Genomic DNA, 144,179 nt, shown 5'->3' with positions numbered 1-144,179 from the left:
GCAGAATTTTGAGGTCCTAGCTCATGTCCAAGGCACCAAAGAATGGTAAAAAGTCAATAATCGATACCTAAGACTTGAATTGTACTACATCTTACTGGATATTACTTCAACTTAGAAACTTCATCTGTGTTCTACTACGGTCATTTTAGTGTCTCCGCATACCGCAGCACGCGACATAGCTTTGCAGACAATAAGTACAACCGTTTCAGAGAGAAGAGCGGCCAATGTGACGATCTGGCTTTCAGTCGATTCGATAACAAATGACGATAACGGACGGATTTCTCAGGTTTTTACCACATATGAACACTATTCACATTCTCCCGTGCAACTCGGCTGCTTGTCCTACTTTCATGCAGAATGTTAAGGCACCAAAACTAGCTAAGAAGTCAATAATCGATACTTATAACATGAATTGTACTACTTCTTACTGGCTATTACATCAGCTTAGAAGCTTCATCTGTGTTCTACTATGGTGCTTTTAGTGTCTCCGCATACCGCAGCACGCGACATAGCTTTGCAGACGATAAGTACAACCGTTTCAGAGAGAAGAGCGGCCAATGTGACGATCTGGCTTTAAGTCGATTCGATAACAAATGGCGGAAACGGACGGATTTCTCAGGTTTTTACTACATATGAACACTTATCACATTCTCACGTGCAACGCGGCTGCTAGACCTCCTATCATGCAAAATCTTAAGTTCCTAGCTCATGCCCAAGGCACCAAAGAAGGGTAAAAAGTCAATAATCGATACCGAAAACTTGAATTGTACTACTTCTTACTGTCTATTACATCATCTTAGAAGCTTCATCTGTGTTCTACTATGGTGCTTTTAGTGTCTCCGCATACCGCAGCACGCGACATAGCTTTGCAGAAGATAAGTACAAATGTTTCAGAGAGAAGAACGGCCAATGTGACGATCTGGCTTTTAGTCGATTCGATAACAAATGACGAAAACGGACGGATTTCTCAGGTTTTTACTACATATGAACACTTTTCATATTCTCCCGTGCAACTCGGCTGCTAGTCCTCCTTTCATGCAGAATCTTAAGGTCCTAGCTCATGTCCAAGGCACCAAAGCCAGCTAAAAAGTTAATAATCGATACCTAAAACTTGAATGGTACTACTTCTTACTGGCAATTACATCAACTTAGAAGCTTCATCTGTGTTCTACTATGGTGCTTTTAGTGTCTCCGCATACCGCAGCACTCGACATAGCTTTGCAGACGATAAGTACAACCGTTTCAGAGAGAAGGGCGGCCAATGTTACGATCTGGCTTTAAGTCGATTCGATAACAAATGTCGAACACGGACGGATTTCTCTGGTTTTTACTACATATGAACACTTTTCATATTCTCCCGTGCAACTCGGCTGCTAGTCCTCCTTTCATGCAGAATCTTAAGGTCCTAGCTCATGTCCAAGGCACCAAAGCCAGCTAAAAAGTTAATAATCGATACCTAAAACTTGAATGGTACTACTTCTTACTGGCAATTACATCAACTTAGAAGCTTCATCTGTGTTCTACTATGGTGCTTTTAGTGTCTCCGCATGCCGCAGCACTCGACATAGCTTTGCAGACGATAAGTACAACCGTTTCAGAGAGAAGAGCGGCCAATGTGACGATCTGGCTTTAAGTCGATTCGATAACAAATGTTGAAGATGGACGGATTTCTCTGGTTTTTACTACATATGAACACTTTTCACATTCTCCCATGCAACTCGGCTGCTAGTCCTCCTTTCATGCAGAATCTTAAGGTCGTAGCTCATGTCCAAGGCACCAAAGCCAGCTAAAAAGTCAACAATCGATACCTAAAACTTGAATGGTACTACTTCTTACTGGCTATTACATCAACTTAGAAGCTTCATCTGTGTTCTACTATGGTGCTTTTAGTGTCTCCGCATACCGCAGCACGCGACATAGCTTTGCAGTCGATAAGTACAACCGTTTCAGAGAGAATTGCGGCTAATGTGACGATCTGGCTTTAAGTCGATTCGATAACAAATGACGAAAACGGACGGATTTCTCTGGTTTTTACTACATATGAACACTTTTCACATTCTCCCGTACAACTCGGCTGCTAGACCACCGTTCATGCAGAATCTTAAGGTCCTAGCTCATGTCCAAGGCACCAAAGCCAGCTAAAAAGTCAATAGTCGATACCTAAAACAGGAATTGTACTACTTCTTACTGGCTATTACATCAACTTAGAAGTTTCATCTGTGTTCTACTATGGTGCTTTTAGTGTCTCCACATACCGCAGCACGCGACATAGCTTAGCAGACGATAAGTACAACCGTTTCAGAGAGAAGGGTGGCCAATGTCACGATCTGGCTTTAAGTCGATTCGATAACAAATGACGATAACGAACGGATTTCTCAGGTTTTTACCACATATGAAAACTTTTCACATTCTCCCGTGCAACTCGGCTGCTAATCCTCCTTTCATGCAGAATGTTAAGGCACCAAAGCTAGCTAAGAAGTCAATAATCGATACTTATAACATGAATTGTACTACTTCTTACTGGCTATTACATCAGCTTAGAAACTTCATCTGTGTTCTACTATGGTGCTTTTAGTGTCTCCGCATGCCGCAGCACTCGACATAGCTTTGCAGACGATAAGTACAACCGTTTCAGAGAGAAGAGCGGCCAATGTGACGATCTGGCTTTAAGTCGATTCGATAACAAATGTTGAAGATGGACGGATTTCTCTGGTTTTTACTACATATGAACACTTTTCACATTCTCCCATGCAACTCGGCTGCTAGTCCTCCTTTAATGCAGAATCTTAAGGTCGTAGCTCATGTCCAAGGCACCAAAGCCAGCTAAAAAGTCAACAATCGATACCTAAAACTTGAATGGTACTACTTCTTACTGGCTATTACATCAACTTAGAAGCTTCATCTGTGTTCTACTATGGTGCTTTTAGTGTCTCCGCATACCGCAGCACGCGACATAGCTTTGCAGTCGATAAGTACAACCGTTTCAGAGAGAATTGCGGCTAATGTGACGATCTGGCTTTAAGTCGATTCGATAACAAATGACGAAAACGGACGGATTTCTCTGGTTTTTACTACATATGAACACTTTTCACATTCTCCCGTACAACTCGGCTGCTAGACCACCGTTCATGCAGAATCTTAAGGTCCTAGCTCATGTCCAAGGCACCGAAGCCAGCTAAAAAGTCAATAGTCGATACCTAAAACAGGAATTGTACTACTTCTTACTGGCTATTACATCAACTTAGAAGTTTCATCTGTGTTCTACTATGGTGCTTTTAGTGTCTCCACATACCGCAGCACGCGACATAGCTTAGCAGACGATAAGTACAACCGTTTCAGAGAGAAGGGTGGCCAATGTCACGATCTGGCTTTAAGTCGATTCGATAACAAATGACCAAAACGAACGGATTTCTCAGGTTTTTACTACATATGAACACACTTCACATTCTCCCGTGCAACTCGGCTGTTAATCCACCTTTCATGCAGAATCTTAAGGTCCTAGCTCATGTCCAAGGCACCAAAGCCAGCTAAAATGTCAATAATCGATACCTAAAACTTGAATTGTACTACTTCTTACTGGCTATTACATCAACTTAGAAGCTTCATCTGTGTTCTACTATGGCGCTTTTAGTGTCTCCGCATACCGCAGCACGCGACATAGCTTTGCAGACAATAAGTACAACCGTTTCAGAGAGAAGAGCGGCCAATGTGACGATCTGGCTTTCAGTCGATTCGATAGCAAATGAACAAAACGAACGGATTTCTCAGGTTTTTACTACATATGAACACACTTCACATTCTCCCGTGCAACTCGGCTGTTAATCCACCGTTCTTGCAGAATCTTAAGGTCCTAGCTCATGTCCAAGGCACCAAAGCCAGCTAAAATGTCAATAATCGATACCTAAAACTTGAATTGCACTACTTCTTACTGGCTATTACATCAACTTTGAAGATTCATCTGTGTTCTACTATGGCGCTTTTAGTGTCTCCACATACCGCAGCACGTGGCATAGCTTCGCAGACGATAAGTACAACCGTTTCAGAGAGAAGAGCGGCCAATGTGACGATCTGGCTTTACGTCGATTCGATAACGAATGACGAAAACGGACGGATTTCTCAGGTTTTTACTACATATGAACACTTTTCACATTCTCCCGTGCAACTCGGCTGCTAGTCCTCCGTTCATGCAGAATTTTGAGGTCCTAGCTCATGTCCAAGGCACCAAAGAATGGTAAAAAGTCAATAATCGATACCTAAGACTTGAATTGTACTACATCTTACTGGATATTACTTCAACTTAGAAGCTTCATCTGTGTTCTACTATGGCGCTTTTAGTGTCTCCACATACCGCAGAACGTGGCGTAGCTTCGCAGACGATAAGTACAACCGTTTCAGAGAGAAGAGCGGCCAATGTGACGATCTGGCTTTAAGTCGATTCGATAACAAATGACCAAAACGAACGGATTTCTCAGGGTTTTACTACATATGAACACACTTCACATTCTCCCGTGCAACTCGGCTGTTAATCCATCGTTCATGCAGAATCTTAAGGTCCTAGCTCATGTCCAAGGCACCAAAGCCAGCTAAAATGTCAATAATCGATACCTAAAACTTGAATTGCACTACTTCTTACTGGCTATTACATCAACTTAGAAGCTTCATCTGTGTTCTGCTATGGCGCTTTTAGTGTCTCCACATACCGCAGCACGTGGCATAGCTTCGCAGACGATAAGTACAACCGTTTCAGAGAGAAGAGCGGCCAATGTGACGATCTGGCTTTACGTCGATTCGATAACAAATGACGAAAACGGACGGATTTCTCAGGTTTTTACTACATATGAACACTTTTTACATTCTCCCGTGCAACTCGGCTGCTAGTCCTCCGTTCATGCAGAATTTTGAGGTCCTAGCTCATGTCCAAGGCACCAAAGAATGGTAAAAAGTCAATAATCGATACCTAAGACTTGAATTGTACTACATCTTACTGGATATTACTTCAACTTAGAAACTTCATCTGTGTTCTACTACGGTCATTTTAGTGTCTCCGCATACCGCAGCACGCGACATAGCTTTGCAGACAATAAGTACAACCGTTTCAGAGAGAAGAGCGGCCAATGTGACGATCTGGCTTTCAGTCGATTCGATAACAAATGACGATAACGGACGGATTTCTCAGGTTTTTACCACATATGAACACTATTCACATTCTCCCGTGCAACTCGGCTGCTTGTCCTACTTTCATGCAGAATGTTAAGGCACCAAAACTAGCTAAGAAGTCAATAATCGATACTTATAACATGAATTGTACTACTTCTTACTGGCTATTACATCAGCTTAGAAGCTTCATCTGTGTTCTACTATGGTGCTTTTAGTGTCTCCGCATACCGCAGCACGCGACATAGCTTTGCAGACGATAAGTACAACCGTTTCAGAGAGAAGAGCGGCCAATGTGACGATCTGGCTTTAAGTCGATTCGATAACAAATGGCGGAAACGGACGGATTTCTCAGGTTTTTACTACATATGAACACTTATCACATTCTCACGTGCAACGCGGCTGCTAGACCTCCTATCATGCAAAATCTTAAGTTCCTAGCTCATGCCCAAGGCACCAAAGAAGGGTAAAAAGTCAATAATCGATACCGAAAACTTGAATTGTACTACTTCTTACTGTCTATTACATCATCTTAGAAGCTTCATCTGTGTTCTACTATGGTGCTTTTAGTGTCTCCGCATACCGCAGCACGCGACATAGCTTTGCAGAAGATAAGTACAAATGTTTCAGAGAGAAGAACGGCCAATGTGACGATCTGGCTTTTAGTCGATTCGATAACAAATGACGAAAACGGACGGATTTCTCAGGTTTTTACTACATATGAACACTTTTCATATTCTCCCGTGCAACTCGGCTGCTAGTCCTCCTTTCATGCAGAATCTTAAGGTCCTAGCTCATGTCCAAGGCACCAAAGCCAGCTAAAAAGTTAATAATCGATACCTAAAACTTGAATGGTACTACTTCTTACTGGCAATTACATCAACTTAGAAGCTTCATCTGTGTTCTACTATGGTGCTTTTAGTGTCTCCGCATACCGCAGCACTCGACATAGCTTTGCAGACGATAAGTACAACCGTTTCAGAGAGAAGGGCGGCCAATGTTACGATCTGGCTTTAAGTCGATTCGATAACAAATGTCGAACACGGACGGATTTCTCTGGTTTTTACTACATATGAACACTTTTCATATTCTCCCGTGCAACTCGGCTGCTAGTCCTCCTTTCATGCAGAATCTTAAGGTCCTAGCTCATGTCCAAGGCACCAAAGCCAGCTAAAAAGTTAATAATCGATACCTAAAACTTGAATGGTACTACTTCTTACTGGCAATTACATCAACTTAGAAGCTTCATCTGTGTTCTACTATGGTGCTTTTAGTGTCTCCGCATGCCGCAGCACTCGACATAGCTTTGCAGACGATAAGTACAACCGTTTCAGAGAGAAGAGCGGCCAATGTGACGATCTGGCTTTAAGTCGATTCGATAACAAATGTTGAAGATGGACGGATTTCTCTGGTTTTTACTACATATGAACACTTTTCACATTCTCCCATGCAACTCGGCTGCTAGTCCTCCTTTCATGCAGAATCTTAAGGTCGTAGCTCATGTCCAAGGCACCAAAGCCAGCTAAAAAGTCAACAATCGATACCTAAAACTTGAATGGTACTACTTCTTACTGGCTATTACATCAACTTAGAAGCTTCATCTGTGTTCTACTATGGTGCTTTTAGTGTCTCCGCATACCGCAGCACGCGACATAGCTTTGCAGTCGATAAGTACAACCGTTTCAGAGAGAATTGCGGCTAATGTGACGATCTGGCTTTAAGTCGATTCGATAACAAATGACGAAAACGGACGGATTTCTCTGGTTTTTACTACATATGAACACTTTTCACATTCTCCCGTACAACTCGGCTGCTAGACCACCGTTCATGCAGAATCTTAAGGTCCTAGCTCATGTCCAAGGCACCAAAGCCAGCTAAAAAGTCAATAGTCGATACCTAAAACAGGAATTGTACTACTTCTTACTGGCTATTACATCAACTTAGAAGTTTCATCTGTGTTCTACTATGGTGCTTTTAGTGTCTCCACATACCGCAGCACGCGACATAGCTTAGCAGACGATAAGTACAACCGTTTCAGAGAGAAGGGTGGCCAATGTCACGATCTGGCTTTAAGTCGATTCGATAACAAATGACGATAACGAACGGATTTCTCAGGTTTTTACCACATATGAAAACTTTTCACATTCTCCCGTGCAACTCGGCTGCTAATCCTCCTTTCATGCAGAATGTTAAGGCACCAAAGCTAGCTAAGAAGTCAATAATCGATACTTATAACATGAATTGTACTACTTCTTACTGGCTATTACATCAGCTTAGAAACTTCATCTGTGTTCTACTATGGTGCTTTTAGTGTCTCCGCATACCGCAGCACGCGACATAGCTTTGCAGACGATAAGTACAACCGTTTCAGAGAGAAGAGCGGCCAATGTGACGATCTGGCTTTAAGTCGATTCGATAACAAATGACCAAAACGAACGGATTTCTCAGGTTTTTACTACATATGAACACACTTCACATTCTCCCGTGCAACTCGGCTGTTAATCCACCTTTCATGCAGAATCTTAAGGTCCTAGCTCATGTCCAAGGCACCAAAGCCAGCTAAAATGTCAATAATCGATACCTAAAACTTGAATTGTACTACTTCTTACTGGCTATTACATCAACTTAGAAGCTTCATCTGTGTTCTACTATGGCGCTTTTAGTGTCTCCGCATACCGCAGCACGCGACATAGCTTTGCAGACAATAAGTACAACCGTTTCAGAGAGAAGAGCGGCCAATGTGACGATCTGGCTTTCAGTCGATTCGATAACAAATGATCAAAACGAACGGATTTCTCAGGTTTTTACTACATATGAACACACTTCACATTCTCCCGTGCAACTCGGCTGTTAATCCACCGTTCTTGCAGAATCTTAAGGTCCTAGCTCATGTCCAAGGCACCAAAGCCAGCTAAAATGTCAATAATCGATACCTAAAACTTGAATTGCACTACTTCTTACTGGCTATTACTTCAACTTTGAAGATTCATCTGTGTTCTACTATGGCGCTTTTAGTGTCTCCACATACCGCAGCAGGTGGCATAGCTTCGCAGACGATAAGTACAACCGTTTCAGAGAGAAGAGCGGCCAATGTGACGATCTGGCTTTACGTCGATTCGATAACGAATGACGAAAACGGACGGATTTCTCAGGTTTTTACTACATATGAACACCTTTCACATTCTCCCGTGCAACTCGGCTGCTAGTCCTCCGTTCATGCAGAATTTTGAGGTCCTAGCTCATGTCCAAGGCACCAAAGAATGGTAAAAAGTCAATAATCGATACCTAAGACTTGAATTGTACTACATCTTACTGGATATTACTTCAACTTAGAAGCTCCATCTGTGTTCTACTATGGCGCTTTTAGTGTCTCCACATACCGCAGAACGTGGCGTAGCTTCGCAGACGATAAGTACAACCGTTTCAGAGAGAAGAGCGGCCAATGTGACGATCTGGCTTTAAGTCGATTCGATAACAAATGACCAAAACGAACGGATTTCTCAGGTTTTTACTACATATGAACACACTTCACATTCTCCCGTGCAGCTCGGCTGTTAATCCACCTTTCATGCAGAATCTTAAGGTCCTAGCTCATGTCCAAGGCACCAAAGCCAGCTAAAATGTCAATAATCGATACCTAAAACTTGAATTGCACTACTTCTTACTGGCTATTACATCAACTTAGAAGCTTCATCTGTGTTCTACTATGGCGCTTTTAGTGTCTCCGCATACCGCAGCACGCGACATAGCTTTGCAGACAATAAGTACAACCGTTTCAGAGAGAAGAGCGGCCAATGTGACGATCTGGCTTTCAGTCGATTCGATAACAAATGACCAAAACGAACGGATTTCTCAGGGTTTTACTACATATGAACACACTTCACATTCTCCCGTGCAAGTCGGCTGTAAATCCATCGTTCATGCAGAATCTTAAGGTCCTAGCTCATGTCCAAGGCACCAAAGCCAGCTAAAATGTCAATAATCGATACCTAAAACTTGAATTGCACTACTTCTTACTGGCTATTACATCAACTTAGAAGCTTCATCTGTGTTCTGCTATGGCGCTTTTAGTGTCTCCACATACCGCAGCACGTGGCATAGCTTCGCAGACGATAAGTACAACCGTTTCAGAGAGAAGAGCGGCCAATGTGACGATCTGGCTTTACGTCGATTCGATAACAAATGACGAAAACGGACGGATTTCTCAGGTTTTTACTACATATGAACACTTTTTACATTCTCCCGTGCTACTCGGCTGCTAGTCCTCCGTTCATGCAGAATTTTGAGGTCCTAGCTCATGTCCAAGGCACCAAAGAATGGTAAAAAGTCAATAATCGATACCTAAGACTTGAATTGTACTACATCTTACTGGATATTACTTCAACTTAGAAACTTCATCTGTGTTCTACTACGGTCATTTTAGTGTCTCCGCATACCGCAGCACGCGACATAGCTTTGCAGACAATAAGTACAACCGTTTCAGAGAGAAGAGCGGCCAATGTGACGATCTGGCTTTCAGTCGATTCGATAACAAATGACGATAACGGACGGATTTCTCAGGTTTTTACCACATATGAACACTATTCACATTCTCCCGTGCAACTCGGCTGCTTGTCCTACTTTCATGCAGAATGTTAAGGCACCAAAACTAGCTAAGAAGTCAATAATCGATACTTATAACATGAATTGTACTACTTCTTACTGGCTATTACATCAGCTTAGAAGCTTCATCTGTGTTCTACTATGGTGCTTTTAGTGTCTCCGCATACCGCAGCACGCGACATAGCTTTGCAGACGATAAGTACAACCGTTTCAGAGAGAAGAGCGGCCAATGTGACGATCTGGCTTTAAGTCGATTCGATAACAAATGGCGGAAACGGACGGATTTCTCAGGTTTTTACTACATATGAACACTTATCACATTCTCACGTGCAACGCGGCTGCTAGACCTCCTATCATGCAAAATCTTAAGTTCCTAGCTCATGCCCAAGGCACCAAAGAAGGGTAAAAAGTCAATAATCGATACCTAAAACTTGAATTGTACTACTTCTTACTGTCTATTACATCATCTTAGAAGCTTCATCTGTGTTCTACTATGGTGCTTTTAGTGTCTCCGCATACCGCAGCACGCGACATAGCTTTGCAGTCGATAAGTACAACCGTTTCAGAGAGAAGAGCGGCTAATGTGACGAGCTGGCTTTAAGTCGATTCGATAACAATGACGATAACGAACGGATTTCTAAGGTTTTTACTACATATGAACACTTTTCACACTCTCCCGTGCAACTCGGCTGCTAGTCCTCCTTTCATGCAGAATCTTAAGGTCCTAGCTCATGTTCAAGGCACCAAAGCCAGCTAAAAAGTCAATAATCGATACCTAAAACTTGAATTGTACAACTTCTTACTGGCTATTACATCAAATTAGAGGCTTCATCTATGTTCTACTATGGTGCTTTTAGTGTCTCCGCATTCCGCAGCAAGCGACATAGCTTTGCAGACGATAAGTAGAACCGTTTCAGAGAGAAGAGCGGCCAATGTGACGATTTGGCTTTAAGTCGATTCGATAACAAATGACGAAAACGGACGGATTTCTCAGGTTTTTCTACATATGAACACTTTTCACATTCTCACGTGCAACGCGGCTGCTAGACCTCCTATCATGCAAAATCTTAAGTTCCTAGCTCATGCCCAAGGCACCAAAGAAGGGTAAAAAGTCAACAATCGATACTTAAAACTTGAATTGTACTACTTCTTACTGGCTATTACATCAACTTAGAAGCTTCATCTGTGTTCTACTATGGTGCTTTTAGTGTCTCCACATACCGCAGCACGCGACATAGCTTTGCAGACGATAAGTACAACCGCTTTAGAGATTAGAGCGCCCAATGTGACGATCTGGCTTTAAGTCGATTCGATAACAAATGTTGAACACGGACGGATTTCTCTGGTTTTTACTACATATGAACACTTTTCACATTCTAACGTGCAACTCGGCTGCTAGTCCTCCTTTAATGCAGAATCTTAAGGTCCTACCTCATGTCCAAGGCACCAAAGCCAGCTAAAAAGTTAATAATCGATACCTAAAACTTGAATTGTACTACTTCTTACAGGATATTACATCAAATTAGAGCCTTCATCTGTGTTCTACTATGGTGCTTTCAGTGTCTCCGCATACCGCAGCACGCGACATAGCTTTGCAGACGATAAGTAGAAACGTTTCAGAGAGAACAGCGGCCAATGTGACGATCTGGCTTTAAGTCGATTCGATAACAAATGACGAAAACGGAAGGATTTCTCAGGTTTTTACTACATATGAACATTTTCCTCATTCTCCCTTGCAACTCGCCTGCTAGTAATCCTTTCATGCAGTATCTTAAGGTCCTATCTCATGTCCAAGACACCAAAGCCAGCTAAAAAGTCAATAATCAGTACTTAAAACTTGAATTGTACTACTTCTTACTGACTATTACATCAACTTAGAAGCTTCATCTGTGTTCTACTATGGTGCATTTAGTGTCTCTGCATACCGCAGCGCGCGACATAGCTTTGCACAAGATAAGTACAACCGTTTCAGAACGAAGAGCGGCCAATGTGACGATCTGGATTAAAGTCGATTCGATAACAAATGACGAAAACGGACGGATTTCTCAGGTTTTTGCTACATATGAACACTTTTCACGTTCTCCCTTGCAACGCGGCTGCTAGTCCTCCTTTCATGCAGAATCTTATGGTCCTAGCTCATGTCCAAGGCACCAAAGCCAGCTGAAAAGTCAATAATCGATACCAAAAACTTGAATTGTACTACTTCTTACTGGCTATTACATCATCTTAGAAGCTTCATCTGTGTTCTACTATGGTGCTTTTAGTGTCTCCGCATCTCGGAGCACGCGACATACCTTTGAAGTCGATAAGTACAACCGTTTCAGAGTGAAGAGCGGCTAATGTGACGATCTGGCTTTAAGTCGATTCGATAACAATGACGATAACGAACGGATTTCTAAGGTTTTTACTACATATGAACACTTTTCACATTCTCCCGTGCAACTCGGCAGCTAGTCCTCCTTTCATGCAGAATCTTAAGGTCCTAGCTCATGTCCAAGTTACCAAAGCCAGCTAAAAAGTCAATAATCGATACCTATAACTTGAATTGTACTACTTCTTACTGGCTATTACATCAACTTAGAAGCTTCATCTGTATTCTACTATGGTGCTTTTAGTGTCTCCGCATACCGCAGCACGCGACATAGCTTTGCAGTCGATAAGTACAACCGTTTCAGAGAGAAGAGCGGCTAATGTGACGATCTGGCTTTAAGTCGATTCGATAACAAATGACGATAACGAACGGATTTCTCAGGTTTTTACTACATATGAACACTTTTCACATTCTCACGTGCAACGCGGCTGCTAGACTTCCTATCATGCAAAATCTTAAGTTCCTAGCTCATGCCCAAGGCACCAAAGAAGGGTAAGTAGTCAACAATCGATACTTAAAACTTGAATTGTACTACTTCTTACTGGCTATTACATCAACTTAGAAGCTTCATCTGTGTTCTACTATGGCGCTTTTAGTTTCTCCACATGCCGCAGCACTCGACATAGCTTTGCAGACGATAAGTACAACCGTTTCAGAGAGAAGAGCGGCCAATGTGACGATCTGGCTTTAAGTCGATTCGATAACAAATGTTGAAGACGGACGGATTTCTCTGGTTTTTACTACATATGAACACTTTTCACATTCTCCCGTGCAACTCGGCTGCTAGTCCTCCTTTCATGCAGAATCTTAAGGTCCTAACTCATGTCCAAGGCACCAAAGCCAGCTAAAAAGTCAACAATCGATACCTAAAACTTGAATGGTACTACTTCTTACTGGCTATTACATCAACTTAGAAGCTTCATCTGTGTTCTACTATGGTGCTTTTAGTGTCTCCGCATACCGCAGCACGCGACATAGCTTTGCAGTCGATAAGTACAACCGTTTCAGAGAGAATTGCGGCTAATGTGACGATCTGGCTTTAAGTCGATTCGATAACAAATGACGAAAACGGACGGATTACTCAGGTTTTTACTACATATGAACACTTTTCACATTCTCCCGTACAACTCGGCTGCTAGACCTCCGTTCATGCAGAATCTTAAGGTCCTAACTCATGTCCAAGGCACCAAAGTCAGCTAAAAAGTCAATAATCGATACTTAAAACTTGAATTGTACTACTTCTTACTGGCTATTACATCAACTTAGAAGCTTCATCTGTGTTCTACTATGGTGCTTTTGTGTCTCCGCATACCGCAGCACGCGACATAGCTTTGCAGACGATAAGTACAACCGTTTCAGAGAGAAGAGCGGCCAATGTGACGATCTGGCTTTAAGTCGATTCGATAACAAATGACGAAAACGGCCGGATATCTCAGGTTTTTACTACATATGAACACTTTTCACATTCTCCCATGCAACTCGGCTGCTAGTCCTCCTTTCATGCAGAATCTTAAGGTCCTAGCTCATGTCCAAGGCACCAAAGCCAGCTAAAAAGTGAATAATCGATACCTAAAACTTGAATGGTACTACTTCTTACTGGCTCTTACATCAACTTAGAAGCTTCATCTGTGTTCTACTATGGTGCTTTCAGTGTCTCCACATACCGCAGCACGCGACATAGCTTTGCAGAAGATAAGTACAAATGTTTCAGAGAGAAGAACGGCCAATGTGACGATCTGGCTTTTAGTCGATTCGATAACAAATGACGAAAACGGACGGATTTCTCAGGTTTTTACTACATATGAACTCTTTTCACATTCTCCCGTACAACTCGGCTTCTAGACCTCCTTTCATGCAGAATCTTAAGGTCCTAACTCATGTCCAAGGCACCAAAGCCAGCTAGAAAGTCAATAATCGATACCTACAACTTGAATTTTACTACTTCTTACTGGCTATTACTTCATCTTAGAAGCTTCATCTGTGTTCTACTATGGTGCTTTTAGTGTCTCCGCATACCGCAGCACTCGACATAGCTTTGCAGACGATAAGTACAACCGTTTCAGAGAGAAGAGCGGCCAATGTTACGATCTGGCTTTAAGTCGATTCGATAACAAATGTCGAACACGGACGGATTTCTCTGGTTTTTACTACATATGAACACTTTTCATATTCTCCCGTGCAACTCGGCTGCTAGTCCTCCTTTCATGCAGAATCTTAAGGTCCTAGCTCATGTCCAAGGCACCAAAGCCAGCTAAAAAGTTAATAATCGATACCTAAAACTTGAATGGTACTACTTCTTACTGGCTATTACATCAACTTAGAAGCTTCATCTGTGTTCTACTATGGTGCTTTTAGTGTCTCCGCATGCCGCAGCACTCGACATAGCTTTGCAGACGATAAGTACAACCGTTTCAGAGAGAAGAGCGGCCAATGTAACGATCTGGCTTTAAGTCGATTCGATAACAAATGACGAAAACGGACGTATTTCTCAGGGTTTTACTACATATGAACTCTTTTCACATTCTCCCGTGCAACTAGGCTGCTACTCCTCCTTACATGCAGAATCTTAAGGTCCTAGCTCATGACCAAGGCACCAAAGCCAGCTAAAAAGTCAATAATCGATATCTAAAATTCCAATTGTATTACTTCATACTAGCTATTACAGCAACTTAGAAGCTTCATCTGTGTTCTACTATGGTGCTTTTAGTGTCTCCGCATACCGCAGCACGCGACATAGCTTTGCAGACGATAAGTACAACCGTTTCAGAGAGAAGAGCGGCCAATGTCACGATCCGGTTTTAAGTCGATTCGATAACAAATGACGAAAATGGACGGATTTCTCAGGTTTTTACTACATATGAAAACTTTTCACATCCTCCCGTGCAACTTGGCTGCTAGTCCTCCTTTCATGCAGAATCTTAAGGTCCTAGCTCATGTCCAAGGCACCAAAGCCAGCTAAAAAGTCAATAATCGATACCTAAAACTTGAATTGTACTACATCTTACTGGCTATTACATCAACTTAGAAGCTTCATCTGTGTTCTACTATGGTGCTTTTAGTGTCTCCGCATACCGCAGCACTCGACATAGCTTTGCAGTCGATAAGTACAACCGTTTCAGAGAGAATTGCGGCTAATGTGACGATCTGGCTTTAAGTCGATTCGATAACAAATGACGAAAACGGACGGATTTCTCTGGTTTTTACTACATATGAACACTTTTCACATTCTCCCGTACAACTCGGCTGCTAGACCTCCGTTCATGCAGAATCTTAAGGTCCTAGCTCATGTCCAAGGCACCAAAGCCAGCTAAAATGTCAATAGTCGATACCTAAAACTGGAATTGTACTACTTCTTACTGGCTATTACATCAACTTAGAAGTTTCATCTGTGTTCTACTATGGTGCTTTTAGTGTCTCCACATACCGCAGCACGCGACATAGCTTAGCAGACGATAAGTACAACCGTTTCAGAGAGAAGGGTGGCCAATGTCACGATCTGGCTTTAAGTCGATTCGATAACAAATGACGGTAACGAACGGATTTCTCAGGTTTTTACTACATATGAACACTTTTCACATTCTCCCGTGCAACTCGGCTGCTAGTCCTCTTTTCATGCAGAATCTTAAGGTCCTAGCTCATGTGCAAGGCACCAAAGCCAGCTAAAAAGTCAATAATCGATACCTAAAACTTGAATTTTACTACTTCTTACTGGCTATTACATCAACTTAGAAGCTTCATCTGTGTCCTACTGTGGTGCTTTTAGTGTCTCCGCATACCGCAACACGCGACATAGCTTTGCAGACTATAAGTACAACCGTTCCAGAGAGAAGAGCGGCCAATGTAACGATCTGGCTTTAAGTCGATTCGATAACAAATGACGAAAACGGACGTATTTCTCAGGGTTTTACTACATATGAACTCTTTTCACATTCTCCCGTGCAACTAGGCTGCTACTCCTCCTTACATGCAGAATCTTAAGGTCCTAGCTCATGACCAAGGCACCAAAGCCAGCTAAAAAGTCAATAATCGATATCTAAAATTCCAATTGTACTACTTCATACTAGCTATTACAGCAACTTAGAAGCTTCATCTGTGTTCTACTATGGTGCTTTTAGTGTCTCCGCATACCGCAGCACGCGACATAGCTTTGCAGACGATAAGTACAACCGTTTCAGAGAGAAGAGCGGCCAATGTCACGATCCGGTTTTAAGTCGATTCGATAACAAATGACGAAAATGGACGGATTTCTCAGGTTTTTACTACATATGAAAACTTTTCACATCCTCCCGTGCAACTTGGCTGCTAGTCCTCCTTTCATGCAGAATCTTAAGGTCCTAGCTCATGTCCAAGGCACCAAAGCCAGCTAAAAAGTCAATAATCGATACCTAAAACTTGAATTGTACTACATCTTACTGGCTATTACATCAACTTAGAAGCTTCATCTGTGTTCTACTATGGTGCTTTTAGTGTCTCCGCATACCGCAGCACGCGACATAGCTTTGCAGTCGATAAGTACAACCGTTTCAGAGAGAATTGCGGCTAATGTGACGATCTGGCTTTAAGTCGATTCGATAACAAATGACGAAAACGGACGGATTTCTCTGGTTTTTACTACATATGAACACTTTTCACATTCTCCCGTACAACTCGGCTGCTAGACCTCCGTTCATGCAGAATCTTAAGGTCCTAGCTCATGTCCAAGGCACCAAAGCCAGCTAAAAAGTCAATAGTCGATACCTAAAACTGGAATTGTACTACTTCTTACTGGCTATTACATCAACTTAGAAGTTTCATCTGTGTTCTACTATGGTGCTTTTAGTGTCTCCACATACCGCAGCACGCGACATAGCTTAGCAGACGATAAGTACAACCGTTTCAGAGAGAAGGGTGGCCAATGTCACGATCTGGCTTTAAGTCGATTCGATAACAAATGACGATAACGAACGGATTTCTCAGGTTTTTACTACATATGAACACTTTTCACATTCTCCCGTGCAACTCGGCTGCTAGTCCTCTTTTCATGCAGAATCTTAAGGTCCTAGCTCGTGTGCAAGTCACCAAAGCCAGCTAAAAAGTCAATAATCGATACCTAAAACTTGAATTTTACTACTTCTTACTGGCTATTACATCAACTTAGAAGCTTCATCTGTGTCCTACTGTGGTGCTTTTAGTGTCTCCGCATACCGCAACACGCGACATAGCTTTGCAGAATATAAGTACAACCGTTTCAGAGAGAAGAGCGGCCAATGTGACGATCTGGCTTTAAGTCGATTCGATAACAAATGACGAAAACGGACGGATTTCTCAGGTTTTTACTACATATGAACACTTTTCACATTCTCCCGTGCAACTCGGCTGCTAGTCCTCCTTCATGCAAAATCTTAAGTTCCTAGCTCGGGTCCAAGGCACCAAAGAAGTGTAAAAAGTCAATAACCGATACCTAAAACTTGAATTTTACTTCTTCTTACTGGCTATTACATCAACTTAGAAGCTTCATCTGTGTTCTACTATGAGGCTTTTAGTGTCTCCACATACCGCAGCACGTGACATGGCTTTGCAGACGATAAGTACAACCGTTTCAGAGAGAAGAGCGGCCAATGAGACGATCTGGCTTTAAGTCGATTCCTTAACAAATGACGAAAACGGACGGATTTCTAAAGTTTTTACTACATATCAACACTTTTCACATTCTCCCGTGCAACTCGGCTGCTAGTCCTCCTTTCATGCAGAATGTTATGGTCCTAGCTCATGTCCAAGGCACCAAAGCCAGCTAAAAAGTCAATAATCGATACCTAAAACTTGAATTGTACTACTTCTTACTGGCTATTACATCAATGTAGAAGCTTCATCTGTGTTCTACTATGGTGCTTTTAGTGCCTCCGCATACCGCAGCACGCGACATAGCATTGCAGAGGATAAGTACAAGCGTTTCAGAGAGAAGAGCGGCCAATGTGACGATCTGGCTTTAAGTCGATTCGATAACAAATGTTGAAGACGGACGGATTTCTCTGGTTTTTACTACATATGAACACTTTTCACATTCTCCCGTGCAACTCGGCTGCTAGTCCTCCTTTCATGCAGAATCTTAAGGTCCTAACTCATGTCCAAGGCACCAAAGCCAGCTAAAAAGTCAACAATCGATACCTAAAACTTGAATGGTACTACTTCTTACTGGCTATTACATCAACTTAGAAGCTTCATCTGTGTTCTACTATGGTGCTTTTAGTGTCTCCGCATACCGCAGCACGCGACATAGCTTTGCAGTCGATAAGTACAACCGTTTCAGAGAGAATTGCGGCTAATGTGACGATCTGGCTTTAAGTCGATTCGATAACAAATGACGAAAACGGACGGATTACTCAGGTTTTTACTACATATGAACACTTTTCACATTCTCCCGTACAACTCGGCTGCTAGACCTCCGTTCATGCAGAATCTTAAGGTCCTAACTCATGTCCAAGGCACCAAAGTCAGCTAAAAAGTCAATAATCGATACTTAAAACTTGAATTGTACTACTTCTTACTGGCTATTACATCAACTTAGAAGCTTCATCTGTGTTCTACTATGGTGCTTTTGTGTCTCCGCATACCGCAGCACGCGACATAGCTTTGCAGACGATAAGTACAACCGTTTCAGAGAGAAGAGCGGCCAATGTGACGATCTGGCTTTAAGTCGATTCGATAACAAATGACGAAAACGGCCGGATATCTCAGGTTTTTACTACATATGAACACTTTTCACATTCTCCCATGCAACTCGGCTGCTAGTCCTCCTTTCATGCAGAATCTTAAGGTCCTAGCTCATGTCCAAGGCACCAAAGCCAGCTAAAAAGTGAATAATCGATACCTAAAACTTGAATGGTACTACTTCTTACTGGCTCTTACATCAACTTAGAAGCTTCATCTGTGTTCTACTATGGTGCTTTCAGTGTCTCCACATACCGCAGCACGCGACATAGCTTTGCAGAAGATAAGTACAAATGTTTCAGAGAGAAGAACGGCCAATGTGACGATCTGGCTTTTAGTCGATTCGATAACAAATGACGAAAACGGACGGATTTCTCAGGTTTTTACTACATATGAACTCTTTTCACATTCTCCCGTACAACTCGGCTTCTAGACCTCCTTTCATGCAGAATCTTAAGGTCCTAACTCATGTCCAAGGCACCAAAGCCAGCTAGAAAGTCAATAATCGATACCTACAACTTGAATTTTACTACTTCTTACTGGCTATTACTTCATCTTAGAAGCTTCATCTGTGTTCTACTATGGTGCTTTTAGTGTCTCCGCATACCGCAGCACTCGACATAGCTTTGCAGACGATAAGTACAACCGTTTCAGAGAGAAGAGCGGCCAATGTTACGATCTGGCTTTAAGTCGATTCGATAACAAATGTCGAACACGGACGGATTTCTCTGGTTTTTACTACATATGAACACTTTTCATATTCTCCCGTGCAACTCGGCTGCTAGTCCTCCTTTCATGCAGAATCTTAAGGTCCTAGCTCATGTCCAAGGCACCAAAGCCAGCTAAAAAGTTAATAATCGATACCTAAAACTTGAATGGTACTACTTCTTACTGGCTATTACATCAACTTAGAAGCTTCATCTGTGTTCTACTATGGTGCTTTTAGTGTCTCCGCATGCCGCAGCACTCGACATAGCTTTGCAGACGGTAAGTACAACCGTTTCAGAGAGAAGAGCGGCCAATGTAACGATCTGGCTTTAAGTCGATTCGATAACAAATGACGAAAACGGACGTATTTCTCAGGGTTTTACTACATATGAACTCTTTTCACATTCTCCCGTGCAACTAGGCTGCTACTCCTCCTTACATGCAGAATCTTAAGGTCCTAGCTCATGACCAAGGCACCAAAGCCAGCTAAAAAGTCAATAATCGATATCTAAAATTCCAATTGTATTACTTCATACTAGCTATTACAGCAACTTAGAAGCTTCATCTGTGTTCTACTATGGTGCTTTTAGTGTCTCCGCATACCGCAGCACGCGACATAGCTTTGCAGACGATAAGTACAACCGTTTCAGAGAGAAGAGCGGCCAATGTCACGATCCGGTTTTAAGTCGATTCGATAACAAATGACGAAAATGGACGGATTTCTCAGGTTTTTACTACATATGAAAACTTTTCACATCCTCCCGTGCAACTTGGCTGCTAGTCCTCCTTTCATGCAGAATCTTAAGGTCCTAGCTCATGTCCAAGGCACCAAAGCCAGCTAAAAAGTCAATAATCGATACCTAAAACTTGAATTGTACTACATCTTACTGGCTATTACATCAACTTAGAAGCTTCATCTGTGTTCTACTATGGTGCTTTTAGTGTCTCCGCATACCGCAGCACTCGACATAGCTTTGCAGTCGATAAGTACAACCGTTTCAGAGAGAATTGCGGCTAATGTGACGATCTGGCTTTAAGTCGATTCGATAACAAATGACGAAAACGGACGGATTTCTCTGGTTTTTACTACATATGAACACTTTTCACATTCTCCCGTACAACTCGGCTGCTAGACCTCCGTTCATGCAGAATCTTAAGGTCCTAGCTCATGTCCAAGGCACCAAAGCCAGCTAAAATGTCAATAGTCGATACCTAAAACTGGAATTGTACTACTTCTTACTGGCTATTACATCAACTTAGAAGTTTCATCTGTGTTCTACTATGGTGCTTTTAGTGTCTCCACATACCGCAGCACGCGACATAGCTTAGCAGACGATAAGTACAACCGTTTCAGAGAGAAGGGTGGCCAATGTCACGATCTGGCTTTAAGTCGATTCGATAACAAATGACGGTAACGAACGGATTTCTCAGGTTTTTACTACATATGAACACTTTTCACATTCTCCCGTGCAACTCGGCTGCTAGTCCTCTTTTCATGCAGAATCTTAAGGTCCTAGCTCATGTGCAAGGCACCAAAGCCAGCTAAAAAGTCAATAATCGATACCTAAAACTTGAATTTTACTACTTCTTACTGGCTATTACATCAACTTAGAAGCTTCATCTGTGTCCTACTGTGGTGCTTTTAGTGTCTCCGCATACCGCAACACGCGACGTAGCTTTGCAGACTATAAGTACAACCGTTCCAGAGAGAAGAGCGGCCAATGTAACGATCTGGCTTTAAGTCGATTCGATAACAAATGACGAAAACGGACGTATTTCTCAGGGTTTTACTACATATGAACTCTTTTCACATTCTCCCGTGCAACTAGGCTGCTACTCCTCCTTACATGCAGAATCTTAAGGTCCTAGCTCATGACCAAGGCACCAAAGCCAGCTAAAAAGTCAATAATCGATATCTAAAATTCCAATTGTACTACTTCATACTAGCTATTACAGCAACTTAGAAGCTTCATCTGTGTTCTACTATGGTGCTTTTAGTGTCTCCGCATACCGCAGCACGCGACATAGCTTTGCAGACGATAAGTACAACCGTTTCAGAGAGAAGAGCGGCCAATGTCACGATCCGGTTTTAAGTCGATTCGATAACAAATGACGAAAATGGACGGATTTCTCAGGTTTTTACTACATATGAAAACTTTTCACATCCTCCCGTGCAACTTGGCTGCTAGTCCTCCTTTCATGCAGAATCTTAAGGTCCTAGCTCATGTCCAAGGCACCAAAGCCAGCTAAAAAGTCAATAATCGATACCTAAAACTTGAATTGTACTACATCTTACTGGCTATTACATCAACTTAGAAGCTTCATCTGTGTTCTACTATGGTGCTTTTAGTGTCTCCGCATACCGCAGCACGCGACATAGCTTTGCAGTCGATAAGTACAACCGTTTCAGAGAGAATTGCGGCTAATGTGACGATCTGGCTTTAAGTCGATTCGATAACAAATGACGAAAACGGACGGATTTCTCTGGTTTTTACTACATATGAACACTTTTCACATTCTCCCGTACAACTCGGCTGCTAGACCTCCGTTCATGCAGAATCTTAAGGTCCTAGCTCATGTCCAAGGCACCAAAGCCAGCTAAAAAGTCAATAGTCGATACCTAAAACTGGAATTGTACTACTTCTTACTGGCTATTACATCAACTTAGAAGTTTCATCTGTGTTCTACTATGGTGCTTTTAGTGTCTCCACATACCGCAGCACGCGACATAGCTTAGCAGACGATAAGTACAACCGTTTCAGAGAGAAGGGTGGCCAATGTCACGATCTGGCTTTAAGTCGATTCGATAACAAATGACGATAACGAACGGATTTCTCAGGTTTTTACTACATATGAACACTTTTCACATTCTCCCGTGCAACTCGGCTGCTAGTCCTCTTTTCATGCAGAATCTTAAGGTCCTAGCTCGTGTGCAAGTCACCAAAGCCAGCTAAAAAGTCAATAATCGATACCTAAAACTTGAATTTTACTACTTCTTACTGGCTATTACATCAACTTAGAAGCTTCATCTGTGTCCTACTGTGGTGCTTTTAGTGTCTCCGCATACCGCAACACGCGACATAGCTTTGCAGAATATAAGTACAACCGTTTCAGAGAGAAGAGCGGCCAATGTGACGATCTGGCTTTAAGTCGATTCGATAACAAATGACGAAAACGGACGGATTTCTCAGGTTTTTACTACATATGAACACTTTTCACATTCTCCCGTGCAACTCGGCTGCTAGTCCTCCTTCATGCAAAATCTTAAGTTCCTAGCTCGGGTCCAAGGCACCAAAGAAGTGTAAAAAGTCAATAACCGATACCTAAAACTTGAATTTTACTTCTTCTTACTGGCTATTACATCAACTTAGAAGCTTCATCTGTGTTCTACTATGAGGCTTTTAGTGTCTCCACATACCGCAGCACGTGACATGGCTTTGCAGACGATAAGTACAACCGTTTCAGAGAGAAGAGCGGCCAATGAGACGATCTGGCTTTAAGTCGATTCCTTAACAAATGACGAAAACGGACGGATTTCTAAAGTTTTTACTACATATCAACACTTTTCACATTCTCCCGTGCAACTCGGCTGCTAGTCCTCCTTTCATGCAGAATGTTATGGTCCTAGCTCATGTCCAAGGCACCAAAGCCAGCTAAAAAGTCAATAATCGATACCTAAAACTTGAATTGTACTACTTCTTACTGGCTATTACATCAATGTAGAAGCTTCATCTGTGTTCTACTATGGTGCTTTTAGTGCCTCCGCATACCGCAGCACGCGACATAGCATTGCAGAGGATAAGTACAAGCGTTTCAGAGAGAAGAGCGGCCAATGTGACGATCTGGCTTTAAGTCGATTCGATAACAAATGACGAAAACGGACGAATTTCTCAGGTTTTTACTATATATGAACACTTTTCACATTCTCCCGTGCAACTCGGCTGCTAGTCCTCCTTCATGCAAAATCTTAAGTTCCTAGTTCGTGTCCAAGGCACCAAAGCTAGCTAAAAAGTCAATAATCGATACCTAAAACTTGAATTGTACTACTTCTTACTGGCTATTACATCAACTTAGAAGCTTCATCTGTGTTCTACTATGGTGCTTTTAGTGTCTCCGCATACCGCAGCACGCGACATAGCTTTGCAATCGATAAGTACAACCGTTTCAGAGAGAAGAGCGGCTAATTTGACGATCTGGCTTTAAGTCGATTCGATAACAAATGACGAAAACGGACGGATTTCTCGGGTTTTTACTACATATTAACACTTTTCACATTCTCCCATGCAAATCGGCTGCTAGTATTCCTTTCATACAGAATGTTAAGGTCCTAGCTTTTGTCCAAGGCACCAAAGCCAGCTAAAAAGTCAATAATCGATACCCCAAACTTGAATTGTACTACTTCTTCCTTACTATTACGTCAACTTAGAAGCTTCATCTGTGTTCTACTATGGTGCTTTTAGTGTCTCCGCATACCGCAGCACGCGACATGGCTTTGCAGACAATTAGTACAACCGTTTCAGAGAGAAGAGCGGCCAATGTGACGATCTGGCTTTAAGTCGATTCGATAACAAATGACGAAAACGGACGGATTTATCGGGTTTTTACTACATATAAACACTTTTCACATTCTCCCATGCAAATCGGCTGCTACTCCTCCTTTCATGCAGAATGTTAAGGTCCTAGCTCATGTCCAAGGCACCAAAGCCAGCTAAAAAGTCAATAAACGATATCTAAAACTTGAATTGTACTACTTCTTCCTGGCTATTACATCAACTTAGAAGCTTCATCTGTGTTCTACTTTGGTGCTTTTAGTGTCTCCGCATACCGCAGCACGCGACATAGCTTTGCAGACGATAAGTACAAGTGTTTAAGAGAGAAGAGCGGCCAATGTGACGATCTGGCTTTAAGTCGATTCGATAACAAATGACGAAAACGGACGGATTTCTCAGGTTTTTACTACATAAGAACACTTTTCACATTCTCCCGTGCAACTCGGCTGCCAGTCCTCCTTTCATGCAGAATCTTAAGGTCCTAGCTCATGTCCAAGGCACCAAAGCCAGCTAAAAAGTCAATAATCGATACCTAAAACTTGAATTTTACTACTTCTTACTGGCTATTACATCAACTTAGAAGCTTCATCTGTGTTCTACTATGGTGCTTTTAGTGTCTCCGCATACCGCAGCACGCAACATAGCTTTGCAGACGATAAGAACTACCGTTTCAGAGAGAAGAGCGGCCAATGTGACGATGTGGCTTTACGTCGATTCGATAACAAATGACGAAAACGGAAGGATTTCTCAGGTTTTTACTACATATGAAGACTTTTCACATTCTCCCGTGCAAATCGGCTGCTAGTCCTCCTTTCATGCAGAATCATAAGGTCCTAGCTCATGTCCAAGGCACCAAAGCGAGCTAAAAAGTCAATAATCGATACCTAAAACTTGAATTGTACTACTTCTTACTGGCTATTACATCAACTTAGAAGCTTTATCTATGTTCTACTATGGTGCTCTTAGTGTCTCAGAATACCGCAGCACGCGACATAGCTTTGCAGACGATAAGTACAACCGTTTCAGAGAGAAGAGCGGCCAATGTGACGATCTAGCTTGAGGAAGATTCGATAACAAATGACGAAAACGGACGGATTTCTAGGTTTTTACTACATATGAACACTTTTCATATTCTCCCGTGCAACTCCGCTGCTAATCCTCCTTTCATGCAGAAGCTTAAGGTCCTAGCTCATGTCCAAGGCACCAAAGCCAGATAAAAAGTCAATAATCGATACCTAAAACTTGAATTCTACTACTTCTTACTGGCTATTACATCAACTTAGAAGCTTCATCTGTGTTCTACTATGGTGCTTTTACTGTCTCCGCATACCGCAATACGCGACATAGGTTTGCACACGATAAGTACAACCGTTTCAGAGAAGAAGAGCGGCCAATGTGCCGATCTGGCTTTAAGTAGATTCGATAACAAATGACGTAAACGGACGGATGTCTCAGGTTTTTACTACATATGAACATTTTTCACATTCTCCCGTGCAACGCGGCTGCTAGTCCTCCTTTCAACCAGAATCTTAAGGTCCTAGCTCATGTCCAAGGTACCAAAGCCAGCTAAAAAGTCAATAATCGATACCTAAAACTTGAATTTTACTACTTCTTACTGGCTATTACATCAACTTAGAAGCTTCATCTGTGTTCTACTATGGTGCTTTTAGTGTCTCCGCATACCGCAGCACGCAACATAGCTTTGCAGACGATAAGAACTACCGTTTCAGAGAGAAGAGCGGCCAATGTGACGATGTGGCTTTACGTCGATTCGATAACAAATGACGAAAACGGAAGGATTTCTCAGGTTTTTACTACATATGAAGACTTTTCACATTCTCCCGTGCAAATCGGCTGCTAGTCCTCCTGTCATGCAGAATCATAAGGTCCTAGCCCATGTCCAAGGCACCAAAGCGAGCTAAAAAGTCAATAATCGATACCTAAAACTTGAATTGTACTACTTCTTACTGGCTATTACATCAACTTAGAAGCTTTATCTATGTTCTACTATGGTGCTCTTAGTGTCTCAGAATACCGCAGCACGCGACATAGCTTTGCAGACGATAAGTACAACCGTTTCAGAGAGAAGAGCGGCCAATGTGACGATCTGGCTTTATGTAGATTCGATAAAAAATGACGAAAACGGACGGATTTCTAGGTTTTTACTACATATGAACACTTTTCATATTCTCCCGTGCAACTCCGCTGCTAATCCTCCTTTCATGCAGAAGCTTAAGGTCCTAGCTCATGTCCAAGGCACCAAAGCCAGCTAAAAAGTCAATAATCGATACCTAAAACTTGAATTGTACTACTTCTTACTGGCTATTACATCAACTTAGAAGCTTCATCTGTGTTCTACTATGGTGCTTTTACTGTCTCCGCATACCCAATACGCGACATAGGTTTGCACACGATAAGTACAACCGTTTCAGAGAAGAAGAGCGGCCAATGTGCCGATCTGGCTTTAAGTAGATTCGATAACAAATGACGAAAACGGACGTATTTCTCAGGGTTTTACTACATATGAACTCTTTTCACATTCTCCCGTGCAACTAGGCTGCTACTCCTCCTTACATGCAGAATCTTAAGGTCCTAGCTCATGACCAAGGCACCAAAGCCAGCTAAAAAGTCAATAATCGATATCTAAAATTCTAATTGTACTACTTCATACTAGCTATTACAGCAACTTAGAAGCTTCATCTGTGTTCTACTATGGTGCTTTTAGTGTCTCCGCATACCGCAGCACGCGACATAGCTTTGCAGACGATAAGTACAACCGTTTCAGAGAGAAGAGCGGCCAATGTCACGATCCGGTTTTAAGTCGATTCGATAACAAATGACGAAAATGGACGGATTTCTCAGGTTTTTACTACATATGAAAACTTTTCACATCCTCCCGTGCAACTTGGCTGCTAGTCCTCCTTTCATGCAGAATCTTAAGGTCCTAGCTCATGTCCAAGGCACCAAAGCCAGCTAAAAAGTCAATAATCGATACCTAAAACTTGAATTGTACTACATCTTACTGGCTATTACATCAACTTAGAAGCTTCATCTGTGTTCTACTATGGTGCTTTTAGTGTCTCTGCATACCGCAGCACGCGACATAGCTTTGCAGACTATAAGTACAACCGTTTCAGAGAGAAGAGCGGCAAATGTGACGATCTGGCTTTAAATCGATTCGATAACAACTGACGAAAACAGACGTATTTCTCAGGTTTTTACTACATATGAACACTTTTCACATTCTCCCGTGCAACTCGGCTGCTAGTCCTCCTTTCATGCCGAATCTTAAGGTCCTAGCTCATGTCCAAGGCACCAAAGCCAGCTAAAAAGTCAATAATCGATATAATATTTAAATTGTACTACTTCTTACTGGCTATTACATCAACTTAGAAGCTTCATCTGTGTTCTACTATGGTGCTTTTAGTGTCTCCACATACCGCAGCACGCGACATAGCTTTGCAGACGATAAGTACAACCGTTTCAGAGAGAAGAGCGGCCAATGTGACGATCTGGCTTTAAGTCGATTCGATAACAAATGACGAAAACGGACGGATTTCTCAGGTTTTTACTACATATGAACACTTTTCACATTCTCCCGTGCAACTCGGCTGCTAGTCCTCCTTTCATAACGAATCTTAAGGTCCTAGCTCATGTCCAAGGCACCAAAGCCAGCTAAAAAGTCAATAATCGATGCCCAAATCTTGAATTGTACTACTTCTTACTGGCCATTACATCAACTTAGAAGCTTCATCTGTGTTCTACTATGGTTATTTTAGTGTCTCCGCATACAGCAGCACGCGACATAGCTTTGCAGACGATAAGTACAACCGTTTCAGAGAGAAGAGCGGCCAAAGTGACGATCCGGCTTTAAGTCGAATCGATAACAAATGACGAAAACGGACGGATTTCTCAGGTTTTTACTACATATGAAAACTTTTCACATCCTCCCGTGCAGCTCGGCTGCTAGTCCTCCTTTCATGCAGAATCTTAAGGTCCTAGCTCATGTCCAAGGCACCAGTGCAAGCTAAAAAGTCAATAATCGATACCTAAAACTTGAGTTGTACTACTTCTTACTGGCTATTACATCAACTTAGAAGCTTCATCTGTGTTCTACTATGAGGCTTTTAGTGTCTCCACATACCGCAGCACGTGACATGGCTTTGCAGACGATAAGTACAACCGTTTCAGAGAGAAGAGCGGCCAATGAGACGATCTGGCTTTAAGTCGATTCCTTAACAAATGACGAAAACGGACGGATTTCTAAAGTTTTTACTACATATCAACACTTTTCACATTCTCCCGTGCAACTCGGCTGCTAGTCCTCCTTTCATGCAGAATGTTATGGTCCTAGCTCATGTCCAAGGCACCAAAGCCAGCTAAAAAGTCAATAATCGATACCTAAAACTTGAATTGTACTACTTCTTACTGGCTATTACATCAATGTAGAAGCTTCATCTGTGTTCTACTATGGTGCTTTTAGTGCCTCCGCATACCGCAGCACGCGACATAGCATTGCAGAGGATAAGTACAAGCGTTTCAGAGAGAAGAGCGGCCAATGTGACGATCTGGCTTTAAGTCGATTCGATAACAAATGACGAAAACGGACGAATTTCTCAGGTTTTTACTATATATGAACACTTTTCACATTCTCCCGTGCAACTCGGCTGCTAGTCCTCCTTCATGCAAAATCTTAAGTTCCTAGTTCGTGTCCAAGGCACCAAAGCTAGCTAAAAAGTCAATAATCGATACCTAAAACTTGAATTGTACTACTTCTTACTGGCTATTACATCAACTTAGAAGCTTCATCTGTGTTCTACTATGGTGCTTTTAGTGTCTCCGCATACCGCAGCACGCGACATAGCTTTGCAATCGATAAGTACAACCGTTTCAGAGAGAAGAGCGGCTAATTTGACGATCTGGCTTTAAGTCGATTCGATAACAAATGACGAAAACGGACGGATTTCTCGGGTTTTTACTACATATTAACACTTTTCACATTCTCCCATGCAAATCGGCTGCTAGTATTCCTTTCATACAGAATGTTAAGGTCCTAGCTTTTGTCCAAGGCACCAAAGCCAGCTAAAAAGTCAATAATCGATACCCCAAACTTGAATTGTACTACTTCTTCCTTACTATTACGTCAACTTAGAAGCTTCATCTGTGTTCTACTATGGTGCTTTTAGTGTCTCCGCATACCGCAGCACGCGACATGGCTTTGCAGACAATTAGTACAACCGTTTCAGAGAGAAGAGCGGCCAATGTGACGATCTGGCTTTAAGTCGATTCGATAACAAATGACGAAAACGGACGGATTTATCGGGTTTTTACTACATATAAACACTTTTCACATTCTCCCATGCAAATCGGCTGCTACTCCTCCTTTCATGCAGAATGTTAAGGTCCTAGCTCATGTCCAAGGCACCAAAGCCAGCTAAAAAGTCAATAAACGATATCTAAAACTTGAATTGTACTACTTCTTCCTGGCTATTACATCAACTTAGAAGCTTCATCTGTGTTCTACTTTGGTGCTTTTAGTGTCTCCGCATACCGCAGCACGCGACATAGCTTTGCAGACGATAAGTACAAGTGTTTAAGAGAGAAGAGCGGCCAATGTGACGATCTGGCTTTAAGTCGATTCGATAACAAATGACGAAAACGGACGGATTTCTCAGGTTTTTACTACATAAGAACACTTTTCACATTCTCCCGTGCAACTCGGCTGCCAGTCCTCCTTTCATGCAGAATCTTAAGGTCCTAGCTCATGTCCAAGGCACCAAAGCCAGCTAAAAAGTCAATAATCGATACCTAAAACTTGAATTTTACTACTTCTTACTGGCTATTACATCAACTTAGAAGCTTCATCTGTGTTCTACTATGGTGCTTTTAGTGTCTCCGCATACCGCAGCACGCAACATAGCTTTGCAGACGATAAGAACTACCGTTTCAGAGAGAAGAGCGGCCAATGTGACGATGTGGCTTTACGTCGATTCGATAACAAATGACGAAAACGGAAGGATTTCTCAGGTTTTTACTACATATGAAGACTTTTCACATTCTCCCGTGCAAATCGGCTGCTAGTCCTCCTTTCATGCAGAATCATAAGGTCCTAGCTCATGTCCAAGGCACCAAAGCGAGCTAAAAAGTCAATAATCGATACCTAAAACTTGAATTGTACTACTTCTTACTGGCTATTACATCAACTTAGAAGCTTTATCTATGTTCTACTATGGTGCTCTTAGTGTCTCAGAATACCGCAGCACGCGACATAGCTTTGCAGACGATAAGTACAACCGTTTCAGAGAGAAGAGCGGCCAATGTGACGATCTAGCTTGAGGAAGATTCGATAACAAATGACGAAAACGGACGGATTTCTAGGTTTTTACTACATATGAACACTTTTCATATTCTCCCGTGCAACTCCGCTGCTAATCCTCCTTTCATGCAGAAGCTTAAGGTCCTAGCTCATGTCCAAGGCACCAAAGCCAGATAAAAAGTCAATAATCGATACCTAAAACTTGAATTCTACTACTTCTTACTGGCTATTACATCAACTTAGAAGCTTCATCTGTGTTCTACTATGGTGCTTTTACTGTCTCCGCATACCGCAATACGCGACATAGGTTTGCACACGATAAGTACAACCGTTTCAGAGAAGAAGAGCGGCCAATGTGCCGATCTGGCTTTAAGTAGATTCGATAACAAATGACGTAAACGGACGGATGTCTCAGGTTTTTACTACATATGAACATTTTTCACATTCTCCCGTGCAACGCGGCTGCTAGTCCTCCTTTCAACCAGAATCTTAAGGTCCTAGCTCATGTCCAAGGTACCAAAGCCAGCTAAAAAGTCAATAATCGATACCTAAAACTTGAATTTTACTACTTCTTACTGGCTATTACATCAACTTAGAAGCTTCATCTGTGTTCTACTATGGTGCTTTTAGTGTCTCCGCATACCGCAGCACGCAACATAGCTTTGCAGACGATAAGAACTACCGTTTCAGAGAGAAGAGCGGCCAATGTGACGATGTGGCTTTACGTCGATTCGATAACAAATGACGAAAACGGAAGGATTTCTCAGGTTTTTACTACATATGAAGACTTTTCACATTCTCCCGTGCAAATCGGCTGCTAGTCCTCCTGTCATGCAGAATCATAAGGTCCTAGCCCATGTCCAAGGCACCAAAGCGAGCTAAAAAGTCAATAATCGATACCTAAAACTTGAATTGTACTACTTCTTACTGGCTATTACATCAACTTAGAAGCTTTATCTATGTTCTACTATGGTGCTCTTAGTGTCTCAGAATACCGCAGCACGCGACATAGCTTTGCAGACGATAAGTACAACCGTTTCAGAGAGAAGAGCGGCCAATGTGACGATCTGGCTTTATGTAGATTCGATAAAAAATGACGAAAACGGACGGATTTCTAGGTTTTTACTACATATGAACACTTTTCATATTCTCCCGTGCAACTCCGCTGCTAATCCTCCTTTCATGCAGAAGCTTAAGGTCCTAGCTCATGTCCAAGGCACCAAAGCCAGCTAAAAAGTCAATAATCGATACCTAAAACTTGAATTGTACTACTTCTTACTGGCTATTACATCAACTTAGAAGCTTCATCTGTGTTCTACTATGGTGCTTTTACTGTCTCCGCATACCCAATACGCGACATAGGTTTGCACACGATAAGTACAACCGTTTCAGAGAAGAAGAGCGGCCAATGTGCCGATCTGGCTTTAAGTAGATTCGATAACAAATGACGAAAACGGACGTATTTCTCAGGGTTTTACTACATATGAACTCTTTTCACATTCTCCCGTGCAACTAGGCTGCTACTCCTCCTTACATGCAGAATCTTAAGGTCCTAGCTCATGACCAAGGCACCAAAGCCAGCTAAAAAGTCAATAATCGATATCTAAAATTCTAATTGTACTACTTCATACTAGCTATTACAGCAACTTAGAAGCTTCATCTGTGTTCTACTATGGTGCTTTTAGTGTCTCCGCATACCGCAGCACGCGACATAGCTTTGCAGACGATAAGTACAACCGTTTCAGAGAGAAGAGCGGCCAATGTCACGATCCGGTTTTAAGTCGATTCGATAACAAATGACGAAAATGGACGGATTTCTCAGGTTTTTACTACATATGAAAACTTTTCACATCCTCCCGTGCAACTTGGCTGCTAGTCCTCCTTTCATGCAGAATCTTAAGGTCCTAGCTCATGTCCAAGGCACCAAAGCCAGCTAAAAAGTCAATAATCGATACCTAAAACTTGAATTGTACTACATCTTACTGGCTATTACATCAACTTAGAAGCTTCATCTGTGTTCTACTATGGTGCTTTTAGTGTCTCTGCATACCGCAGCACGCGACATAGCTTTGCAGACTATAAGTACAACCGTTTCAGAGAGAAGAGCGGCAAATGTGACGATCTGGCTTTAAATCGATTCGATAACAACTGACGAAAACAGACGTATTTCTCAGGTTTTTACTACATATGAACACTTTTCACATTCTCCCGTGCAACTCGGCTGCTAGTCCTCCTTTCATGCCGAATCTTAAGGTCCTAGCTCATGTCCAAGGCACCAAAGCCAGCTAAAAAGTCAATAATCGATATAATATTTAAATTGTACTACTTCTTACTGGCTATTACATCAACTTAGAAGCTTCATCTGTGTTCTACTATGGTGCTTTTAGTGTCTCCACATACCGCAGCACGCGACATAGCTTTGCAGACGATAAGTACAACCGTTTCAGAGAGAAGAGCGGCCAATGTGACGATCTGGCTTTAAGTCGATTCGATAACAAATGACGAAAACGGACGGATTTCTCAGGTTTTTACTACATATGAACACTTTTCACATTCTCCCGTGCAACTCGGCTGCTAGTCCTCCTTTCATAACGAATCTTAAGGTCCTAGCTCATGTCCAAGGCACCAAAGCCAGCTAAAAAGTCAATAATCGATGCCCAAATCTTGAATTGTACTACTTCTTACTGGCCATTACATCAACTTAGAAGCTTCATCTGTGTTCTACTATGGTTATTTTAGTGTCTCCGCATACAGCAGCACGCGACATAGCTTTGCAGACGATAAGTACAACCGTTTCAGAGAGAAGAGCGGCCAAAGTGACGATCCGGCTTTAAGTCGAATCGATAACAAATGACGAAAACGGACGGATTTCTCAGGTTTTTACTACATATGAAAACTTTTCACATCCTCCCGTGCAGCTCGGCTGCTAGTCCTCCTTTCATGCAGAATCTTAAGGTCCTAGCTCATGTCCAAGGCACCAGTGCAAGCTAAAAAGTCAATAATCGATACCTAAAACTTGAGTTGTACTACTTCTTACTGGCTATTACATCAACTTAGAAGCTTCATCTGTGTTCCACCATGGTGCTTTTAGTGTCTCCACATACCGCAGCACGAGACATAGCTTTGCAGACGATAAATACAACCGTTTCAGAGAGAAGAGCGGCCAATGTCACAATCAGGCTTTAGGTCATTTCGATAACAAATGACGAAAACGGAAGGATTTCTCAGGTTTTTAATACATATGAACACTTTTCATATTCTCGCAGGCAAGTCAGCTGCTAGTCCTCCTTTCATGCAGAATCTTAAGGTCCTAGCTCATGTCCAAGGCACCAAAGCCAGCTAAAAAGTCAATAATCGATACCTAAAACTTGAATTGTACTACCTCTTACTGGCTATTACATCAACTTAGAAGCTTCATCTGTGTTCTACTATGGTGCTTTTAGTGTCTCCACATACCGCAGCACTCGACATAGCTTTGCAGACGATAAGTACAACCGTTTCAGAGAGAAGAGCGGCCAATGTGACGACCTGGCTTTAAGACGATTCGATAACCAATGACGAAAACGTACGGATTTCTTGGGTTTTTACTACATATGAACACTTTTCACATTCTCCCATGCAACTCGGCTGCTAGTCCTCCTTTCATGCAAAATCTTAAGGTCCTAGCTCATGTCCAAGGCACCAAAGCCAGCTAAAAAGTCAATAATCGATATCTAAAATTTCAATTGTACTACTCCTTACTAGCTATTACATCAACATAGAAGCTTCATCTGTGTTCTACTATGCTGCTTTTAGTGTCTCCGCATACTGCTGTACGCGACATTGCTTTGCAGACGATAAGTACAACCGTTTCAGAGAGAAGAGCGGCCAATGTGACGATCTGGCTTTAAGTCGATTCGATAACAAATGACGAAAACGGACGGGTTTCTCAGGTTTTAACTACATATGAACACTTTTCACATTCTCCCGTGAAACTCGGCTGCTAGTCCTCCTTTCATGCAGATTCTTAAGGTCCTAGGTCATGTCCAAGGCACCAAAGCCAGCTAAAAAGTCAATAATCGATATCTAAAATTTAAATTGCACTACTTCTTAATAACTATTACATCAACTTAGAAGCTTCATCTGTGTTCTACTATGGTGCTTTTAGTGTCTCCACAAACCGCAGCACGCGACATAGCTTTGCAGACGATAAGTACAACCGTTTCAGAGAGAAGGGTGGACAATGTGACGATCTGGCTTTAAGTCGATTCGATAACAAAAGACGAAAACGGATGGATTTCTCAGGTTAATACTACATAATAACACATTTCAAATTCTCCCGTGCAACTTTTCTACTAGTCCTCCTCTCATGCAGATTCGTAAGGTCCTAAATCATGTCCAAGGCACAAAAAGCCAGCTAAAAGGTCAATAATCGATACCTAAAACTTGAGTTGTACTACTTCTTACTGGCTATTACATCAACTTAGAAGCTTCATCTGTGTTCCACCATGGTGCTTTTAGTGTCTCCACATACCGCAGCACGAGACATAGCTTTGCAGACGATAAATACAACCGTTTCAGAGAGAAGAGCGGCCAATGTCACGATCTGGCTTTAGGTCATTTCGATAACAAATGACGAAAACGGAAGGATTTCTCAGGTTTTTAATACATATGAACACTTTTCACATTCTCCCATGCAACTCGGCTGCTAGTCCTCCTTTCATACAGAATCTTAAGGTCCTAGCTCATGTCCAAGGCACCAAAGCCAGCTAAAAAGTCAATAATCGATGCCCAAATCTTGAATTGTAGTACTTCTTACTGGCTATTACATCAACTTAGAAGCTTCATCTGTGTTCTACTATGGTTTTTTTAGTGTCTGCGCATACCGCAGCACGCGACATAGCTTTGCAGACGATAAGTACAACCGTTTCAGAGAGAAGAGCGGCCAATGTGACGATCTGGCTTTAGGTCGATTCGATAACAAATGACGAAAACGGAAGGATTTCTCAGGTTTTTACTACATGTGAACACTTTTCATATTCTCCCAGTCAAGTCAGCTGCTAGTCCTCCTTTCATGCAGAATCTTAAGGTCCTAGCTCATGTCCAAGGCACCAAAGCCAGCTAAAAAGTCAATAACCGATACATAAAACTTGAATTGTACTACCTCTTACTGGCTATTACATCAACATAGAAGCTTCATCTGTGTTCTACTATGGTGCTTTTAGTGTCTCCATATACCGCAGCACTCGACATAGCTTTGCAGACGATAAGTACAACCGTTTCAGAGAGAAGAGCGGCCAATGAGACGATCTGGCCATAAGACGATTCGATAACCAATGACGAAAACGGACGGATTTCTCAGGTTAATACTACATATTAACACATTTCACATTCTCCCATGCAACTTTTCTGCTAGTCCTCCTCTCATGCAGATTCGTAAGGTCCTAGCCCATGTCCAAGGCACCAAAGCCAGCTAAAAAGTCAATAATCGATACCTAAAACTTGAATTGTACCACTTCTTACTGGCTATTACATCAACTTAGAAGCTTCATCGGTGTTCCACTATGGTGCTTTTAGTGTCTCCACATACCGCAGCACGAGACATAGCTTTGCAGACGATAAGTACAACCGTTTCAGAAAAAAGAGCGGCCAATGTCACGATCTGGCTTTAGGTCGATTCGATAACAAATGACGAAAACGGAAGGATTTCTCAGGTTTTTACTACATATAAATACTTTTCATATTCTCCCAGGCAAGTCAGCTGCTAGTCCTCCTTTCGTGCAGAATCTTAAGGTCCTAGCTCATGTCCAAGGCACGAAAGCCAGCTAAAAAGTCAATAATCGATACCTAAAACTTTAATTGTACTACCTCTTACGACCTATTACATCAACTTAGAAGCTTCATCTGTGTTCTACTATGGTGCTTTTAGTGTCTCCACATACCGCAGCACCCGACCTAGCTTTGCAGACGATAAGTACAACCGTTTCAGGGAGAAGAGCGGCCAATGTGACGACCTGGCTTTAAGACGATTCGATAACCAATGACGAAAACGTACGGATTTCTTGGGTTTTTACTACATATGAACACTTTTCACATTCTCCCGTGCAACTCGGCTGCTAGTCCTCCTTTAATGCAGAATCTTAAGGTCCTAGCTCATGTCCAAGGCACCAAAGCCAGCTAAAAAGTCAATAATCGATATCTAAAATTTCAATTGTACTACTTCTTACTAGCTATTACATCAAATTAGAAGCTTCATCTGCGTTCTACTATGCTGCTTTTAGTGTCTCCGCATACTGCAGCACGCGACATAGCTTTGCAGACGATAAGTGCAACCGTTTCAGAGAGAAGGGCGCCCAATGTGACGATCAGGCTTTAAGTCGATTCGATAACAAACGAAGAAAACGGACGGATTCTCAGGTTTTTACTACATATGAACACTTTTCGCATCCTCCCGTGCAACTCAGCTGCTAGCCCTCCTTTCATGCAGAATCTTAAGGTCCTAGCTCATGTGCAAGGCTCCAAAGCCAGCTAAAAAGTCAGTAATCGATACCTAAAACTGGTATTGTACTAATTCTTACTGGCTATTACATCATCTTAGAAGCTTCATCTGTGTTCTACTATGGTGCTTTTAGTGTCTCCGCAAACCGCAGCACGCGACATAGCTTTCAGACGATAAGTACAACCGTTTCAGAGAGAAGAGCGGCCAATGTCACGATCTGGCTTTAAGTCGATTCGATAACAAATGACGAAAACGGACGGGTTTCTCAGGTTTTTACTACATATGAACACTTTTCACATTCTCCCGTGCAACTCGGCTGCTAGTCCTCCTTTCATACAGAATCTTAAGGTCCTAGCTCATGTCCAAGGCTCCAAAGCCAGCTAAAAGTCAATAATCGATGCCTAAAACTTGAATTGTACTACTTCTTACTGGCCATTACATCAACTTAGAAGCTTCATCTGTGTTCTACTATGGTTATTTTAGTGTCTCCGCATACAGCAGCACGCGACATAGCTTTGCAGACGATAAGTACAACCGTTTCAGAGAGAAGAGCGGCCAAAGTGACGATCCGGCTTTAAGTCGAATCGATAACAAATGACGAAAACGGACGGATTTCTCAGGTTTTTACTACATATGAAAACTTTTCACATCCTCCCGTGCAGCTCGGCTGCTAGTCCTCCTTTCATGCAGAATCTTAAGGTCCTAGCTCATGTCCAAGGCACCAGTGCAAGCTAAAAAGTCAATAATCGATACCTAAAACTTGAGTTGTACTACTTCTTACTGGCTATTACATCAACTTAGAAGCTTCATCTGTGTTCCACCATGGTGCTTTTAGTGTCTCCACATACCGCAGCACGAGACATAGCTTTGCAGACGATAAATACAACCGTTTCAGAGAGAAGAGCGGCCAATGTCACGATCTGGCTTTAGGTCATTTCGATAACAAATGACGAAAACGGAAGGATTTCTCAGGTTTTTAATACATATGAACACTTTTCATATTCTCGCAGGCAAGTCAGCTGCTAGTCCTCCTTTCATGCAGAATCTTAAGGTCCTAGCTCATGTCCAAGGCACCAAAGCCAGCTAAAAAGTCAATAATCGATACCTAAAACTTGAATTGTACTACCTCTTACTGGCTATTACATCAACTTAGAAGCTTCATCTGTGTTCTACTATGGTGCTTTTAGTGTCTCCACATACCGCAGCACTCGACATAGCTTTGCAGACGATACGTACAACCGTTTCAGAGAGAAGAGCGGCCAATGTGACGACCTGGCTTTAAGACGATTCGATAACCAATGACGAAAACGTACGGATTTCTTGGGTTTTTACTACATGTGAACACTTTTCACATTCTCCCATGCAACTCGGCTGCTAGTCCTCCTTTCATGCAAAATCTTAAGGTCCTAGCTCATGTCCAAGGCACCAAAGCCAGCCAAAAAGTCAATAATCGATATCTAAAATTTCAATTGTACTACTCCTTACTAGCTATTACATCAACATAGAAGCTTCATCTGTGTTCTACTATGCTGCTTTTAGTGTCTCCGCATACTGCTGTACGCGACATTGCTTTGCAGACGATAAGTACAACCGTTTCAGAGAGAAGAGCGGCCAATGTGACGATCTGGCTTTAAGTCGATTCGATAACAAATGACGAAAACGGACGGGTTTCTCAGGTTTTAACTACATATGAACACTTTTCACATTCTCCCGTGAAACTCGGCTGCTAGTCCTCCTTTCATGCAGATTCTTAAGGTCCTAGGTCATGTCCAAGGCACCAAAGCCAGCTAAAAAGTCAATAATCGATATCTAAAATTTAAATTGCACTACTTCTTAATAGCTATTACATCAACTTAGAAGCTTCATCTGTGTTCTACTATGGTGCTTTTAGTGTCTCCACAAACCGCAGCACGCGACATAGCTTTGCAGACGATAAGTACAACCGTTTCAGAGAGAAGGGTGGACAATGTGACGATCTGGCTTTAAGTCGATTCGATAACAAAAGACGAAAACGGATGGATTTCTCAGGTTAATACTACATAATAACACATTTCAAATTCTCCCGTGCAACTTTTCTACTAGTCCTCCTCTCATGCAGATTCGTAAGGTCCTAAATCATGTCCAAGGCACAAAAAGCCAGCTAAAAGGTCAATAATCGATACCTAAAACTTGAGTTGTACTACTCCTTACTGGCTATTACATCAACTTAGAAGCTTCATCTGTGTTCCACCATGGTGCTTTTAGTGTCTCCACATACCGCAGCACGAGACATAGCTTTGCAGACGATAAATACAACCGTTTCAGAGAGAAGAGCGGCCAATGTCACGATCTGGCTTTAGGTCATTTCGATAACAAATGACGAAAACGGAAGGATTTCTCAGGTTTTTAATACATATGAACACTTTTCACATTCTCCCATGCAACTCGGCTGCTAGTCCTCCTTTCATACAGAATCTTAAGGTCCTAGCTCATGTCCAAGGCACCAAAGCCAGCTAAAAAGTCAATAATCGATGCCCAAATCTTGAATTGTAGTACTTCTTACTGGCTATTACATCAACTTAGAAGCTTCATCTGTGTTCTACTATGGTTTTTTTAGTGTCTGCGCATACCGCAGCACGCGACATAGCTTTGCAGACGATAAGTACAACCGTTTCAGAGAGAAGAGCGGCCAATGTGACGATCTGGCTTTAGGTCGATTCGATAACAAATGACGAAAACGGAAGGATTTCTCAGGTTTTTACTACATGTGAACACTTTTCATATTCTCCCAGTCAAGTCAGCTGCTAGTCCTCCTTTCATGCAGAATCTTAAGGTCCTAGCTCATGTCCAAGGCACCAAAGCCAGCTAAAAAGTCAATAACCGATACATAAAACTTGAATTGTACTACCTCTTACTGGCTATTACATCAACATAGAAGCTTCATCTGTGTTCTACTATGGTGCTTTTAGTGTCTCCATATACCGCAGCACTCGACATAGCTTTGCAGACGATAAGTACAACCGTTTCAGAGAGAAGAGCGGCCAATGAGACGATCTGGCCATAAGACGATTCGATAACCAATGACGAAAACGGACGGATTTCTCAGGTTAATACTACATATTAACACATTTCACATTCTCCCATGCAACTTTTCTGCTAGTCCTCCTCTCATGCAGATTCGTAAGGTCCTAGCCCATGTCCAAGGCACCAAAGCCAGCTAAAAAGTCAATAATCGATACCTAAAACTTGAATTGTACCACTTCTTACTGGCTATTACATCAACTTAGAAGCTTCATCGGTGTTCCACTATGGTGCTTTTAGTGTCTCCACATACCGCAGCACGAGACATAGCTTTGCAGACGATAAGTACAACCGTTTCAGAAAAAAGAGCGGCCAATGTCACGATCTGGCTTTAGGTCGATTCGATAACAAATGACGAAAACGGAAGGATTTCTCAGGTTTTTACTACATATAAATACTTTTCATATTCTCCCAGGCAAGTCAGCTGCTAGTCCTCCTTTCGTGCAGAATCTTAAGGTCCTAGCTCATGTCCAAGGCACGAAAGCCAGCTAAAAAGTCAATAATCGATACCTAAAACTTGAATTGTACTACCTCTTACGACCTATTACATCAACTTAGAAGCTTCATCTGTGTTCTACTATGGTGCTTTTAGTGTCTCCACATACCGCAGCACCCGACCTAGCTTTGCAGACGATAAGTACAACCGTTTCAGGGAGAAGAGCGGCCAATGTGACGACCTGGCTTTAAGACGATTCGATAACCAATGACGAAAACGTACGGATTTCTTGGGTTTTTACTACATATGAACACTTTTCACATTCTCCCGTGCAACTCGGCTGCTAGTCCTCCTTTCATGCAGAATCTTAAGGTCCTAGCTCATGTCCAAGGCACCAAAGCCAGCTAAAAAGTCAATAATCGATATCTAAAATTTCAATTGTACTACTTCTTACTAGCTATTACATCAAATTAGAAGCTTCATCTGCGTTCTACTATGCTGCTTTTAGTGTCTCCGCATACTGCAGCACGCGACATAGCTTTGCAGACGATAAGTGCAACCGTTTCAGAGAGAAGGGCGCCCAATGTGACGATCAGGCTTTAAGTCGATTCGATAACAAACGAAGAAAACGGACGGATTCTCAGGTTTTTACTACATATGAACACTTTTCGCATCCTCCCGTGCAACTCAGCTGCTAGCCCTCCTTTCATGCAGAATCTTAAGGTCCTAGCTCATGTGCAAGGCTCCAAAGCCAGCTAAAAAGTCAATAATCGATACCTAAAACTGGTATTGTACTAATTCTTACTGGCTATTACATCATCTTAGAAGCTTCATCTGTGTTCTACTATGGTGCTTTTAGTGTCTCCGCAAACCGCAGCACGCGACATAGCTTTCAGACGATAAGTACAACCGTTTCAGAGAGAAGAGCGGCCAATGTCACGATCTGGCTTTAAGTCGATTCGATAACAAATGACGAAAACGGACGGGTTTCTAGGTTTTTACTACATATGAACACTTTTCACATTCTCCCGTGCAACTCGGCTGCTAGTCCTCCTTTCATACAGAATCTTAAGGTCCTAGCTCATGTCCAAGGCTCCAAAGCCAGCTAAAAGTCAATAATCGATGCCTAAAACTTGAATTGTACTACTTCTTACTGGCCATTACATCAACTTAGAAGCTTCATCTGTGTTCTACCATGGTTATTTTAGTGTCTCCGCATACAGCAGCACGCGACATAGCTTTGCAGACGATAAGTACAACCGTTTCAGAGAGAAGAGCGGCCAAAGTGACGATCCGGCTTTAAGTCGAATCGATAACAAATGACGAAAACGGACGGATTTCTCAGGTTTTTACTACATATGAAAACTTTTCACATCCTCCCATGCAGCTCGGCTGCTAGTCCTCCTTTCATGCAGAATCTTAAGGTCCTAGCTCATGTCCAAGGCACCAAAGCCAGCTAAAAAGTCAATAATCGATACCTAAAACTTGAATTGTACTACCTCTTACTGGCTATTACATCAACTTAGAAGCTTCATCTGTGTTCTACTATGGTGCTTTTAGTGTCTCCACATACCGCAGCACTCGACATAGCTTTGCAGACGATAAGTACAACCGTTTCAGAGAGAAGAGCGGCCAATGTGACGACCTGGCTTTAAGACGATTCGATAACCAATGACGAAAACGTACGGATTTCTTGGGTTTTTACTACATATGAACACTTTTCACATTCTCCCATGCAACTCGGCTGCTAGTCCTCCTTTCATGCAAAATCTTAAGGTCCTAGCTCATGTCCAAGGCACCAAAGCCAGCTAAAAAGTCAATAATCGATATCTAAAATTTCAATTGTACTACTCCTTACTAGCTATTACATCAACATAGAAGCTTCATCTGTGTTCTACTATGCTGCTTTTAGTGTCTCCGCATACTGCTGTACGCGACATTGCTTTGCAGACGATAAGTACAACCGTTTCAGAGAGAAGAGCGGCCAATGTGACGATCTGGCTTTAAGTCGATTCGATAACAAATGACGAAAACGGACGGGTTTCTCAGGTTTTAACTACATATGAACACTTTTCACATTCTCCCGTGAAACTCGGCTGCTAGTCCTCCTTTCATGCAGATTCTTAAGGTCCTAGGTCATGTCCAAGGCACCAAAGCCAGCTAAAAAGTCAATAATCGATATCTAAAATTTAAATTGCACTACTTCTTAATAGCTATTACATCAACTTAGAAGCTTCATCTGTGTTCTACTATGGTGCTTTTAGTGTCTCCACAAACCGCAGCACGCGACATAGCTTTGCAGACGATAAGTACAACCGTTTCAGAGAGAAGGGTGGACAATGTGACGATCTGGCTTTAAGTCGATTCGATAACAAAAGACGAAAACGGATGGATTTCTCAGGTTAATACTACATAATAACACATTTCAAATTCTCCCGTGCAACTTTTCTACTAGTCCTCCTCTCATGCAGATTCGTAAGGTCCTAAATCATATCCAAGGCACAAAAAGCCAGCTAAAAGGTCAATAATCGATACCTAAAACTTGAGTTGTACTACTTCTTACTGGCTATTACATCAACTTAGAAGCTTCATCTGTGTTCCACCATGGTGCTTTTAGTGTCTCCACATACCGCAGCACGAGACATAGCTTTGCAGACGATAAATACAACCGTTTCAGAGAGAAGAGCGGCCAATGTCACGATCTGGCTTTAGGTCATTTCGATAACAAATGACGAAAACGGAAGGATTTCTCAGGTTTTTAATACATATGAACACTTTTCACATTCTCCCATGCAACTCGGCTGCTAGTCCTCCTTTCATACAGAATCTTAAGGTCCTAGCTCATGTCCAAGGCACCAAAGCCAGCTAAAAAGTCAATAATCGATGCCCAAATCTTGAATTGTAGTACTTCTTACTGGCTATTACATCAACTTAGAAGCTTCATCGGTGTTCTACTATGGTTTTTTTAGTGTCTGCGCATACCGCAGCACGCGACATAGCTTTGCAGACGATAAGTACAACCGTTTCAGAGAGAAGAGCGGCCAATGTGACGATCTGGCTTTAGGTCGATTCGATAACAAATGACGAAAACGGAAGGATTTCTCAGGTTTTTACTACATGTGAACACTTTTCATATTCTCCCAGTCAAGTCAGCTGCTAGTCCTCCTTTCATGCAGAATCTTAAGGTCCTAGCTCATGTCCAAGGCACCAAAGCCAGCTAAAAAGTCAATAACCGATACATAAAACTTGAATTGTACTACCTCTTACTGGCTATTACATCAACATAGAAGCTTCATCTGTGTTCTACTATGGTGCTTTTAGTGTCTCCATATACCGCAGCACTCGACATAGCTTTGCAGACGATAAGTACAACCGTTTCAGAGAGAAGAGCGGCCAATGAGACGATCTGGCCATAAGACGATTCGATAACCAATGACGAAAACGGACGGATTTCTCAGGTTAATACTACATATTAACACATTTCACATTCTCCCATGCAACTTTTCTGCTAGTCCTCCTCTCATGCAGATTCGTAAGGTCCTAGCCCATGTCCAAGGCACCAAAGCCAGCTAAAAAGTCAATAATCGATACCTAAAACTTGAATTGTACCACTTCTTACTGGCTATTACATCAACTTAGAAGCTTCATCGGTGTTCCACTATGGTGCTTTTAGTGTCTCCACATACCGCAGCACGAGACATAGCTTTGCAGACGATAACTACAACCGTTTCAGAAAAAAGAGCGGCCAATGTCACGATCTGGCTTTAGGTCGATTCGATAACAAATGACGAAAACGGAAGGATTTCTCAGGTTTTTACTACATATAAATACTTTTCATATTCTCCCAGGCAAGTCAGCTGCTAGTCCTCCTTTCGTGCAGAATCTTAAGGTCCTAGCTCATGTCCAAGGCTCCAAAGCCAGCTAAAAAGTCAATAATCGATACCTAAAACTTGAATTGTACTACCTCTTACGACCTATTACATCAACTTAGAAGCTTCATCTGTGTTCTACTATGGTGCTTTTAGTGTCTCCACATACCGCAGCACCCGACCTAGCTTTGCAGACGATAAGTACAACCGTTTCAGGGAGAAGAGCGGCCAATGTGACGACCTGGCTTTAAGACGATTCGATAACCAATGACGAAAACGTACGGATTTCTTGGGTTTTTACTACATATGAACACTTTTCACATTCTCCCGTGCAACTCGGCTGCTAGTCCTCCTTTCATGCAGAATCTTAAGGTCCTAGCTCATGTCCAAGGCACCAAAGCCAGCTAAAAAGTCAATAATCGATATCTAAAATTTCAATTGTACTACTTCTTACTAGCTATTACATCAAATTAGAAGCTTCATCTGCGTTCTACTATGCTGCTTTTAGTGTCTCCGCATACTGCAGCACGCGACATAGCTTTGCAGACGATAAGTGCAACCGTTTCAGAGAGAAGGGCGCCCAATGTGACGATCAGGCTTTAAGTCGATTCAATAACAAACGAAGAAAACGGACGGATTTCTCAGGTTTTTACTACATATGAACACTTTTCACATTCTCCCGTGCAACTCGGCTGCTAGTCCTCCTTTCATACAGAATCTTAAGGTCCTAGCTCATGTCCAAGGCTCCAAAGCCAGCTAAAAGTCAATAATCGATGCCTAAAACTTGAATTGTACTACTTCTTACTGGCTATTACATCAACTTAGAAGCTTCATCCGTGTTCTACTATGGTATTTTTAGTGTCTCCGCATACCGCAGCACACGACATAGCTTTGCAGACGATAAGTACAACCGTTTCAGAGAGAAGGGCGGACAATGTGACGATCTGGCTTTAAGTCGATTCGATAACCAATGACGAAAACGAACATATTTCTCGGGTTTTTACTACATATGAACACTTTTCACATTCTCCCGTGCAACTCGGCTGCTGATCCTCCTTTCATGCAGAATCTTAAGGTCCTAGCTCATGTCCAAGGCACCAAAGATAGCTAAAAAGTCAATAATCGATATCTAAAATTTCAATTGTACTACTTCTTACTAGCTATTACATCAACTTAGAAACTTCATCTGTGTTCTACTATGGTGCTTTTAGTGTCTCCGCATACCGCAGCACGCGACATAGCTTTGCAGACGATAAGTACAACCGTTTCAGAGAGAAGAGCGGCCAATGTCACGATCCGGTTTTAAGTCGATTCGATTAAAAATTACGAAAATGGACGGATTTTTAGGTTTTTACTACATATGAAAACTTTTCACATCCTCCCGTGCAACTCGGCTGCTAGTCCTCCTTTCATGCAGAATCTTAAGGTCCTAGCTCATGTCCAAGGCACCAAATCCAGCTAAAAAGTCAATAATCGATACCTAAAACTTGAATTGTTCTACCTCTTACTAGCTATTACATCAACTTAGAAGCTTCATCTGTGTTCTACTATGGTTCTTTTAGTGTCTCCACATACCGCGGCACGCGACATAGCTTTGCAGACGATAAGTACAACCGTTTCAGAGAGAAGAGCGGCCAATGTGACGATCTGGCTTTAAGACGAATCGATAACCAATGTCGAAAACGTATGGATTTCTCAGGTTTTTACTACATATGAACACTTATCACATTCTCCCGTACAACGCGGCTGCTAGTTCTTCTTTCATGCAGAATCTTAAGGTCCTAGCTCATGTCCAAGGCACCAAAGCCAGCTACAAAGTCAATAATCGATACCTAAAACTTGAATTTTACTACTTCTTACTGGCTACTACATCAACTTAGAAGCTTCATCTGTGTTCTACTATGGTGCATTTAGTGTCTCTGCATACCGCAGCACGCGACATAGCTTTGCAGACGATAAGTACAACCTTTTCAGAGAGGAGAGCGGCCAATGTGACGATGTAGCTTTAAGTCGATTCGTTAACAAATGACGAAAACGGAAGGATTTCTCAGGTTTTTACTTCATATGTACACTTTTCACATTCTCCCGTGCAACTCGTCTGCTAGTCCTCCTTTCATGCAGAATCTTAAGGTCCTAGCTCACGTCCAATGCACCTAAGCCAGCTGAAAAGTCAATAATCGATACCTAAAACTTGAATTGTACTACTTCTTACTGGCTATTACATCATCTTAGAAGCTTCATCTGTGTTCTACTATGGTGCTTTTAGTGTCTCTGCATACCGTAGCACGCGACATAGCTTTGCAGACGATAAGTGCAACCGTTTCAGAGAGAAGGGCGCCCAATGTGACGATCAGGCTTTAAGTCGATTCAATAACAAACGAAGAAAACGGACGGATTTCTCAGGTTTTTACTACATATGAACACTTTTCGCATCCTCCCGTGCAACCCAGCTGCTAGCCCTCCTTTCATGCAGAATCTTAAGGTCCTAGCTCATGTGCAAGGCTCCAAAGCCAGCTAAAAAGTCAATAATCGATACCTAAAACTGGTATTGTACTAATTCTTACTGGCTATTACATCATCTTAGAAGCTTCATCTGTGTTCTACTATGGCGCTTTTAGTGTCTCCGCAAACCGCAGCACGCGACATAGCTTTCAGACGATAAGTACAACCGTTTCAGAGAGAAGAGCGGCCAATGTCACGATCTGGCTTTAAGTCGATTCGATAACAAATGACGAAAACGGACGGGTTTCTCAGGTTTTTACTACATATGAACACTTTTCACATTCTCCCGTGCAACTCGGCTGCTAGTCCTCCTTTCATACAGAATCTTAAGGTCCTAGCTCATGTCCAAGGCTCCAAAGCCAGCTAAAAGTCAATAATCGATGCCTAAAACTTGAATTGTACTACTTCTTACTGGCTATTACATCAACTTAGAAGCTTCATCCGTGTTCTACTATGGTATTTTTAGTGTCTCCGCATACCGCAGCACACGACATAGCTTTGCAGACGATAAGTACAACCGTTTCAGAGAGAAGGGCGGACAATGTGACGATCTGGCTTTAAGTCGATTCGATAACCAATGACGAAAACGAACATATTTCTCGGGTTTTTACTACATATGAACACTTTTCACATTCTCCCGTGCAACTCGGCTGCTGATCCTCCTTTCATGCAGAATCTTAAGGTCCTAGCTCATGTCCAAGGCACCAAAGATAGCTAAAAAGTCAATAATCGATATCTAAAATTTCAATTGTACTACTTCTTACTAGCTATTACATCAACTTAGAAACTTCATCTGTGTTCTACTATGGTGCTTTTAGTGTCTCCGCATACCGCAGCACGCGACATAGCTTTGCAGACGATAAGTACAACCGTTTCAGAGAGAAGAGCGGCCAATGTCACGATCCGGTTTTAAGTCGATTCGATTAAAAATTACGAAAATGGACGGATTTTTAGGTTTTTACTACATATGAAAACTTTTCACATCCTCCCGTGCAACTCGGCTGCTAGTCCTCCTTTCATGCAGAATCTTAAGGTCCTAGCTCATGTCCAAGGCACCAAATCCAGCTAAAAATCAATAATCGATACCTAAAACTTGAATTGTTCTACCTCTTACTAGCTATTACATCAACTTAGAAGCTTCATCTGTGTTCTACTATGGTTCTTTTAGTGTCTCCACATACCGCGGCACGCGACATAGCTTTGCAGACGATAAGTACAACCGTTTCAGAGAGAAGAGCGGCCAATGTGACGATCTGGCTTTAAGACGAATCGATAACCAATGTCGAAAACGTATGGATTTCTCAGGTTTTTACTACATATGAACACTTATCACATTCTCCCGTACAACGCGGCTGCTAGTTCTTCTTTCATGCAGAATCTTAAGGTCCTAGCTCATGTCCAAGGCACCAAAGCCAGCTACAAAGTCAATAATCGATACCTAAAACTTGAATTTTACTACTTCTTACTGGCTACTACATCAACTTAGAAGCTTCATCTGTGTTCTACTATGGTGCATTTAGTGTCTCTGCATACCGCAGCACGCGACATAGCTTTGCAGACGATAAGTACAACCTTTTCAGAGAGGAGAGCGGCCAATGTGACGATGTAGCTTTAAGTCGATTCGTTAACAAATGACGAAAACGGAAGGATTTCTCAGGTTTTTACTTCATATGTACACTTTTCACATTCTCCCGTGCAACTCGTCTGCTAGTCCTCCTTTCATGCAGAATCTTAAGGTCCTAGCTCACGTCCAATGCACCTAAGCCAGCTGAAAAGTCAATAATCGATACCTAAAACTTGAATTGTACTACTTCTTACTGGCTATTACATCATCTTAGAAGCTTCATCTGTGTTCTACTATGGTGCTTTTAGTGTCTCTGCATACCGCAGCACGCGACATAGCTTTGCAGACGATAAGTACAACCGTTTCAGAGAGAAGAGCGGCCAATGTGACGATCTGGCATTAAGTCGATTCGATAACAAATGACGAAAACGGACGGATTTCTCAGGTTTTTACTACATATGAACACTTTTCACATTCTCCCGTGCAATTCGGCTGCTAGTCCTCCTTTCATGCAGAATCTTAAGGTAATAGCTCATGTCCAAGGCACCAAAGCCAGCTAAAAAGTCAATAATCGATACCTAAAACTTGAGTTGTACTAATTCTTACTGGCTATTACATCATCTTAGAAGCCTCATCTGTGTTCTGCTATGGTGCTTTTAGTGTCTCAGCATACCGCAGCACGCGACATAGCTTTCAGACGATAAGTACAACCGTTTCAGAGAGAAGAGCGGCCAATGTGATGATCTGGCTTTATGTCGATTCGATAACAAATGACGAAAACAGACGGATTTCTCAGGTTTTTACTACATATGAACACTTTTCACATTCTCCCGTGCAACTCGGCAGCTAGTCCTCCTTTCATGCAGAGTCTTATGGTCCTAGCTCATGTCCAAGGCACCAAAGCCAGCTAAAAAGTCAATAATCGATACCTAAACTTGAGTTGTACTACTTCTTACTGGCTATTACATCAACTTAGAAGCTTCATCTGTGTTCTGCTATGGTGCTTTTAGAGTTTCCACATACCGCAGCACTGCGACATAGCTTTGCAGACGATAAGTACAACCGTTTCAGAGAGAAGAGCGGCAAATGTGACGATCTGGCTTTAAGTCGATTCGATAACAAATGACGAAAACGGACGAATTTCACAGGTTTTTACTACATATGAACACTTTTCACATTCTCCCGTGCAACTCGGCTGCTATTCCTCCTTTCATGCAGAATCTTAAGGTCCTAGCTCATGTCCAAGGCACCAAAGTCAGCTAAAAAGTCAATAATCGATATCTAAAATTTCAATTGTACTACTTCTTACTAGCTATGACATCAACATAGAAGCTTCATCTGTGTTCTAGTATGGAGCTTTTAGTGCCTCCACATACCGCAGCACGCGACATAGCTTTGCAGACGATATGTACAACCGTTTCAGAGGGAAGAGATGCCAAAGTGACGACCTGGCTTTAAGTCGATTCCATAAAAAATGACGAAAAAGGACGGATTTCTCAGGTTTTTACTACATATGAACACTTTTCACAATCTCCCGTGCAATTCGGCTGCTAGTCCTCCTTTCATGCAGAATCTTAAGGTCCTAGCTCATGTGCAAGGCACCAAAGCCAGCTAAACACTTAATAATCGATACCTAAAACTGGTATTGTACTAATTCTTACTGGCTATTACATCATCTTAGAAGCTTCATCTGTGTTCTACTATGGTGCTTTTAGTGTCTCCACATACCGAAGCACGCGACATAGCTTTGCAGACGAAAAGTGCAACCGTTTCAGAGAGAAGAGCGGCCAATGTGACGATCTGGCTTTAAGTCGATTCGATAACAAATGACGAAAACGGACGGATTTCTCAGGTTTTTACTACATATGAACACTTTTCACATTCTCCCGTGCAACTCGGCTGCTAGTCCTCCTTTCATGCCGAATCTTATGGTCCTAGCTCATGTCCAAGGCACCAAAGCCAGCTAAAAAGTCAATAATCGATACCTAAAACTTGAGTTGTACTACTTCTTACTGGCTATTACATCAACTTAGAAGCTTCATCTGTGTTCTGCTATGGTGCTTTTAGAGTCTCCACATACCGCAGCACTGCGACATAGCTTTGCAGACGATAAGTACAACCGTTTCAGAGAGAAGAGCGGCAAATGTGACGATCTGGCTTTAAGTCGATTCGATAACAAATGACGAAAACGGACGGATTTCTCAGGTTTTTACTACATATGAACACTTTTCACATTCTCCCGTGCAACTCGGCTGCTAGTCCTCCTTTCATGCAGAATCTTAAGGTCCTAGCTCATGTCCAAGGCACCAAAGCCAGCTAAAAAGTCAATAATCGATATCTAAAATTTCAATTGTACTACTTCTTACTAGCTATGACATCAACATAGAAGCTTCATCTGAGTTCTAGTATGGTGCTTTTAGTGTCTCCACATACCGCAGCACGCGACATAGCTTTGCAGACGATATGTACAACCGTTTCAGAGAGAAGAGATGCCAATGTGACGACCTGGCTTTAAGTCGATTCCATAAAAAATGACGAAAACGGATGGATTTCTCAGGTTTTTACTACATATGAACACTTTTCACAATCTCCCGTGCAATTCGGCTGCTAGTCCTCCTTTCATGCAGAATCTTAAGGTCCTAGCTCATGTGCAAGGCACCAAAGCCAGCTAAAAAGTCAATAATCGATATCTAAAATTTAAATTGTACTACTTCTTACTAGCTATTACATCAGCTTAGAAGCTTCATCTGTGTTCTACTATGGTGCTTTTAGTGTCTCCGCATACCGCAGAACGCGACATAGCTTTGCAGACGATAAGTACAACCGTTTCAGAGAGAAGAGCGGCCAATGTGACGATCTGGCTTTAAGTCGATTCGATAACAAATGACGAAAACGGACCGATTTCTCAGGTTTTTTACTACATATGAACACTTTTCACATTCTCCCGTGCAACTCGGCTGCTAGTCCTCCTTTCATGCAGAATCTTAAGGTCCTAGCTCATGTCCAAGGCACCAAAGTCAGCTAAAAAGTCAATAATCGATATCTAAAATTTCAATTGTACTATTTCTTACTAGCTATGACATCAACATAGAAGCTTCATCTGTGTTCTGGTATGGTGCTTTTAGTGCCTCCACATACCGCAGCACGCGACATAGCTTTGTAGACGATATGTACAACCGTTTCAGAGAGAAGAGATGCCAATGTGACGACCTGGCTTTAAGTCGATTCCACAAAAAATGACGAAAAAGGACGGATTTCTCAGGTTTTTACTACATATGAACACTTTTCACAATCTCCCGTGCAATTCGGCTGCTAGTCCTCCTTTCATGCAGAATCTTAAGGTCCTAGCTCATGTGCAAGGCACCAAAGCCAGCTAAACACTTAATAATCGATACCTAAAACTGGTATTGTACTAATTCTTACTGGCTATTACATCATCTTAGAAGCTTCATCTATGTTCTACTATGGTGCTTTTAGTGTCTCCACATACCGCAGCACGCGACATAGCTTTGCAGACGATAATTGCAACCGTTTCAGAGAGAAGGACGCCCAATGTGACGATCAGGCTTTAAGTCGATTCGATAACAAACGATGAAAACGGACGGATTTCTCAGGTTAAAACTACATATTAACACATTTCACATTCTCCCGTGCAACTTTTCTGCTAGTCCTCCTCTCATGCACATTCGTAAGGTCATAGCTCATGTCCAAGGCACCAAAGCCAGCTAAAAAGTGAATAATCGATACCTAAAACTTGAATTGTACTACTTCTTACTCTCTATTACATCATATTAGAAGCTTCATCTGTGTTCTACTATGGTGCTTTTAGTGTCTCCGCATACCGCAGCACGCGACATAGCTTTGCAGACGATAAGTACAACCGTTTCAGAGAGAAGAGCGGCCAATGTGACGATCTGGCTTTAAGTCGATTCGATAACAAATGACGAAAACGGACGGATTTCTCAGGTTTTTACTACATATGAACACTTTTCACATTCTCCCGTGCAACTCGGCTGCTAGTCCTCCTTTCATGCCGAATCTTATGGTCCTGGCTCATGTCCAAGGCACCAAAGCCAGCTAAAAAGTCAATAATCGATACCTAAAACTTGAATTGTACTACTTCTTACTGGCTATTACATCAACTTAGAAGCTTCATCTGTGTTCTGCTATGGTGCTTTTAGAGTCTCCACATACCGCAGCACTGCGACATAGCTTTGCAGACGATAAGTACAACCGTTTCAGAGAGAAAAGCGGCAAATGTGACGATCTGGCTTTAAGTCGATTCGATAACAAATGACGAAAACGGACGGATTTCACAGGTTTTTACTACATATGAACACTTTTCACATTCTCCCATGCAACTCGGCTGCTAGTCCTCCTTTCATGCAGAATCTTAAGGTCCTAGCTCATGTCCAAGGCACCAAAGCCAGCTAAAAAGTCAATAATCGATATCTAAAATTTCAATTGTTCTACTTCTTCCTAGCTATGACATCAACATAGAAGCTTCATCTGAGTTCTAGTATGGTGCTTTTAGTGTCTCCACATACCGCAGCACGCGACATAGCTTTGCAGACGATATGTACAACCGTTTCAGAGAGAAGAGATGCCAATGTGACGACCTGGCTTTAAGTCGATTCCATAAAAAATGACGAAAACGGACGGATTTCTCTGGTTTTTACTACATATGAACACTTTTCACAATCTCCCGTGCAATTCGGCTGCTAGTCCTCCTTTCATGCAGAATCTTAAGGTCCTAGCTCATGTGCAAGGCACCAAAGCCAGCTAAACACTTAATAATCGATACCTAAAACTGTTATTGTACTAATTCTTACTGGCTATTACATCATGTTAGAAGCTTCATCTGTGTTCTACTATGGTGCTTTTAGTGTCTCCGCATACCGCAGCACGCGACATAGCTTTGCTGACGATAAGTACAACCGTTTCAGAGAGAAGAGCGGCCAATGTGACTATCTGGCTTTAAGTCGATTCGATAACAAATGACGAAAACGTACGGATTTCTCAGGTTTTTATTACATATGAACACTTTTCACATTCTCCCGTGCAATTCGGCTGCTAGTCCTCCTTTCATGCAGAATCTTAAGGTCCTAGCTCATGTCCAAGGCACCAAAGCCAGCTAAAAAGTCAATAATCGATATCTAAAATTTAAATTGTACTACTTCTTACTAGCTATTACATCAACTTAGAAGCTTCATCTGTGTTCTACTATGGTGCTTTTAGTGTCTCCGCATACTGCAGCACGCGACATAGCTTTGCAGACGATAAGTGCAACCGTTTCAGAGAGAAGGGCGGCCAATGTCACGATCTGGCTTTAAGTCGATTCGGTAATATATGACGATAACGAACGGATTTCTCAGGTTTTTACTACATATGAACACTTTTCACATTCTCCCATGCATCTCGGCTGCTAGTCCGCCTTTCATGCAGAATCTTAAGGTCCTAGCTCATGTCCAAGGCACCAAAGCCAGCTAAAAATTTAATAATCGATACCTTAAACTTGAATTGTACTACCTCTTACTGGCTATTACATCAACTTATAAGCTTCATCTGTGTTCTACTATGGTGCTTTTAGTGTCTCCACATACCGCAGCACTCGACATAGCTTTGCAGACGATACGTACAACCGTTTCTGAGAGAAGAGCGGCCAATGTGACGATCTGGCTTTAAGTCGATTCGATAACAAATGACGAAAACGGTCGGATTTCTCAAGTTTTTACTACATATGAACACTTTTCACATTCTCACGTGCAAGGCGGCTGTTAGTCCTCCTTTCATGCAGAATCTTAAGGTCCTAGCTCATCTCCAAGGCACCAAAGCCAGCTAAAAAGTCTATAATCGATACCTAAAACTTGACTTGTACTACTTCTTACTGGCTATTACATCAACTTAGAATCTTCATCTGTGTTCTACTATGGTGCTTTTAGTGTCTCCACATACCGCAGCACGCGACATAGCATTGCAGACGATAAGTACAACAGCGTCAGAGGGAAGAGCAGCCAATGTGACGATCTGGCTTTAAGTCGATTCCATAACAAATGACGAAAACGGACGGATTTCTCAGGTTTTTACTACATATGAACACTTTTCACAATCTCCCGTGCAACTCGGCTGCTAACCCACCTTTCATGCAGAATCTTAAGGTCCTAGCTCATGTCCAAGTCACCAAAGCCAGCTATAAGTCAATAATCGATACCCAAAACTGGTATTGTACTAATTCTTACTGGCTATTACATCATCTTAGAAGCTTCATCTGTGTTCTACTATGCTGCTTTTAGTGTCTCCGCATACCGCAGCACGCGACATAGCTTTCAGACGATAAGTACAACCGTTTCGGAGAAAAGAGCGGCCAATGTGACGATCTGGCTTTAAGTCGATTCGATAACAAATGACAAAACGGACGGACTTCTCAGGTTTTTACTACATTTGAACACTTTTCACATTCTCCCGTGCAACTCGGCTGCTAGTCCTCCTTTCATGCAGAATCTTAAGGTCCTAGCTCATGTCCAAGGCACCAAAGCCAGCTACAAAGTCAATAATCGATATCCAAAATTCCAATTGTACTACTTCTTACTAGCTATTACATCAACTTAGAAGCTTCATCTGTGTTCTGCTATGGTGATTTTAGTGTCTCCGCATACCGCAGCACGCGACATAGCTTTGCAGACGATAAATACAACCGTTTCAGAGAGAAGAGCGGCCAATGTCACGATCCGGTTTTAAGTCGATTCGATTACATATTACGTAAATGGACGGATTTCTCAGGTTTTTACTACATATGAAAACTTTTCACATCCTCCCGTGCAACTCGGCTGCTAGTCCTCCTTTCATGCAGAATCTTAAGGTCCTAGCTCATGTCCAAGGCACCAAAGCCAGCTACAAAGTCAATAATCGATACCTAAAACTTGAATTGTACTACTTCTTACTGGCTATTACATCAACTTAGAAGCTTCATCTGTGTTCTACTATGGTGCATTTAGTGTCTCTACATACCGCAGCACGCGACATAGCTTTGCAGAAGATAAGTACAACCGTTTCAGAGAGGAGAGCGGCCAATGTGACGATCTGGCTTTAAGTCGATTCGTTAACAAATGACGATGGCGAACGGATCTCTCAGGTTTTTACTACATATGAACACTTTTCACAATCTCCCGTGCAACTCGGCTGCTAGTCCTCTTTTCATGCAGAATCTTAAGGTCCTAGCTCATGTTCAAGGCACCAAAGCCAGCTGAAAGTCAATAATCGATAAGTATAACTTGACTTGTACTACTTCTTACTGGCTATTACATCAACTTAGAAGCTTCATCCGTGTTTTACTATGGTATTTTTAGTGTCTCCGCATACCGTAGCACACGACATAGCTTTGCAGACGATAAGTACAACCGTTTCAGAGAGAAGCGCGGACAATGTGACGATCTGGCTTTAAGTCGATTCGATAAGAAAAGACGAAAACGGACGGATTTCTCAGGTTAAAACTACATATTAACACATTTCACATTCTCCCGTGCAACTTTTCAGCTAGTCCTCCTCTCATGCAGATTCGTAACGGTTATAGCTCATGTCCAAGGCACCAAAGCCAGCTAAAAAGTCAATAATCGATTTCTAAAACTTGAATTGTACTACTTCTTACTCTCTATTACATCATATTAGAAGCTTCATCTGTGTTCTACTATGGTGCTTTTAGTGTCTCCGCATACCGCAGCACGCGACATAGCTTTGCAGACGATAAGTACAACCGTTTCAGAGAGAAGAGCGGCCAATATGACGATCTGGCTTTAAGTCGATTCGTTAACAAATGACGAAAACGGAAGGATTTCTCAGGTTTTTACTACATATGTACACTTTTCACATTCTCCCGTGCAACTCGGCAGCTAGTCCTCCTTTCATGCAGAATCTTAAGGTCCTAGCTCATGTCCAAGGCACCAAAGCCAGCTAAAACGTGAACAATCGATACCTAAAACTTGAATTGTACTACTTCTTACTGGCTATTAAATCATCTTAGAAGCTTCATCTGTGTTCTACTATGGTGCTTTTAGTGTCTCCACATACCGCAGCACGCGACATAGCTTTGCAGACGATAAGTACAACCGTTTCAGAGAGAAGAGCGGCCAATGTGACGATCAGGCTATAAGTCGATTCGATAACAAATGACGAAAACGGACGGATTTCTCAGGTTTTTACTACATATGAACACTTTTCACATACTCCCGTGCAACTCGGCTGCTAGTCCTCCTTTCATGCCGAATCTTAAGGTAGTAGCTCATGTCCAAGTCACGAAAGCCAGATGAAAGTCAATAATCGATGATTAAAACTTGAATTGTACTACTTCTTACTGGCTATTACATCAACTTAGAAGCTTCATCTGTGTTCTACTATGGTTATTTTGGCGTCTCCGCATACCGCAGCACGCGACATAGCTTTGCAGACGATAAGTACAACCGTTTCAGAGAGAAGAGTGGCCAATGTGACGATCCGGCTTTACTTCGATTCGATAACAAATGACGAAAATGGACGGATTTCTCAGGTTTTTACTACATATGAAAACTTTTCATATCCTAACGTGCAGCTCGGCTGCTAGTCCTCCTTTCATGCAGAATCTTAAGGTAGTAGCTCATGTCCAAGTCACGAAAGCCAGCTAAAAATTCAATAATCGATACCTAAAACTTGAATTGTACTACTTCTTACTGGTTATTACATCAACTTAGAAGCTTCATGTGTGTCCTACTAAGGTGATTTTAGTGTCTCCACATACCGCAGCACGCGACATAGCTTTGCAGACGAATTGTACAACCGTTTCAGAGAGAAGAACGGCCAATGTGACGACCTGGCTTTAAGTCGATTCTATAACAAATGACGAAAACGGACGGATTTCTCAGGTTTTTACTACAAATGAACACTTTTCACATTCTAACATGCAACTCGGCTGCTAGTCCTCCTTTCATACTGAATCTTAAGGTCCTAGCTCATGTCCAAGGCACCAAAGCCAGCTAAAAAGTCAATAATGGATACCTAAAACTTGAATCGTACTAATTCTTACTGGCTATTACATCAACTTAGAAGCTTCATCTGTGTTCCACTGTGCTGATTTTAGTGTCTCCGCATAACGCAGCACGCGACATAGCTTTGCAGACGATAAGTACAACCGTTTCAGAGAGAAGACCGGCCAATGTGACGATCCGGCTTTAAGTCGATTCGGTTAAATATGACGATAACGAACGGATTTCTCAGGTTTTTACTACATATGAACACTTTTCACATTCTCCCATGCATCTCGGCTGCTAGTCCGCCTTTCATGCAGAATCTTAAGGTCCTAGCTCATGTCCAAGGCACCAAAGCCAGCTAAAAATTTAATAATCGATACCTTAAACTTGAATTGTACTACCTCTTACTGACTATTACATCAACTTATAAGCTTCATCTGTGTTCTACTATGGTGCTTTTAGTGTCTCCACATACCGCAGCACTCGACATAGCTTTGCAGACGATACGTACAACCGTTTCTGAGAGGAGAGCGGCCAATGTGACGATCTGGCTTTAAGTCGATTCGATAACAAATGACGAAAACGGTCGGATTTCTCAGGTTTTTACTACATATGAACACTTTTCACATTCTCACGTGCAAGGCGGCTGTTAGTCCTCCTTTCATGCAGAATCTTAAGGTCCTAGCTCATCTCCAAGGCACCAAAGCCAGCTAAAAAGTCTATAATCGATACCTAAAACTTGACTTGTACTACTTCTTACTGGCTATTACATCAACTTAGAATCTTCATCTGTGTTCTACTATGGTGCTTTTAGTGTCTCCACATACCGCAGCGCGGGACATAGCTTTGCAGACGATAAGTACAACCGTTTCAGAGAGGAGAGGGGCCAATGTGACGATCTGGCTTTAAGTCGATTCGTTAACAAATGACGATGGCGAACGGATCTCTCAGGTTTTTACTACATATGAACACTTTTCACAATCTCCCGTGCAACTCGGCTGCTAGTCTCCTTTCATGCAGAATCTTAAGGTCATAGCTCATGTCCAAGTCACCAAAGCCAGCTATAAGTCAATAATCGATACCCAAAACTGGTATTGTACTAATTCTTACTGGGTATTACATCATCTTAGAAGCTTCATCTGAGTTCTACTATGGTGCTTTTAGTGTCTCCGCATACCGCAGCACGGGACATAGCTTTCAGACGATAAGTACAACCGTTTCGGAGAAAAGAGCGGCCAATGTGACGATCTGGCTTTAAGTCGATTCGATAACAAATGACAAAACGGACGGACTTCTCAGGTTTTTACTACATATGAACACTTTTCACATTCTCCCGTGCAACTCGGCTGCTAGTCCTCCTTTCATGCAGAATCTTAAGGTCCTAGCTCATGTCCAAGGCACCAAAGCCAGCTAAAAATTCAATAATCGATATCCAAAATTCCAATTGTACTACCTCTTACTAGCTATTACATCAATTTAGAAGCTTCATCTGTGTTCTACTATGGTGATTTTAGTGTCTCCGCATACCGTAGCACACGACATAGCTTTGCAGACGATAAGTACAACCGTTTCAGAGAGAAGCGCGGACAATGTGACGATCTGGCTTTAAGTCGATTCGATAAGAAAAGACGAAAACGGACGGATTTCTCAGGTTAAAACTACATATTAACACATTTCACATTCTCCCGTGCAACTTTTCAGCTAGTCCTCCTCTCATGCAGATTCGTAAGGTTATAGCTCATGTCCAAGGCACCAAAGCCAGCTAAAAAGTCAATAATCGATTTCTAAAACTTGAATTGTACTACTTCTTACTCTCTATTACATCATATTAGAAGCTTCATCTCTGTTCTACTATGGTGCTTTTAGTGTCTCCGCATACCGCAGCACGCGACATAGCTTTGCAGACCATAAGTACAACCGTTTCAGAGAGAAGAGCGGCCAATATGACGATCTGGCTTTAAGTCGATTCGTTAACAAATGACGAAAACGGAAGGATTTCTCAGGTTTTTACTACATATGTACACTTTTCACATTCTCCGGTGCAACTCGGCAGCTAGTCCTCCTTTCATGCAGAATCTTAAGGTCCTAGCTCATGTCCAAGGCACCAAAGCCAGCTAAAACGTGAATAATCGATACCTAAAACTTGAATTGTACTACTTCTTACTGGCTATTACATCATCTTAGAAGCTTCATCTGTGTTCTACTATGGTGCTTTTAGTGTCTCCACATACCGCAGCACGCGACATAGCTTTGCAGACGATAAGTACAACCGTTTCAGAGAGAAGAGCGGCCAATGTGACGATCTGGCTATAAGTCGATTCGATAACAAATGACAAAAACGGACGGATTTCTCAGGTTTTTACTACATATGAACACTTTTCACATACTCCCGTGCAACTCGGCTGCTAGTCCTCCTTTCATGCCGAATCATAAGGTCCTAGCTCATGTCCAAGGCACCAAAGCCAGATAAAAGTCAATAATCGATGATTAAAACTTGAATTGTACTACTTCTTACTGGCTATTACATCAACTTAGAAGCTTCATCTGTGTTCTACTATGGTTATTTTGGCGTCTCCGCATACCGCAGCACGCGACATAGCTTTGCAGACGATAAGTACAACCGTTTCAGAGAGAAGAGTGGCCAATGTGACGATCCGGCTTTACTTCGATTCGATAACAAATGACGAAAATGGACGGATTTCTCAGGTTTTTACTACATATGAAAACTTTTCATATCCTAACGTGCAGCTCGGCTGCTAGTCCTCCTTTCATGCAGAATCTTAAGGTAGTAGCTCATGTCCAAGTCACGAAAGCCAGCTAAAAATTCAATAATCGATACCTAAAACTTGAATTGTACTACTTCTTACTGGTTATTACATCAACTTAGAAGCTTCATGTGTGTCCTACTAAGGTGATTTTAGTGTCTCCACATACCGCAGCACGCGACATAGCTTTGCAGACGAATTGTACAACCGTTTCAGAGAGAAGAACGGCCAATGTGACGACCTGGCTTTAAGTCGATTCTATAACAAATGACGAAAACGGACGGATTTCTCAGGTTTTTACTACATATGAACACTTTTCACATTCTAACATGCAACTCGGCTGCTAGTCCTCCTTTCATACTGAATCTTAAGGTCCTAGCTCATGTCCAAGGCACCAAAGCCAGCTAAAAAGTCAATAATGGATACCTAAAACTTGAATCGTACTAATTCTTACTGGCTATTACATCAACTTAGAAGCTTCATCTGTGTTTCACTGTGCTGATTTTAGTGTCTCCGCATAACGCAGCACGCGACATAGCTTTGCAGACGATAAGTACAACCGTTTCAGAGAGAAGACCGGCCAATGTGACGATCCGGCTTTAAGTCGATTCGGTTAAATATGACGATAACGAACGGATTTCTCAGGTTTTTACTACATATGAACACTTTTCACATTCTCCCATGCATCTCGGCTGCTAGTCCGCCTTTCATGCAGAATCTTAAGGTCCTAGCTCATGTCCAAGGCACCAAAGCCAGCTAAAAATTTAATAATCGATACCTTAAACTTGAATTGTACTACCTCTTACTGACTATTACATCAACTTATAAGCTTCATCTGTGTTCTACTATGGTGCTTTTAGTGTCTCCACATACCGCAGCACTCGACATAGCTTTGCAGACGATACGTACAACCGTTTCTGAGAGGAGAGCGGCCAATGTGACGATCTGGCTATAAGTCGATTCGATAACAAATGACGAAAACGGACGGATTTCTCAGGTTTTTACTACATATGAACACTTTTCACTTCTCCCGTGCAACTCGGCTGCTAATCCTCCTTTCATGCAGAATCTTAAGGTCCTAGCTTATGTAAAAGGCACCAAAGCCAGCTAAAATGTCAATAATGGATACCTAAAATTTGAATCGTACTAATTCTTACTGGCTATTACATCAACTTAGAAGCTTCATCTGTGTTCCACTGTGCTGATTTTAGTGTCTCCGCATAACGCAGCACGCGACATAGCTTTGCAGACGATAAGTACAACCGTTTCAGAGAGAAGAGCCGCCAATGTGACGATCTGGCTTTAAGTCGATGCGATAACAAATTGACGAAAACGGACGGATGTCTCAGGGTTTTACTACATATGAACACTTCTCACTTTCTCCCGTACAACTCGGCTGCTAGTCCTCCTTTCATGCAGAATCTTAAGGTTCTAGCTCATGTCCAAGGCATCGAAGCCAGCAAAAAGGCAATAATCGATACGTAAAACTTGAATTGTACTACTTCTTACAGGTTATTACGTCAACTTAGAAGCTTCATCTGTGTTCTACTATGGTGCTTTTAGTGTCGCCGCATACCGCAGCACGAGACATAGCTTTGCAGACGTTAAGTACAACCGTTTCAGAGAGAAGAGCGGCCAATGCGACGATCTGGCTTTAAGTCGATTCTATAACAAATGTCGAAAACGAACGGATTTCTCAGGTTTTTCCTACATATGAACGCTTTTCACATTCTACCGTGGAACTCCGCTGCTGGTCCTCGTTTCATGCAGAATCTTAAGGTCCTAGCTCATGTCCAAGGCACCAAAGCCAGCTAAAATGTCAATAATCGATACCTAAAACTTGAATTGTACTACTTCTTACTGGCTATTACATCAACTTAGAAGCTTCATCTGTGTTCTACTATGGTGCTTTTAGTGTCTCCGCATACCGCAGCACGCGACATAGCTTTGCAGACTATAAGTACAACCGTTTCAGAGAGAAGAGTGGCCAATGTGACGATCTGGCCTTAAGTCGATTCGATAACAAATGACGAAAACGGACGGATTTCTCAGGTTTTTACTACATATGAACACTTCTCACTTTCTCCCGTACAACTCGCCTGCTAGTCCTCCTTTCATGCAGAATCTTAAGGTCCCAGCTCATGTCCAAGGCCCCAAAGCCAGCTAAAAAGTCAATAATCGATACCTAAAACTTGAATCGTACTAATTCTTACTGGCTATTACATCAACTTAGAAGCTTCATCTGTGTTCTACTATGGTGCTTTTAGTGTCTCCACATACCGCAGCACGCGACATAGCTTTGCAGGCGATAAGTACAACCGTTTCAGAGAGAAGAGCGGCCAATATGACGATCTGGCTTTAAGTTGATTCCATACCAAATGACGAAAACGGACGGATTTCTCAGGTTTTTACTACGTATGAACACTTTTCACATCCTCCCATGCAACGCGGCTGCTAGTCATCCTTTCATACTGAATCTTAAGGTCCTAGCTCATGTCCAAGGCATCAAAGCCAGCTAAAAAGTCAATAGTCGATACCTAAGACTTGAATTGTACTACTTCTTACTGGCTATTACATCAACTTAGAAGCTTCATCTGTGTTCTACTATGGTGATTTTAGTGTCTCCGCATAACGCAGCACGCGACATAGCTTTGCAGACGATAAGTACAACCGTTTCAGAGAGAAGAGCGGCAATGTGACGATCTGGCTTTAAGTCGATTCCATAACAAATGACGAAAACGGACGGATTTCTCAGGTTTTTACTACATATGAAGACTTTTCATATTCTCCCGTGCAACTCGGCTGCTAGTCCTCCTTTCATGCCGAATCTTATGGTCCTAGCTCATGTCCAAGGCACCAAAGCCAGCTAAAAAGTCAATAATCGATACCTAAAACTTGAGTTGTACTACTTCTTACTGGCTATTACATCAACTTAGAAGCTTCATCTGTGTTCTGCTATGGTGCTTTTAGAGTCTCCACATACCGCAGCACGCGACATAGCTTTGCAGACGATAAGTGTACCGTTTCAGAGAGAAGAGCGGCCAATGTGACGATCTGGCTTTAAATCGATTCGATAACAAATGACGAAAACGGACGGATTTCTCAGGTTTTTACTACATATGAACACTTGTCACATTCTCCCGTGCAACTCGGCTGCTAGTCCTTCTTTCATGCAGAATCTTAAGGTCCTAGCTCATGTCCAAGGCACCAAAGCCAGTTAAAAAGTCAATAATCTATACCTAAAACTTGAATTGTACAACTTCTTACTGGTTATTACATCAACTTAGAAGCTTCATCTGTGTTCTACTATGGTGCTTTTAGTGTCTCCGCATAACGCAGCACGCGACATAGCTTTGCAGACGATAAGTATAACCGTTTCAGAGAAGAGGGGATAATGTGACGATCTGGCTTTAAGTCGATTCGATAACAAATGACGAAAACGGACGGATTTCTCATATTTTTACTACATATGAACACTTTTCACATTCTCCCATGCAACTCGGCTGCTAGTCCTCCTTTCATGCAGAATCGTAAGGTCCTAGCTCATGTCCAAGGCACCAAAGCCAGCTAAAAAGTCAATAATCGATACATGAAACTTGTATTGTACTACTTCTTACTGGCTATTACATCAACTTAGAAGCTTCATCTGTGTTCTACTATGGTGATTTTAGTGTCTCCGCATACCGCAGCACGCGACATAGCTTTGCAGACGATAAGTGTACCGTTTCAGAGAGAAGAGCGGCCAATGTGACGATCTTGCTTTAAGTCGATTCGACAACAAATGACGAAAACGGACGGATTTCTCAGGTTTTTACTACATATGAACACTTTTCGCATCCTCCTGTGCAACTCGGCTGCTAGTCCTCTTTTCATGCAGAATCTTAAGGTCCTAGCTCATGTCCAAGGCACCAAAGCCAGCTAAAAAGTCAATAATCGATACCTAAGACTTGAATTGTTCTACTTCTCACTCGCTATTACATCAACTTAGAAGCTTCACCTGTGTTCTACTATGGTGCTTTTAGTGTCTCCGTATACCGCAGCACGCGACATAGCTTTGCAGACGATAAGTACAACCGTTTCAGAGAAGAGGGGCCAATGAGACGATCTGGCTTTAAGTCGATTCGATAACAAATGACGAAAACGGACGGATTTCTCAGGTTTTTACTATATATGAACACTTTTCACATACTCCCGTCCAACGCGGCTGCTAGTTCTCCTTTCATGCAGAATCTTAAGGTCCTAGCTCATGTCCAAGGCACCAAAGCCAGCAAAATAGTCAGTAATCGATACCTAAAACTTGAATTTTACTACTTCTTACTGGCTATTACATTTACTTAGAAGCTGCATCTGTGTTCTACTATGGTGCTTTTAGTGTCTCCGCATACCGCAGCACGCGACATAGCTTTGCAGACGATAAGTACAACCGTTTCAGAGAGAAGAGCGGCCAATGTGACGATCTGGCTTCAAGTTGATTCGATAACAAATGACGAAAACGGTCGGATTCCGCAGGTTTTTACTACATATGAACACTTTTCACAATACTCCCGTGCAACTCGGCTGCTAGTCCTCCTTTCATGCAGAATCTTAAGGTCCTAGCTCATGTTCAAGGCACCAAAGCCGGCATGAACACTTTTCACAATACTCCCGTGCAACTCGGCTGCTAGTCCTCCTTTCATGCAGAATCTTAAGGTCCTAGCTCATGTTCAAGGCACCAAAGCCGGCTAAAAAGTCAATAATCGATACATAAAACTTAAATTGTACTACTTCTTACTGGCTATTACATCAACTTAGAAGCTTCATCTGTGTTCTGCTATTGTGCTTTTAGTGTCTCCGCATACCGCAGCACGCGACATAGCTTTGCAGACGATTAGTACAACCGTTTCAGAGATAAGAGCGGCCAATTTGACGATCTTGCTTTATGTCGATTCGATAACAAATGACGAAAACGGACGGATTTCTCATTTTTTTACTACATATGAACACTTTTCGCATTCTCCCATGAAACTCGGCTGCTAGTCCTCCTTTCATGCAGAATCTTAAGGTCCTAGCTCATGTCCAAGGCACCAAAGCCAGCTAAAAAGTCAAAAATCGATACCTAAATCGTAAATTGTACTACTTCTTACAGGCAATTACATCAACATAGAAGCTTCATCTATGTTCTACTACGGTGCTTTTAGTGTCTCCGCATACCGCAGCACGCGACATAGCTGTGCAGACGATAAGTACAACCGTTTCAGACAGAACTGCCGCCAATGTGACGATCCTGATTTAAGTCGATTCTATAACAAATTATGAAAACAGACGTATTTCTCAGGTTTTTACTACATTTAACACTTGTCAAATTCTCCCGTGCAACTCGGCTGCTAGTCCTTCTTTCATGCAGAATCTTAAGGTCCTAGCTCATGTCCAAGGCACCAAAGCCAGCTAAAAAGTCATAAATCTATAATTAAAACTTGAATTGTACTACTTCTTACTGGTTATTACATCAACTTAGAAGCTTCATCTGTGTTCTACTATGGTGCTTTTAGTGTAACCGCATAACGCAGCACGCGACATAGCTTTGCAGACGATAAGTACAACCGTTTCACAGAAGAGGGGCCAATGTGACGATCTGGATTTAAGTCGATTCGATAACAAATGACGAAAACGGACGGATTTCTCAGGTTTATACTACATATGAATACTTTTCACATTCTCCCGTGCAACTCGGCTGCTAGTCCTCCTTTCATGCAGAATCTTATGGTCCTAGCTCATGTCCAAGGCACCAAAGCCAGCAAAAAAGTCAATAATCGATACCTAAAACTTGAATTGTACTACTTCTTACTGGCTGTTACAACAACTTAGAAGCTTCATCTGTGTTATACTATGGTGCTTTTAGTGTCTCCGCATACCGCAGCACGCGACATAGCTTTGCAGACGATAAGTACAACCGTTTCAGAGAGAAGAGCGGCCAATGTGACGATCTGGCTTTAAGTCGATTCGATAACAAATGACGAAAACGGACGGATTTCTTTTGGTTTTTTATACATATGAACATTTTTCACATTCTCCCGTGCAACTCGACTGCTAGTCCTCCTTTCATGCAGAATCTTAAGGTCCTATCTCATATCCAAGGTACAAAAACCAGCAAAAAATTAATAATCGATAACTAAAACTTGAATTGTACTACTTCCTGCATGCTATTACATCAACTTAGAAGCTTCATCTGTGTTCTACTATGGTGCTTTTAGTGTCTCCGCATACCGCAGCACGCGACATAGCTTTGCAGACGATACGTACAACCGTTTCAGAGAGAAGGGCTTCCAATGTGACGATCTGGCTTTCAGTCGATTCGATAACAAATGACGAAAACGGACGGATTTCTCAGGTTTTTACTACATATGAACACTTTTCACATACTCCCGTGCAACGCGGCTGCTAGTCCTCCTTTCATGCAGAATCTTAAGCTCCTAGCTAATGTCCAAGGCACCAAAGCCATCTAAATAGTCAATAATCGATACCTAAAACTTGAACTGTACTACTTCTTACTAGCTATTACATCAACTTAGAAGCTTCATCTGTGTTCTACTATGGTGCTTTTAGTGTCTCCGCATACCGCAGGACGCGACAAAGCTTTGGAGACGATAAGTACAACCTTTACAGTGAGAAGAGCGGCCAATGTGACGATCTGGCTTTAAGTCGATTCGATAACAAATGACGAAAACGGACGGATTTCTTTAGGTTTTTACTACGTATGAACACTTTTCACATTCTCCCATGCAACTCGGCTGCTAGTCCTCCTTTCATGCAGAATCTAAATTCCTAGCTCATGTCCAAGGCTCCAAAGCCAGCTAAAAAGTCAAAAATCGATACCTAAAACATAAATTGTACTACTTCTTACTGGCTGTTACAACAACTTAGAAGCTTCATCTATGTTCTACTATGGTGGTTTAGTGTCTCCGCATACCGCAGCACGCGAAATAGCTTTGCAGACGATAAGTACAACCGTTTCAGATAGAAGAGCGGCCAATGTGACGATCTGGCTTTAAGTCGATTCGATAACAAATGACGAAAACGGACGGATTTCTCAGGTTGTTACTACATATGAACACTTTTCACATACTCCCGTGCAACGCGGCTGCTAGTCCTCCTTTCATGCGGATTCTTAAGCTCCTAGCTCATGTACAAAGGCACAAAAGCCAGCAAAATAGTCAATAATCGATACCTAAAACTTCAACTGAACTACTTCTTGCTGGCTATTACATCAACTTAGAAGCTTCATCTGTGTTCTACTATGGTGCTTTTAGTGTCTCCGTGTACCGCAGCACGCGACATAGCTTTGCAGACGATAAGTACAACCGTTTCAGGGAAGAGGGGCCAATGTGACAATCTGGCTTTAAGTCGATTCGATAACAAATGACGAAAACGGACGGATTTCTCAGGTTTTTACTACATATGAACACTTTTCACATTCTCCCATGCAACTCGGCTGCTAGTCCTCCTTTCATGCAGAATCTTAAGGTCCTAGCTCATGTCCAAGGCACCAAAGAATGGTAAAAAGTCAATAATCGAACTTAAGTCTTGAATTGTACTACATTTAATTGGATATTACTTCAACTTAGAAGCTTCATCTGTGTTATACAATGGTGATTTAAGTGTCTCCGCATACCGCAGCACGCGACATAGCTTTGCAGACGATAAATGTAACCGTTTCAGACAGAAGAGCGGCCAATGTGACGATCTGGCTTTCAGTCGATTCGATAACAAATGACGAAAACGGACGGATTTCTCTGGTTTTTACTACACATGAACACTTTTCACATACTAACGTGCAACGCGGCTGCAAGTCCTCCTTTTTATGCTGAATTTTAAGCACCTAGCTCATGTCCAAGGCACCAAAGCCAGCTAAATATTCAATAATAGATACCTAAAACTTGAATTGTACTACTTCTTACTGGCTATTACATCAACTTAGAAGCTTCATCTGTGTTCTACTATGGTGCTTTTAGTGTCTCCGCATACCGCAGCACGCGACATAGCTTTGCAGACGATATGTACAACCGTTTCAGAGAGAAGAGCGGCCAATGTGACGATCTTGCTTTAAGTCGATTCGATAACAAATGACGAAAACCGACGGATTTCTCAGGTTTTTACTACATATGAACACTTTTCGCATTCTCCCATGAAACTCGGCTGTTAGTCCTCCTTTCATGCAGAATCTTAAGGTCCTAGCTCATGTCCAAGGCACCAAAGCCAGCTAAAAAGTCAAAAATCGATACCTAAAACGTAAATTGTACTACTTCTTACTGGCTATTACATCAACTTAGAAGCTTCATCTATGTACTACTATGGTGCTTTTAGTGTCTCCGCATACCGCAGCACGCGACATAGCTTTGCAGACGATAAGTACTACCGTTTCAGAGAGAAGATCGGCCAATGTGACGATCTGGCTTTAAGTCGATTCGATAACAAATGACGAAAACGGACGTATTTCTCAGGTTTTTACTACATTTGAACACTTGTCACATTCTCCCGTTCAACACGGCTGCTAGTCCTTCTTTCATGCAGAATCTTAAGGTCCTAGCTCATGTCCAAGGCACCGAAGCCAGCTAAAAAGTCAATAATCGATACATAAAACTTGAATTGTACTGCTTCTTACTGGCTATTACATCAACTTAGAAGCTTCATCTGTGTTCTACTATGGTGCTTTTAGTGTCTCCGCATACCGCAGCACGCGACATAGCTTTGCAGACGATAAGTACAACCGTTTCAGAGAGAAGAGCGGCCAATGTGGCGATCTGGCTTTAAGTCGATTCGATAACAAATGACGAAAACGGACGTATTTCTTTAGGTTTTTACTACATATGAACATTTTTCACATTCTCCCGTGCAACTCGACTGCTAGTCCTCCTTTCATGCAGAATCTTAAGGTCGTAGCGCATGTCCAAGGCACCAAAGATAGCTAAAAAGTCAATAATCGATACCTAAAAGTTGAACTGTACTACTTGTTACTGGCTATTACATTACTTAGAAGCTTCATCTGTGTTCTACTATGGTGCTTTTAGTGTCTCCGCATACCGCAGCACGCGACATAGCTTTGCAGACGGTAAGTACAACCGTTCAGAGAGTAGAGCGGCCAATGTGACGACCTGGCTTTAAGTCGATTCCATAACAAATGACGAAAACGGACGGATTCTCAGGTTTTTACTACATATGAACACTTTTCACATATTCCCGTGCAACGAGCTGCTAGTCCTCCTTTCATGCAGAATCTTAAGCTCCTAGATCATGTCCAAGGCACCAAAGCCAGCTAAATAGTCAATAATCGATACTTAAAACTTGAACTGTACTACCTCTTACTAGCTATTACATCAACTTAGAAGCTTCATCTGTGTTCTACTATGGTGCTTTTAGTGTCTCCGCATACCGCAGCACGCGACATTGCTTTGCAGACGATAAGTACAACCTTTACAGTGAGAAGAGCGGCCAATATGACGATCTGGCTTTTAGTCGATTCCATAACAAATGACGAAAACGGACGGATTTCTTTAGGTTATTACTACATATGAACACTTTTCACATTCTCCCATGCAACTCGGCTGCTAGTCCTCCTTTCATGCAGAATCTTAAGGTCCTAGCTCATGTCCAAGGCTCCAAAGCCAGCTAAAAAGTCAAAAATCGATACCTAAAACGTAAATTGTACTACTTCTTACTGGCTATTACATCAACTTAGAAGCTTCATCTATGTTCTACTATGGTGGTTTAGTGTCTCCGCATACCGCAGCACGCGACATAGCTTTGCAGACGATAAGTACAACCGTTTCAGAGAGAAGAGCGGACAATGTGACGATCTGGCTTTAAGTCGATTCGATAACAAATGACGAAAACGGACGGATTTCTTAGGTTGTTACTACATAAGAACACTTTTCACATACTCCTGTGCAACGCGGCTGCTAGTCCTCTTTTCATGCAGATTCTTAAGCTCCTAGCTCATGTACAAAGGCACAAAAGCCAGCAAAATAGTCAATAATCGATACCTAAAGCTTGAACTGTACTACTTCTTACTGGCTATTACATCAAGTTAGAAGCTTCATCTGTGTTCTACTATGGTGCTTTTAGTGTCTCCGCATAACGCAGCACGCGACATAGCTTTGCAGACGACAAGTACAACCGTTTCAGAGAAGAGGGGCCAATGTGACAATCTGGCTTTAAGTCGATTCGATAACAAATGACGAAAACGGACGGATCTCTCAGGTTTTTACTACATATGAACACTTATCACATTCTCCCATGCAACTCGGCTGCTAGTCCTTCTTTCATGCAGAATCTTAAGGTCCTAGCTCATGTCCAAGGCACCAAAATATGGTAAAAAGTCAATAATCGAACCTAAATCTTGAATTGTACTACATTTAACTGGATATTACTTCAACTTAGAAGCTTCATCTGTGTTCTACAATGGTGAGTTAAGTGTCTCCGCATACCGCAGCACGCGACATAGCTTTGCAGACGATAAGTACAACCGTATCAGAGAGAAGTGCGGCCAATGTGACGATCTGGCTTTCAGTCGATTCGATAACAAATGACGAAAACGGACGGATTTCTCTGGTTTTTACTACATATGAACACTTTTCACATACTCCCGTGCAACGCGGCTGCTAGTCCTCCTTTCATGCAGAATCTTAAGCTCGTAGCTCATGTCCAAGGCACCAAAGCCAGCTAAATAGTCAATAATCGATACCTAATCTTGAACTGTACTACTTCTTACTAGCTATTACATCAACTTAGAAGCTTCATCTGTGTTCTACGATGGTGCTTTTAGTGTCTCCGTATACCACAGCACGCGACATAGCTTTGCAGACGATAAGTACTACCGTTTCAGAGAGAAGAGCGGCCAATGTGGCGATCTGGCTCTAAGTCGATTCGATAACAAATGACGAAAACGGACGGATTTCTCTGGTTTTTACTACATTTGAACACTTTTCACATACTCCCGTGCAACGCGGCTGCTAGTCCTCATTTCATGCAGAATCGTAAGCTCCTAGCTCATTTACAAAGGCACAAAAGCCAGCAAAATAGTCAATAATCGATAACTAAAACTTGAACTGCACTACTTCTTACTGGCTATTACATCAACTTAGAAGCTTCATCTGTGTTCATTTATGGTGCTTTTAGTGTCTCCGCATACCGCAGCACGCGACATAACTTTGCAGACGATAAGTACAACCGTTTCAGGGAGAAGAACGGCCAATGTGACGATCTGGCTTTAAGTCCATTCGATAACAAATGACGAAAACGAACGGATTTCTCAGCTATTTGCTACATATGAACACTTTTAACATTCTCCCTTGCAACTCGGCTGCTAGTCCTCCTTTCATGCAGAATCTTAAGGTCCTACATCATGTCCATGGCTCCAAAGCCATGTATAAAGTCAAAAATCGATTCCTAAAACGTAAATTGTACTACTTCTTACTGGCTATTACATCAACTTAGAAACTTCATCTATGTTATACTATGGTGCTTTTAGTGACTCCGCATACCGCAGCACGTGACATAGCTTTGCAGACGATAAGCACAGCCGTTTCAGACAGAACTGCGGCCAATGTGACGATCTGGATTTAAGTCGATTCTGTATCAAATGATGAAAACGGACGGATTTCTCAGGTTTTTACTACATATGAACACTTTTCACATTTTCCCGTGCAACTCGGCTGCTAGTTCTCCTTTCATGCAGAATCTTAAGGTCCTAGCTCATGTTCAAGGCACCAAAGCCGGCTAAAAAGTCAATAATCAATACCTAAAACTTGAATTGTACTACTTCTTACTTGCTATTAAATCAACTTAGAAGATTCATCTGTGTTCTACTATGGTGCTTTTAGTGTCTCCACATACCGCAGCACTCGACATACCTTTGCAGACGATAAGTACAACCGTTTCAGAGAGAAGACCGGCCAATGTGACGATCTGGCTTTAAGTCGATTCGATAACAAATGACGAAAACAGACGGGTTTCTCAGGTTTTTACTACATATGAACACTTTTCACAATACTCCCGTGCAACGCGGCTGCTAGTCCTCCTTTCATGCTGAATCTTAAGGTCCTACCTCATGTCCAAGGCTCCAAAGCCAGCTAAAAAGTCAAAAATCGATACCTAAAACGTAAATTGTACTACTTCTTACTGGCTATTACATCAACTTAGAAGCTTCATCTATGTTCTACTATGGTGGTTTAGTGTCTCCGCATACCGCAGCACGCAACATAGCTTTGCAGACGATAAGTACAACCGTTTCAGAGAAGAGGGGCCAATGTGACAATCTGGGTTTAAGTCGATTCGATAACAAATGACGAAAAGGGACGGATTTCTCAGGTTTTTACTACATATGAACACTTTTCACATTCTCCCATGCAACTCGGCTGCTAGTCCTCCTTTCATGCAGAATCTTAAGGTCCTAGCTCATGTCCAAGGCACCAAAGAATGGTAAAAAGTCAATAATCGAACCTATGTCTTGAATTGTACTACATTTAACTGGATATTACTTCAACTTAGAAGCTTCATCTGTGTTCTACAATGGTGATTTAAGGTTCTCCGCATACCGCAGCACGCGACATAGCTTTGCAGACGATAAGTACAACCGTTTCAGAGAGAAGACCGGCCAATGTGACGATCTGGCTTTCAGTCGATTCGATAACAAATGACGAAAACGGACGGATTTCTCTGGTTTTTACTACATATGAACACTTTTCACATACTCCCGGGCAACGCGGCTGCTAGTCCACCTTTCATGCAGAATTTTAAGCTCCTAGCTCATGTCCAAGGCACCAATGCCAGTAAAATAGTCAATAATCGATACCTAAATCTTGAACTGTACTACTTCTTACTAGCTATTACATCAACTTAGAAGCTTCATCTGTATTCTACTATGGTGCTTTTAGTGTCTCCGTATACCGCAGCACGCGACATAGCTTTGCAGACGATAAGTACTACCGTTTCAGAGAGAAGAGCGGCCAATGTGAAAATCTGGCTTTAAGTCGATTCGATAACAAATGACGAAAACGGACGGATTTCTCTGGTTTTTACTACATATGAACACTTTTCACATACTCCCGTGCAACGCGGCTGCTAGTCCTCCTTTCATGCAGAATCGTAAGCTCCTAGCTCATGTACAAAGGCACAAAAGCCAGCAAAATAGTCAATAATCGATAACTAAAACTTGAACTGTACTACTTCTTACTGGCTATTACATCAACTTAGAAGCTTCATCTGTGTTCTACTATGGTGCTTTTAGTGTCTCCGTATACCGCAGCACGCGACATAGCTTTGCAGACGATAAGTACTACCGTTTCAGAGAGAAGAGCGGCCAATGTGCCGATCTGGCTTTAAGTTGATTCGATAACAAATGACGAAAACGGACGGATTTCTCAGGTTTTTACTACATATGAACACTTTTGACATACTAACGTGCAACGCGGCTGCTATTTCTCCTTTCATACAGAATCTTAAGGTCCTAGCTCATGTCCAAGGCTCCAAAGCCAGCTAAAAAGTCAATAATCGATACCTAAAACTTGAATTGTTCTACTTCTCACTCGCTATTACATCAACTTAGAAGCTTCACCTGTGTTCTACTATGGTGCTTTTAGTGTCTCCGTATACCGTAGCTCGCGACAAAGCTTTGCAGACGATAAGTACAACCGTTTGAGAGAAGAGGGGCCAATATGTCAATCTGGGTTTAAGTCGATCCGATAACAAATGACGAAAACGGACGGATTTCTCAGGTTTTTACCACATATGAACACTTTTCACATTCTCCCATGCAACTCGGCTGCTAGTCCTCCTTTCATGCAGAATCTTAAGGTCCTAGCTCATGTACAAAGGCACAAAAGCCAGCTAAAAAGTCAATAATCGATACCTAAAACTTGAATTGTACTATTTCTTACTGGCTATTACATCAACTTAGAAGCTTCATCTGTGTTCATTTATGGTGCTTTTAGTGTCTCCGCATACCGCAGCACGCGACATAGCTTTGCAGACGATAAGTACAACCGTTTCAGAGAGAAGAGCGGATAATGTGACGATCTGGCTTTAAGTCGATTCGGTAACAAATGACGAAAACGAACGGTTTCTCAGGTTTTTACTACATAGGAACACTTTTCACAATACTCCCGTGCAACGCGGCTGCTAGTCCTCCTTTCATGCTGAATCTTAAGGTCCTACCTCATGTCCAAGGCTCCAAAGCCAGCTAAAAAGTCAAAAATCGATACATAAAACGTAAATTGTACTACTTCTTACTGGCTATTACATCAACTTAGAAGCTTCATCTATGTTCTACTATGGTGGTTTAGTGTCTCCGCATACCGCAGTACGCGACATAGCTTTGCAGACGATAAGTACAACCGTTTCAGAGAAGAGGGGCCAATGTGACAATCTGGGTTTAAGTCGATTCGATAACAAATGACGAATAGGGACGGATTTCTCAGGTTTTTACTACATATGAACACTTTTCACATTCTCCCATGCAACTCGGCTGCTAGTCCTTTCATGCAGAATCTTAAGGTCCTAGCTCATGTCCAAGGCACCAAAGAATGGTAGAAAGTCAATAATCGAACCTATGTCTTGAATTGTACTACATTTAACTGGATATTACTTCAACTTAGAAGCTTCATCTGTGTTCTACAATGGTGATTTAAGGTTCTCCGCATACCGCAGCACGCGACATAGCTTTGCAGACGATAAGTACAACCGTTTCAGAGAGAAGACCGGCCAATGTGACGATCTGGCTTTCAGTCGATTCGATAACAAATGACGAAAACGGACGGATTTCTCTGGTTTTTACTACATATGAACACTTTTCACATACTCCCGGGCAACGCGGCTGCTAGTCCACCTTTCATGCAGAATTTTAAGCTCCAAGCTCATGTCCAAGGCACCAATGCCAGTAAAATAGTCAATAATCGATACCTAAATCTTGAACTGTACTACTTCTTACTAGCTATTACATCAACTTAGAAGCTTCATCTGTGTTCTACTATGGTGCTTTTAGTGTCTCCGTATACCGCAGCACGCGACATAGCTTTGCAGACGATAAGTACTACCGTTTCAGAGAGAAGAGCGGCCAATGTGACGATCTGGCTTTTAGTCGATTCCATAACAAATGACGAAAACGGACGGATTTCTTTAGGTTATTACTACATATGAACACTTTTCACATTCTCCCATGCAACTCGGCTGCTAGTCCTCCTTTCATGCAGAATCTTAAGGTCCTAGCTCATGTTCAAGGCACCAAAGCCGGCTAAAAAGTCAGTAATCGATACCTAAAACTTGAATTGTACTACTTCTTACTTGCTATTAAATCAACTTAGAAGCTTCATCTGTGTTCTACTATGGCGCTTTTAGTGTCTCCACATACCGCAGCACTCGACATACCTTTGCAGACGATAAGGACAACCGTTTCAGAGAGAAGACCGGCCAATGTGACGATCTGGCTTTAAGTCGATTCGATAACAAATGACGAAAACGGACGGGTTTCTCAGGTTTTTACTACATATGAACACTTTTCGCATTCAGCCGTGCAACTCGGCTGCTAGTCCTCCTTTCATGCATAATCTTAAGCTCCTAGCTCATGTCCAAGGCACAAAAGCCAGCAAAACAGTCAATAATCGATACCTAAAACTTGAACTGTACTACTTCTTACTGGCTATTACATCAACTTAGAAGCCTCATCTGTGTTCTACTATGGTGCTTTTAGTGTCTCCGCATACCGCAGCACGCGACATAGCTTTGCAGACGATAAGTATTACCGTTTCAGAGAGAAGAGCGGCCAATGTGACGATCTGCCTTTAAGTCGATTCGATAACAAATGACGAAAACGGACGGATTTCTCAGGTTTTTACTACATATGAACACTTTTCACATACTCCCGTGCAACGCGGCTGCTAGTTCTCCTTTCATGCAGAATCTTAAGGTCCTAGCTCATGTCCAAGGCACCAAAGCCAGCAAAATAGTCAGTAATCGATACCTAAAACTTGAATTTCACTACTTCTTACTGGCTATTACATCAACTTAGAAGCTTCATCTGTGTTCTACTATGGTGCTTTTAGTGTCTCCGCATACCGCATCACGCGACATAGCTTTGCAGACGATAAGTACAACCGTTTCAGAGAGAAGAACGGCCAATGTGACGATCTGCCTTTAAGTCCATTCGATAACAAATGACGAAAACGAACGGATTTCTCAGCTTTTAGCTACATATGAACACTTTTAACATTCTCCCTTGCAACTCGGCTGCTAGTCCTCCTTTCATGCAGAATCTTAAGGTCCTACATCATGTCCATGGCTCCAAAGCCAGGTATAAAGTCAAAAATCGATTCCTAAAACGTAAATTGTACTACTTCTTACTGGCTATTACATCAACTTAGAAGCTTCATCTATGTTCTACTATGGTGGTTTAGTGTCTCCGCATACCGCAGCACGCGACATAGCTTTGCAGACGATAAGTACAACCGTTTCAGAGAAGAGGGGCCAATGTGACAATCTGGGTTTAAGTCGATTCGATAACAAATGACGAAAAGGGACGGATTTCTGGGTTTTTACTACATATGAACACTTTTCACATTCTCCCATGCAACTCGGCTGCTAGTCCTCCTTTCATGCAGAATCTTAAGGTCCTAGCTCATGTCCAAGGCACCAAAGAATGGTAAAAAGTCAATAATCGAACCTATGTCTTGAATTGTACTATATTTAACTGGATATTACTTCAACTTAGAAGCTTCATCTGTGTTCTACTATGGTGATTTAAGGTTCTCCGCATACCGCAGCACGCGACATAGCGTTGCAGACGATAAGTACAACCGTTTCAGAGAGAAGACCGGCCAATGTGACGATCTGGCTTTCAGTCGATTCGATAACAAATGACGAAAACGGACGGATTTCTCTGGTTTTTACTACATATGAACACTTTTCACATACTCCCGGGCAACGCGGCTGCTAGTCCTCCTTTCATGCAGAATCTTAAGCTCCTAGCTCATGTCCAAGGCACCAAAGCCAGCAAAATAGTCAATAATCGATACCTAAATCTTGAACTGTACTACTACTTACTAGCTATTACATCAACTTAGAAGCTTCATCTGTGTTCTACTATGGTGCTTTTAGTGTCTCCGTATACCGCAGCACGCGACATAGCTTTGCAGACGATAAGTACTACCGTTTCAGAGAGAAGAGCGGCCAATGTGAAAATCTGGCTTTAAGTCGATTCGATAACAAATGACGAAAACGGACGGATTTCTCTGGTTTTTACTACATATGAACACTTTTCACATACTCCCGTGCAACGCGGCTGCTAGTCCTCCTTTCATGCAGAATCGTAAGCTCCTAGCTCATGTACAAAGGCACAAAAGCCAGCAAAATAGTCAATAATCGATAACTAAAACTTGAACTGTACTACTTCTTACTGGCTATTACATCAACTTAGAAGCTTCATCTGTGTTCTACTATGGTGCTTTTAGTGTCTATGTATACCGCAGCACGCGACATAGCTTTGCAGACGATAAGTACTACCGTTTCAGAGAGAAGAGCGGCCAATGTGAAAATCTGGCTTTAAGTCGATTCGATAACAAATGACGAAAACGGACGGATTTCTCTGGTTTTTACTACATATGAACACTTTTCACATACTCCCGTGCAACGCGGCTGCTAGTCCTCCTTTCATGCAGAATCGTAAGCTCCTAGCTCATGTACAAAGGCACAAAAGCCAGCAAAATAGTCAATAATCGATAACTAAAACTTGAACTGTACTACTTCTTACTGGCTATTACATCAACTTAGAAGCTTCATCTGTGTTCTACTATGGTGCTTTTAGTGTCTCCGTATACCGCAGCACGCGACATAGCTTTGCAGACGATAAGTACTACCGTTTCAGAGAGAAGAGCGGCCAATGTGCCGATCTGGCTTTAAGTTGATTCGATAACAAATGACGAAAACGGACGGATTTCTCAGGTTTTTACTACATATGAACACTTTTGACATACTCCCGTGCAACGCGGCTGCTATTTCTCCTTTCATACAGAATCTTAAGGTCCTAGCTCATGTCCAAGGCTCCAAAGCCAGCTAAAAAGTCAATAATCGATACCTAAAACTTGAATTGTTCTACTTCTCACTCGCTATTACATCAACTTAGAAGCTTCACCTGTGTTCTACTATGGTGCTTTTAGTGTCTCCGTATACCGCAGCACGCGACAAAGCTTTGCAGACGATAAGTACAACCGTTTGAGAGAAGAGGGGCCAATATGTCAATCTGGGTTTAAGTCGATCCGATAACAAATGACGAAAACGGACGGATTTCTCAGGTTTTTACCACATATGAACACTTTTCACATTCTCCCATGCAACTCGGCTGCTAGTCCTCCTTTCATGCAGAAGCTTAAGGTCCTAGCTCATGTACAAAGGCACAAAAGCCAGCTAAAAAGTCAATAATCGATACCTAAAACTTGAATTGTACTATTTCTTACTGGCTATTACATCAACTTAGAAGCTTCATCTGTGTTCATTTATGGTGCTTTTAGTGTCTCCGCATACCGCAGCACGCGACATAGCTTTGCAGACGATAAGTACAACCGTTTCAGAGAGAAGAGCGGATAATGTGACGATCTGGCTTTAAGTCGATTCGGTAACAAATGACGAAAACGAACGGATTCTCAGGTTTTTACTACATATGAACACTTTTCACATATTCCCGTGCAACGCGGCTGCTAGTCCTCCTTTCATGCAGAATCTTAAGCTCCTAGATCATGTCCAAGGCACCAAAGCCAGCTAAATAGTCAATAATCGATACCTAAAACTTGAACTGTACTATTTCTTACTAGCTATTACATCAACTTAGAAGCTTCATCTGTGTTCTACTATGGTGCTTTTAGTGTCTCCGCATACCGCAGCACGCGACATAGCTTTGCAGACGATAAGTACAACCTTTACAGTGAGAAGAGCGGCCAATGTGACGATCTGGCTTTTAGTCGATTCCATAACAAATGACGAAAACGGACGGATTTCTTTAGGTTATTACTACATATGAACACTTTTCACATTCTCCCATGCAACTCGGCTGCTAGTCCTCCTTTCATGCAGAATCTTAAGGTCCTAGCTCATGTTCAAGGCACCAAAGCCGGCTAAAAAGTCAGTAATCGATACCTAAAACTTGAATTGTACTACTTCTTACTTGCTATTAAATCAACTTAGAAGCTTCATCTGTGTTCTACTATGGCGCTTTTAGTGTCTCCACATACCGCAGCACTCGACATACCTTTGCAGACGATAAGGACAACCGTTTCAGAGAGAAGACCGGCCAATGTGACGATCTGGCTTTAAGTCGATTCGATAACAAATGACGAAAACGGACGGGTTTCTCAGGTTTTTACTACATATGAACACTTTTCGCATTCAGCCGTGCAACTCGGCTGCTAGTCCTCCTTTCATGCATAATCTTAAGCTCCTAGCTCATGTCCAAGGCACAAAAGCCAGCAAAACAGTCAATAATCGATACCTAAAACTTGAACTGTACTACTTCTTACTGGCTATTACATCAACTTAGAAGCCTCATCTGTGTTCTACTATGGTGCTTTTAGTGTCTCCGCATACCGCAGCACGCGACATAGCTTTGCAGACGATAAGTACTACCGTTTCAGAGAGAAGAGCGGCCAATGTGACGATCTGCCTTTAAGTCGATTCGATAACAAATGACGAAAACGGACGGATTTCTCAGGTTTTTACTACATATGAACACTTTTCACATACTCCCGTGCAACGCGGCTGCTAGTTCTCCTTTCATGCAGAATCTTAAGGTCCTAGCTCATGTCCAAGGCACCAAAGCCAGCAAAATAGTCAGTAATCGATACCTAAAACTTGAATTTCACTACTTCTTACTGGCTATTACATCAACTTAGAAGCTTCATCTGTGTTCTACTATGGTGCTTTTAGTGTCTCCGCATACCGCATCACGCGACATAGCTTTGCAGACGATAAGTACAACCGTTTCAGAGAGAAGAGCGGCCAATGTGACGATCTGGCTTCAAGTTGATTCGATAACAAATGACGAAAACGGACGGATTACGCAGGTTTTTACTACATATGAACACTTTTCACAATACTCCCGTGCAACGCGGCTGCTAGTCCTCCTTTCATGTAGAGTCTTAAGGTCCTACCTCATGTCCAAGGCTCCAAAGCCAGCTAAAAAGTCAATAATCGATAACTAAAACTTGAACTGCACTACTTCTTACTGGCTATTACATCAACTTAGAAGCTTCATCTGTGTTCATTTATGGTGCTTTTAGTGTCTCCGCATACCGCAGCACGCGACATAACTTTGCAGACGATAAGTACAACCGTTTCAGAGAGAAGAACGGCCAATGTGACGATCTGCCTTTAAGTCCATTCGATAACAAATGACGAAAACGAACGGATTTCTCAGCTTTTTGCTACATATGAACACTTTTAACATTCTCCCTTGCAACTCGGCTGCTAGTCCTCCTTTCATGCAGAATCTTAAGGTCCTACATCATGTCCATGGCTCCAAAGCCAGGTATAAAGTCAAAAATCGATTCCTAAAACGTAAATTGTACTACTTCTTACTGGCTATTACATCAACTTAGAAGCTTCATCTATGTTCTACTATGGTGCTTTTAGTGACTCCGCATACCGCAGCACGTGACATAGCTTTGCAGACGATAAGTACAGCCGTTTCAGACAGAACTGCGGCCAATGTGACGATCTGGATTTAAGTCGATTCTGTATCAAATGATGAAAACGGACGGATTTCTCAGGTTTTTACTATATATGAACACCTTTCACATTTTCCCGTGCAACTCGGCTGCTAGTTCTCCTTTCATGCAGAATCTTAAGGTCCTAGCTCATGTTCAAGGCACCAAAGCCGGCTAAAAAGTCAATAATCAATACCTAAAACTTGAATTGTACTACTTCTTACTTGCTATTAAATCAACTTAGAAGATTCATCTGTGTTCTACTATGGTGCTTTTAGTGTCTCCACATACCGCAGCACTCGACATATCTTTGCAGACGATAAGTACAACCGTTTCAGAGAGAAGACCGGCCAATGTGACGATCTGGCTTTAAGTCGATTCGATAACAAATGACGAAAACAGACGGGTTTCTCAGGTTTTTACTACATATGGACACTTTTCACAATACTCCCGTGCAACGCGGCTGCTAGTCCTCCTTTCATGCTGAATCTTAAGGTCCTACCTCATGTCCAAGGCTCCAAAGCCAGCTAAAAAGTCAAAAATCGATACCTAAAACGTAAATTGTACTACTTCTTACTGGCTATTACATCAACTTAGAAGCTTCATCTATGTTCTACTATGGTGGTTTAGTGTCTCCGCATACCGCAGCACGCGACATAGCTTTGCAGACGATAAGTACAACCGTTTGAGAGAAGAGGGGCCAATATGTCAATCTGGGTTTAAGTCGATCCGATAACAAATGACGAAAACGGACGGATTTCTCAGGTTTTTACCACATATGAACACTTTTCACATTCTCCCATGCAACTCGGCTGCTAGTCCTCCTTTCATGCAGAAGCTTAAGGTCCTAGCTCATGTACAAAGGCACAAAAGCCAGCTAAAAAGTCAATAATCGATACCTAAAACTTGTATTGTACTATTTCTTACTGGCTATTACATCAACTTAGAAGCTTCATCTGTGTTCATTTATGGTGCTTTTAGTGTCTCCGCATACCGCAGCACGCGACATAGCTTTGCAGACGATAAGTACAACCGTTTCAGAGAGAAGAGCGGATAATGTGACGATCTGGCTTTAAGTCGATTCGGTAACAAATGACGAAAACGAACGGATTCTCAGGTTTTTACTACATATGAACACTTTTCACATATTCCCGTGCAACGCGGCTGCTAGTCCTCCTTTCATGCAGAATCTTAAGCTCCTAGATCATGTCCAAGGCACCAAAGCCAGCTAAATAGTCAATAATCGATACCTAAAACTTGAACTGTACTATTTCTTACTAGCTATTACATCAACTTAGAAGCTTCATCTGTGTTCTACTATGGTGCTTTTAGTGTCTCCGCATACCGCAGCACGCGACATAGCTTTGCAGACGATAAGTACAACCTTTACAGTGAGAAGAGCGGCCAATGTGACGATCTGGCTTTTAGTCGATTCCATAACAAATGACGAAAACGGACGGATTTCTTTAGGTTATTACTACATATGAACACTTTTCACATTCTCCCATGCAACTCGGCTGCTAGTCCTCCTTTCATGCAGAATCTTAAGGTCCTAGCTCATGTTCAAGGCACCAAAGCCGGCTAAAAAGTCAGTAATCGATACCTAAAACTTGAATTGTACTACTTCTTACTTGCTATTAAATCAACTTAGAAGCTTCATCTGTGTTCTACTATGGCGCTTTTAGTGTCTCCACATACCGCAGCACTCGACATACCTTTGCAGACGATAAGGACAACCGTTTCAGAGAGAAGACCGGCCAATGTGACGATCTGGCTTTAAGTCGATTCGATAACAAATGACGAAAACGGACGGGTTTCTCAGGTTTTTACTACATATGAACACTTTTCGCATTCAGCCGTGCAACTCGGCTGCTAGTCCTCCTTTCATGCATAATCTTAAGCTCCTAGCTCATGTCCAAGGCACAAAAGCCAGCAAAACAGTCAATAATCGATACCTAAAACTTGAACTGTACTACTTCTTACTGGCTATTACATCAACTTAGAAGCCTCATCTGTGTTCTACTATGGTGCTTTTAGTGTCTCCGCATACCGCAGCACGCGACATAGCTTTGCAGACGATAAGTACTACCGTTTCAGAGAGAAGAGCGGCCAATGTGACGATCTGCCTTTAAGTCGATTCGATAACAAATGACGAAAACGGACGGATTTCTCAGGTTTTTACTACATATGAACACTTTTCACATACTCCCGTGCAACGCGGCTGCTAGTTCTCCTTTCATGCAGAATCTTAAGGTCCTAGCTCATGTCCAAGGCACCAAAGCCAGCAAAATAGTCAGTAATCGATACCTAAAACTTGAATTTCACTACTTCTTACTGGCTATTACATCAACTTAGAAGCTTCATCTGTGTTCTACTATGGTGCTTTTAGTGTCTCCGCATACCGCATCACGCGACATAGCTTTGCAGACGATAAGTACAACCGTTTCAGAGAGAAGAGCGGCCAATGTGACGATCTGGCTTCAAGTTGATTCGATAACAAATGACGAAAACGGACGGATTACGCAGGTTTTTACTACATATGAACACTTTTCACAATACTCCCGTGCAACGCGGCTGCTAGTCCTCCTTTCATGTAGAGTCTTAAGGTCCTACCTCATGTCCAAGGCTCCAAAGCCAGCTAAAAAGTCAATAATCGATAACTAAAACTTGAACTGCACTACTTCTTACTGGCTATTACATCAACTTAGAAGCTTCATCTGTGTTCATTTATGGTGCTTTTAGTGTCTCCGCATACCGCAGCACGCGACATAACTTTGCAGACGATAAGTACAACCGTTTCAGAGAGAAGAACGGCCAATGTGACGATCTGCCTTTAAGTCCATTCGATAACAAATGACGAAAACGAACGGATTTCTCAGCTTTTTGCTACATATGAACACTTTTAACATTCTCCCTTGCAACTCGGCTGCTAGTCCTCCTTTCATGCAGAATCTTAAGGTCCTACATCATGTCCATGGCTCCAAAGCCAGGTATAAAGTCAAAAATCGATTCCTAAAACGTAAATTGTACTACTTCTTACTGGCTATTACATCAACTTAGAAGCTTCATCTATGTTCTACTATGGTGCCTTTAGTGACTCCGCATACCGCAGCACGTGACATAGCTTTGCAGACGATAAGTACAGCCGTTTCAGACAGAACTGCGGCCAATGTGACGATCTGGATTTAAGTCGATTCTGTATCAAATGATGAAAACGGACGGATTTCTCAGGTTTTTACTATATATGAACACTTTTCACATTTTCCCGTGCAACTCGGCTGCTAGTTCTCCTTTCATGCAGAATCTTAAGGTCCTAGCTCATGTTCAAGGCACCAAAGCCGGCTAAAAAGTCAATAATCAATACCTAAAACTTGAATTGTACTACTTCTTACTTGCTATTAAATCAACTTAGAAGATTCATCTGTGTTCTACTATGGTGCTTTTAGTGTCTCCACATACCGCAGCACTCGACATATCTTTGCAGACGATAAGTACAACCGTTTCAGAGAGAAGACCGGCCAATGTGACGATCTGGCTTTAAGTCGATTCGATAACAAATGACGAAAACAGACGGGTTTCTCAGGTTTTTACTACATATGGACACTTTTCACAATACTCCCGTGCAACGCGGCTGCTAGTCCTCCTTTCATGCTGAATCTTAAGGTCCTACCTCATGTCCAAGGCTCCAAAGCCAGCTAAAAAGTCAAAAATCGATACCTAAAACGTAAATTGTACTACTTCTTACTGGCTATTACATCAACTTAGAAGCTTCATCTATGTTCTACTATGGTGGTTTAGTGTCTCCGCATACCGCAGCACGCGACATAGCTTTGCAGACGATAAGTACAACCGTTTCAGAGAAGAGGGGCCAATGTGACAATCTGGGTTTAAGTCGATTCGATAACAAATGACGAAAAGGGACGGATTTCTGGGTTTTTACTACATAGGAACACTTTTCACATTCTCCCATGCAACTCGGCTGCTAGTCCTCCTTTCATGCAGAATCTTAAGGTCCTAGCTCATGTCCAAGGCACCAAAGAATGGTAAAAAGTCAATAATCGAACCTATGTCTTGAATTGTACTATATTTAACTGGATATTACTTCAACTTAGAAGCTTCATCTGTGTTCTACAATGGTGATTTAAGGTTCTCCGCATACCGCAGCACGCGACATAGCTTTGCAGACGATAAGTACAACCGTTTCAGAGAGAAGACCGGCCAATGTGACGATCTGGCTTTCAGTCGATTCGATAACAAATGACGAAAACGGACGGATTTCTCTGGTTTTTACTACATATGAACACTTTTCACATACTCCCGGGCAACGCGGCTGCTAGTCCTCCTTTCATGCAGAATCTTAAGCTCCTAGCTCATGTCCAAGGCACCAAAGCCAGCAAAATAGTCAATAATCGATACCTAAATCTTGAACTGTACTACTACTTACTAGCTATTACATCAACTTAGAAGCTTCATCTGTGTTCTACTATGGTGCTTTTAGTGTCTCCGTATACCGCAGCACGCGACATAGCTTTGCAGACGATAAGTACTACCGTTTCAGAGAGAAGAGCGGCCAATGTGAAAATCTGGCTTTAAGTCGATTCGATAACAAATGACGAAAACGGACGGATTTCTCTGGTTTTTACTACATATGAACACTTTTCACATACTCCCGTGCAACGCGGCTGCTAGTCCTCCTTTCATGCAGAATCGTAAGCTCCTAGCTCATGTACAAAGGCACAAAAGCCAGCAAAATAGTCAATAATCGATAACTAAAACTTGAACTGTACTACTTCTTACTGGCTATTACATCAACTTAGAAGCTTCATCTGTGTTCTACTATGGTGCTTTTAGTGTCTATGTATACCGCAGCACGCGACATAGCTTTGCAGACGATAAGTACTACCGTTTCAGAGAGAAGAGCGGCCAATGTGAAAATCTGGCTTTAAGTCGATTCGATAACAAATGACGAAAACGGACGGATTTCTCTGGTTTTTACTACATATGAACACTTTTCACATACTCCCGTGCAACGCGGCTGCTAGTCCTCCTTTCATGCAGAATCGTAAGCTCCTAGCTCATGTACAAAGGCACAAAAGCCAGCAAAATAGTCAATAATCGATAACTAAAACTTGAACTGTACTACTTCTTACTGGCTATTACATCAACTTAGAAGCTTCATCTGTGTTCTACTATGGTGCTTTTAGTGTCTCCGTATACCGCAGCACGCGACATAGCTTTGCAGACGATAAGTACTACCGTTTCAGAGAGAAGAGCGGCCAATGTGCCGATCTGGCTTTAAGTTGATTCGATAACAAATGACGAAAACGGACGGATTTCTCAGGTTTTTACTACATATGAACACTTTTGACATACTCCCGTGCAACGCGGCTGCTATTTCTCCTTTCATACAGAATCTTAAGGTCCTAGCTCATGTCCAAGGCTCCAAAGCCAGCTAAAAAGTCAATAATCGATACCTAAAACTTGAATTGTTCTACTTCTCACTCGCTATTACATCAACTTAGAAGCTTCACCTGTGTTCTACTATGGTGCTTTTAGTGTCTCCGTATACCGCAGCACGCGACAAAGCTTTGCAGACGATAAGTACAACAGTTTGAGAGAAGAGGGGCCAATATGTCAATCTGGGTTTAAGTCGATCCGATAACAAATGACGAAAACGGACGGATTTCTCAGGTTTTTACCACATATGAACACTTTTCACATTCTCCCATGCAACTCGGCTGCTAGTCCTCCTTTCATGCAGAATCTTAAGGTCCTAGCTCATGTACAAAGGCACAAAAGCCAGCTAAAAAGTCAATAATCGATACCTAAAACTTGAATTGTACTATTTCTTACTGGCTATTACATCAACTTAGAAGCTTCATCTGTGTTCATTTATGGTGCTTTTAGTGTCTCCGCATACCGCAGCACGCGACATAGCTTTGCAGACGATAAGTACAACCTTTACAGTGAGAAGAGCGGCCAATGTGACGATCTGGCTTTTAGTCGATTCCATAACAAATGACGAAAACGGACGGATTTCTTTAGGTTATTACTACATATGAACACTTTTCACATTCTCCCATGCAACTCGGCTGCTAGTCCTCCTTTCATGCAGAATCTTAAGGTCCTAGCTCATGTTCAAGGCACCAAAGCCGGCTAAAAAGTCAATAATCGATACCTAAAACTTGAATTGTACTACTTCTTACTTGCTATTAAATCAACTTAGAAGCTTCATCTGTGTTCTACTATGGCGCTTATAGTGTCTCCACATACCGCAGCACTCGACATACCTTTGCAGACGATAAGGACAACCGTTTCAGAGAGAAGACCGGCCAATGTGACGATCTGGCTTTAAGTCGATTCGATAACAAATGACGAAAACGGACGGGTTTCTCAGGTTTTTACTACATATGAACACTTTTCGCATTCAGCCGTGCAACTCGGCTGCTAGTCCTCCTTTCATGCATAATCTTAAGCTCCTAGCTCATGTCCAAGGCACAAAAGCCAGCAAAACAGTCAATAATCGATACCTAAAGCTTGAACTGTACTACTTCTTACTGGCTATTACATCAACTTAGAAGCCTCATCTGTGTTCTACTATGGTGCTTTTAGTGTCTCCGCATACCGCAGCACGCGACATAGCTTTGCAGACGATAAGTACTACCGTTTCAGAGAGAAGAGCGGCCAATGTGACGATCTGCCTTTAAGTCGATTCGATAACAAATGACGAAAACGGACGGATTTCTCAGGTTTTTACTACATATGAACACTTTTCACATACTCCCGTGCAACGCGGCTGCTAGTTCTCCTTTCATGCAGAATCTTAAGGTCCTAGCTCATGTCCAAGGCACCAAAGCCAGCAAAATAGTCAGTAATCGATACCTAAAACTTGAATTTCACTACTTCCTTCTGGCTATTACATCAACTTAGAAGCTTCATCTGTGTTCTACTATGGTGCTTTTAGTGTCTCCGCATACCGCATCACGCGACATAGCTTTGCAGACGATAAGTACAACCGTTTCAGAGAGAAGAGCGGCCAATGTGACGATCTGGCTTCAAGTTGATTCGATAACAAATGACGAAAACGGACGGATTTCGCAGGTTTTTACTACATATGAACACTTTTCACAATACTCCCGTGCAACGCGGCTGCTAGTCCTCCTTTCATGTAGAGTCTTAAGGTCCTACCTCATGTCCAAGTCTCCAAAGGCAGCTAAAAAGTCAAAAATCGATACCTAAAACGTAAATTGTACTACTTCTTACTGGCTATTACATCAACTTAGAAGCTTCATCTATGTTCTACTATGGTGCTTTTAGTGTCTCCGCATACCGCAGCACGCGACATAGCTTTGCAGACGATAAGTACAGCCGTTTCAGACAGAACTGCGGCCAATGTGACGATCTGGATTTAAGTCGATTCTATAACAAATGACGAAAACGAACGGATTTCTCAGGTTTTTACTACATATGAACACTTTTCACATACTCCCGATCAACTCGGCTGCTAGTACTCCTTTCATCCAGAATCTTAAGGTCCTAGCTCAGGTCCAAGGCACCAAAGCAAGCTAAAAAGTCAATAATCGATACCTAAAACTTGAATTGTACTACTTCTTACTGGCTATTACATCAACTTAGAAGCTTCATCTGTGTTCTACTATGGTGCTTTTAGTGTCTGCACATACCGCAGCGCGCGACATAGCTTTGCAGACGATAAGTACAACCGTTTCAGAGAGAAGAGCTGCCAATGTGACGGTCTGGCTTATGTCGATTCGATAATAAATTACGAAAACGAACGGATTTCTCAGGTTTTTACTACAAATGAACACTTTTCGCATTCTCCCGTTCAACTCGGCTGCTAGTCCTCTTTTCATGCAGAATCTTAAGGTCCTAGCTCATGTCCAAGGCACCAAAGCCAGTTACAAAGTCAATAATCGTTACCTAAAACTTGAATTGTACTACTTCTTACTGGCTATTACATCAACTTAGAAGCTTCATATGTGTTCCACTATGGTGATTTTAGTGTCTCCGCATACCGCAGCACGCGACATAGCTTTGCAGACGATAAGTACAAACGTTTGAGAGAGAAGAGCGGCCAATGTGACGATCTGGCTTTAAGTCGATTCGATAATAAATTACGTAAACGGACGGATTTCTCAGGATTTAACTACACATGAACACTTTTCGCATTCTCCCGTTCAACTCGACTGCTAGTCCTCCTTTCATGCAGAATCTTAAGGTCCTAGCTAATGTCCAAGGCACATAAGCCAGCTAAAAAGTCAATAATCGTTACCTAAAACTTGAATTGTACTACTTCTTACTTTCTATTATATTAACTTAGAAGCTTCATCTGTGTTCCACTATGGTGATTTTAGTGCCTCCGCATACCGCAGCACGCGACATAGTTTTGCAGACGATAAGTTCAACCGTTTCAGCTAGAGGAGCGGCCAATGTGACGATCTGGCTTTAAGTCGATTCGATAACAAATGACGAAAATGGACGGATTTCTCAGGTTTTTACTACATATAAACTCTTTTCACATACTCCCATGCAACGCGGCTGCTAGTCCTGCTTTCATGCAGAATCTTAAGGTCCTAGCTCATGTCCAAGGCACCAAAGCCAGCTAAAAAGTCAATAATCGATACCTAAAACTTGAATTGTACTACTTCTTACTGGCTATTACATCAACTTAGAAGCTTAATCTGTGTTCCACTACGGTGCTTTTAGTGTCTCCGCATACCGCAGCACGCGACATAGCTTTGCAGACGATAAGTACAACCGTTTCAGAGAGAAGAGCGGCCAATGTGACGCGCTGCTTGAAGTCGATTCGATAATAAATTACGAAAACGGACGGATTCCTCACGTTTTTACTTCATATGAACACTTTTCACATTCTCCCTTGCAACTCGGCTGCTAGTCCTCCTTTCATGCAGAATCTTAAGGTCCTAGCCTGTGTCCAAGACACCAAAGCAAGCAAAAAATCCATAATCGATACCTAAAACTTGAATTGTACTACTTCTTACTGGCTATTTCATCAACTTAAAGGCTTAATCTGTGTTCTACTATAGTGCTTTTAGTGTCTCCGCATACCGCAGCACGCGACATAGCTTTGCAGACGATAAGTACAACCGTTTCAGAGAGAAGAGCGGCCAATGTGACGCAGTGCTTTAAGTCGATTCGATAATAAATTACGAAAACGGACGGATTTCTCAGGTTTTTACTACATATGAACACTTTTAACATTGTCCCTTGCAACTCGGCTGCTAGTCCTCCTTTCATGCAGAATCTTAAGGTCCTAGCTCATGTCCAAGGCACCAAAGCCAGCTAAAAAGTCAATAATCGATACCTAAAACTTGAATTGTACTACTTCTTACTGTCTATTACATCAACTTAGAAGCTTCATCTGTGTTCTACTATGGTGCTTTTAGTGTCTCCGCATACCGCAGCACGCGACATAGCTTTGCAGACGATAAGTACAACCGTTTCAGAGAGAAGAGCGGCCAATGTGACGCGCTGCTTGAAGTCGATTCGATAATAAATTACGTAAACGGACGGATTTCTCAGGATTTTACTACATATGAACACTTTTCACATTCTCCCATGCAACTCGGCTGCTAGTCCTCCTTTCATGCAGAATCTTAAGGACGTAGCTCATGTCCAAGGCACAAAAGCCAGCTAAAAAGTCAATAATCGTTACCTAAAACTTGAATTGTACTACTTCTTACTGGCTATTATATCAACTTAGAAGCTTCATCTGTGTTCCACTAAGGTGATTTTAGTGCCTCCGCATACCGCAGCACGCGACATAATTTTGCAGACGATAAGTTCAACCGTTTCAGATAGAGGAGCGGCCAATGTGACGATCTGGCTTTATGTCGATTCGATAACAAATGACGAAAATGGACGGATTTCTCAGGTTTTTACTACATATAAACTCTTTTCACATACTCCCATGCAACGCGGCTGCTAGTCCTCCTTTCATGCAGAATCTTAAGTTCCTAGCTCATGTTCAAGGCACCAAAGCCGGCTAAAATGTCAATAATCGATACCTAAAACTTGAATTGTACTACTCTTTACTGGCTATTACATCAACTTAGAAGCATCATCTGTGTTCTACTATAGTGCTTTTAGTGTCTCCGCATACCGCAGCACGCGACATAGCTTTGCAGACGATAAGTACAACCGTTTCAGAGAGAAGAGCGTCCATTGTGACAATCTGGCTTTAAGTCGATTCGATAACAAATGACGAAAACGAACGGATTTCTCAGGTTTTTACTACATATGAACACTTTTCACATACTCCCGATCAACTCGGCTGCTAGTCCTCCTTTCATGCAGAATCTTAAGGTCCTAGCTCAGGTCCAAGGCACCAAAGCAAGCTAAAAAGTCAATAATCGATACCTAAAACTTGAATTGTACTACTTCTTACTGGCTATTACATCAGCTTAGAAGCTTCATCTGTGTTCTACTATGGTGCTTTTAGTGTCTGCGCATACCGCAGCGCGCGACATAGCTTTGCAGACGATAAGTACAAACGTTTGAGAGAGAATAGCGGCCAATGTGACGATCTGGCTTAAAGTCGATTCGATAATAAATTACGTAAACGGACGGATTTCTCAATATTTAACTACACATGAACACTTTTCGCATTCTCCCGTTCAACTCGACTGCTAGTCCTCCTTTCATGCAGAATCTTAAGGTCCTAGCTCATGTCCAAGGCACCAAATCCAGCTAAATTGTCAATAATCGATACCTAAAACTTGAATTGTACTACTTCTTACTGGCTATTACATCGACTTAGAAGCTTAATCTTTGTTCTACTATGGTGCTTTTAGTGTCTCCGCATACCGCAGCACGCGACATAGCTTTGCAGACGATAAGTACAACCGTTTCAGAGAGAGGAGCGGCTACTGTGACGCACTGCTTTAAGTCGATTCGATAATAAATTACGAAAACGGACGGATTTCTCAGGTTTTTACTTTATATGAACACTTTTCGCATTCTCCCGTGCAACTCGTCTGCTAGTCCTCCTTTCATGCAGAATGTTAAGGTCCTAGCTCATGTCCAAGGCACCAAAGCCAGCTAAAAAGTCAATATTCGATACCTAAAACTTAAATTGTACTACTCCTTACTGGCTATCACATCAACTTAGAAGCTTCATCTGTGTTCTACTATGGAGCTTTTAGTGTCTCCGCATAACGCAGCACGCGACATAGCTTTGCAGACGATAAGTACAACCGTTTCAGAGAGAAGAGCGGGCAATGTGACGATCTGGCTTCAAGTTGATTCGATAAGAAATGACGAAAACGGACGGATTTCTCAGGTTTTTACTACATATGAACACTTTTCACATTCTCCCATGCAACTCGGCTGCTAGTCCTCCTTTCATGCAGAATCTTAAGGACATAGCTCATGTCCAAGGCACCAAAGCCAGCTAAAAATTCAATAATCGATACCTAAAACTTGAATTGTACTACTTCTTACTGGATATTACATCAACTTAGAAGCTTCATCTGTGTTCCGCTATGTTGATTTTAGTGCCTCCGCATACCGCAGCACGCGACATAGCTTTGCAGAGGATAAGTACAACCGTTTCAGAGAGAAGAGCGACCAATGTGACGATCTGGCTTTAAGTCGATTCGATAACAAATCACAAAAACGAACGGATTTCTCAGGTTTTTACTACATATGAACACTTTTAACATTGTCCCTTGCAACTCGGCTGCTAGACCTCCTTTCATGCAGAATCTTAAGGTCCTAGCTCATGTCCAAGGCACCAAAGCCAGCAAAAAGTCCATAATCGATACCTAAAACTTGAATTGTACTACTTCTTACTGGCTATTACATCAACTTAGAAGCTTAATCTGTGTTCTACTATGGTGCTTTTAGTGTCTCCGCATACCGCAGCACGCGACATAGCTTTGCAGACCATAAGTACAACCGTTTCAGAGAGAAGAGCGGCCAATGTGACGATCTGGCTTTGAGTCGATTCGATAACAAATGACGAAAACGGACGGATTTCTCAGGTTTTTAATACATATGAACACTTTTCACATTCTCCCGTTCAACTCGGCTGCTAGTCCTCCTTTCATGCAGAATCTTAAGGTCCTAGCTAATGTCCAAGGCACATAAGCCAGCTAAAAAGTCAATAATCGTTACCTAAAACTTGAATTGTACTACTTCTTACTTTCTATTATATTAACTTAGAAGCTTTATCTGTTTTCCACTATGGTGATTTTAGTGCCTCCGCATACCGCAGCATGCGACATAGTTTTGCAGACGATAAGTTCAACCGTTTCAGATAGAGGAGCGGCCAATGTGACGATCTGGCTTTAAGTCGATTCGATAACAAATGACGAAAATGGACGGATTTCTCAGGTTTTTACTACATATAAACTCTTTTCACATACTCCCATGCAACGCGGCTGCTAGTTCTCCTTTCATGCAGAATCTTAACGTCCTAGCTCATGTCCAAGGCACCAAAGCCAGCTAAAAAGTCCATAATCGATACCTAAAACTTGAATTGTACTTCTTCTTACTGGCTATTACATCAACTTAAAAGCTTAATCTGTGTTCTACTTTAGTGCTTTTAGTGTCTCCGCATACCGCAGCACGCGACATAGCTTTGCAGACGATAAGTACAACCGTTTCAGAGAGAAGAGCGGGCAATGTGACGATCTGGCTTCAAGTTGATTCGATAAGAAATGACGAAAACGGACGGATTTCTCAGGTTTTTACTACATATGAACACTTTTCACATTCTCCCATGCAACTCGGCTGCTAGTCCTCCTTTCATGCAGAATCTTAAGGACATAGCTCATGTCCAAGGCACCAAAGCCAGCTAAAAATTCAATAATCGATACCTAAATCTTGAATTGTACTACTTCTTACTGGATATTACATCAACTTAGAAGCTTCATCTGTGTTCCGCTATGTTGATTTTAGTGCCTCCGCATACCGCAGCACGCGACATAGCTTTGCAGAGGATAAGTACAACCGTTTCAGAGAGAAGAGCGACCAATGTGACGATCTGGCTTTAAGTCGATTCGATAACAAATCACAAAAACGAACGTATTTCTCAGGTTTTTACTACATATGAACACTTTTAACATTGTCCCTTGCAACTCGGCTGCTAGACCTCCTTTCATGCAGAATCTTAAGGTCCTAGCTCATGTCCAAGGCACCAAAGCCAGCAAAAAGTCCATAATCGATACCTAAAACTTGAATTGTACTACTTCTTACTGGCTATTACATCAACTTAGAAGCTTAATCTGTGTTCTACTATGGTGCTTTTAGTGTCTCCGCATACCGCAGCACGCGACATAGCTTTGCAGACCATAAGTACAACCGTTTCAGAGAGAAGAGCGGCCAATGTGACGATCTGGCTTTGAGTCGATTCGATAACAAATGACGAAAACGGACGGATTTCTCAGGTTTTTAATACATATGAACACTTTTCACATTCTCCCGTTCAACTCGGCTGCTAGTCCTCCTTTCATGCAGAATCTTAAGGTCCTAGCTAATGTCCAAGGCACATAAGCCAGCTAAAAAGTCAATAATCGTTACCTAAAACTTGAATTGTACTACTTCTTACTTTCTATTATATTAACTTAGAAGCTTTATCTGTTTTCCACTATGGTGATTTTAGTGCCTCCGCATACCGCAGCATGCGACATAGTTTTGCAGACGATAAGTTCAACCGTTTCAGATAGAGGAGCGGCCAATGTGACGATCTGGCTTCAAGTTGATTCGATAACAAATGACGAAAACGGACGGATTTCGCAGGTTTTTACTACATATGAACACTTTTCACAATACTCCCGTGCAACGCGGCTGCTAGTCCTCCTTTCATGTAGAGTCTTAAGGTCCTACCTCATGTCCAAGTCTCCAAAGGCAGCTAAAAAGTCAAAAATCGATACCTAAAACGTAAATTGTACTACTTCTTACTGGCTATTACATCAACTTAGAAGCTTCATCTATGTTCTACTATGGTGCTTTTAGTGTCTCCGCATACCGCAGCACGCGACATAGCTTTGCAGACGATAAGTACAACCGTTTCAGAGAGAAGAGCGGCCAATGTGACGATCTGGCTTCAAGTTGATTCGATAACAAATGACGAAAACGGACGGATTTCGCAGGTTTTTACTACATATGAACACTTTTCACAATACTCCCGTGCAACGCGGCTGCTAGTCCTCCTTTCATGTAGAGTCTTAAGGTCCTACCTCATGTCCAAGTCTCCAAAGGCAGCTAAAAAGTCAAAAATCGATACCTAAAACGTAAATTGTACTACTTCTTACTGGCTATTACATCAACTTAGAAGCTTCATCTATGTTCTACTATGGTGCTTTTAGTGTCTCCGCATACCGCAGCACGCGACATAGCTTTGCAGACGATAAGTACAGCCGTTTCAGACAGAACTGCGGCCAATGTGACGATCTGGATTTAAGTCGATTCTATAACAAATGACGAAAACGAACGGATTTCTCAGGTTTTTACTACATATGAACACTTTTCACATACTCCCGATCAACTCGGCTGCTAGTACTCCTTTCATCCAGAATCTTAAGGTCCTAGCTCAGGTCCAAGGCACCAAAGCAAGCTAAAAAGTCAATAATCGATACCTAAAACTTGAATTGTACTACTTCTTACTGGCTATTACATCAACTTAGAAGCTTCATCTGTGTTCTACTATGGTGCTTTTAGTGTCTGCACATACCGCAGCGCGCGACATAGCTTTGCAGACGATAAGTACAACCGTTTCAGAGAGAAGAGCTGCCAATGTGACGGTCTGGCTTATGTCGATTCGATAATAAATTACGAAAACGAACGGATTTCTCAGGTTTTTACTACAAATGAACACTTTTCGCATTCTCCCGTTCAACTCGGCTGCTAGTCCTCTTTTCATGCAGAATCTTAAGGTCCTAGCTCATGTCCAAGGCACCAAAGCCAGTTACAAAGTCAATAATCGTTACCAAAAACTTGAATTGTACTACTTCTTACTGGCTATTACATCAACTTAGAAGCTTCATATGTGTTCCACTATGGTGATTTTAGTGTCTCCGCATACCGCAGCACGCGACATAGCTTTGCAGACGATAAGTACAAACGTTTGAGAGAGAAGAGCGGCCAATGTGACGATCTGGCTTTAAGTCGATTCGATAATAAATTACGTAAACGGACGGATTTCTCAGGATTTAACTACACATGAACACTTTTCGCATTCTCCCGTTCAACTCGACTGCTAGTCCTCCTTTCATGCAGAATCTTAAGGTCCTAGCTAATGTCCAAGGCACATAAGCCAGCTAAAAAGTCAATAATCGTTACCTAAAACTTGAATTGTACTACTTCTTACTTTCTATTATATTAACTTAGAAGCTTCATCTGTGTTCCACTATGGTGATTTTAGTGCCTCCGCATACCGCAGCACGCGACATAGTTTTGCAGACGATAAGTTCAACCGTTTCAGCTAGAGGAGCGGCCAATGTGACGATCTGGCTTTAAGTCGATTCGATAACAAATGACGAAAATGGACGGATTTCTCAGGTTTTTACTACATATAAACTCTTTTCACATACTCCCATGCAACGCGGCTGCTAGTCCTGCTTTCATGCAGAATCTTAAGGTCCTAGCTCATGTCCAAGGCACCAAAGCCAGCTAAAAAGTCAATAATCGATACCTAAAACTTGAATTGTACTACTTCTTACTGGCTATTACATCAACTTAGAAGCTTAATCTGTGTTCCACTACGGTGCTTTTAGTGTCTCCGCATACCGCAGCACGCGACATAGCTTTGCAGACGATAAGTACAACCGTTTCAGAGAGAAGAGCGGCCAATGTGACGCGCTGCTTGAAGTCGATTCGATAATAAATTACGAAAACGGACGGATTCCTCACGTTTTTACTTCATATGAACACTTTTCACATTCTCCCTTGCAACTCGGCTGCTAGTCCTCCTTTCATGCAGAATCTTAAGGTCCTAGCCTGTGTCCAAGACACCAAAGCAAGCAAAAAATCCATAATCGATACCTAAAACTTGAATTGTACTACTTCTTACTGGCTATTTCATCAACTTAAAGGCTTAATCTGTGTTCTACTATAGTGCTTTTAGTGTCTCCGCATACCGCAGCACGCGACATAGCTTTGCAGACGATAAGTACAACCGTTTCAGAGAGAAGAGCGGCCAATGTGACGCAGTGCTTTAAGTCGATTCGATAATAAATTACGAAAACGGACGGATTTCTCAGGTTTTTACTACATATGAACACTTTTAACATTGTCCCTTGCAACTCGGCTGCTAGTCCTCCTTTCATGCAGAATCTTAAGGTCCTAGCTCATGTCCAAGGCACCAAAGCCAGCTAAAAAGTCAATAATCGATACCTAAAACTTGAATTGTACTACTTCTTACTGTCTATTACATCAACTTAGAAGCTTCATCTGTGTTCTACTATGGTGCTTTTAGTGTCTCCGCATACCGCAGCACGCGACATAGCTTTGCAGACGATAAGTACAACCGTTTCAGAGAGAAGAGCGGCCAATGTGACGCGCTGCTTGAAGTCGATTCGATAATAAATTACGTAAACGGACGGATTTCTCAGGATTTTACTACATATGAACACTTTTCACATTCTCCCATGCAACTCGGCTGCTTGTCCTCCTTTCATGCAGAATCTTAAGGACGTAGCTCATGTCCAAGGCACAAAAGCCAGCTAAAAAGTCAATAATCGTTACCTAAAACTTGAATTGTACTACTTCTTACTGGCTATTATATCAACTTAGAAGCTTCATCTGTGTTCCACTAAGGTGATTTTAGTGCCTCCGCATACCGCAGCACGCGACATAATTTTGCAGACGATAAGTTCAACCGTTTCAGATAGAGGAGCGGCCAATGTGACGATCTGGCTTTATGTCGATTCGATAACAAATGACGAAAATGGACGGATTTCTCAGGTTTTTACTACATATAAACTCTTTTCACATACTCCCATGCAACGCGGCTGCTAGTCCTCCTTTCATGCAGAATCTTAAGTTCCTAGCTCATGTTCAAGGCACCAAAGCCGGCTAAAATGTCAATAATCGATACCTAAAACTTGAATTGTACTACTCTTTACTGGCTATTACATCAACTTAGAAGCATCATCTGTGTTCTACTATAGTGCTTTTAGTGTCTCCGCATACCGCAGCACGCGACATAGCTTTGCAGACGATAAGTACAACCGTTTCAGAGAGAAGAGCGTCCATTGTGACAATCTGGCTTTAAGTCGATTCGATAACAAATGACGAAAACGAACGGATTTCTCAGGTTTTTACTACATATGAACACTTTTCACATACTCCCGATCAACTCGGCTGCTAGTCCTCCTTTCATGCAGAATCTTAAGGTCCTAGCTCAGGTCCAAGGCACCAAAGCAAGCTAAAAAGTCAATAATCGATACCTAAAACTTGAATTGTACTACTTCTTACTGGCTATTACATCAGCTTAGAAGCTTCATCTGTGTTCTACTATGGTGCTTTTAGTGTCTGCGCATACCGCAGCGCGCGACATAGCTTTGCAGACGATAAGTACAAACGTTTGAGAGAGAATAGCGGCCAATGTGACGATCTGGCTTAAAGTCGATTCGATAATAAATTACGTAAACGGACGGATTTCTCAATATTTAACTACACATGAACACTTTTCGCATTCTCCCGTTCAACTCGACTGCTAGTCCTCCTTTCATGCAGAATCTTAAGGTCCTAGCTCATGTCCAAGGCACCAAATCCAGCTAAATTGTCAATAATCGATACCTAAAACTTGAATTGTACTACTTCTTACTGGCTATTACATCGACTTAGAAGCTTAATCTTTGTTCTACTATGGTGCTTTTAGTGTCTCCGCATACCGCAGCACGCGACATAGCTTTGCAGACGATAAGTACAACCGTTTCAGAGAGAGGAGCGGCTACTGTGACGCACTGCTTTAAGTCGATTCGATAATAAATTACGAAAACGGACGGATTTCTCAGGTTTTTACTTTATATGAACACTTTTCGCATTCTCCCGTGCAACTCGTCTGCTAGTCCTCCTTTCATGCAGAATGTTAAGGTCCTAGCTCATGTCCAAGGCACCAAAGCCAGCTAAAAAGTCAATATTCGATACCTAAAACTTAAATTGTACTACTCCTTACTGGCTATCACATCAACTTAGAAGCTTCATCTGTGTTCTACTATGGAGCTTTTAGTGTCTCCGCATAACGCAGCACGCGACATAGCTTTGCAGACGATAAGTACAACCGTTTCAGAGAGAAGAGCGGGCAATGTGACGATCTGGCTTCAAGTTGATTCGATAAGAAATGACGAAAACGGACGGATTTCTCAGGTTTTTACTACATATGAACACTTTTCACATTCTCCCATGCAACTCGGCTGCTAGTCCTCCTTTCATGCAGAATCTTAAGGACATAGCTCATGTCCAAGGCACCAAAGCCAGCTAAAAATTCAATAATCGATACCTAAAACTTGAATTGTACTACTTCTTACTGGATATTACATCAACTTAGAAGCTTCATCTGTGTTCCGCTATGTTGATTTTAGTGCCTCCGCATACCGCAGCACGCGACATAGCTTTGCAGAGGATAAGTACAACCGTTTCAGAGAGAAGAGCGACCAATGTGACGATCTGGCTTTAAGTCGATTCGATAACAAATCACAAAAACGAACGGATTTCTCAGGTTTTTACTACATATGAACACTTTTAACATTGTCCCTTGCAACTCGGCTGCTAGACCTCCTTTCATGCAGAATCTTAAGGTCCTAGCTCATGTCCAAGGCACCAAAGCCAGCAAAAAGTCCATAATCGATACCTAAAACTTGAATTGTACTACTTCTTACTGGCTATTACATCAACTTAGAAGCTTAATCTGTGTTCTACTATGGTGCTTTTAGTGTCTCCGCATACCGCAGCACGCGACATAGCTTTGCAGACCATAAGTACAACCGTTTCAGAGAGAAGAGCGGCCAATGTGACGATCTGGCTTTGAGTCGATTCGATAACAAATGACGAAAACGGACGGATTTCTCAGGTTTTTAATACATATGAACACTTTTCACATTCTCCCGTTCAACTCGGCTGCTAGTCCTCCTTTCATGCAGAATCTTAAGGTCCTAGCTAATGTCCAAGGCACATAAGCCAGCTAAAAAGTCAATAATCGTTACCTAAAACTTGAATTGTACTACTTCTTACTTTCTATTATATTAACTTAGAAGCTTTATCTGTTTTCCACTATGGTGATTTTAGTGCCTCCGCATACCGCAGCATGCGACATAGTTTTGCAGACGATAAGTTCAACCGTTTCAGATAGAGGAGCGGCCAATGTGACGATCTGGCTTTAAGTCGATTCGATAACAAATGACGAAAATGGACGGATTTCTCAGGTTTTTACTACATATAAACTCTTTTCACATACTCCCATGCAACGCGGCTGCTAGTTCTCCTTTCATGCAGAATCTTAACGTCCTAGCTCATGTCCAAGGCACCAAAGCCAGCTAAAAAGTCCATAATCGATACCTAAAACTTGAATTGTACTTCTTCTTACTGGCTATTACATCAACTTAAAAGCTTAATCTGTGTTCTACTTTAGTGCTTTTAGTGTCTCCGCATACCGCAGCACGCGACATAGCTTTGCAGACGATAAGTACAACCGTTTCAGAGAGAAGAGCGGGCAATGTGACGATCTGGCTTCAAGTTGATTCGATAAGAAATGACGAAAACGGACGGATTTCTCAGGTTTTTACTACATATGAACACTTTTCACATTCTCCCATGCAACTCGGCTGCTAGTCCTCCTTTCATGCAGAATCTTAAGGACATAGCTCATGTCCAAGGCACCAAAGCCAGCTAAAAATTCAATAATCGATACCTAAATCTTGAATTGTACTACTTCTTACTGGATATTACATCAACTTAGAAGCTTCATCTGTGTTCCGCTATGTTGATTTTAGTGCCTCCGCATACCGCAGCACGCGACATAGCTTTGCAGAGGATAAGTACAACCGTTTCAGAGAGAAGAGCGACCAATGTGACGATCTGGCTTTAAGTCGATTCGATAACAAATCACAAAAACGAACGGATTTCTCAGGTTTTTTACTACATATGAACACTTTTAACATTGTCCCTTGATCTGTCTCGCGTGTGTCTCCTTTCATGCAGAATCTTAAGGTCCTAGCTCATGTCCAAGGCACCAAAGCCAGCAAAAAGTCCATAATCGATACCTAAAACTTGAATTGTACTACTTCTTACTGGCTATTACATCAACTTAGAAGCTTAATCTGTGTTCTACTATGGTGCTTTTAGTGTCTCCGCATACCGCAGCACGCGACATAGCTTTGCAGACCATAAGTACAACCGTTTCAGAGAGAAGAGCGGCCAATGTGACGATCTGGCTTTGAGTCGATTCGATAACAAATGACGAAAACGGACGGATTTCTCAGGTTTTTAATACATATGAACACTTTTCACATTCTCCCGTTCAACTCGGCTGCTAGTCCTCCTTTCATGCAGAATCTTAAGGTCCTAGCTAATGTCCAAGGCACATAAGCCAGCTAAAAAGTCAATAATCGTTACCTAAAACTTGAATTGTACTACTTCTTACTTTCTATTATATTAACTTAGAAGCTTTATCTGTTTTCCACTATGGTGATTTTAGTGCCTCCGCATACCGCAGCATGCGACATAGTTTTGCAGACGATAAGTTCAACCGTTTCAGATAGAGGAGCGGCCAATGTGACGATCTGGCTTTAAGTCGATTCGATAACAAATGACGAAAATGGACGGATTTCTCAGGTTTTTACTACATATAAACTCTTTTCACATACTCCCATGCAACGCGGCTGCTAGTTCTCCTTTCATGCAGAATCTTAACGTCCTAGCTCATGTCCAAGGCACCAAAGCCAGCTAAAAAGTCCATAATCGATACCTAAAACTTGAATTGTACTTCTTCTTACTGGCTATTACATCAACTTAAAAGCTTAATCTGTGTTCTACTTTAGTGCTTTTAGTGTCTCCGCATACCGCAGCACGCGACATAGCTTTGCAGACGATAAGTACAACCGTTTCAGAGAGAAGAGCGGCCAATGTGACGCACTGCTTTAAGTCGATTCGATAATAAATTACGAAAACGGTCGGATTTCTCAGGTTTTTACTACATATGAACACTTTTCACATCCTCCCATGCAACGCGGCTGCTAGTCCTCCTTTCATGCAGAATCTTAAGGTCCTGTCAGGAAGGTCGCAGTTCGTAGTAATAGACGGCAAATCATCGAGTAAAACTGAAGTGATATCAGGTGTTCCCCAGGGAAGCGTCCTGGGACCTCTACTGTTCCTGATCTATATAAATGACCTGGGTGACAATCTGAGCAGTTCTCTTAGGTTGTTCGCAGATGATGCTGTAATTTACCGTCTAGTAAGGTCATCCGAAGACCAGTATCAGCTGCAACGCGATTTAGAAAAGATTGCTGTATGGTGTGTCAGGTGGCAGTTGACGCTAAATAACGAAAAGTGTGAGATGATCCACATGAGTTCCAAAAGAAATCCGTTGGAATTCGATTACTCGATAAATAGTACAATTCTCAAGGCTGTCAATTCAACTATGTACCTGGGTGTTAAAATTACAAACAACTTCAGTTGGAAGGACCACATAGATAATATTGTCGGGAAGGCGAGCCAAAGGTTGCGTTTCATTGGCAGGACACTTAGAAGATGCAACAAGTCCACTAAAGAGACAGCTTACACTACACTCGTTCGTCCTCTGTTAGAATATTGCTGCGCGGTGTGGGATCCTTACCAGGTGGGATTGACGGAGGACATCGAGAGGGTGCAAAGAAGGGCAGCTCGTTTTGTATTATCGCGTTATAGGGGAGAGAGTGTGCCAGATATGATACACGAGTTGGGATGGAAGTCATTACAGCATAGACGTTTTTCGTCGCGGCGAGACCTTTTTACGAAATTTCAGTCACCAACTTTCTCTTCCGAATGCGAAAATATTTTGTTGAGCCCAACCTACATAGGTAGGAATGATCATCAAAATAAAATAAGAGAAATCAGAGCTTGAACAGAAAGGTTTAGGTGTTCGTTTTTCCCGCTCGCTGTTCGGGAGTGGAATAGTAGAGAGATAGTATGATTGTGGTACGATGAACCCTCTGCCAAGCACTTAAATGTGAATTGCAGAGTAGTCATGTAGATGTAGATGTAGCTCATGTCCAAGGCACCAAAGCCAGCTAAAAAGTCAATAATCGATACCTAAAACTTGAATTGTACTACTTCTTACTGGCTATTACATCAACTTAGAAGCTTATTCTGTGTTCTACTATGGTGCTTTTAGTGTCTCCGCATACCGCAGCACGCGACATAGCTTTGCAGACGATAAGTACAACCGTTTCAGAGAGAAGAGCGGCCAATGTGACGCGCTGCTTTAAGTCGATTCGATAATAAATTACGAAAACGGACGGATTCCTCACGTTTTTACTTCATATGAACACTTTTCACATTCTCCCTTGCAACTCGGCTGCTAGTCCTCCTTTCATGCAGAATCTTAAGGTCCTAGCCTGTGTCCAAGGCACCAAAGCCAGCAAAAAGTCCATAATCGATACCTAAAACTTGAATTGTACTACTTCTTACTGGCTATTACATCAACTTAAAAGCTTAATCTGTGTTTTACTATAGTGCTTTTAGTGTCTCCGCATACCGCAGCACGCGACATAGCTTTGCAGACGATAAGTACAACCGTTTCAGAGAGTAGAGCGGCCAATGTGACGCACTGCTTTAAGTCGATTCGATAAGAAATTACGAAAACGGTCGGATTTCTCAGGTTTTTACTACATATGAACACTTTTAACATTGTCCCTTGCAACTCGGCTGCTAGTCCTCCTTTCATGCAGAATCTTAAGGTCCTAGCTCATGTCCAAGGCACCAAAGCCAGCTAAAAAGTCAATAATCGATACCTAAAACTTGAATTGTACTACTTCTTACTGTCTATTACATGAACTTAGAAACTTAATCTGTGTTCTACTATGGTGCTTTTAGTGTCTCCGCATTGCGCAGCAGGCGACATAGCTTTGCAGACGATAAGTACAACCGTTTCAGAGAGAAGAGCGGCCAATGTGACGATCTGGCTTTAAGTCGATTCGATAATAAATTACGTAAACGGACGGATTTCTCAGGATTTTACTACATATGAACACTTTTCACATTCTCCCATGCAACTCGGCTGCTAGTCCTCCTTTCATGCAGAATCTTAAGGACATAGCTCATGTCCAAGGCACAACAGCCAGCTAAAAAGTCAATAATCGTTACCTAAAGCTTGAATTGTACTACTTCTTACTGGCTATTATATCAACTTAGAAGCTTCATCTGTGTTCCACTATGGTGATTTTAGTGCCTCCGCATACCGCAGCACGCGACATAGTTTTGCAGACGATAAGTTCAACCGTTTCAGATAGAGGAGCGGCCAATGTGACGATCTGGCTTTAAGTCGATTCGATAACAAATGACGAAAATGGACGGATTTCTCAGGTTTTTACTACATATAAACTCTTTTCACATACTCCCATGCAACGCGGCTGCTAGTCCTCCTTTCATGCAGAATCTTAAGGTCCTAGCTCATGTCCAAGGCACCAAAGCAAGCTAAAAAATCCATAATCGATACCTAAAACTTGAATTGTACTACTTCTTACTGGCTATTACATCAACTTAAAAGCTTAATCTGTGTTCTACTATAGTGCTTTTAGTGTCTCTGCATACCGCAGCACGCGACATAGCTTTGCAGACGATAAGTACAACCGTTTCAGAGAGAAGAGCGGCCAATGTGACGCACTGCTTTAAGTCGATTCGATAATCAATTACGAAAACGGTCGGATTTCTCAGGTTTTTACTACATATGAACACTTTTCACATCCTCCCATGCAACGCGGCTGCTAGTCCTCCTTTCATGCAGAATCTTAAGGTCCTAGCTCATGTCCAAGGCACCAAAGCCAGCTAAAAAGTCAATAATCGATACCTAAAACTTGAATTGTACTACTTCTTACTGGCTATTACATCAACTTAGAAGCTTCATCTCCGTTATACTATGGTGATTTTAGTGACTCCGCATACCGCAGCACGCGACATAGCTTTGCAGACGATAAGTACAACCGTTTCAGAGAGAAGAGCGACCAATGTGACGATCTGGCTTTAAGTCGATTCGATAATAAATTACGTAAACGGACGGATTTCTCAATATTTAACTACACATGAACACTTTTCACATTCTCCCATGCAACTCGGCTGCTAGTCCTCCTTTCATGCAGAATCTTAAGGACATAGCTCATGTCCAAGTCACCAAAGCAAGCTAAAAAGTCCATAATCGATACCTAAAACTTGAATTGTACTACTTCTTACTGGCTATTACATCAACTTAAAAGCTTAATCTGTGTTCTACTATAGTGCTTTTAGTGTCTCTGCATAACGCAGCACGCGACATAGCTTTGCAGACGATAAGTACAACCGTTTCAGAGAGAAGAGCGGCCAATGTGACGCACTGCTTGAAGTCGATTCGATAATAAATTACGAAAACGGTCGGATTTCTCAGGTTTTTACTACATATGAACACTTTTCACATCCTCCCATGCAACGCGGCTGCTAGTCCTCCTTTCATGCAGAATCTTAAGGTCCTAGCTCATGTCCAAGGCACCAAAGCCAGCTAAAAAGTCAATAATCGATACCTAAAACTTGAATTGTACTACTTCTTACTGTCTATTACATCAACTTAGAAGCTTAATCTGTGTTCTACTATGGTGCTTTTAGTGTCTCCGCATACCGCAGCACGCGACATAGCTTTGCAGACGATAAGTACAACCGTTTCAGAGAGAAGAGCGGCCAATGTGACGCGCTGCTTGAAGTCGATTCGATAATAAATTACGAAAACGGACGGATTCCTCACGTTTTTACTTCATATGAACACTTTTCACATTCTCCCTTGCAACTCGGCTGCTAGTCCTCCTTTCATGCAGAATCTTAAGGTCCTAGCCTGTGTCCAAGGCACCAAAGCCAGCAAAAAGTCCATAATCGATACCTAAAACTTGAATTGTACTACTTCTTACTGGCTATTACATCAACTTAAAAGCTTAATCTGTGTTTTACTATAGTGCTTTTAGTGTCTCCGCATACCGCAGCACGCGACATAGCTTTGCAGACGATAAGTACAACCGTTTCAGAGAGAAGAGCGGCCAATGTGACGCGCTGCTTGAAGTCGATTCGATAATAAATTACGAAAACGGACGGATTCCTCACGTTTTTACTTCATATGAACACTTTTCACATTCTCCCTTGCAACTCGGCTGCTAGTCCTCCTTTCATGCAGAATCTTAAGGTCCTAGCCTGTGTCCAAGGCACCAAAGCCAGCAAAAAGTCCATAATCGATACCTAAAACTTGAATTGTACTACTTCTTACTGGCTATTACATCAACTTAAAAGCTTAATCTGTGTTTTACTATAGTGCTTTTAGTGTCTCCGCATACCGCAGCACGCGACATAGCTTTGCAGACGATAAGTACAACCGTTTCAGAGAGTAGAGCGGCCAATGTGACGCACTGCTTTAAGTCGATTCGATAAGAAATTACGAAAACGGTCGGATTTCTCAGGTTTTTACTACATATGAACACTTTTAACATTGACCCTTGCAACTCGGCTGCTAGTCCTCCTTTCATGCAGAATCTTAAGGTCCTAGCTCATGTCCAAGGCACCAAAGCCAGCTAAAAAGTCAATAATCGATACCTAAAACTTGAATTGTACTACTTCTTACTGTCTATTACATGAACTTAGAAACTTAATCTGTGTTCTACTATGGTGCTTTTAGTGTCTCCGCATTGCGCAGCACGCGACATAGCTTTGCAGACGATAAGTACAACCGTTTCAGAGAGAAGAGCGGCCAATGTGACGATCTGGCTTTAAGTCGATTCGATAATAAATTACGTAAACGGACGGAATTCTCAGGATTTTACTACATATGAACACTTTTCACATTCTCCCATGCAACTCGGCTGCTAGTCCTCCTTTCATGCAGAATCTTAAGGACATAGCTCATGTCCAAGGCACAACAGCCAGCTAAAAAGTCAATAATCGTTACCTAAAACTTGAATTGTACTACTTCTTACTGGCTATTATATCAACTTAGAAGCTTCATCTGTGTTCCACTATGGTGATTTTAGTGCCTCCGCATACCGCAGCACGCGACATAGTTTTGCAGACGATAAGTTCAACCGTTTCAGATAGAGGAGCGGCCAATGTGACGATCTGGCTGTAAGTCGATTCGATAACAAATGACGAAAGTGGACGGATTTCTCAGGTTTTTACTACATATAAACTCTTTTCACATACTCCCATGCAACGCGGCTGCTGTTCCTCCTTTCATGCAGAATCTTAAGGTCCTAGCTCATGTCCAAGGCACCAAAGCCAGCTAAAAGTCAATAATCGATACCTAAAACTTGAATTGTACTACTTCTTACTGGCTATTACATTAACTTAGAAGCTTCATCTCTGTTATACTATGGTGATTTTAGTGACTCCGCATACCGCAGCACGCGACATAGCTTTGCAGACGATAAGTACAACCGTTTCAGAGAGAAGAGCGGCCAATGTGACGATCTGGCTTTAAGTCGATTCGATAATAAATTACGTAAACGGACGGATTTCTCAGGATTTTTCTACATATGAACACTTTTCACATTCTCCCATGCAACTCGGCTGCTAGTCCTCCTTTCATGCAGAATCTTAAGGACATAGCTCATGTCCAAGTCACCAAAGCAAGTTAAAAACTCCATAATCGATACCTAAAACTTGAATTGTACTACTTCTTACTGGCTATTACATCAACTTAAAAGCTTAATCTGTGTTCTACTATAGTGCTTTTAGTGTCTCTGCATGCCGCAGCACGCGACATAGCTTTGCAGACGATAAGTACAACCGTTTCAGAGAGAAGAGCGGCCAATGTGACGCACTGCTTTAAGTCGATTCGATAATAAATTACGAAAACGGACGGATTCCTCACGTTTTTGCTACATATGAACACTTTTCACATTCATCCTTGCAACTCGGCTGCTAGTCCTCCTTTCATGCAGAATCTTAAGGTCCTAGCCTTTGTCCAAGGCACCAAAGCCAGCAAAAAGTCCATAATCGATACCTAAAACTTGAATTGTACTACTTCTTACTGGCTATTTCATCAACTTAAAACCTTAATCTGTGTTCTACTATAGTGCTTTTAGTGTCTCCGCATACCGCAGCACGCGACATAGCTTTGCAGACGATAAGTACAACCGTTTCAGAGAGAAGAGCGGCCAATGTGACGCACTGCTTTAAGTCGATTCGATAATAAATTACGAAAACGGTCGGATTTCTCAGGTTTTTACTACTTATGAACACTTTTCACATCCTCCCGTGCAACTCGGCTGCTAGTCCTCCTTTCATGCAGAATCTTAAGGTCCTAGCTCATGTCCAAGGCACCAAAGCCAGCTAAAAAGTCAATAATCGATACCTAAAACTTGAATTGTACTACTTCTTACTGGCTACTACATCAACTTAGAAGCTTAATCTGTGTTCTACTATGGTGCTTTTAGTGTCTCCGCATACCGCAGCACGCGACATAGCTTTGCAGACGATAAGTACAACCGTTTCAGAGAGAAGAGCGGCCAATGTGACGCACTGCTTGAAGTCGATTCGACAATAAATTACGAAAACGGACGGATTCCTCACGTTTTTACTACATATGAACACTTTTCACATTCTCCCTTGCAACTCGGCTGCTAGTCCTCCTTTCATGCAGAATTTTAAGGTCCTAGCTCATGTCCAAGGCACCAAAGCCAGCTAAAAAGTCAATAATGGATACCTAAAACTTGAATTGTACTACTTCTTACTTGCTATTACATCAAATTAGAAGCTTCATCTGTGTTCCACTATGGTTATTTTAGTGTCTCCGCATACCGCAGCACGCGACATAGCTTTGCAGACGATAAGTACAACCGTTTCAGAGAGAAGAGCGACCAATGTGACGATCTGGCTTTAAGTCGATTCGATAACAAATGACAAAAACGAACGGATTTATCAGGTTTTTACTACATATGAACACTTTTCACATTCTCCCGTACAACTCGGCTGCTAGTCCTCCTTTCATGCAGAATCTTAAGGTCCTAGCTCATGTCCAAGGCACCAAAGCCAGCAAAAAGTCCATAATCGATACCTAAAACTTGAATTGTACTACTTCTTACTGGCTATTACATCAACTTAGAAGCTTAATCTGTGTTCTACTATGGTGCTTTTAGTGTCTCCGCATACCGCAGCACGCGACATAGCTTTGCAGACGATAAGTACAACCGTTTCAGAGAGAAGAGCCACCAATGTGACGATCTTGCTTTAAGTCGATTCGATAATAAATTACGTAAACGGACAGATTTCTCAGGATTTTACTACACATGAACACTTTTCGCATTCTCCCGTTCAACTCGGCTGCTAGTCCTCCTTTCATGCACAATTTTAAGGTCCTAGCTAATGTCCAAGGCACCAAAACCAGCTAAAAAGTCAATAATCGTTACCTAAAACTTGAATTGTACTACTTCTTCATGGCTATTACATCAACTTAGAAGCTTCATCTGTGTTCCACTATGGTGATTTTAGTGCCTCCGCATAACGCAGCTCGCGAAATAGTTTTGCAGATGATAAGTACAACCGTTTCATATAGAAGAGCGGCCAATGTGACGATCTGGCTTTAAGTCGATTCGATAACAAATGACGAAAATGAACAGATTTCTCAGGTTTTTACTACATATGAACACTTTTCACATACTCCCGTGCAACTCGGCTGCTAGTCTCCTAACATGCGAAATCTTAAGGTCCTAGCTCATGTCCAAGGCACCAAAGCCAGCTAAAAAGTCAATATTCGAAACATAAAACTTGAATTGTACTACTCCTTACTGGCTATTACATCAACTTAGAAGCTTCATCTGTGTTTTACTATGGTGCTTTTAGTGTCTCCGCATACCGCAGCACGCGACATAGCTTCGCAGACGATAAGTACAACCGTTTCAGATAGGAGAGCTTGCAATGTGACGATCTGGCTTCAAGTTGATTCGATAACAAATGACGAAAACGGACGGATTTCTCAGGTTTTTACTACATATGAACACTTTTCACATTCTCCCGTGCAACTCGGCTGCTAGTCCTCCTTTCATGCAAAATCTTAATTTCCAAGCTCATGTTCAAGGCACCAAAGAAGGGTAAAAACTCAATAACCGATACCTAAAACTTTAATTGTACTACTTCTTACTGGCTATTACATCAACTTAGAAGCTTCATCTGTGTTCTACTATGGTGCTTTTAGTGTGTCCGCATACCGCAGCACGCGACATAGCTTTGCAGACGATAAGTACAACCGTTTCAGAGAGAAGAGCGGCCAATGTGACGACCTGGCTTGAAGAAGATTCGATAACAAATGACGAAAACGGACGGAATTCTTGGTTTTTACTACATATGAACACTTTTCATATTCTCCCGTGCAACTCCGCTGCTAATCCTCCTTTCATGCAGAAGCTTAAGGTCCTAGCTCATGTCCAAGGCACCAAAGCCAGCTAAAATGTCAATAATCGATACCTAAAACTTGAATTGTACTACTTCTTACTGGCTATTACATCAACTTAGAAGCTTCATCTGTGTTCCGCTATGGTGATTTTAGTGCCTCCGCATACCGCAGCACGCGACATAGCTTTGCAGACGATAAGTACAACCGTTTCAGAGAGAAGAGGGGCAAATGTGACGATCTGGCTTTAAGTCGATTCGATAACAAATGACTAAAACGAACGGATTTCTCAGGTTTTTACTACATATGAACACTTTTAACATTGTCCCTTGCAACTCGACTGCTAGTCCTCCTTTCATGCAGAATCTTAAGGTCCTAGCTCATGTCCAAGGCACCAAAGCCAGCAAAAAGTCCATAATCGATACCTAAAACCTGAATTGTACTACTTCTAACTATCTATTACATCAACTTAGAAGCTTAATCTGTGTTCTACTATGGTGCTTTTAGTGTCTCCGCATACCACAGCACGCGACATAGCTTTGCAGACGATAAGTACAACCGTTTCAGAGAGAAGAGCGGCCAATGTGACGCACTGCTTTAAGTCGATTCGATAATTAATTACGAAAACGGAAGGATTTCTCAGGTTTTTACTACATATGCACACTTTTCGCATCCTCCCGTGCAACTCGGCTGCTAGTCCTCCTTTCATGCAGAATCTTAAGGTCCTAGCTCACGTCCAAGGCACCAAAGCCAGCTAAAAAGTCAATATTCGATACCTAAAACTTGAATTGTACTACTCCTTACTGGCTATTACATCAACTTAGAAGCTTCATCTGTGTTCTACTATGGTGCTTTTAGTGTCTCCGCATATCGCAGCACGCATCATAGCTTTGCAGACGATAAGTACAACCGTTTCAGAGAGAAGAGCGGCCAATGTGACGATCTGGCTTCAAGTTGATTCGATAACAAATGACGAAAACGGACGGATTTCTCAGGTTTTTACTACATATGAACACTTTTCACATACTCCCGATCAACTCGGCTGCTAGTCCTCCTTTCATGCAGAATCTTAAGGTCCTAGCTCAGGTCCAAGGCACCAAAGCCAGCTAAAAAGTCAATAATCGGTACCTAAATCTTGAATTGTACTACTTCTGACTGGCTATTACATCAACTTAGAAGCTTCATCTGTGTTCTACTATGGTGCTTTAAGTGTCTCCGCATACCGCAGCTCGCGACATAGCTTTGCAGACGATAAGTACTACCGTTTCAGAGAGAAGAAGGGCCAATGTGACGATCTGACTTTAAGTCGATTCTATAACAAATGACGAAAATGGACGGATTTCTCAGGTTTTTACTACATATGTACACTTTTCACATACTCCCGTGCAACGCGGCTGCTAGTCCTCCTTTCATGCAGAATCATAAAGTCCTAGCTCATGTCCAAGGCAGAAAAGCCAGCTAAAAAGTCAATAGTTGATACCTAAAACTTGAATTGTACTACTTCTTACTGGGTATTACATCAACTTAGAAGCTTAATCTGTGTTCTACTATGGTGCTTTTAGTGTCTCCGCATACCGCAGCACGCGACATAGCTTTGCAGACGATAAGTACAACCGTTTCAGAGAGAAAAGCGGCCAATGTGACGCACTGCTTTAAGTCGATTCGATAATAAATTACGAAAACGGACGGATTTCTCAGGTTTTTACTACATATGAACACTTTTCGCATCCTCCCGTGCCACTCGGCTGCTAGTCCTCCTTTCATGCAGAATCTTAAGGTCCTAGCTCATGTCCAAGGCACCAAAGCCAGCTAAAAAGTCAATATTCGATACCTAAAACTTTAATTGTACTACTCCTTACTGGCTATTCCATCAACTTAGAAGCTTCATCTGTGTTCTGCTATGGTGCTTTTAGTGTCTCCACATACCGAATCACGCGACATAGGTTTGCAGACGATAAGTACAACCGTTTCAGAGACAAGAGCGTCCAATGTGACGATCTGGCTCCAAGTTGATTCGATAACAAATGACGAAATCGGACGGATTTCTCAGGTTTTTACTACATATGAACACTTTTCACATTTTCCCATGCAATTCGGCTGCTAGTCCTCCTTTCATGCAGAATCTTAAAGACATAGATCATGACCAGGGCACCAAAGCCAGCTAAAAAGTCAATTATCGATACCTAAAACTTGAATTGTACTACTTCTTACTGGCTATTACATCAACTTAGAAGCTTCATCTGTGTTCCGCTATGGTGATTTTAGTGCCTCCGCATACCGCAGCACGAGACATAGCTTTGCAGACGATAAGTACAACCGTTTCAGAGAGAAGAGAGGCAAATATGACGATCTGGCTTTAAATCGATTCGATAACAAATGACAAAAACGAACGGATTTCTCAGGTTTTTACTACATATGAACACTTTTAACATTGTCCCTTGCAACTCGGCTGCTAGTCCTCCTTTCATGCAGAATCTTAAGGTCCTAGCTCAGGTCCAAGGCACCAAAGCCAGCTAAAAAGTTAATAATCGATACCTAAAACTTGAATTGTACTACTTCTGACTGGCTATTACATCAACTTAGAAGCTTCATCTGTGTTCCACTATGGTGCTTTTAGTGTCTCCGCATGCCGCAGCACGCAAAATAGCTTTGCAGACGATAAGTACAACCGTTTCAGAGAGAAGAGCGGCCAATGTGACGACCTGGCTTTAAGTCGATTCGATAACAAATGACGAAAACGGACGGATTTCTGGGTTTTTACTACATATGAACACTTTTCACATTCTCCCATGCAACTCGGCTGCTAGTCCTCCTTTCATGCAGAATCATAAAGTCCTAGCTCATGTCCAAGGCAGAAAAGCCAGTTAAAAAGTCAATAATCGATACCTAAAACTTGAATTGTACTACTTCTTACTGGCTATTACATCAACTTAGAAGCTTTATCTGTGTTCTACTATGGTACTTTTAGTGTCTCCGCATACCGCAGCACGCGACATAGCTTTGCAGACGATAAGTACAACCGTTTCAGAGAGAAGAGCGGACAATGTCACGATCTGGCTTCAAGTCGATTCGATATCAAATGACGAAAACGGATGGATTTCTCAGGTTTTTACTACATATGGACACTTTTCACATTCTCCCATGCAACTCGGCTGCTAGTCCTCCTTTCATGCAGAATCTTAAGGACATAGCTCATGACCAAGGCACCTAAGCCAGCTAAAAAGTCAATTCTCTATACCTAAAACTTTAATTGTACTACTTCTTACTGGGCATTACATCAACTTAGAAGCTTAATCTGTGTTCTACTATGGTGCTTTTAGTGTCTCCGCATACCGCAGCACGCGACATAGCTTTGCAGACGATAAGTACAACCGTTTCAGAGAGAAAAACGGCCAATGTGACGCACTGCTTTAAGTCGATTCGATAATAAATTACGAAAACGGACGGATTTCTCAGGTTTTTACTACATATGAACACTTTTCGCATCCTCCCGTGCAACTCGGCTGCTAGTCCTCCTTCCATGCAGAATCTTAAGGTCCTAGCTCATGTCCAAGGCTCCAAACCCAGCTAAAAAGTCAATATTCGATACCTAAAACTTGAATTGTACTACTCCTTACTAGCTATTCCATCAACTTAGAAGCTTCATCTGTGTTCTACTATGGTGCTTTTAGTGTCTCCGCATACCGCATCACGCGACATAGCTTTGCAGACGATAAGTACAACCGTTTCAGAGAGAAGAGAGGCCAATGTGACGATCTGGCTTCAAGTTGATTCGCTAACAAATGACGAAATCGGACGGATTTCTCATGTTTTTACTACATATGAACACTTTTCACATTCTCTTATGCAATCCGGCTGCTAGTCCTCCTTTCATGCAGAATCTTAAGGACATAGATCATGACCAAGGCACCAAAGCCAGCTAAAATGTCAATTATCGATACCTAAAACTTGAATTGTAATACTTCTTACTGGCTATTACATCAACTTAGAAGCTTCATCTGTGTTCCGCTATGGTGATTTTAGTGCCTCCGCATACCGCAGCACGCGACATAGCTTTGCAGACGATAAGTACAACCGTTTCAGAGAGAAGAGGGGCAAATGTGACGATCTGGCTTTAAGTCGATTCGATAACAAATGACGAAAACGGACGGATTTCTTAGGTTTTTACTACATATGAACACTTTTAACATTGTCCCTTGCAACTCGGCTGCTAGTCCTCCTTTCATGCAGAATCTTAAGGTCCTAGCTCATGTCCAAGGCACCAAAGCCAGCAAAAAGTAGATAGTCGATACCTAAAACCTGAATTGTACTACTTCTTACTGGCTATTTCACAACTTAGAAGCTTAATCTGTGTTCTACTATGGTGCTTTTAGTGTCTTTGCATACCGCAGCACGCGACATAGCTTTGCAGACGATACGTACAACCGTTTCAGAGAGAAGAGCGGCCAATGTGACGATCTGGCTTTAAGTCGATTCGGTAATAAATTACGTAAACGGACAGATTTCTCAGGATTTTACTACACATGAACACTTTTCGCATTCTCCCGTTCAACTCGGCTGCTAGTCCTCCTTTCATGCAGAATCTTAAGGTCCTAGCTCATGTAAAAGGCACCAAAGCCAGCTAAAAGGTCAATAATCGTTACCTAAAACTTGAATTGTACTACTTCTTACTGGCTATTACATCAACTTCGAAGCTCCATCTGTGTTCCACTATGGTGATTTTAGTGCCTCCGCATACCGCAGCACTTGACATAGCTTTGCAGACGATAAGTACAACCGTTTCAGATAGAGGAGCGGCCAATGTGACGATCTGGCTTTAAGTCGATTCGATAACAAATGACGAAAACGGACGGATTTCTCAGGTTTTTACTACACATGAACACTTTTCGCATTCTCCCGTTCAACTCGGCTGCTAGTCCTCCTTTCATGCAGAATCTTAAGGTCCTAACTCATGTCCAAGGCACCAAAGCCAGCTACAAAGTCAATAATCGTTACCTAATACTTGAATTGTACTACTTCTTACTGGCTATTTCATCAATTTAGAAGCTTCATCTGTGTTCATTTATGGTGATTTTAGTGTCTCCGCATACCGCAGCACGCGACATAGCTTTGCCGACGATAAGTACAACCGTTTCAGAGAGAAGAGCGGCCAATGTGACGATCTGGCTTTAAGTCGATTCGATAACAAATGACGAAAATGGACGGATTTCTCAGGTTTTTACTACATATAAACACTTTTCACGTACTCCCGTGCAACTCGGCTGCTAGTCCTCCTATCATGCAGAATCTTATGGTCCTAGCTCATGTCCAAGGCACCAAAGCCAGCTAAAAAGTCAATAATCGATACCTAAAACTTGAATTGTACTACTTCTTACTGGCTATTACATCAACTTAGAGGCTTCATCTGTGTTCCGCTATGGTGATTTTAGTGACTCCGCATACCGCAGCACGCGATATAGCTTTGCAGACGATAAGTACAACCGTTTCAGAGAGAAGAGGGGCCAATGTGACGATCTGGCTTTAAGTCGATTCGATAACAAATGACTAAGATGGACGGATTTCTCAGGTTTTTACTACATATGAACACTTTTCACATACTCCCGTCCAACGCAGCTGCTAGTCCTCCTTTCATGCAGAATCTTAAGGTCCTAGCTCATGTCCAAGGAACCAAAGCCAGCAAAAAGTCCATAATCGATACCAAAAACTTGAATTGTACTACTTCTTACTGGCTATTACATCAACTTAGAAGCTTAATCTGTGTTCTACTATGGTGCTTTTAGTGTCTCCGCATACCGCAGCACGCGACATAGCTTTGCAGACGATAAGTACAACCGTTTCAGAGAGAAGAGCGGCCAATGTGACGATCTGGCTTTAAGTCGATTCGATAACAAATGAGGAAAACGGATGGATTTCTCAGGTTTTTACTACATATGAACACTTTTCACATTCTCCCATGCAACTCGGCTGCTAGTCCTCCTTTCATGCAGAATCATAAGGACCTAGCTCATGCCAAAGGCACCAAAGCCAGCTAAAAAGTCAATAATCGATACCTAAAACTTGAATTGTACTTCTTCTTACTTGCTATTACATCAACTTAGAAGCTTCATCTGTGTTCTACTATGGTGCTTTGAGTGTCTCCGCATACCGCAGCACGCGACATAGCTTTGCAGACGATAAGTACAACCGTTTCAGAGAGAAGAAGGGCCAATGTGACGATCTGGCTTTAAGTCGATTCGATAACAAATGACGAAAATGGACGGATTTCTCAGGTTTTTACTACATATGAACACTTTTAACATTGTCCCTTGCAACTCGGCTGCTAGTCCTCCTTTCATGCTGAATCTTAAGGTCCTAGCTCATGTCCAAGGCACCAAAGCCAGCAAAAAGTCCATAATCGATACCTAAAACCTGAATTGTACTACTTCTTACTGGCTATTACGTCAACTTAGAAGCTTCATCTGTGTTCTACTATGGTGCTTTTAGTGTCTCCGCATATCGCAGCACGCGACATAGCTTTGCAGACGATAAGTACAACCGTTTCAGAGAGAAGAGCGGCCAATGTGACGATCTGGCTTCGAGTTGATTCGATAACAAATGACGAAAACGGAAGGATTTCTCAGGTTTTTACTACATATGAACACTTTTCACATACTCCCGATCAACTCGGCTGCTAGTCCTCCTTTCATGCAGAATCTTAAGGTCCTAACTCATGTCCAAGGCACCAAAGCCAGCTACAAAGTCAATAATCGTTACCTAATACTTGAATTGTACTACTTCTTACTGGCTATTTCATCAATTTAGAAGCTTCATCTGTGTTCATTTATGGTGATTTTAGTGTCTCCGCATACCGCAGCACGCGACATAGCTTTGCCGACGATAAGTACAACCGTTTCAGAGAGAAGAGCGGCCAATGTGACGATCTGGCTTTAAGTCGATTCGATAACAAATGACGAAAATGGACGGATTTCTCAGGTTTTTACTACATATAAACACTTTTCACGTACTCCCGTGCAACTCGGCTGCTAGTCCTCCTATCATGCAGAATCTTATGGTCCTAGCTCATGTCCAAGGCACCAAAGCCAGCTAAAAAGTCAATAATCGATACCTAAAACTTGAATTGTACTACTTCTTACTGGCTATTACATCAACTTAGAGGCTTCATCTGTGTTCCGCTATGGTGATTTTAGTGACTCCGCATACCGCAGCACGCGATATAGCTTTGCAGACGATAAGTACAACCGTTTCAGAGAGAAGAGGGGCCAATGTGACGATCTGGCTTTAAGTCGATTCGATAACAAATGACTAAGATGGACGGATTTCTCAGGTTTTTACTACATATGAACACTTTTCACATACTCCCGTCCAACGCAGCTGCTAGTCCTCCTTTCATGCAGAATCTTAAGGTCCTAGCTCATGTCCAAGGAACCAAAGCCAGCAAAAAGTCCATAATCGATACCAAAAACTTGAATTGTACTACTTCTTACTGGCTATTACATCAACTTAGAAGCTTAATCTGTGTTCTACTATGGTGCTTTTAGTGTCTCCGCATACCGCAGCACGCGACATAGCTTTGCAGACGATAAGTACAACCGTTTCAGAGAGAAGAGCGGCCAATGTGACGATCTGGCTTTAAGTCGATTCGATAACAAATGAGGAAAACGGATGGATTTCTCAGGTTTTTACTACATATGAACACTTTTCACATTCTCCCATGCAACTCGGCTGCTAGTCCTCCTTTCATGCAGAATCATAAGGACCTAGCTCATGCCAAAGGCACCAAAGCCAGCTAAAAAGTCAATAATCGATACCTAAAACTTGAATTGTACTTCTTCTTACTTGCTATTACATCAACTTAGAAGCTTCATCTGTGTTCTACTATGGTGCTTTGAGTGTCTCCGCATACCGCAGCACGCGACATAGCTTTGCAGACGATAAGTACAACCGTTTCAGAGAGAAGAAGGGCCAATGTGACGATCTGGCTTTAAGTCGATTCGATAACAAATGACGAAAATGGACGGATTTCTCAGGTTTTTACTACATATGAACACTTTTAACATTGTCCCTTGCAACTCGGCTGCTAGTCCTCCTTTCATGCTGAATCTTAAGGTCCTAGCTCATGTCCAAGGCACCAAAGCCAGCAAAAAGTCCATAATCGATACCTAAAACCTGAATTGTACTACTTCTTACTGGCTATTACGTCAACTTAGAAGCTTCATCTGTGTTCTACTATGGTGCTTTTAGTGTCTCCGCATATCGCAGCACGCGACATAGCTTTGCAGACGATAAGTACAACCGTTTCAGAGAGAAGAGCGGCCAATGTGACGATCTGGCTTCGAGTTGATTCGATAACAAATGACGAAAACGGAAGGATTTCTCAGGTTTTTACTACATATGAACACTTTTCACATACTCCCGATCAACTCGGCTGCTAGTCCTCCTTTCATGCAGAATCTTAAGGTCCTAGCTCAGGTCCAAGGCATAAAAGCCAGCTAAAAAGTCAATAATCGATACCTAAAACTTGAATTGTACTACTTCTTACTGGGTATTGCATCAACTTAGAAGCTTCATCTGTGTTCTACTATGGTGCTTTTAGTGTCTCCGCATACTGCAGCACGCGACATAGCTTTGCAGACGATAAGTACAAACGTTTCAGAGGGAAGAGCGGCCAATGTGACGATCTGCTTTAAGTCGATTCGATAACAAATGACGAAAACGGACGGATTTCTCATTTTTTTACTACAGATGAACGCTATTCACATTCTCCCATGCATCTCGGCTGCTAGTCCTCCTTTCATGCAGAATCATAAGGTCCTAGCTCATGTCCAAGGCATAAAAGCCAGCTAAAAAGTCAATAATCGATACCTAAAACTTGAATTGTACTACTTCTTACTGGGTATTACATCAACTTAGAAGCTTAATCTGTGTTCTACTATGGTGCTTTTAGAGTCTCCGCATACCGCAGCACGCGACATAGCTTTCCTGACGATAAGTACAACAGTTTCAGAGAGAAAAACGGCCAATGTGACGCACTGCTTTAAGTCGATTCGATAATAAATTACGAAAACGGACGGATTTCTCAGGTTTCTACTACATATGAACACTTTTCGCATCCTCCCGTGCAACTCGGCTGCTAGTTCTCCTTCCATGCAGAATCTTAAGGTCCTAGCTCATGTCCAAGGCTCCAAACCCAGCTAAAAAGTCAATATTCGATACCTAAAACTTGAATTGTACTACTCCTTACTAGCTATTCCATCAACTTAGAAGCTTCATCTGTGTTCTACTATGGTGCTTTTAGTGTCTCCGCATACCGCATCACGCGACATAGCTTTGCAGACGATAAGTACAACCGTTTCAGAGAGAAGAGCGGCCAATGTGACGATCTGGCTTCAAGTTGATTCGATAACAAATGACGAAATCGGTCGGATTTCTCAGGTTTTTACTACATATGAACACTTTTCACATTCTCCTATTCAATTCGGCTGCTAGTCCTCCTTTCATGCAGAATCTTAAGGTCCTAGCTCATGTCCAATGTACCAAAGCCAGCTAAAATGTCAATAATCGATACCTAAAACTTCAATTGTACTACTCCTTACTGGCTATTACATCAACTTAGAAGCTTCATCTGTGTTCTACTATAGTGCTTTTAGTGTCGCCGCATACCGAAGCACGCGACATAGCTTTGCAGACGATAAGTACAACCGTTTCAGAGAGAAGAGCGTCCAATGTGACGATCTGGCTTTAAGTCGATTCGATAACAAATGACGAAACCGAACGGATTTCTCAGGTTTTTACTACATATGAACACTTTTCACATACTCCCGATCAACTCGGCTGCTAGTCCTCCTTTCATGCAGAATCTTAAGGTCCTAGCTCAGGTCCAGGGCACCAAAGCCAGCTAAAAAGTTAATAATCGATACCTAAAACTTGAATTGTACTACTTCTGACTGGCTATTACATCAACTTAGAAGATTCATCTATGTTCTACTATGGTGCTTTTAGTGTCTCCGCATACCGCAGCACGCGACATAGCTTTGCAGACGATAAGTACAACCGTTTCAGAGAGAAGAGTGGCCAATGTGACGATCTGGCTTTAAGTCGATTCGATAACAAATGACGAAAACGAACGGATTTCTCAGGTTTTTAATACATATGAACACTTTTAACATTCTCCCTTGCAACGCGGCTGCTAGTCCTCCTTTCATGCGGAATCTTAAGGTCCTAGCTCTTGTCCAAGGCACCAAAGCCAGCTACAAAGTCAATAATCGATACCTAAAACTTGAGTTGTACTACTTCTCACTGGCTATCACATCAACTTAGAAGCTTAATCTGTGTTCTACTATGGTGCTTTTAGTGTCTCCGCATACTGCAGCACGCTACATAGCTTTGCAGACGATACGTACAACCGTTTCAGAGAGAAGAGGGGCCAATGTGACGATCTGGCTTCAAGTCGATTCGATACCAAATGACGAAAACTGACGGATTTCTCAGGTTTTTACTACATATGAACACTTTTCACATTCTCCCATGCAACCCGGCTGCTAGTCCTCCTTTCATGCAGAATCGTAAGGTCCTAGCTCATATCCAAGGCACCAAAGCCAGCTAAAAAGTCAATAATCGATACCTAAAACTTGAATTGTACTACTTCTTACTGGCTATTACATCAACTTAGAAGCTTAATCTGTGTTATACTATGGTGTTTTAGTGTCTCCGCATACCGCAGCACGCGACATAGCTTTGCAGACGATAAGTACAACCGTTTCAGAGAGAAGAGCGGCCAATGTGACGCACTGCTTTAAGTCGATTCAATAATAAATTACGAAAACGGAAGGATTTCACAGTTTTTTACTACATATGAACACCTTTCGCATCCTCCCGTGCAACTCGGCTGCTAGTCCACCTTTCATGCAGAATCTTAAGGTCCTAACTCATGTCCAAGGCACCAAAGCCAGCTAAAAGGTCAATAATCGTTACCTAAAACTTGAATTGTACTACTTCTTACTGGCTATTACATCAACTTAGAAGCTCCATCTGTGTTCCACTATGGTGCTTTTAGTGTCTCCGCATACTGCAGCACGCTACATAGCTTTGCAGACGATACGTACAACCGTTTCAGAGAGAAGAGGGGCCAATGTGACGATCTGGCTTCAAGTCGATTCGATACCAAATGACGAAAACTGACGGATTTCTCAGGTTTTTACTACATATGAACACTTTTCACATTCTCCCATGCAACCCGGCTGCTAGTCCTCCTTTCATGCAGAATCGTAAGGTCCTAGCTCATATCCAAGGCACCAAAGCCAGCTAAAAAGTCAATAATCGATACCTAAAACTTGAATTGTACTACTTCTTACTGGCTATTACATCAACTTAGAAGCTTAATCTGTGTTATACTATGGTGTTTTAGTGCCTCCGCATACCGCAGCACTTGACATAGCTTTGCAGACGATAAGTACAACCGTTTCAGATAGAGGAGCGGCCAATGTGACGATCTGGCTTTAAGTCGATTCGATAACAAATGACGAAAATGGACGGATTTCTCAGGTTTTTACTACATATAAACACTTATCACATACTCCCGTGCAACGCGGCTGCTAGTCCTCCTTTGATGCAGAATCTTAAGGTCCTAGCTCATGTCCAATGTACCAAAGCCATATAAATTGTCAATAATCGATACCTAAAACTTGAATTGTACTACTCCTTACTGGCTATTACATCAACTTAGAAGCTTCATCTGTGTTCTACTATAGTGCTTTTAGTGTCTCCGCATACCGAAGCACGCGACATAGCTTTGCAGACGATAAGTACAACCGTTTCAGAGAGAAGAGCGTCCAATGTGACGATCTGGCTTTAAGTCGATTCGATAACAAATGACGAAAATGGACGGATTTCTCAGGTTTTTACTACATATGAACACTTTTCACATACTCCCGATCAACTCGGCTGCTAGTCCTCCTTTCATGCAGAATCTTAAGGTCCTAGCTCAGGTCCAGGGCACCAAAGCCAGCTAAAAAGTCAATAATCGATACCTAAAACTTGAATTGTACTACTTCTGACTGGCAATTACATCAACTTAGAAGCTTCATCTATGTTCTACTATGGTGCTTTTAGTGTCTCCGCATACCGCAGCACGCGACATAGCTTTGCAGACGATAAGTACAACCGTTTCAGAGAGAAGAGCGGCCAATGTGACGATCTGGCTTTAAGTCGATTCGATAACAAATGACGAAAATGGACGGATTTCTCAGGTTTTTACTACATATAAACACTTTTCACGTACTCCCGTGCAACTCGGCTGCTAGTCCTCCTATCATGCAGAATCTTAAGGTCCTAGCTCATGTCCAAGGCAGAAAAGCCAGCTAAAAAGTCAATAATCGATACCTAAAACTTGAATTGTACTACTTCTTACTGGGTATTACATCAACTTAGAAGCTTAATCTGTGTTCTACTATGGTGCTTTTAGTGTCTCCGCATACCGCAGCACGCGACATAGCTTTCCAGACGATAAGTACAACCGTTTCAGAGAGAAAAACGGCCAATGTGACGCACTGCTTTAAGTCGATTCGATAATAAATTACGAAAACGGGCGGATTTCTCAGGTTTCTACTACATATGAACACTTTTCGCATCCTCCCGTGCAACTCGGCTGCTAGTTCTCCTTCCATGCAGAATCTTAAGGTCCTAGCTCATGTCCAAGGCTCCAAACCCAGCTAAAAAGTCAATATTCGATACCTAAAACTTGAATTGTACTACTCCTTACTAGCTATTCCATCAACTTAGAAGCTTCATCTGTGTTCTACTATGGTGCTTTTAGTGTCTCCGCATACCGCATCACGCGACATAGCTTTGCAGACGATAAGTACAACCGTTTCAGAGAGAAGAGCGGCCAATGTGACGATCTGGCAACCAAGTTGATTCGATAACAAATGACGAAATCGGTCGGATTTCTCAGGTTTTTACTACATATGAACACTTTTCACATTCTCCTATTCAATTCGGCTGCTAGTCCTCCTTTCATGCAGAATCTTAAGGTCCTAGCTCATGTCCAATGTACCAAAGCCAGCTAAAATGTCAATAATCGATACCTAAAACTTCAATTGTACTACTCCTTACTGGCTATTACATCAACTTAGAAGCTTCATCTGTGTTCTACTATAGTGCTTTTAGTGTCGCCGCATACCGAAGCACGCGACATAGCTTTGCAGACGATAAGTACAACCGTTTCAGAGAGAAGAGCGTCCAATGTGACGATCTGGCTTTAAGTCGATTCGATAACAAATGACGAAACCGAACGGATTTCTCAGGTTTTTACTACATATGAACACTTTTCACATACTCCCGATCAACTCGGCTGCTAGTCCTCCTTTCATGCAGAATCTTAAGGTCCTAGCTCAGGTCCAGGGCACCAAAGCCAGCTAAAAAGTTAATAATCGATACCTAAAACTTGAATTGTACTACTTCTGACTGGCTATTACATCAACTTAGAAGATTCATCTATGTTCTACTATGGTGCTTTTAGTGTCTCCGCATACCGCAGCACGCGACATAGCTTTGCAGACGATAAGTACAACCGTTTCAGAGAGAAGAGTGGCCAATGTGACGATCTGGCTTTAAGTCGATTCGATAACAAATGACGAAAACGAACGGATTTCTCAGGTTTTTAATACATATGAACACTTTTAACATTCTCCCTTGCAACGCGGCTGCTAGTCCTCCTTTCATGCGGAATCTTAAGGTCCTAGCTCTTGTCCAAGGCACCAAAGCCAGCTACAAAGTCAATAATCGATACCTAAAACTTGAGTTGTACTACTTCTCACTGGCTATCACATCAACATAGAAGCTTAATCTGTGTTCTACTATGGTGCTTTTAGTGTCTCCGCATACTGCAGCACGCTACATAGCTTTGCAGACGATACGTACAACCGTTTCAGAGAGAAGAGGGGCCAATGTGACGATCTGGCTTCAAGTCGATTCGATACCAAATGACGAAAACTGACGGATTTCTCAGGTTTTTACTACATATGAACACTTTTCACATTCTCCCATGCAACCCGGCTGCTAGTCCTCCTTTCATGCAGAATCGTAAGGTCCTAGCTCATATCCAAGGCACCAAAGCCAGCTAAAAAGTCAATAATCGATACCTAAAACTTGAATTGTACTACTTCTTACTGGCTATTACATCAACTTAGAAGCTTAATCTGTGTTATACTATGGTGTTTTAGTGTCTCCGCATACCGCAGCACGCGACATAGCTTTGCAGACGATAAGTACAACCGTTTCAGAGAGAAGAGCGGCCAATGTGACGCACTGCTTTAAGTCGATTCAATAATAAATTACGAAAACGGAAGGATTTCACAGTTTTTTACTACATATGAACACCTTTCGCATCCTCCCGTGCAACTCGGCTGCTAGTCCACCTTTCATGCAGAATCTTAAGGTCCTAACTCATGTCCAAGGCACCAAAGCCAGCTAAAAGGTCAATAATCGTTACCTAAAACTTGAATTGTACTACTTCTTACTGGCTATTACATCAACTTAGAAGCTCCATCTGTGTTCCACTATGGTGATTTTAGTGCCTCCGCATACCGCAGCACTTGACATAGCTTTGCAGACGATAAGTACAACCGTTTCAGATAGAGGAGCGGCCAATGTGACGATCTGGCTTTAAGTCGATTCGATAACAAATGACGAAAATGGACGGATTTCTCAGGTTTTTACTACATATAAACACTTATCACATACTCCCGTGCAACGCGGCTGCTAGTCCTCCTTTGATGCAGAATCTTAAGGTCCTAGCTCATGTCCAATGTACCAAAGCCATATAAATTGTCAATAATCGATACCTAAAACTTGAATTGTACTACTCCTTACTGGCTATTACATCAACTTAGAAGCTTCATCTGTGTTCTACTATAGTGCTTTTAGTGTCTCCGCATACCGAAGCACGCGACATAGCTTTGCAGACGATAAGTACAACCGTTTCAGAGAGAAGAGCGTCCAATGTGACGATCTGGCTTTAAATCGATTCGATAACAAATGACGAAAATGGACGGATTTCTCAGGTTTTTACTACATATGAACACTTTTCACATACTCCCGATCAACTCGGCTGCTAGTCCTCCTTTCATGCAGAATCTTAAGGTCCTAGCTCAGGTCCAGGGCACCAAAGCCAGCTAAAAAGTCAATAATCGATACCTAAAACTTGAATTGTACTACTTCTGACTGGCAATTACATCAACTTAGAAGCTTCATCTATGTTCTACTATGGTGCTTTTAGTGTCTCCGCATACCGCAGCACGCGACATAGCTTTGCAGACGATAAGTACAACCGTTTCAGAGAGAAGAGCGGCCAATGTGACGATCTGGCTTTAAGTCGATTCGATAATAAATTGCGAAAACGGACGGATTTCTCAGGTTTTTACTACACACGAACACTTTTCGCATTCTCCCGTTCAACTCGGCTGCTAGTCCTCCTTTCATGCAGAATCTTAAGGTCCTAGCTCATGTCCAAGGCACCAAAGCCAGCTACAAAGTCAATAATCGTTACCTAATACTTGAATTGTACTACTTCTTACTGGCTATTACATCAATTTAGAAGCTTCATCTGTGTTCATTTATGGTGATTTTAGTGTCTCCGCATACCGCAGCACGCGACATAGCTTTGCAGACGATAAGTACAACCGTTTCAGAGAGAAGAGCGGCCAATGTGACGATCTGGCTTTAAGTCGATTCGATAACAAATGACGAAAATGGACGGATTTCTCAGGTTTTTACTACATATAAACACTTTTCACGTACTCCCGTGCAAATCGGCTGCTAGTCCTCCTATCATGCAGAATCTTAAGGTCCTAGCTCATGTCCAAGGCAGAAAAGCCAGCTAAAAAGTCAATAATCGATACCTAAAACTTGAATTGTACTACTTCTTACTGGCTATTACATCAACTTAGAGGCTTCATCTGTGTTCCGCTATGGTGATTTTAGTGACTCCGCATACCGCAGCACGCGACATAGCTTTGCAGACGATAAGTACAACCGTTTCAGAGAGAAGAGGGGCCAATGTGACGATCTGGCTTTAAGTCGATTCGATAACAAATGACTAAAATGGACGGATTTCTCAGGTTTTTACTACATATGAACACTTTTCACATTCTCCCGTCCAACGCAGCTGCTAGTCCTAATTTCATGCAGAATCTTAAGGTCCTAGCTCATGTCCAAGGCACCAAAGCCAGCTACAAAGTCAATAATCGATACCTAAAACTTGAGTTGTACTACTTCTCACTGGCTATCACATCAACTTAGAAGCTTAATCTGTGTTCTACTATGGTGCTTTTAGTGTCTCCGCATACTGCAGCACGCTACATAGCTTTGCAGACGATACGTACAACCGTTTCAGAGAGAAGAGGGGCCAATGTGACGATCTGGCTTCAAGTCGATTCGATACCAAATGACGAAAACTGACGGATTTCTCAGGTTTTTACTACATATGAACACTTTTCACATTCTCCCATGCAACCCGGCTGCTAGTCCTCCTTTCATGCAGAATCGTAAGGTCCTAGCTCATATCCAAGGCACCAAAGCCAGCTAAAAAGTCAATAATCGATACCTAAAACTTGAATTGTACTACTTCTTACTGGCTATTACATCAACTTAGAAGCTTAATCTGTGTTATACTATGGTGTTTTAGTGTCTCCGCATACCGCAGCACGCGACATAGCTTTGCAGACGATAAGTACAACCGTTTCAGAGAGAAGAGCGGCCAATGTGACGCACTGCTTTAAGTCGATTCAATAATAAATTACGAAAACGGAAGGATTTCACAGTTTTTTACTACATATGAACACCTTTCGCATCCTCCCGTGCAACTCGGCTGCTAGTCCACCTTTCATGCAGAATCTTAAGGTCCTAACTCATGTCCAAGGCACCAAAGCCAGCTTAAAAGTCAATATTCGATACCTAAAACTTGAATTGTACTACTCCTTACTGGCTATTACATCAACTTAGAAGCTTAATCTGTGTTCTACTATGGTGCTTTTAGTGTCTCCGTATACCGCAGCACGCGACAAAGCTGTGCAGACGATAAGTTCAACCGTTTCAGAGAGAAGAGCAGCCAATGTGACGATCTGGCTTTAAGTCGATTCGATAACAAATGACGAAAATGGACGGATTTCTCGGGTTTTTACTACACATGAACACTTTTCGCATTCTCCCGTTCAACTCGGCTGCTAGTCCTCCTTTCATGCAGAATCTTAAGGTCCTAGCTCATGTCCAAGGCACCAAAGCCAGCTAAAAGGTCAATAATCGTTACCTAAAACTTGAATTGTACTACTTCTTACTGGCTATTACATCAACTTAGAAGCTCCATCTGTGTTCCACTATGGTGATTTTAGTGCCTCCGCATACCGCAGCACTTGACATAGCTTTGCAGACGATAAGTACAACCGTTTCAGATAGAGGAGCGGCCAATAAGACGATCTGGCTTTAAGTCGATTCGATAACAAATGACGAAAATGGACGGATTTCTCAGGTTTTTACTACATATAAACACTTATCACATACTCCCGTGCAACGCGGCTGCTAGTCCTCCTTTGATGCAGAATCTTAAGGTCCTAGCTCATGTCCAATGTACCAAAGCCATATAAATTGTCAATAATCGATACCTAAAACTTGAATTGTACTACTCCTTACTGGCTATTACATCAACTTAGAAGCTTCATCTGTGTTCTACTATAGTGCTTTTAGTGTCTCCGCATACCGAAGCACGCGACATAGCTTTGCAGACGATAAGTACAACCGTTTCAGAGAGAAGAGCGTCCAATGTGACGATCTGGCTTTAAGTCGATTCGATAACAAATGACGAAAATGGACGGATTTCTCAGGTTTTTACTACATATGAACACTTTTCACATACTCCCGATCAACTCGGCTGCTAGTCCTCCTTTCATGCAGAATCTTAAGGTCCTAGCTCAGGTCCAGGGCACCAAAGCCAGCTAAAAAGTCAATAATCGATACCTAAAACTTGAATTGTACTACTTCTGACTGGCAATTACATCAACTTAGAAGCTTCATCTATGTTCTACTATGGTGCTTTTAGTGTCTCCGCATACCGCAGCACGCGACATAGCTTTGCAGACGATAAGTACAACCGTTTCAGAGAGAAGAGCGGCCAATGTGACGATCTGGCTTTAAGTCGATTCGATAATAAATTGCGAAAACGGACGGATTTCTCAGGTTTTTACTACACACGAACACTTTTCGCATTCTCCCGTTCAACTCGGCTGCTAGTCCTCCTTTCATGCAGAATCTTAAGGTCCTAGCTCATGTCCAAGGCACCAAAGCCAGCTACAAAGTCAATAATCGTTACCTAATACTTGAATTGTACTACTTCTTACTGGCTATTACATCAATTTAGAAGCTTCATCTGTGTTCATTTATGGTGATTTTAGTGTCTCCGCATACCGCAGCACGCGACATAGCTTTGCAGACGATAAGTACAACCGTTTCAGAGAGAAGAGCGGCCAATGTGACGATCTGGCTTTAAGTCGATTCGATAACAAATGACGAAAATGGACGGATTTCTCAGGTTTTTACTACATATAAACACTTTTCACGTACTCCCGTGCAACTCGGCTGCTAGTCCTCCTATCATGCAGAATCTTAAGGTCCTAGCTCATGTCCAAGGCAGAAAAGCCAGCTAAAAAGTCAATAATCGATACCTAAAACTTGAATTGTACTACTTCTTACTGGCTATTACATCAACTTAGAGGCTTCATCTGTGTTCCGCTATGGTGATTTTAGTGACTCCGCATACCGCAGCACGCGACATAGCTTTGCAGACGATAAGTACAACCGTTTCAGAGAGAAGAGGGGCCAATGTGACGATCTGGCTTTAAGTCGATTCGATAACAAATGACTAAAATGGACGGATTTCTCAGGTTTTTACTACATATGAACACTTTTCACATTCTCCCGTCCAACGCAGCTGCTAGTCCTAATTTCATGCAGAATCTTAAGGTCCTAGCTCATGTCCAAGGCACCAAAGCCAGCAAAAAGTCCATAATCGATACCAAAAACTTGAATTGTACTACTTCTTACTGGCTATTACATCAACTTAGAAGCTTAATCTGTGTTCTACTATGGTGCTTTTAGTGTCTCCGCATACCGCAGCACGCGACATAGCTTTGCAGACGATAAGTACAACCGTTTCAGAGAGAAGAGAGGCCAATGTGACGATCTGGCTTTAAGTCGATTCGATAACAAATGACGAAAACGGATGGATTTCTCAGGTTTTTACTACATATGAACACTTTTCACATACTCCCATGCAACTCGGCTGCTAGTCCTCCTTTCATGCAGAATCATAAGGACCTAGCTCATGCCAAAGGCACCAAAGCCAGCTAAAAAGTCAATAATCGATACCTAAAACTTGAATTGTACTTCTTCTTACTTGCTATTACATCAACTTAGAAGCTTCATCTGTGTTCTACTATGGTGCTTTTAGTGTCTCCGCATACCGCAGCACGCGACATAGCTTTGCAGACGATAAGTACAACCGTTTCAGAGAGAAAAACGGCCAATGTGACGCACTGCTTTAAGTCGATTCGATAATAAATTACGAAAACGGACGGATTTCTCAGGTTTCTACTACATATGAACACTTTTCGCATCCTCCCGTGCAACTCGGCTGCTAGTCCTCCTTCCATGCAGAATCTTAAGGTCCTAGCTCATGTCCAAGGCTCCAAACCCAGCTAAAAAGTCAATATTTGATACCTAAAACTTGAATTGTACTACTCCTTACTACCTATTCCATCAACTTAGAAGCTTCATCTGTGTTCTACTGTGGTGCTTTTAGTGTCTCCGCATACCGCATCACGCGACATAGCTTTGCAGACGATAAGTACAACCGTTTCAGAGAGAAGAGCGGCCAATGTGACGATCTGGCTTCAAGTTGATTCGATAACAAATGACGAAATCGGTCGGATTTCTCAGGTTTTTACGACATATGAACACTTTTCACATTCTCCCATGCAATTCGGCTGCTAGTCCTCCTTTCATGCAGAATCTTAAGGTATTAGCTCATGTCCAATGTACCAAAGCCAGCTAAAATGTCAATAATCGATACCTAAAACTTGAATTGTACACTGCTTACTGGCTATTACATCAACTTAGAAGCTTCATCTGTGTTCTACTATAGTGCTTTTAGTGTCTCCGCATACCGAAGCACGCGACATAGCTTTGCAGACGATAAGTACAACCGTTTCAGAGAGAAGAGCGTCCAATGTGACGATCTGGCTTTAAGTCGATTCGATAACAAATGACGAAATCGAACGGATTTCTCAGGTTTTTACTACACATGAACACTTTTCACATACTCCCGATCAACTCGGCTGCTAGTCCTCCTTTCATGCAGAATCTTAAGGTCCTAGCTCAGGTCCAGGGCACCAAAGCCAGCTAAAAAGTCAATAATCGATACCTAAAACTTGAATTGTACTACTTCTGACTGGCTATTACATCAACTTAGAAGCTTCATCTATGTTCTACTATGGTGCTTTTAGTGTCTCCGCATACCGCAGCACGCGACATAGCTTTGCAGACGATAAGTACAACCGTTTCAGAGAGAAGAGTGGCCAATGTGACGATCTGGCTTTAAGTCGATTCGATATCAAATGACGAAAACGAACGGATTTCTCAGGTTTTTACTACATATGAACACTTTTCACATTCTCCCATGCAATTCGGCTGCTAGTCCTCCTTTCATGCAGAATCTTAAGGTCCTAGCTCATGTCCAATGTACCAAAGCCAGCTAAAATGTCAATAATCGATACCTAAAACTTGAATTGTACTACTGCTTACTGGCTATTACATCAACTTAGAAGCTTCATCTGTGTTCTACTATAGTGCTTTTAGTGTCTCCGCATACCGAAGCACGCGACATAGCTTTGCAGACGATAAGTACAACCGTTTCAGAGAGAAGAGCGTCCAATGTGACGATCTGGCTTTAAGTCGATTCGATAACAAATGACGAAAACGAACGGATTTCTCAGGTTTTTACTACATATGAACACTTTTTACATACTCCCGATCAACTCGGCTGCTAGTCCTCCTTTCATGCAGAATCTTAAGGTCCTAGCTCAGGTCCAGGGCACCAAAGCCAGCTAAAAATTCTATAATCGATACCTAAAACTTGAATTGTACTACTTCTGACTGGCTATTACATCAACTTAGAAGCTTCATCTATGTTCTACTATGGTGCTTTTAGTGTCTCCGCATACCGCAGCACGCGACATAGCTTTGCAGACGATAAGTACAACCGTTTCAGAGAGAAGAGTGGCCAATGTGACGATCTGGCTTTAAGTCGATTCGATAACAAATGACGAAAACGAACGGATTTCTCAGGTTTTTACTACATATGAACACTTTTAACATTCTCCCTTGCAACTCGGCTGCTAGCCCTCCTTTCATGCAGAATCTTAAGGTCCTACCTCATGTCCAAGGCACCAAAGCCAGCAAAAAGTCAATAATCGTTACCTAAAACTTGAATTGTACTACTTCTTACTGGCTATTACATCAATTTAGAAGCTTCATCTGTGTTCATTTATGGTGATTTTAGTGTCTCCGCATACCGCAGCACGCGACATAGCTTTGCAGACGATAAGTACAACCGTTTCAGAGAGAAGAGCGGCCAATGTGACGATCTGGCTTTAAGTCGATTCGATAACAAATGACGAAAATGGACGGATTTCTCAGGTTTTTACTACATACAAACACTTTTCACGTACTCCCATGCAACTCGGCTGCTAGTCCTCCTATCATGCAGAATCTTAAGGTCCTAGCTCATGTCCAAGGCACCAAAGCCAGCTAAAAAGTCAATATTCGACACCTAAAACTTGAATTGTACTACTCCTTACTGGCTATTACATCAACTTAGAAGCTTCATCTGTGTTCTACTATGGTGCTTTCAGTGTCTCCGCATTGCGCAGCACGCGTCATAGCTTTGCAGACGATAAGTAAAACCGTTTCACAGAGAAGAGCGGCCAATGTGACGATCTGGCTTTAAGTCGATTCGATAACAAATGACGAAAACGGACGGATTTCTCAGGTTTTTACTACATATGAACACTTTTCACATTCTCCCATGCAACTCGGCTGCTAGTCCTCCTTTCATGCAGAATCATAAGGTCCTAGCCCATGTCCAAGGCACCAAAGCCAGCTAAAAAGTCAATAATCGATACCTAAAACTTGAATTGTACTACTTCTTACTGGCTATTACATCAACTTAGAAGCTTAATCTGTGATCTGTTATGGTGCTTTTAGTGTCTCCGCATACCGCAGCACGCGACATAGCTTTGCAGACGATAAGTACAACCGTTTCAGAGAGCAGAGCGGCCAATGTGAGGCACTGCTTTAAGTCGATTCGATAATAAATTACGAAAACGGACGGATTTCTCAGGTTTTTACTACGTATGAACACTTTTCGCATCCTCCCGTGCAACTCGGCTGCTAGTCCTCCTTTCATGCAAAATCTTAAGGTCCTAGCTCATGTCCAAGGCACCAAAGCCAGCTAAAAAGTCAATATTCGACACCTAAAACTTGAATTGTACTACTCCTTACTGGCTATTACATCAACTTAGAAGCTTCATCTGTGTTCTACTATGGTGCTTTTAGTGTTTCCGCATACCGCAGCACGCGACAAAGCTGTGCAGACGATAAGTACAACCGTTTCAGAGAGAAGAGCGGCCAATGTGACGATCTGGCTTTAAGTCGATTCGATAACAAATGACGAAAATGGACGGATTTCTGAGGTTTTTACTACATATGAACACTTTTCACATACTCCCGTGCAACGCGGCTGCTACTCCTCCTTTCATGCGGAATCTTAAGGTCCTAGCTCATGTCCAAGGCACAAAAGCCAGCTAAAAAGTCAATAATCGATACTTAAAACTTGAGTTGTACTACTTCTCACTGGCTATCACATCAACTTAGAAGCTTCATCTGTGTTCTACTATGGTGCTTTTAGTGTCTCCGCATACTGCAGCACGCGACATAGCTTTGCAGACGATAAGTACAACCGTTTCAGAGAGCAGAGCGGCCAATGTGACGCACTGCTTGAAGTCGATTCGATAATAAATTACGAAAACGGACGGATTCCTCACGTTTTTACTACATATGTACACTTTTCGCATCCTCCCGTGCAACTCGGCTGCTAGTCCTCCTTTCATGCAGAATCTTAAGGTCCTAGCTCATGTCCAATGCACCAAAGCCAGCAACAAAGTCAAAAATCGATACCTAAAACTTGAATTGTACTACTTCTTACTTGCTATTACATCAACTTAGAAGCTTAATCTGTGTTCTACTATGGTGCTTTTAGTGTCTCCGCATACCGCAGCAGGCGACATAGCTGTGCAGACGATAAGTACAACCGTTTCAGAGAGTAGAGCGGCCAATGTGACGATCTGGCTTTAAGTCGATTCAATAAAAAATGACGAAAATGAACGGAGTTCTCAGGTTTTTACTACATATGAACACTTTTCACATACTCCCGTGCAACGCGGCTGCTAGTCCTCCTTTCATGCGGAATCTTAAGGTCCTAGCTCTTGTCCAAGGCACCAAAGCCAGCTACAAAGTCAATAATCGATACCTAAAACTTGAGTTGTACTACTTCTCACTGGCTATCACATCAACTTAGAAGCTTCATCTGTGTTCTACTATGGTGCTTTTAGTGTCTCCGCATACTGCAGCACGCTACATAGCTTTGCAGACGATAAGTACAACCATTTCAGAGAGAAGAGGGGCCAATGTGACGATCTGGCTTCAAGTCGATTCGATAACAAACGACGAAAACGGACGGATTTCTCAGGTTTTTACTACATATGAACATTTTTCACATTCTCCCATGCAACCCGGCTGCTAGTCCTCCTTTCATGCAGAATCGTAAGGTCCTACCTCATATCCAAGGCACCAAAGCCAGCTAAAAAGTCAATAATCGATACCTAAAACTTGAATTGTACTACTTCTTACTGGCTATTACATCAACTTAGAAGCTTAATCTGTATTATACTATGGTGCTTTTAGTGCCTCCGCATACCGCAGCACGCGACATAGCTTTGCAGACGATAAGTACAACCGTTTCAGAGAGAAGAGCGGCCAATGTGACGCACTGCTTTAAGTCGATTCAATAATAAATTACAAAAACGGAAGGATTTCACAGTTTTTTACTACATATGAACACCTTTCACATCCTCCCTTGCAACTCGGCTGCTTGTCCTCCTTTCATGCAGAATCTTAAGGTCCTAACTCATGAACAAGGCACCAAAGCCAGCTAAAAAGTCAATATTCGATACCTAAAACTTGAATTGTACTACTCCTTACTGGCTATTACATCAACTTAGAAGCTTAATCTGTGTTCTACTATGGTGCTTTTAGTGTCTCCGCATACCGCAGCACGCGACAAAGCTGTGCAGACGATAAGTTCAACCGTTTCAGAGAAAAGAGCAGCCAATGTGACGATCTGGCTTTAAGTCGATTCAATAACAAATGACGAAAATGGACGGATTTCTCGGGGTTTTACTACATATGAACACTTTTCACATACTCCCGTGCAACGCGGCTGCTACTCCTCCTTTCATGCGGAATCTTAAGGTCCTAGCTCATGTCCAAGGCACAAAAGCCAGCTAAAAAGTCAATATTCGATACCTAAAACTTGAGTTGTACTACTTCTCACTGGCTATCACATCAACTTAGAAGCTTCATCTGTGTTCTACTATGGTGCTTTTAGTGTCTCCGCATATTGCAGCACGCGACATAGCTTTGCAGACGATAAGTACAACCGTTTCAGCGAGGAGAGGGGACAATGTGACGATCTGGCTTTAAGTCGATTCGATAACAAATGACGAAAACGGACGGATTTCTCAGGTTTTTACTACATATGAACACTTTTTACATTCTCCCGTGCAACTCGGCTGCTAGTCCTCCTTTCATGCAGAATCGTAAGGTCCTAGCTCTTGACCAAGGCACCAAAGCCAGCAAAAAAGTCACTAATCGATACCTAAATCTTGAATTGTACTACTCCTTACTGGCTATTACATCAACTTAGAAACTTCAGCTGTGTTCTACTATGGTGCTTTTAGTGTCTCCGCCTACTGCAGCACGCGACATAGCTTTGCAGACGATAAGTACAACTGTTTCAGAGAGGAGAGGGGCCAATGTGACGATCTGGCTTTAAGTCGATTCGATAACAAATGACCAAAACGGACGGATTTCTCAGGTTTCTACTACATGTGAACACTTTTTACATTCTCCCGTGCAACTCGGCTGCTACTCCTCCTTTCCTGCAGAATCGTAAGGTCCTAGCTCATGTCCAAGGCACCAAAGCCAGCAAAAAAGTCAATAATCGATACCTAAATCTTGAATTTTACTACTTCTTACTGGCTATAACATTAACTTTGAAGCTTCATCTGTGTTCTACTATGGTGCTTTTAGTGTCTCCGCATGCCCCAGCACGCGACATAGCTTTGCAGACGATAAGTACAACCGATTCAGAGTGAAGAGCGGCCAATGTGACGATCTGGCTTTAAGTCGATTCGATAACAAATGACAAAAACGGACGGATTTCTCAGGTTTTTACTACATATGAACACTTTTCGCATCCTCCCGTGTACCTCGGCTGCTAGTCCTCCTTTCATGCAGAGTCTTAAGGTCCTAGCTCATGTCCAAGGCACCAAAGCCATCTAAAAAGTCAATATTCGATACCTAAAACGTGAATTGTACTACTCCTTACTGGCTATTACATCAACTTAGAAGCTTAATCTGTTTTCTACTATGGTGCTTTTAGTGTCTCCGCATACCGCAGCACGCGACATAGCTTTGCAGACGATAAGTACAACCGTTTCAGAGAGAAGAGCGGCCAATGTGACGATCTGGCTTCAAGTTGATTCGATAACAAATGACGAAAACGGACGGATTTCTCAGTTTTTTACTACATATGAACAATATTTACATTCTCCCGTTTAACTCGGCTGCTAGTCCTACTTTCATGCAGAATCGTAAGGTCCTAGATCATGTCCAAGGCACCAAAGCCAGCAAAAAAGTCAATAATCGATACCTAAATCTTGAATTGTACTACTTCATACTGGCTATTACATCAACTTAGAAGCTTCATCAGTGTTCCACTATGGTGATTTTAGTGTCACCGCATACCGCAGCACCCGACATAGCTTTGCAGACGATAAGGACAACCGTTTCAGAGAGAAGAGGGGCCAATGTGACGATCTGGCTTTAAGTCGATTCGATAACAAATGACGAAAATGGACGGATTTCTCAGGTTTTTACTACATATGAACACTTTTCACTTACTCCCGAGTAACGCGGCTGCTAGTCTTCCTTTCATGCAGAATCGTAAGGTCCTAGCTCATGTCCAACGCACCAAAGCTAGAAAAAAAGTCAATAATCGATACCTAAATCTTGAATTGTACTACTTCTTACTGGCTTTTACATCAACTTTGAAGCTTCATCTGTGTTCTACTATGGTGCTTTTAGTGTCTCTTCATACCGCAGCACGCGACATAGCTTTGCAGACGATAACTACAACCGTTTCAGAGAGAAGAGCGGCCAATGTGACGCACTGCTTTAAGTCGATTCGATAATAAATTACGAAAACGGACGGATTTCTCAGGTTTTTACTACATATGAACACTTTTCACATTCTCCCATGCAACTCGGCTGCTAGTCCTCCTTTCATGCAGGGTCTTAAGGTCCTAGCTCATGTCCAAGGCACCAAAGCCAGCTAAAAAGTCAATATTCGATACCTAAAACGTGAATTGTACTACTCCATACTGGCTATTACATCAACTTAGAAGCTTAATCTGTGTTCTACAATGGTGCTTTTAGTGTCTCCGCATACCGCAGCAAGCGACATAGCTTTGCAGACGATAAGTACAACCGTTTCAGAGAGAAGAGCGGCCAAAGTGACGATCTGGCTTTGAGTCGATTCGATAACAAATGACGAAAACGGACGGATTTCTCAGGTTTTTAATACATATGAACACTTTTCACATTCTCCCGTGCAACTCGGCTGCTAGTCCTCGCTTCATGCAGAATCTTAAGGCGCCAGCTCATGTCCAAGGCACCAAAGAAGGGTAAAAAGTCAATAATCGATACCTAAATCTTGAATTGTACTACTTCTTACTGGCTATTACATCAACTTAGAAGCTTCAACTGTGTTCTACTATGGTGCTTTATGTATCTCCGCATACCGCAGCACACGACATAGCTTTGCAGACGATAAGTATAACCGTTTCAGAGAGAAGAGCGGCCAATGTAACGATCTGTCTTTAAGTCGATTCGATAACAAATGACGAAAACGGAGGGATTTCTCAGTTTTTTACTACATTTGAACAATTTTTACATTCTCCCGTGCAACTCGGCTGCTAGTCCTCCTTTCATGCAGAATCGTAAGGTATTAGCTTATGTCCTAGGCACCAAAGCCAGCAAAAAGTCAATAATCGATACCTAAATCTTGAATTGTACTACTTCTTACTGGCTATTACATCAACTTTGAAGCTTCATCTGTGTTCTACTATGGTGCTTTTAGCGTCTCAACATACCGCAGCACGCGACATAGCTTTGAAGACGATAAGTACAACCGTTTCAGAGAGAAGAGCGGCCAATGTAACGATCTGGCTTTAAGTCGATTCGATAATAAATGACGAAAACAGACGGATTTCTCAGGTTTTTACTACATATGAACCCTTTTCACATTCTCCCATGCAACTCGGCTGCTAGTCCTCCTTTCATGCAGAATCATAAGGTCCTAGCTAATGTCCAAGGCACAAAAGCACACTAAAAAGTCAATATTCGATACCTAAAACTTGAATTGTACTACTCCTTACTGGCTATTACATCAACTTAGAAGCTTCGTCTGTGTTCTACTATGGTACTTTTAGTGTCTCCGCATACCGCAGCACGCGACATAGCTTTGCAGACGATAAGTACAACCGTTTCAGCGAGGAGAGGGGATAATGTGACGATCTGGCTTTAAGTCGATTCGATAACAAATGACGAAAACGGACGGATTTCTCAGGTTTTTACTACATATGAACACTTTTTACATTCTCCCGTGCAACTCGGCTGCTAGTCCTCCTTTCATGCAGAATCGTAAGGTCCTAGCTCTTGACCAAGGCACCAAAGCCAGCAAAAAAGTCAATAATCGATACCTCAATCTTGAATTGTACACTGCTTACTGGCTATTACATCAACTTAGAAGCTTCATCTGTGTTCTACTATAGTGCTTTTAGTGTCTCCGCATACCGAAGCACGCGACATAGCTTTGCAGACGATAAGGACAACCGTTTCAGAGAGAAGAGGGGCCAATGTGACGATCTGGCTTTAAGTCGATTCGATAACAAATGACGAAATTGGACGGATTTCTCAGGTTTTTACTACATATGAACACTTTTCACTTACTCCCGTGTAACGCGGCTGCTAGTCCTCCTTTCATGCAGAATCGTAAGGTCCTAGCTCATGTCCAACGCACCAAAGCTAGAAAAAAAGTCAATAATCGATACCTAAATCTTGAATTGTACTACTTCTTACTGGCTTTTACATCAACTTTGAAGCTTCATCTGTGTTCTACTATGGTGCTTTTAGTGTCTCTTCATACCGCAGCACGCGACATAGCTTTGCAGACGATAACTACAACCGTTTCAGAGAGAAGAGCGGCCAATGTGACGCACTGCTTTAAGTCGATTCGATAATGAATTACGAAAACGGACGGATTTCTCAGGTTTTTACTACATATGAACACTTTTCACATTCTCCCATGCAACTCGGCTGCTAGTCCTCCTTTCATGCAGGGTCTTAAGGTCCTAGCTCATGTCCAAGGCACCAAAGCCAGCTAAAAAGTCAATATTCGATACCTAAAACGTGAATTGTACTACTCCATACTGGCTATTACATCAACTTAGAAGCTTAATCTGTGTTCTACAATGGTGCTTTTAGTGTCTCCGCATACCGCAGCACGCGACATAGCTTTGCAGACGATAAGTACAACCGTTTCAGAGAGAAGAGCGGCCAAAGTGACGATCTGGCTTTGAGTCGATTCGATAACAAATGACGAAAACGGACGGATTTCTCAGGTTTTTAATACATATGAACACTTTTCACATTCTCCCGTGCAACTCGGCTGCTAGTCCTCGCTTCATGCAGAATCTTAAGGCCCCAGCTCATGTCCAAGGCACCAAAGAAGGGTAAAAAGTCAATAATCGATACCTAAATCTTGAATTGTACTACTTCTTACTGGCTATTACATCAACTTAGAAGCTTCAACTGTGTTCTACTATGGTGCTTTATGTATCTCCGCATACCGCAGCACACGACATAGCTTTGCAGACGATAAGTATAACCGTTTCAGAGAGAAGAGCGGCCAATGTAACGATCTGTCTTTAAGTCGATTCGATAACAAATGACGAAAACGGAGGGATTTCTCAGTTTTTTACTACATTTGAACAATTTTTACATTCTCCCGTGCAACTCGGCTGCTAGTCCTCCTTTCATGCAGAATCGTAAGGTATTAGCTTATGTCCTAGGCACCAAAGCCAGCAAAAAGTCAATAATCGATACCTAAATCTTGAATTGTACTACTTCTTACTGGCTATTACATCAACTTTGAAGCTTCATCTGTGTTCTACTATGGTGCTTTTAGCGTCTCCGCATACCGCAGCACGCGACATAGCTTTGAAGACGATAAGTACAACCGTTTCAGAGAGAAGAGCGGCCAATGTAACGATCTGGCTTTAAGTCGATTCGATAATAAATGACGAAAACAGACGGATTTCTCAGGTTTTTACTACATATGAACCCTTTTCACATTCTCCCATGCAACTCGGCTGCTAGTCCTCCTTTCATGCAGAATCATAAGGACCTAGCTCATGCCAAAGGCACCAAAGCCAGCTAAAAAGTCAATAATCGATACCTAAAACTTGAATTGTACTTCTTCTTACTTGCTATTACATCAACTTAGAAGCTTCATCTGTGTTCTACTATGGTGCTTTTAGTGTCTCCGCATACCGCAGCACGCGACATAGCTTTGCAGACGATAAGTACAACCGTTTCAGAGAGAAAAACGGCCAATGTGACGCACTGCTTTAAGTCGATTCGATAATAAATTACGAAAACGGACGGATTTCTCAGGTTTCTACTACATATGAACACTTTTCGCATCCTCCCGTGCAACTCGGCTGCTAGTCCTCCTTCCATGCAGAATCTTAAGGTCCTAGCTCATGTCCAAGGCTCCAAACCCAGCTAAAAAGTCAATATTTGATACCTAAAACTTGAATTGTACTACTCCTTGCTACCTATTCCATCAACTTAGAAGCTTCATCTGTGTTCTACTGTGGTGCTTTTAGTGTCTCCGCATACCGCATCACGCGACATAGCTTTGCAGACGATAAGTACAACCGTTTCAGAGAGAAGAGCGGCCAATGTGACGATCTGGCTTCAAGTTGATTCGATAACAAATGACGAAATCGGTCGGATTTCTCAGGTTTTTACGACATATGAACACTTTTCACATTCTCCTATGCAATTCGGCTGCTAGTCCTCCTTTCATGCAGAATCTTAAGGTATTAGCTCATGTCCAATGTACCAAAGCCAGCTAAAATGTCAATAATCGATACCTAAAACTTGAATTGTACACTGCTTACTGGCTATTACATCAACTTAGAAGCTTCATCTGTGTTCTACTATAGTGCTTTTAGTGTCTCCGCATACCGAAGCACGCGACATAGCTTTGCAGACGATAAGTACAACCGTTTCAGAGAGAAGAGCGTCCAATGTGACGATCTGGCTTTAAGTCGATTCGATTACAAATGACGAAATCGAACGGATTTCTCAGGTTTTTACTACACATGAACACTTTTCACATACTCCCGATCAACTCGGCTGCTAGTCCTCCTTTCATGCAGAATCTTAAGGTCCTAGCTCAGGTCCAGGGCACCAAAGCCAGCTAAAAAGTCAATAATCGATACCTAAAACTTGAATTGTACTACTTCTGACTGGCTATTACATCAACTTAGAAGCTTCATCTATGTTCTACTATGGTGCTTTTAGTGTCTCCGCATACCGCAGCACGCGACATAGCTTTGCAGACGATAAGTACAACCGTTTCAGAGAGAAGAGTGGCCAATGTGACGATCTGGCTTTAAGTCGATTCGATATCAAATGACGAAAACGAACGGATTTCTCAGGTTTTTACTACATATGAACACTTTTCACATTCTCCCATGCAATTCGGCTGCTAGTCCTCCTTTCATGCAGGGTCTTAAGGTCCTAGCTCATGTCCAATGTACCAAAGCCAGCTAAAATGTCAATAATCGATACCTAAAACTTGAATTGTACTACTGCTTACTGGCTATTACATCAACTTAGAAGCTTCATCTGTGTTCTACTATAGTGCTTTTAGTGTCTCCGCATACCGAAGCACGCGACATAGCTTTGCAGACGATAAGTACAACCGTTTCAGAGAGAAGAGCGTCCAATGTGACGATCTGGCTTTAAGTCGATTCGATAACAAATGACGAAAACGAACGGATTTCTCAGGTTTTTACTACATATGAACACTTTTCACATACTCCCGATCAACTCGGCTGCTACTCCTCCTTTCATGCAGAATCTTAAGGTCCTAGCTCAGGTCCAGGGCACCAAAGCCAGCTAAAAATTCTATAATCGATACCTAAAACTTGAATTGTACTACTTCTGACTGGCTATTACATCAACTTAGAAGCTTCATCTATGTTCTACTATGGTGCTTTTAGTGTCTCGGCATACCGCAGCACGCGACATAGCTTTGCAGACGATAAGTACAACCGTTTCAGAGAGAAGAGTGGCCAATGTGACGATCTGGCTTTAAGTCGATTCGATAACAAATGACGAAAACGAACGGATTTCTCAGGTTTTTACTACATATGAACACTTTTAACATTCTCCCTTGCAACTCGGCTGCTAGCCCTCCTTTCATGCAGAATCTTAAGGTCCTACCTCATGCCCAAGGCACCAAAGCCAGCAAAAAGTCAATAATCGTTACCTAAAACTTGAATTGTACTACTTCTTACTGGCTATTACATCAATTTAGAAGCTTCATCTGTGTTCATTTATGGTGATTTTAGTGTCTCCGCATACCGCAGCACGCGACATAGCTTTGCAGACGATAAGTACAACCGTTTCAGAGAGAAGAGCGGCCAATGTGACGATCTGGCTTTAAGTCGATTCGATAACAAATGACGAAAATGGACGGATTTCTCAGGTTTTTACTACATACAAACACTTTTCACGTACTCCCATGCAACTCGGCTGCTAGTCCTCCTATCATGCAGAATCTTAAGGTCCTAGCTCATGTCCAAGGCACCAAAGCCAGCTAAAAAGTCAATAATCGATACCAAAAACTTGAATTTTACTACTTCTTACTGGCTACTACATCAACTTAGAGGCTTCATCTGTGTTCCGCTATGGTGATTTTAGTGACTCCGCATACCGCAGCACGCGACATAGCTTTGCAGACGATAAGTACAACCGTTTCTGATAGAGGAGCGGCCAATGTGACGATCTGGCTTTAAGTCGATTCGATAACAAATGACTAAAATGGACGGATTTCTCAGGTTTTTACTACATATGAACACTTTTCACATACTCCCGTGCAACGCGGCTGCTAGTCCTCCTTTCATGCGGAATCTTAAGGTCCTAGCTCATGTCCAAGGCACCAAAGTCAGCTACAAAGTAAATAATCGATACGTAAAACTTGAGTTGTACTACTTCTCACTGGCTATTACGTCAACTTAGAAGCTTAATCTTTGTTCTACTATGGTGCTTTTAGTGTCTCCGCATACCGCAGCACGCGACATAGCTTTGCAGACGATAAGTACAACCGTTTCAGAGAGAAGAGCGGCCAATGTGACGCACTGCTTTAAGTCGATTCGATAATTAATTACGAAAACGGACGGATTTCTCAGGTGTTTACTACATATGAACATTTTTCGCATCCTCCCGTGCAACTCGGCTGCTAGTCCTCCTTTCGTGCCGAATCTTAAGGTCCTAGCTATTATCCAAGGCACCAAAGCCAGCTAAAAAGTCAATAATCGATACCTAAATCTTGAATTGTACTACTTCTTACTGGCTATTACATCAACTTTGAAGCTTCATCTGTGTTCTACTATGGTGCTTTCAGTGTCTCCGCATTGCGCAGCACGCGTCATAGCTTTGCAGACGATAAGTAAAACCGTTTCACAGAGAAGAGCGGCCAATGTGACGATCTGGCTTTAAGTCGATTCGATAACAAATGACGAAAACGGACGGATATCTCAGGTTTTTACTACATATGAACACTTTTCACATTCTCCCATGCAACTCGGCTGCTAGTCCTCCTTTCATGCAGAATCATAAGGTCCTAGCCCATGTCCAAGGCACCAAAGCCAGCTAAAAAGTCAATAATCGATACCTAAAACTTGAATTGTACTACTTCTTACTGGCTATTACATCAACTTAGAAGCTTAATCTGTGATCTGTTATGGTGCTTTTAGTGTCTCCGCATACCGCAGCACGCGACATAGCTTTGCAGACGATAAGTACAACCGTTTCAGAGAGCAGAGCGGCCAATGTGACGCACTGCTTGAAGTCGATTCGATAATAAATTACGAAAACGGAAGGATTTCACAGTTTTTTACTACATATGAACACCTTTCGCATCCTCCCGTGCAACTCGGCTGCTTGTCCTCCTTTCATGCAGAATCTTAAGGTCCTAACTCATGTCCAAGGCACCAAAGCCAGCTAAAAAGTCATTATTCGATACCTA

This window comes from Schistocerca gregaria, unplaced genomic scaffold (assembly GCF_023897955.1).
Source record: "Schistocerca gregaria isolate iqSchGreg1 unplaced genomic scaffold, iqSchGreg1.2 ptg000043l, whole genome shotgun sequence".
NCBI classification, from domain to species: domain Eukaryota; kingdom Metazoa; phylum Arthropoda; class Insecta; order Orthoptera; family Acrididae; genus Schistocerca; species Schistocerca gregaria.
This window is presented reverse-complemented; position numbering follows the sequence as displayed.